Source organism: Pelobates fuscus, chromosome 3, assembly GCF_036172605.1.
Source record: "Pelobates fuscus isolate aPelFus1 chromosome 3, aPelFus1.pri, whole genome shotgun sequence".
In the NCBI taxonomy this organism is placed as follows: Eukaryota; Metazoa; Chordata; class Amphibia; order Anura; family Pelobatidae; genus Pelobates; species Pelobates fuscus.
In genome coordinates this window covers 164,445,809-164,589,987 of record NC_086319.1, presented here as the reverse complement: position 1 = coordinate 164,589,987, position 144,179 = coordinate 164,445,809, and the positions used below count along the sequence as shown (strand labels likewise).

At 42.8% G+C, this 144,179-nt stretch overlaps 1 protein-coding gene across 3 annotated transcripts; it reads left to right on the top strand.

Annotated features, from left to right (window-relative positions):
• The first annotated feature begins 71,148 nt into the window (after positions 1–71,148).
• Positions 71,149–143,755, top strand: HIPK2 (homeodomain interacting protein kinase 2). 3 transcript variants are annotated; one of them, XM_063447623.1, is made up of 15 exons: positions 71,149–71,756; positions 102,297–103,371; positions 122,006–122,129; positions 122,825–122,944; positions 124,178–124,264; positions 124,480–124,664; positions 126,075–126,237; positions 126,919–127,045; positions 128,489–128,610; positions 129,115–129,254; positions 129,541–129,717; positions 130,985–131,266; positions 139,405–139,649; positions 139,954–140,108; positions 141,255–143,755. In XM_063447623.1, exons 2-15 carry the CDS (start codon positions 102,299–102,301, stop codon positions 141,693–141,695), a joined length of 3,441 nt encoding a protein of 1,146 aa, XP_063303693.1. In that variant the 5' UTR covers positions 71,149–71,756; positions 102,297–102,298; the 3' UTR covers positions 141,696–143,755. The 3 variants fall into 3 exon arrangements, with proteins under 3 accessions (XP_063303693.1, XP_063303691.1, XP_063303692.1); XM_063447621.1 differs by having other exon boundaries at positions 129,112–129,254; XM_063447622.1 differs by lacking the exon at positions 71,149–71,756 and adding an exon at positions 71,846–71,918 and having other exon boundaries at positions 129,112–129,254.
• The last annotated feature ends 424 nt before the right edge of the window (positions 143,756–144,179 follow it).

Below are 144,179 nucleotides of genomic sequence, written 5' to 3'. Positions count from 1 at the left end.
TGTGTCTGGGGGATAATGGTATCTCCCAGGCACAGGAAGCAGACACACAAAAACCACACAAAATACATAGAACACCGTAATGCATCTCCACATGCCCTACATCCCTGGATAGCTACTGCTCAGAGTTCTGCTCCCTGCACGAAGTGATCTGATGTACAGAGCCTGAGAAATCATTGTATAAAGTCTGGGCTTGAGGCTCTGTACATACCCAAAAACAGTTCCACAAGAACACTTGGTTTAGGCCGGTGAAAGCAGCGGACAATTCGGAGAAAGGGCATAAACACGTAGCGGCCAATCAGTTTTTACGGAGGGGAGGTGTTTTGCCAGCCAATCGGGAGAAAGGGCACAAACACGTAGCAGCCAATCAGCATTCAGGGAGGGGAGGTGTTTTGCTGCCCAATCATGAGAAAGGGAGTGAATGGTAGTGCTTCTCCCATTGGTCAGCACGGACTCTGCGGTTGTGAGGCCGCCTGCTAGTTGCAGAGTGTCGGCTAGGGCTTGCGCCTCTCCCTGGTGAATGTCTCCATGTGGGTTGCACCAGGGAGAGTGCTCTTTGGGGAACACAGTTCATTACAGCCCATTTCACTGATTAATCACGACGCAAAATTATTCGCCAAGATCCTGGCGGAGCGGCTCAACCCATACCTGAGACGCTTGATCCACGCGGATCAGGTGGGTTTCGTCCCTGGTCAACAGCTCTTTGAGAATACACGCCGGAATAAAGACCTCATCTTGAAGCTAACGACATCTTGAACACCTTCTCTGGCACTGTCCTTGGACGCCGAGAAGGCGTTTGACAGAGTCCTGTGGCCCTTCATGTTCACTCTCGTAGAACACTTAGGCTTCCCAGACCCGTATGTTGCGGCAGTTAAAGCCCTGTACACGAACACAGCAGCTCAAAGGGTATGGGGTCAGCTTACGTGGACACCAGACCCTTCCCCTTGACCAACGGAAGACGACAGAGATGCCCCCTCTCACCCCTTACTTTTCAAATTGATGTTGAAAAGTACTCCAAACCATCAGAGATCATCCTGAAATTCACAGGGTGGACATCGCGGGCCAACAATTCAGGGTCTCAGGGTACGCAGATGACATTCTCCTCACACTGACACGACCAGGGGACTCCATGCAAGCCCTATTGATCATCCTAACAGAATATGGCACACTCTCCGGCTATAAAATTAATATGGAGAAATCTAGTGCGCTCTCAATAGCTCTCTCCGCAGTGGACACGGTGCTGATACAGGACACATACCAGGTCCACCTAGCACAGGACTACATCAAATACCTAGACCCGCTTCAAAAAGCAATAGACAACTTTGTATGGCAAGGGAAAAGACATAGAGTGGCATGCAACAGTCTATATCGCCCTAAACTGGCAGGAGGACTCAGACGCCTCAACTTACACCACTCTTTTCTCATGTCACAATTGGCGCAAATCACACTATGGCACTCACCACCCGATGACCATCGTTGGGCAGACTTAGAGGCTGCATGAATGGGAGCTGACCTCCCACAATTCCACATTTGGCTCCCCAGGGACCAAAGAGCAATCATGAGAACCAACTGCCCAGCGGTGATGTCCTCCCTCTGGGTCTGGGACAAATGCACCCAGAAATACAACCCCACAACACCACAATCTCCAATGATGCCTATATGGCGTAACAGAGCATTCCCACCTGGGATGAGACCTAGGGAATTTAAGGGGCTGGAGGACGCTGGACTCCAAAGATATGACCAACTATATACGAGAGACACCACACCATCATCACATACAACGAACTCAAAACTAGAACAAACTTACAATCCTCCGACTTCTTTCAGTATCTGCAGGTCAGAAACTTTGCCCAAAAACCACACATCAAGAAAGCAGCCCAAACACAGCTAACATTCTTTGAAAAGATCTGCGATGCGGAAACATACCACAAAGGCCTCATCACCAGGCTTTACTCATACTTATGCACCAACACTACTGACGGGGGGGGGCTCAAATACACAAACCAATGGGAAGCAGAGCTGGGTGAAACCCTAGAGGGTACTGACTGGCAGGACATCTGGGAGGCAAACAGACGGACCTTAATGTGTGTCACAATGCAAGAGCAATCATATAAAACAATGCTCCTGTGGTACACCACCCTGGTCAAACTCTACCATATGCACAAAACCCCCACTGACCAGTGTTGGAGACAATGCGGACACAGAGGAGAGGCACCTACAAACACATGTGGTGGTACTGCCCCCAAGCGCGGACGCTCTGGCAAAAGGTCGCCCGACCCATGGGTACTCTTATTGTTTAGACCATTAGACGGATGGACTAGACCAGAGCAAAAACTAATCCATAAAATAGCCTTAGCGGCCAGAAGGTCAATAGCTCAAACTTGGCTAAGACAGGAGGTTCCATCCATATATATGGATATATTAAAGGGCATATTAAGACACACACCTCATGGACAAAAAGACCGCCTTGGTCAGGGGTACACTCAAAACCTTTAACAAGGTCTGGGAACCATGGGAAACCTTCCTATATGAGTCTCCCTGACCTAACCACTGTTGCGGCACACGGGCCTCAGGTTAGGGGGGGGTCGCCTAGGCACAACCTGCGTCTACACTATCTTGGCGGGCGCCGCAACAGGTTGATCCTAAGCCTTCCTTTTCTCTCTTACTCTCCCTATACGACCTATTTTCTTCATCTACTTCTACTCTTTCACATCTATCCACCTATCTTCTTCATCTACTTCTACTCTTTCAAAGGGATACACCCAGTCTGGTACAAATACTTGAGGAGTGGACACAATTGATTCCATATACACCCTCTGCAGTAGGCGAATGGAACACCCGAAGGTCACACCATAGACAGGCACCATGAAGCCAGACCGAACTCACTTTCCACTGGTTACACGCATACAGAACCTATCTAGGATGAATCTAGATACCATAGTATAACAGAGCACCGATTACCCTGAACCTAGGTCTACCTAACATGTAATACAAGTGACCTCTAAATGTTTTAAGTACCCAAGTTGTTACCATTGTTACTACGCTATTGTGTTACTCATTGTAAATGTGTACTGCATGTTCACTACTCAAGCTAAATAAAGAATAGAAAAAAAATAAAAAAAGAAGAGAAGCTGGATGTCTCTATTGACTAAACTAAAGCATGGCTAATACTGACCTGCACTAATTCATTGACAGCATTTATGCAGGGCCCGTGCAAGGACTTTTGGGTACACAGGCGAAGATGCATTTTGGCGCCCCCTAAACAAAAAGTATCTTCAACTGTGTGCCTGTTAACCCCCCTTTTGTGTTTCTTATCCCCTCCTTTAAATGTCTTACCCCTTTAGTGTATCTTATCCCATATTTGTCCCCACTGTGGGTCTTACACCTCCCTTTTTTAATATATTCTTTATTTTAATTTTGTCATAGTATAACAATGCAATGCTGGACAGACATAAAAGAAAACAGTTGCACCGACGCTAGGTTGAAAATTTGGGGGTGTCAGGGCACCTGGTACATATAAGGAGCACAGGGAGGTAATGAACAAATAGTTAACTTCTTTATGCAATCTCTCCCACTCTGTATATATTTTATAAATATAGTTTTTATCTTTGTTGTACAACTCAGTTATGATAATTTGTCTGCCATCATTTGTAGAAGTAGAGTATAATTAGGGAATTTTATTGAACGCAGGAGACACCGATGCTGATAGACAGCATACTCCTGTGAACAAACTATTTGGTGGAACATGAAGGTGGACCCTGGGGCCCAGACCATGAGCTGTGTAAAGGGCCTTTAAAAAAATGGAGCTGTTTCTCCCAGAACACAAACAGCCTCCAGAGAGCCTGTTCTACACCAGACGAGTGGAGCCAGACTGCAGCTAGAGCCCATCACCATCCTCATCTGGTTGTAAGTAGGCAATCTAGTATATTATTCGTGGCACTAATCTCTAATTTACCTCACATTAAAGGGACACTTTAGTCCCCAGAACCACTGCAGCTTAATGTAGTGGTTTTGGTGTCTATAGCCTGTCCCTGCAGGCCTTTTAATGTAAACACGGCGGCACTGCAGCATTTGCGTTAGTTAACATGGGGCATTGTGATGTCATATGGGGGGGGGGGCGGCAAACTTTACTTTTGCCTAGGGCGGCAAAAATCCTTGCACCGGCCCTGGGTGGGGTCACCGGAGTGCGGCCGGGAGGAAGGAGTTAGGGCGGTGGTAACATCGTGCCGGGTAAGGGAAGGGGAATACGGTGTACCGGTACCGGGGACATCCAACGGGGCAGGAGAACAGTTAGATGTGTGGCAATATTCCAGATGCGGCGCAACAAAATGGGCGCGTGTCCGAGGATAAGATTTGAAGGTGGAGGATAAGATTTGATTAAGGGGATTTGTAAAAAAAAATTTCCTGTCTTCCGTTCGAGGAGTTCCTTGATTTAAAAGGGGATGATAGGAAGGAGGCCGGAAAAGAAGATGAGGGAAAAGGCGGAAGTATCGGAAGATACTGAAGACTTTGGGAATTGGCTTGGGGCTTTTGTATCCTAGTAGGCGTAATCGGGGTAAGGTTCCCGGTTCCTAATGATGGTGAAGGAAATGCGCTCTTTCCGGGGGCTGCCGGCGTGCCCCCAGGAGGTGCGGTGCTGGCCGGGTAGAAGAAAGGTCAATGCAACTGGGGACCATCGGGTAGGCTTGGATACGGGTGTTCCGAAGGCGGTGGGAGTCACGGTGTCAACTGACGCGTCAAGAAAGGAAAACCTAAGGCAGGAGGGTTGCTCGCCGGGGATGATCAGTGCGTTGCTGCCGTGGCTAAGGCAGTAAGCCTCCAGTGAAGTCGCTAGTTTTATGGCTGGGATTGTTGGGGGGGTTTTCGCTATTCCATTCAAAGTCGAGGGACCAGGAAAAGTGGTCGGGGAATATCAAGTCCGTGGGGGAACATCTGGGATTGGTTCACGAGTGGTCATGCGAGGAAGCCCAATTGGGGGCTGGGCCGGGCCGTTGTGGACATACCTTACGGTCGCGGGAATCCTACCGTACGTCTTTGCTTGGGCTGGAAATCGTTTCGGTGGTAGGAGAGTGTCGATTGCCTGGGGAGAAGTTGACTGCACTTCGGGAGTTCAGGGTGAAGGTTCGCAGGTCCAAAAAGGTCACGCTGAGAAATCACAGTTGTTCATTAGGCAGTTTCAAGTTCGCATGTCGGGTTAGTCGCGAGGAATGGGTCTGTAGCCGTTTCATGGCGAAGGCTACTTGTGGAGCCTTTGCGGGTGGTATCGAGTTGTTCACGGATGCCTCTGGGAACATAGATTCCGGGGCATACCTGGAAGGCAGGTGGTGCGCGCAACGGTGGCAGGAGGCATGAAAGGTAAGTACTCTTATTCGAAGTTGGCATCTTTTGAATTATTTCCATTGGGAGTGGCCGTGGCTCTAAAAGGTAAAGGATTAAGGGACAAAAAGTCGTAATTCACGGACAATACGGCGGGGTTCATGCGGTTTACCATCCAGCAGGGTCCTCGGTTCAGGAGGTACGCCGATGGCGGCGATTTGCATCACTGTGTAGTTCGTTTAATATCGGGTTCAGGCACGCCACGTGCCTGGTTGGTGGAAGGTAGGGGCTGGTTACTTGGCTCGCGCACAAGGGGACAAGCTGCGAATGGTGGCCCCAGAGGGCACGGGAGGAGGTACAGGGCGGTCTGGAGGAAATGTGGCAGCTCGAGACGCCATGCTTGGAGAATCGATACGGAATCCTATGGCACCGGGGACGGGGACTGCCTATGTGAAGGTTTGGGATATGTGGGACGAGGCGGTTGGTTTCACTGGAGGGGTCCCAGTCAAAGGAGGAACCTTGCTGTGGTTCCTAAGCCGCTTGTTCGTTCAGCGTTAGCTCCATCGGCAATGGACAGGAGCATGGCGGCATTGGCATTAGGATTCAAACTGACCAATTGGGAGGAAGTGACGGAACGTTGTCACGTCCGTCAGCCATCGCGGGTCTTATGGAGAGGTATGAAATATGCCGGTGCCGGGCGACTGGTTTCCTTGAGTAACGCAACGCCTGGTGTTTGTTTGCGGTGGCCTTCTCGGGGGCTTGGGGCAATTTGGATTGGGGAGCTGGTGAGTGCCTTTTGGGCGGGTGTTGGGGGGTTCTACACTCGGTTGTCGAACTTCAGTCGGTTAAGGTAACGATTCGGTAGGGTTGTACAAGAACGGATGTGTCTGTAAAGGAGGTTTGGTAAAGCTATATTCCATGCTGGGGTCAGGGGTACGCCCGGCGTCAAGCGCATCCATCATGCTACTTGGAGCTTCGCCCGGACATCCCAGGTGGCTTACTGGTAAAAGGGGACGGATCGGTGCTGTCACGTTTCAATTCCCGCAGGGGTTTGTTCGGAGGGGTTTGACAATGTTGGGTTTGGATCCCGGGCACTTTGGGGCCCATTCTTCCCGGATAATGGCGGCGACAGAGGCGTCCCGTCTGGTTTTAAGTGAGGACCTGGGGAAATGTTTAGACAGGTGGGAGTCAGTACGGTTTAAGTCCTGTTTACTGCCGGTCTATTTGGTTTAATGGCTATGGACGTATGGGTTTGTGTTTGGGGGCTATGCCTTGTCGCTAATTACTTTCGTTTCAGGTTTGTTGACATGGTTGGTGGGCAACTCTTACATCTAAGGGGCGCAGAAGGGAGCCGCGGTTCGGGTCAAGCACAACTGGGCTTTCCTTTGGAATTGCTGGAGTGGTTTTGGTTTTCGGGGATTTTGGTGGCAAGGCATTAGGGGAGAACATTTTCCAGAAGGTAACAAGGGGTACTGTCTAGGACATTCTGGTAATCTGCGAGGGCGGGAAGGAAATCGGCATGGTCCCGGAAAAGGAATTGATCAGGTGGAGGCAAAGGGAGGTGGACCGGCTATGGGAGCTGGCCACAGATGTGGTGGTGGTGCGGTCCGAGATGGTTCCTCGGTGTCGAGGAGGAATTTCTAAAAAATTGATGGCAGTATTTATCAGATGTGGGGGCGGTGTAACAGTGAGACACAACGAATTGGGAGGCAAGCTCCCTGGGTACTCCAGGGGGAATGGGGTACATTTTCTGATGTAAGGTGTGATCTGTTTAAATTTGGCCTTCAGGAAGGCATTCACCAGCCTTGGTGGGGGTTGCTCAGGAGCTTTCGGTGTCAAGTCCTGAGCTGTGGCGGGGAATGGCCTGGTTAAATCGGAGGGTAGATGGAGGAGAAAGTGGGCATCCTGAGGTTTAGTCTGGATTGGGCAATGTTGCACGTGGTTGGTAGGTTCGAGCCCGTCGGTGGCTCCGAACCTGGGGGTGTGGTGGTGTCTTGGTACACCCCTACAATGGATATGGTGGGTAGCGGTGTCTTGGTACACCCCTACAATCGATATGGTGGGTAGCGGTGTCTCGGTACACTCCTACAATTTAACCTGGTGGAAATGTGGTCATATTGGACGGCCAGTTTCTGTATTTTTTTTTTTTTAAATTCTTTATTTTTGCAGTGCATATGATTACAGTGATGCAATTTGGCCAAGCAAAGGTATACAGAAAGAAATGTAAAGCATTAGATCACAAGTGCTTGGATTTTGCGAACAGCGCACTTTTCTTTTTTATAAAACAAACATGATAAACAGTTACATGTCAGTGGTGCGTGTTTGTGGGCAGGCATATGAGGGTTGTAGGATTTGACATGTGATTTGAAGTAATGTGCTTAGTGTAGCAGGAGGTTGGGGGGCCTGTGTGACCCGATTGCTTCAGGAGGGTTCGTGTCGGTCAAACCGGTTTCTTTATGACCCCGGTTAGTGTGGGCGTCGTGCCCATCTGTCAAGGGTGTCTAAGCTTGTGCCGGGGCCTAATTTGTGTGCTAGTTACATGTGTTATGTTCAGGCAGTGTGTACCCCTAACCAAGGGGGTTGCGGGGGGGGGGGGATGAGTGGGTTAATGGCGAACTGTCGCTCTGGTTTGCTGTTATTGCTATGTAAGAGCTGGTGTGCCGTCTCCCAGGGGAGCTGCCTATTGTTGAGTTTGCCCATTAATGTGCCGCCTTGACTATGGGCGTCTGTGCGTGGTGTTTAAAGATAGAAGAAACTATAACAAAAACTTAATGGAAAGGAAAAGAAAATGGTTTTGCATTTGATGAACTTGGTGTGGAAAACAGTATTAGTGAACGTGATAGCCTCTGTCAGCTGGTACAGTTCAGGTCACGTGGGAGTCCGAGGTGCCTGCTCTTGGTGTGAATGGTCGAACCGTCGCCGGGTCCCAAGTTGTCGTGCCAGTTGCGACTGGTTGAGCTGGTGTCTGCGGTGTGAGGCCCATGGTTGTCAGGATTGCAGGGATTTCTTCTTGGGATCGTATGGTGTGGCTCGTCCCGTTCCTAGTGACTTGCAGGGTGCCCAGGGGTCCCCACCTATAGGGAATTCCGGCAGTTCGTAGTTGAGTTGTAAGGGGAGACATGGTCTTGCGCCACTGCAGTGTAGCCTTAGATAAATCTTGGTAAAATGAGAGGTGGGAATTCTCGAATTGTACCGGAGCTTGTCCCCGCAGGGTTGACAGAATGCGGTTTCGGTCTGCGTACGACATGCATTTCACAATGACGTCCCGTGGTGTCATATTGGTGCTCTGTGGGCTCCTGGCAATTCGGTAGACCCCATCTAGGGTTATCTTCTTGGCGGTCCCGGGTGGCAATATGGTTGCCAATAGCCTCCGGATGTAATGGGGCAATTCCTCCACGCCTATCTCTGCGGGCACTCCACGGACTTTAACGTGGGTGCGGCGGTGGCGGTCTTCCAGTGCTGTCAGTTGCATGAGCATGGTATGCTGAGTGCTTTGGAGCTGGTGGACCGTGTCTCCAAGCGTAGTGACCGCTGCTTGTACCTCAAGTATAGTGCCTTCTGTGGCCTGAACTCTGGTGGCGACTGATTGTATCTCCCTTTGTGCCAGGGCCCTGTCAGCTGCTATCATGCTGTGTAGGTCCTTTAATAAGGCCTTGCGGTCGTCCTTTGTGGCTGGAGTCGGACCCCCTGTGAGCACCTGGGAGGGCTGTGTCATATTCTCAGGTGTCTGACTGGGCTCTGTTCCCTGGGTCTCCCGTGCTTGCTGGGATAAGGCTGTCTCTGGGTTTTCCCCTGTCTGGCCTGCTTTGCCTTGTTGTGGTTTTTGGAGCATAGCTCCGATGTCCCTACCTTCAGGTTTCTGGGATCGTCGGCCCATGGTGTATTCACAAGGTGGAGGAGGTGAGTTTCGGGTATTCCCGGTTGTTCCGTATCCCAATGGGCCGCCCAGGAATGTCTCCAGGGAGAAGCGTGGCGGCTGGAGGTAGGCCGCGGCCTTGCGTTTCGGCGTGGGTCGCCCTGTGGGATACCGGAACGGCATCAAACGGTGGAGCTTTTTCCCCTGGGTAGGATGGTGAGGTGTCCGTATTCGTGCGGCTTCGGATTTATGCGATGTGCGCCGATGAAGGTAGAAGATGTCGGGAACCGACAGATATGGCGTCCGTCTTGTCCCGCTAGCAAGCTCCCCAGTTTCTGTATTAACATGTTATTTAGATTGTTATCTATTGTTATTATTGTGGGGTCATTGCTAGGTGTATGTTATGTATATGGGGGGATGTTAACTTTAATAAAATTTGTTGGCAATGACCCCATCTGTTATTCCTTAATTATTTTATTAACCCCTTCAGGACCGGCCTGTTTTTGCGATGTTTGTACGTTAAGGACCAGAGCAGTTTTAACACTTTTGTGGTGTTTGTGTTTAGCTGTAATTTTCCGCTCTCTCATTTACGGTTCCCATACAAGTTATATATTGTTTTTTTCAAGACAAGAAGGGCTTTCTTTACATACCAGTATTTATATTATGTCATATATTGTATTTAAAAAAAATAATGAAATATGGTGAAAAATAAAAAAAAAAACATGTTTTTGGACTTTTACTTGAAAAATCTTTTACTTATCTACAAAAGCTAATGAAAAAAACTGCTAAATAGATTCAAAATTTTGTCCCGAGTTTAAAAACACCCAGTGTTTACATGCTTTATTGCTTTTTTTTGCAAGTTATAGGCCTATAAATACAAGTAGGAAATTGCTGTTTCAATATATATATATTTTAAATGTATCAATAGTGACATTGTTACACCGTTATCTGTCATAAATCCCCGAAACACACCTAACATGTACATATTTTTTAAAGTAGACAACCCAGGGTATTTACAATGGGGTATGTCCAGTCTTTTTTAGTAGCCACCTAGTCACAAACACTGGCCAAAGTTAGCATTTATATTTGTTTGTGTGTTAAAAATGCAAAAACCGCTAACTTTGGCCGGTGTTTGTGACTAAGTGGCTACTAAAAAAGGCTGAACATACCCCATTTGCAATACCTTGGGTTGTCTTCTTTTGTAAATGGTATGCCATCATGGGGCTAATTCTCATTCCTTGGCTACCATACGCTGTCAAAGGCAACCTAACCAATCTGACAAATTTCAATAAAAAAAATCAAGCCTTATATTTGACCCTGTAACTTTCACAAACACTATAAAACCTCTACATGTGGGGTACTGTTATACTCAGGAGACTTCGCTGAACACAAATATTAGTGTATCAGAACAGTAAAATATATCACAGCAATAATATCCTCAGTGAAAGAGCTGTTTGTGTGTGAAAAATGCAAAAAACTTCACTTTCACTGACAATATCATCGCTGTGATATGTTTTACTGTTTTGAAACACTAATATTTGTGTTCAGCGAAGTCTCCCGAGTAAAACAGTACCCCCATGTACAGGATTTAGGGTGTCATAGAAAGTTACAGGGTTAAGCACAGTGCTAGCAAATTAAATTATCTGGACTTTTGGCCTGGGTTGGCAGGCAGGTCCCTCAAATTGCAATCATTAAAATTACTTAATTAGGTAAAAATATTACATAAATATGCACGTAGAATTTTAATATATATACATATTTATATATTTGACGTCTACGTGTATATTTATGAAATTAATAATGTAATTTTGTATGTGGACATATGTATATTTCGTATTATTTTTATTTATTTATTTATACATAGATATATATATCATTACATTCTAAGTGTATTTTGATATAAATATATATATATCAATATCAAAATACTGTTAGAATAAAATTGAATATATATATATAATTTTTTTTTAATTATTAAAAATTATTTTTATTTTTTGTTATTTATTTTTATTAACATATTATTTGTATTTTATAATAATATATATTTGTGTACGGGATTATGGAAGGGGCGCACATTAAAGTGTGTGTAGTTTATAATATATAAGAGTCGGTTGAGGTGTGCCGAAACCGACGCGAGGTTAGGCCTGCAAAAAGAGGGCCCACCCAGATATGATGATATATAAAGAGGGTGTGGTGGGAGGGAATTTCCGAAATCGTCGAAGACAGGTGAGTAAGGGGTTTGCTGGGTTTAAATAGCCTTAAAATCCCTCCCACAACTTCAGGCATACGCCTTCTATTTGTGTACGGGATTATGGAAGGGGCGCACATTAAAGTGTGTGTAGTTTATAATATATAAGAGTCGGTTGAGGTGTGCCGAAACCGACGCGAGGTTAGGCCTGCAAAAAGAGGGCCAAAAAGTATGTAACATTTATTAAACATAACAACATCATTTAGACATATTATAGAAAGCGAGCCTGATTTCTTCTCTGGACTTGGAATGTACCGGTTGTATGCCGAGGACTTCCAGCGTCCCATCTTCTCTACAAGATGAGTTGGAACTTGACAACTAGAGGCTGCTGTGGCGGCCCTCATACGGAATGAATGTCCCGAGAAGGAATTTGGATTGAGGCCAAGACTAATAAACGAGGAGCGAATGTATAGCATGAACTGTTTGAGAGATGTGCCAAAAATTGTACAAGCAACCATTATAATCGGAATGCACATATTATCTTGAACCACATACAATACTTACACGTATCGTAAGCCGTAGAGTACGTTTGCTTAGTATTAGTAGATAAATCTTACCTGCGTAGACACTAACTCCGGGCATGACCGATACCTTTTTGACCAGCAGAGGAATTCTGGACTGCGTGTTCTTTTATCCTAACCATTACATTTAAGCAAAGGTCTGATGTCAGGACTTCAGAAGTGGCAAAGGCGGGGGATGCTGCAGGGGACTTGAGACGACAGGGTTTGTGTTTATTAAAGATAATTCGTTACCTGGAGCTAGTTCTTGTAGCATGCTGTGAGGAGGAAGGAAACGTAACATGTTTAAAATATGCAAAACTCAGATGCCCATGGAAACTCACGTGTAGTAGAGATGCTAACTAATGGGTACCCATAGGTGAAGATAAGGACTATCCTATAAGAGTCGAGGCCGTGCCGTCAGCCCTGTGTTTGAGAGAGGCCCTACCTATGATTTGGGCCAAGTGGACTTGTACTAACTACGCGCAGCAGGGTGTTAACCTCTTGTGGACAAGCGTTAACCTGACGTACACGTGTGATTACCTGCATTGAACCACAGCGAAAAAGGACTGTAACAGGCACCTGATGGAACTAACTGTTGTGATGCGAACCGAAGAATAGAATGCAAATCCGTGACTCACCGTAGGGAAATGCTTGCACAAGAGAGGAACCTGAAAAGGAGCTTTGATTGTAGTTTAAATTCAAAGACGATATGTGGTTGTATAGCAAGTACCCTATAGCAGTTACATGGTAGGCTTGGGATCGTAAATGCTAGTATTATAGGGTGCTTAAGGTGTTACAACCTAAACCGAAAACATCTAGCATGACCGAAAGTAACTCCTGATGGACTTCGTAAACTTAAATAACGTGAAATGTGTACGACGTCAAATGCGTGATAAATGAATTGAATGCGCATGGAGGACCCTGTGAATGTCAAGCGGGTTTGAATGGAATTCGCTTGGACGAAATGGAGGCAGAGTGGTGTCTCGATGTTCGATATGAAACAAGCGGGAATTCTGTTTACCCGGCCTAACTAGATTGCTAATGTTTATCCTGCATTGCTTGTATAAGTGACGTCGATGTGATAATTAAGTGATAGAATGAGTCGATAAATGGTAATTCAGAACTCAATGCACTAAAAGCCCCCAATAGGTTGCAAAGTAATAAATAGTATATCTGTGATACATGAGTCAGGAAGCAGTCACTGTATGTACGTCAGCGTCTGGAGGACCCGACGATGGTCCAATACAAGGCCTAACCTGTACAACGTGTAACGTGAAGGGCAACGTGAGACCCAACGTACGTAATTAACTGAATATATGTAAGAAATGCCTGAAATAAGTTGATTGGAGGAACCGCTGGTCTTGGTTTCTACTAGCTTGGCCTGGGCCCGTAGTGTATGTGGTATTTAAGGATCACCAGCGAGTGACAGGTTGGGGTAATATATAATTGGTATCCCTGAACTGCAATGTCTAAGTATCTAGCAAACCCTCAGCCCGTAAGAGATAACGTATTGAAAGCACAGGATTAGCCTAGTATGATAGTCCTGACATACTGTTTGCATAACTGCAAGAGTATGTAACTCACAACCGAAACCAAAGCGGGAAACAAAGTGCTAGGAGTACCTGATTTGGTCATAGGATCTAAAACATAGTGACCATGCGAGACGGGTCTGCAGTGTGCCGTCCCCCCCAGCTTACTAGGAGTGCGAGCGAGAGTGTGAGTGAGTGTGTGCTGGCTGACTAGCTAGTGCCGCAATGCGGCGAAACGATTACTCTAGGTTGGTGACAGGTGAGGCCCTGCTAGATGCCAAGCGGCGTGAGAGGCTCTATCTATGCGTTGGCGCGAGGGGATAACGTGGCCACTGAAACGTAGTGGCGGGGTGTCGGCCTCTCGGTGACAGCTAAACATAAGATAGAATGGGAGTGACAGGTGAGGCCCTCTCTATGCCACAATGCGAGGCGACTAACTATGATTTGGCCCGAGGGGCGTAGTACCTCCAAGTACGAGGATGGGTGTTGGCCTCGCGGGACCACTAACCTATGGCAAAGAAGCCAGGGGGAATAATAACTAGTGGACACCTAGGAACCTAACAGCCAGCAGTTGCTAACTAAGATGGAAGGTCAGTTAGTGTGAGAGGACATACCATTGAACGAAAAGTGGGTGGTAATGAGTTAGGATCGTACGGCTTGACCGAAACCGGGGTCCAGTCGGTCGGGACGTATAAACTAGAATGCGTGTATGATTGTACGTAGAGCCCTCGGGGCTCGAAGGCGCCCAAATCGTGGCCTTGACTTGAAATGTAATACGAATAAACACATTTTTTTTTTTTTTTTTTTTTTTTTAATTATATGCAGATCTTGTTCATAGTACTGTGAAAAACACGTACTTGCCTTCGCCGAGGCTCGCTCACCAGAACTGCAGTGGGAACGTAGATGCACTTGTTCAGTAACCTATGTGCTTGTCTGCGTAGGAGTACGCCGGGTTTCCATTTAACGTATAAGGCTGCACTGACTGAAGATGAATTAGGACTGGTTCGGACAACGCTCCGTTTGTAGTGTAAATACATTGATTCAAAGACCCCCACAATGATGAGCAGGTCAAAGAAAGTCAGAGCGGCGTCCTCTCATATCTACATATGATCAGTACTCCTAATCGGATGCCTGTATTGCTTCCCGCAACGCCACCAGTATGTTAAACAAGCCCTCTGTGGGGATAGTGTTAATGTATGAAAGGATCTAACGCAGCCGAGGGGAGCATTCACTCCGCGTACTGAAACCCTCTATGTTATTACCATGAATGTGCAACCGTGTACAGACAATGGGCAGACAATGGGAGAGGGGTGTGTGGGGAGAAGAGGGGGAACACCTTCCTACTCAGTATACAGACAGTGTAATGTAGATAAGACTGTATACAAAGACTATCCGTATGCAGCGTGTTTGCGGCCCTGAGACTGTGCTTAGTAGGTAGCACAGAATGAGACTAATAGTATTCTAAGGCTGGAGAGATTGCAATCCAACAGGTGCGTAGATCCATGCCATTTGCGCGGACATGTCCGCTAAGACTGGAACACAGAAAGCAAAGGGGGCACTGTAACCCCTTCATGCCTAGAGCACGAATACAACTCTCTGCTCTGTATTAAATGACACGTTTGCTAGAAAGTCACATTAATTTGCAGAACCCGCTATCCATTCTGTTACACAGGATAGCCCGTAAAATGCTCTTATGTGCTTTGCATTTAATACGTCTGTCTGTCTATTAACATAGGCGTGTTAGAATGGTGTCTTGCCCGCAGAGCCTACATATAATTTTGCAGGAATTATAGCTGGTACAAGGCATATACACACCATAAAAATTACAAGAACGGGTTAAAAGGATGTAAAGACAGCGCTCTCCTTTCAGGGTGAGTTCTTAAACCTAATCATCTCACAGCCACCAGATGCGCAGTACAGAACTCCTACAAAGTGTTATGCGAAGTCTGTACCACTCTACTCCTTCTGCATGTAGATTATTCTTGTGAGACCAGTTTAATATTGAACAAAGTTTGTGCGCCCCATGCGTAATCTAACACTGTGAATCTGAACAAGCGTGTACCCTGCAATAGTGAAACCTATGTACATGATCTTAACGTTTCTCAGTCTAATCACTACTCACTCTCAGCGAGATATGTCTAACCTCAATACAGCCCTTTGAACAACTATGAATGTGGCTTTTGCATGGCGCCACTCACTCCATTCCAACACTATAGGCTTGTTCCCGTCACTGTAATGCCTTGGTAGGAACCCTTGAGATCTATCGCCCACTCGAGACCAGTACTGGCCTGGACAGTCATTCAAACCCAATGAACGTGATTTATTCCGGCTCTCTGTACTATCTGTGCGGCTGGTAGATGTCCGAAAAGTACATTTGTCTTGACACAAGAACCGATCAACAATATCGCCGAACAGCTGTTAGACATACATGGAAATGCGATTTCGAGTTGTTATGCGTGTGTTTGAGGCATATAAACAAACAAACATACCCAAATAGCGAGTGTGACGAACTGGCAGTACAGAGTATTTTTACCGACGGATGATCCTGTGTACGGATAGTATGTATGCAACGAAGATATTCGAATGGACTTACGTTTTTGATGAACCGGCGAATGGCTACCGATGTGTATGAAAATACTCACGAAACCGGCGGGCTGTGTACGAGCGTCGCGGCAGATTGACGTCAGAGGTCCTGTGAAGCGGAAATGAAGGCGGGAATTTCCGAAATCGTCGAAGACAGGTGAGTAAGGGGTTTGCTGGGTTTAAATAGCCTTAAAATCCCTCCCACAACTTCAGGCATACGCCTTCTATATACCATATATATAGTTATTATATATATTGTATATATTCGTGTGTAATTTAAATATAAGTGTATTTTTATATTAATATACGTATATATAAATATAAAAATACACTTAGTGTGACATTATATATATGATACATATACATATATTATATATATAGATATAATACATGTATATATATCATATATATACACATATTATAATTTTTTTTACACTGATTGTTTTTTTTTTAACTTTATTTTATGATTTTACACTTGCAGGGAGACTGCCTGTCAGCACAGACAGTCCCCCTGCAGGCAGATACAAAGACCCCTATTGCGGTCATGTGATCGAGTGATCACATGGCCGTGGGGTCCTGATCTGCCGAGGGGGGACTGCCCGGGCAGACAGGCAGTCCCCCTGGACCGGGAGGAGAGCTGATCGCCGCCGTGGGACCGACGGCGATCAGGTAAGTAGCCCAAAACCGTTATGACGGTTCAGGACCGTCAGCGGTCCAAACGCACGTTTTACCGCTGACGGTCCTGAACCGTCAGCGGTCCTGAAGGGGTTAATAATTTAATAAAGCATTGGACTAATTATTTCCAACAGTATAACCTGTGTCCGTGTTTTAATGGGGGTTTGGGTAAGGTTAGCGTATATGCCGGCAAATCCGACTGTCCGCCTGTCAAGTGTACTATACATGTCGTGTTTGTGTGTATTAGATACTGTTTGTGCAGTGAATGCAGAGTGTGTGTTTGTGTAGCGGATCCAGTGTGTACTAGATGAAATGTGTTTAGTGGATGCAGTGTTTGTAGTGGATGTAGTATGTGTATTAGACGCAGTGTCTGTGTATAGTGAATGCAGAGTGTTTCAATTTGTGGTGGATGTAGTGTGTGTACTGTGAATACAGGATGTTTGTGTAGTGGATGCTGTGTGCAGGGCCGGACTTGCCCACCGGGATACCGGGGAATTTCCCGGTGGGCCGGTGCACTTGGGGCCGGCAGTGCAGCATTTGACACATTTATTTTTCCCTCCTGTGAGTTTTTGTGTTAGGGCTGGGGCACATTGGTGGCTGCTACACATACAGAGGTGGCTGCTACACATACAGAGGTGGCAGCCAGCTGCAGCATGGAGGAGTGAGAGTCTCTCCCACATTGCCAGCTCCTCTGCACGGCCTGTCTGGTAGGACTCAGCCCCCGCACTGGAGCTCCGCCCACCAGCCTCAGCCTGGTGAACTTTCACACAGGAAGAGGAAGTACAAGAATCACCTGAACAGGATCCACACTGCCAGTGACAGGTAATTGTATGATTACTACTGAAAGAGTGAGAGAGTGTGTGTGTGTGTGTATCAGCTAGCTTGTGGTGTGCGTGTGTGTATCAGTGAGCTTGTAGTGTGCTTGTGTATATTAGTGAGCTTGTAGTGTGCATCAGTGAGCTTGTAGTGTGCTTGTGTATATCAGTGAGCTTGTAGTGTGCATCAGTGAGCTTGTGGTGTGCTTGTGTATATCAGTGAGCTTGTAGTGTGCATCAGTGAGCTTGTGGTGTGCTTGTGTATATCAGTGAGCTTGTAGTGTGATTGTGTATATCAGTGAGCTTTTAGTGTGCTTATGTGTGTATCAGTGAGCCTGTAGTGTGCTTGTGTGTGTATCAGCTGGCTTGTAGTAAGCTTGTGTTTCTCAGTGAGCTTGTAGTGTCATTGTGTGTGTATCAGTGAGCTTGTGTGTTTGTCAGTGAGCTTGTGGTGTGCTTGTGTGTGTATCAGTGAGCTTGTAGTGTGCATCAGTGAGCTTGTGGTGTGCTTGTGTATTTCAGTGAGCTTGTAGTGTGCTTGTGTATATCGGTGAGCTTGTAGTGTGCATCAGTGAGCTTGTGGTGTGCTTGTGTGTGTATGAGTGAGCTTGTAGTGTGCATCAGTTAGCTTGTGGTGTGCTTGTGTGTATCAGTGAGCTTGTAGTGTGCTTGTGTATATCAGTGAGCTTGTAGTGTGCTTGTGTATATCAGTGAGCTTGTAGTGTGCATCAGTGAGCTTGTGGTGTGCTTGTGTGTGTATGAGTGAGTGTGTAGTGTGCATCAGTGAGCTTGTGGTGTGCTTGTGTATATCAGTGAGCTTGTAGTGTGCTTGTGTATATCAGTGAGCTTGTAGTGTGTATCAGTGAGCTTGTGGTGTGCTTGTGTGTGTATCAGTGAGCTTGTAGTGTACATCAGTGATCTTGTAGTGTGCTTGTGTATATCAGTGAGCTTGTAGTGTGCATCAGTGAGCTTGTGGTGTGCTTGTGTATATCAGTGAGCTTGTAGTGTGCTTGTGTATATCAGTGAGCTTGTAGTGTGCATCAGGGAGCTTGTGGTGTGCTTGTGTATATCAGTGAGCTTGTAGTGTGCTTGTGTATATCAGTGAGCTTGTAGTGTGCTTGTGTATATCAGTGATCTTGTAGTGTGCATCAGTGAGCTTGTAGTGTGCCTGTGTATATCAGTGAGCTTGTAGTGTGCATTAGTGAGCTTGTGGTGTGCTTGTGTGTGTATCAGTGAGCTTGTAGTGTGCATCAGTGAGCTTGCAGTGTGCTTGTGTGTATCAGTGAGCTTGTAGTGTGTATACGTGAGCTTGTGGTGTGATTGTGTGTGTGTATCAATGAGCTTGTAGTGTGCATCAGTGAGCTTGTGGTGTGCTTGTGTATATGAGTGAGCTTGTAGTGTGCTTGTTTATATCAGTGAGCTTGTAGTGTGCATCAGTGAGCTTGTGGTGTGCTTGTGTATATCAGTGAGCTTGTAGTGTGCATCAGTGAGCTTGTGGTGTGCTTGTGTATATCAGTGAGCTTGTAGTGTGATTGTGTATATCAGTGAGCTTTTAGTGTGCTTATGTGTGTATCAGTGAGCCTGTAGTGTGCTTGTGTGTGTATCAGCTGGCTTGTAGTAAGCTTGTGTTTCTCAGTGAGCTTGTAGTGTCATTGTGTGTGTATCAGTGAGCTTGTGTGTTTGTCAGTGAGCTTGTGGTGTGCTTGTGTGTGTATCAGTGAGCTTGTAGTGTGCATCAGTGAGCTTGTGGTGTGCTTGTGTATTTCAGTGAGCTTGTAGTGTGCTTGTGTATATCGGTGAGCTTGTAGTGTGCATCAGTGAGCTTGTGGTGTGCTTGTGTGTGTATGAGTGAGCTTGTAGTGTGCATCAGTTAGCTTGTGGTGTGCTTGTGTGTATCAGTGAGCTTGTAGTGTGCTTGTGTATATCAGTGAGCTTGTAGTGTGCTTGTGTATATCAGTGAGCTTGTAGTGTGCATCAGTGAGCTTGTGGTGTGCTTGTGTGTGTATGAGTGAGTGTGTAGTGTGCATCAGTGAGCTTGTGGTGTGCTTGTGTATATCAGTGAGCTTGTAGTGTGCTTGTGTATATCAGTGAGCTTGTAGTGTGTATCAGTGAGCTTGTGGTGTGCTTGTGTGTGTATCAGTGAGCTTGTAGTGTACATCAGTGATCTTGTAGTGTGCTTGTGTATATCAGTGAGCTTGTAGTGTGCATCAGTGAGCTTGTGGTGTGCTTGTGTATATCAGTGAGCTTGTAGTGTGCTTGTGTATATCAGTGAGCTTGTAGTGTGCATCAGGGAGCTTGTGGTGTGCTTGTGTATATCAGTGAGCTTGTAGTGTGCTTGTGTATATCAGTGAGCTTGTAGTGTGCTTGTGTATATCAGTGATCTTGTAGTGTGCATCAGTGAGCTTGTAGTGTGCCTGTGTATATCAGTGAGCTTGTAGTGTGCATTAGTGAGCTTGTGGTGTGCTTGTGTGTGTATCAGTGAGCTTGTAGTGTGCATCAGTGAGCTTGTAGTGTGCTTGTGTGTATCAGTGAGCTTGTAGTGTGTATACGTGAGCTTGTGGTGTGATTGTGTGTGTGTATCAATGAGCTTGTAGTGTGCATCAGTGAGCTTGTGGTGTGCTTGTGTATATGAGTGAGCTTGTAGTGTGCTTGTTTATATCAGTGAGCTTGTAGTGTGCATCAGTGAGCTTGTAGTGTGCTTGTGTATATCAGTGAGCTTGTAGTGTGCATCAGTGTGCTTGTAGTGTGCTTGTGTGTGTATCAGTGAGCTTGTGTATATCAGTGAGCTTTTAGTGTGCATCAGTGAGCTTGTGGTGTGCTTGTGTATATCACTGAGCATGTAGTGTTCTTGTGTATATCAGTGAGCTTGTAGTGTGCATCAGTGAGCTTGTGGTGTGCTTGTGTATATCAATTAGCTTGTAGTGTGTATCAGTGAGCTTGTAGTGTGCTTGTGCATATCAGTGAGCTTGTAGTGTGCATCAGTGAGCTTGTGGTGTGCTTGTGTATATCAGTGAGCTTGTAGTGTGTATCAGTGAGCTTGTAGTGTGCTTGTGTATATCAGTGAGCTTGTAGTGTGCATCAGTGAGCTTGTGGTGTGCTTGTGTTTGTCAGTGAGCTTGTAGTGTGCTTGTGTGTGTATCAGTGAGTTTGTGTGTGTATCAGTGAGCTTGTGGTGTGCTTGTGTGTATCAGTGAGCTTGTAGTGTGCTTGTGTATATCAGTGAGCTTGTAGTGTGCATCAGTGAGCTTGTGGTGTGCTTGTTTATCAGTGAGCTTGTAGTGTGCTTGTGTATCAGCGAGCTTGTAGTGTGCTTGTGTGTTTGTCAGTGAGCTTGTGGTGTGCTTGTAGTGTGCTTGTGTATATCAAAAAAAGCAAAGAACACACAGTTCTATGTCTCTGTGTATCCACCTGTGCAGGCTACCCCAAAGTTGACAAGAGGGGTAGTGACAGGTGCCACACAGGGACTTATGTACCGATATGAGACTCCAGATATCTCAAAGGGGGCTTAACCCCAGGTAGACAGAAGACAACAAACAGTGAAATATGCAGACAGTCTCAATATTTGCTTGAGACTAGCTGCATAACCTGGAAATATCTATGGCGATAGAGTCTAATCCAAAAACCTGGCTTGCAAAATTATAAATGCTATTAGAGACCCCTAGTCAAAAAAAAAAAAAAAAAGTATATACAAGTGGTACTAAAATTCCATGCCAACCAAAGGGGGTATAGATAGGGATATAATTTCAACATATAGCATCATAGCTCAACCCTAGTAATCAGCTTTATTATAGTTCGCTATATAGGTATGAGTATCAAATGGCTAAATCCAATCATTTATACCTCCTCGGAGATGTCAATTGTTAGTATAACAAAGGCTCAAAAATTGAGATAGCTCAGATACAGAGAGAGATGGAAAATGATATATAATAATAGAGAATCAGACAAAAGCTGACTGATGATTTGAATTAAAAAGCCTCTCTCCCTGTAAATCTAACTAGACAGGCATAGGAAACAAAAGAAGTAAATAAAATTAAGTGATAATCATGGTGCTACTTCTGCAATGATGAGTCTATAAAAATACAACCCCCATTTACACATTTGAAAAAGAAAAGCCTGTTCACTCCACATCTAGTTGACTTTAAGTATATAGATCTATTTGTGGAGTTGACATGCAACGAAATTGATAAAATCAACCATAAAGACCTCCCAACTCAGCCTAATAGTAACATCTCCCCTCAGGAAAACACCTCCCTTAAAAAACTTAAAGAAATGGATGAGGTGATATTTAAACCTTCCGATAAAGGGGGCAACACGGTAATTTTAAATAAATCAGATTATGTCTCAATGGTATAGAGACTAATTGGGGATAGCAATGCATATGAAGTATTGAAGGGTGACCCCACTCAGAAATACTTAGCTGAACTAAAAACAATCCTTGACATGGCATTGTCTCTTTCTCGCAGTGTCTGTGTGTTGTGTTAGTGTATGCAGTGTGTGTGTGTTGTGTTAGTGTATGCAGTGTGTGTGTGTCGTGTTAGTGTATGCAGTGTGTTGTGTAAGTGTATGCAGTGTGTGTGTGTTGTATTAGTGTATGCAGTGTGTGTGTAAATGTGCGGATTAGTGGCCTCCGCTTTGCGACCGCCGTCGCCTGCCCGGCAGGTCCGCCCAACGGCACCTGCCGCACTCCTTCCTCCGCCGCCGGGCCGCAGGGGCCTCCCCCGGGCTCAACCTCTGTGGCGGCCTGGTCCTCCGCGCCGACCTCCTCTCCGGTCCCTCCGCATGGGTGGAAGCTGCACCGAGCTGTTCATGGAGCCACGCCAGTCCCCTGTCACGAACCGCCGCCCGGACTCCGTCCAGAATCTCCTCCAGCGACGCCATTACCTGCAGAGGGAGAAAAAAAAAAAGAACCCCGCTGACCAGCCACAAGTAACAGGTCAGTGAAATTCAGATTAACTGGCCCCTCTCTTAAGATGGCCGCTTATTTAAACTACCTATCTCCTCCCCTTCTTAGCCCTGCCCTAAACCCATCCCATAATTGTTTCACCTGCCCACTTCCTGGCCTTGTCAAGGCCCACTCCCCTGTTTCACTGTTCCATGGGCTTCATGAAAAAAATTACTACTGCAGTGAGTGCACATACTCTACCCACATCCAGGTATTGTTTGCAGCTCCCCACAATGTTTGTGTGGTGGTACAGCTCATGCATTTTCCTGATGAGCCTGTAGTTGCTTACTTATCCACAATAGAGTCTATCTTTGAGAAGGCAAACATTGTAATAGTTTTTCAGACTGACTGATGGCATTGCAGAAATATACTGTATTTGCAAAGGCAAGGGTTATTTTTATGTTATTTTATATCCCAGACTGGAAGCGTTCATTTATAGCACCAGTACGTGATGAAAGCCCTTCAGCATGAGTTTTTGCCTATAGCCATCAGTCAGGGGCCTTCTTTTAGGATGAAAGTCAGTACAATGGACTTAGTTATGTCTATTAATGTTCGCTTCTATCAGTTTCACAATAAACTAAGCAATTGGCATATGCAGCACATATTATTAGGGTGTGCATAGCCTTGAAACGTCAACCTACAAAAAGGTCATTTCAATTTATCAAGCCTACTAAAGCATAGCAAATCTGTATTAACTGCCAACTAAACACATAATATGAACTTCAAAAATGAAACAAAAATATTTTTTTTCTAGTAATAAACATAACTTAAAGGGACACCAGAACAGCTACAGCTTATTGAATTTGTTCTGGTGAGTAGAATCATTACCTTCAGGCTTTTTGCTGTAAACACTGTCTTTTCAGAAATAAATGCAGTGCTTACATTACAGCCTAGTGAAGTGATAACTTCACTGGCCACTCCTCAGATAGCTGTTAGAGATCCTTCCTGGGTCATGGCTGCCTAAAATGCATCCAAAAATTCAGTATCTCCTCCCTCGGCATGCAGACACTGAACTTTCCTGATAGAGATTCATTGATTCAATTCATCTCTATGAGGAGATGCTGATTGGCCAGGGCTGTGTTTTGAATTGTGCTGGCTCTGCCCCTGATCTGCCTCCTTGTCAGTCTCAGCCAATCCTATGGGGAAGCATTGTGATTGGATCAGGCTACCACTTCTGCTGATGTCAACAGCTCTAAAGGAAACAGGCACAAAGCATGCAGCTGCAGACTTGAATGCAAGTAAGATTTACTATATTTATTTAGGGAGGCACGAGGGGACCAAGGAGGCTAGATGGTGGTTTTAACCCTATGGGGTTTTTTGGGTTTGTGTTCCTGACCCTATAGTGCTCCTTTCAAAATAAAGACTTGTGTAAAGTATGGCTGTCCATTGCCTAATGAGTTTAAATGTCCAGAAGATTACCCTGACAATGCAAAAATTGTACAAACATAAAAAATTCACAACACATAAATTTGTAGTCTACTTCAAGAAACCTCTACAAGTAAACCTCTATTGATGCCGAACATGATATCACCTCCATTCATGAAAACCTAACTGATGTGGAATATAGTTCACCTCATGGTGGAGTTGTCAGAGACCATGGGTTCTGTTTAGTGCTGTTTGTTGAAGCTCGTAACAGTGTTGTTATATTGTCCCGCGATCTTGTATCTGAGATCCTGCCAACTGTGTAGCTTTTATATAGCGCCAGTATATTCTGCAGTGCTTTACAATTAGAGAAAGAGGTGAGGAAGGCCTTGATCAAATGAGCTATCGTTAGGTACCATTAGGTATCTTGTCCAAGGACACTAACTGGTGAGCTGGTCTGACCTGAATATCTGGGTGAAGTCATTTTGTTCTCCTCTGCTCATTATGGCCTTGATTTAATATTTTTGGATAAGCTTTTCAGATCATTTGTTGTTCTGACTCTCTTTTTAACATATTTGTTTATATATACATATATTGTTATGTCTGATATATATATATATATCATATTCTTTATTTTATTGTGCAAAATTAACACAAGTGCCCACATTGCCATAACAGCGTACATAGGGATTTTTAGCAATATTTGGCAACATGTTTCATTATTAGGTTGGCATTAATAAACACTGGATATATTTTTTGATTAATATTTTGAAAAAAATAATTTTAATGGCAAAATGTATGCAGCAATAGCTGATCTGGACAAATTCAAAGCTTGACTATTTTAGTCTCAGCTTTGCCATTAATGTTTTAATTCACTACCATTTAGGGGTTAGTAACTAAAACACAGATTAACTATAGATATATTTACCTTTATTCCCCCAGTGCGCAGGTCTTGCTGCGTCTGCCACTCCTACTTGGCTAAAATCACCATTATAGATGCGCTCAGCCAATCCATAGAAAGGCATTGGGGGGCTAGTGCACATGAGCGGCAATAACTACACAATGTGCAAATCAGCATATCCTCATAGAAATGCATTGTAAACACTGACTTTTCTCAGAATGTAAAATTGAAGTTAAAAAAAAAATAATAATTAAAACTAAATTCCTACAAATTGAAAACATAAAATCTTTAAGAAAAAACAAACAAACCCAAAACAATTTATTACTGAACTACACTAGCCTTCCTTTCTCATACAGGAATGTTTCTAATTAATGTCTATATAATAAGGTCAATAGGCACACCGCTAGTCAATAATGTAATGCATTTAATTTACTGAATGCCTTCTAGCTAAATAGTTAAGATAGAAATAAGAAATCACAATGGTTTATATCAGGATTAACTGACGTTGTCTCTAATCATTTTTGTACAATAGCACAGAGTGTAGTTTTAGCACAACAAGCTGGAAGCGTGTAGTGATCTAACCCTGGTTTAAACACTTTTAATGCTGTCCTGAAGGATAATCAGTTAAATGTCCCCCCTCCCTCAACAATAGGCTATTATGTGGTTTATCACGTTTAAGATAGGGGAGGCTTGGACTCTCTATTCTACAAGAACCTGTAATCCTCTCTGAGAGCCTATGGACTCTCTACATGCTGACGTCAAGCATAGAGCTTTAAATGCTGCCAGACCTGAGCAAACGATCTCAGAGCCTAAGTGTATACAAAGTTGTTTGCTTCCCAGAATCCTATTTTTTGTGTTTTCTTTTTGTTTGCTTGTTGACAGCAAATCTATAGTGTATTCAAAGGTAGCACATTTATAGATGTTAACAAAACCACTAGCACATGCATTATGTTATGCAGTGCATGTAGTAAAAGCAGTGCCTGTGTATGGGATGCAGTGTGTGTAGTTAATGCAGTGTGTGCATATGTATAGTGGATGCAGAGTGTGTTTTTGTATAGTGAATGCAGTGTCTGTGTGTAGAGTTGTGGAGGCAGTGTGTCTGTGTGGTGGACACTTCATCCACAGTGGATGCAGTGTATGTGTAATGGAGGCAGTGTTCTTTATAGTGGTTGCGGTGTGTGTGTGTAGTGAATGCAGGGCTACCATCAGGTGTGCCAAATATGATGGTTGTCATGGGCCAGGTGGCCCTGGGGGCCCGGCCGCCCAGGTCCCATGTGTAGCTGCTGCCTCGCACGCTGATGGGGCCCATCAGCTTAGGGACCATGCCAAGGCACTTAGGGCCACCTGATGGACCCTATATCTTCAGGGGCCCAGTCAGTGCTGCGACCGTGTCATAGCGTGACCGGACCCCTTTAAAAACGGCATCTGCATCGCAAGTACTGCTGGGAGGAAGTGACTACCGGTCACTTCCTCCCAGCTTACTCTGCGCAGGAGGGAAGAGGCAGAGTGGAGAGGAGAGCCAGCCGACTCCTATCAGCCCCAGCCACCCTCCTGTGTCAGTATGTATGTATGTAATTTTTCATATTACATGGCTGAATACTTTCTGGACAGACCTTATATTTTTTAATTAATTGGGTAAGTTTTTTAAGTATTTTAAGTATTTAAGCAATGTTTATAAAAAAAATATTAAATCCACAAAGTTCTTGAAAAATTCTAAAAACAAAAAGTCTAATTTACATTTTAAAATACAAACAAAAGTGGGTGGTGAGAGCACTCTTATGAATATTACCCTTTTCCAGTAACATATAGTTGTCTTGTTAACCTAAAAACAAGCACAGAAGTACATAGGGTAATAACGTAATAATTCAATAAATCCAATTAGTTATTGGGACCATGTGAGTTTTTCCAATAACTAATTGGATTTATTGAATTATTACGTTATTACCCTATGTACTTCTGTGCTTGTTTTTAGGTTAACAAGACAACTATATGTTACTGGAAAAGGGTAATATTCATTAGAGTGCTCTCACCACCCACTTTTGTTTGTATTTTGTATTATTTTATGTGATAAGTGACTCACATTGGTGATAGGAGCACCTTATTTTTAAACCTTTTAAACCTTTAATTTTTTATTCACTTCTGATTAATTTACATTTTAGGTAATCATTGTACGTTAAGATATGCACTAAGTGGTGGAGTGAAAACGGAATTTGTAAAAGTTATGCAAAAAAAAAGTTGGACACATGCTGATTTTTCCAGCTTGGTTTTTTAATTTGATAAAAATGCCCATTCATGTTTGAAAAAGGTCTGCTCTGCAGTGTAAATACTAAATCCCCTTCATGTCTGCAAAGCTGACCTATTTATGACCTCTTACCCAAACATTCACAAAAATGCCACGCTATAATTTAGATGGATTATTTTAGAGTGGCTTTAAAATGTATAGATTATAAATACCTTCCTACCTAGAAATTTTAGGGAGAGCCTTTTTCTGGCATAGTCATTATTTTAACATGTACATATATTACTTTAACAAATACATATTATTTTAACATTCACATATATTTTTACACAACATAGAGATTAACTTCAAGCACATCTGCTGAAGGCAGCTAAGACGTACAGGCCTATGGCATCAATGTGGATTGTTAGTTCATGGTGCATGCACAGGGCTGTCTCCTGTGTAATACTCTTCACTGTGCACGTGTATGGGGCAAATACTTGAATTTCCTCAATATCTTAGAGAAGCGAGACACAGAAGGAGTATCTATAGATGGCTTCAGCTCCAAATCAGGACAAATATTACCAAAGAACATGGTAGGTGCATGGGCGTCCGCATGGGTAGGTGTATTTGTGAGGCATAATCTTTAACTTGATTGATATTTCAATTGTAAAATAACATAATAAAATGATACCGGAGAAACTGACGGAAGCCAAGCACAGAGAGATGGACACAGGTTTCTTCAGGAAGGAAGAGATTCTTTATTGGATCACCGATCGGGACTCAGAGGGACTAGCGTCACCAAAATACAGCAAGTTCTGAGTCCCGGACAATAGTGCAGGCTCCTTATATAGGCACATAACTCCTCCCATATTAAGCTCCACCCGCACATTCTCTTAACCAATCAACACAAATGAGAATTAACTTCCTGTTTGACCGCATGGCTTGTCCAGCACAATGGAGGAGGGGGAATACTACATCCTGTATTCTTGCACATGCTCCGTACACTACTGATCGTATCTTGCCTCGTGCAACCAACTGATCGATACGTCAGCATATGCACGTACACATGCCACGTGGTAATCTCGGCCTACTAAATTTATTTTTACCGAGATTCCACCACATTCCCCCCTTTGATGCCTCTTGATATTTCACAATTACTTGAGGCATCACTTAACCTTGGTTTGCATACACCGCAAGTTACCTTGAACCAGACCAGACTTATCTTATGATGTGAATCTTCAACACTCATCTTCCTGCATTGGTTCTCCCTGATCTAGAGCCTTATACTTATAAACCGCCATTATCTGTGCAGCAGCCTTCCTCTCTGCTATATTTTCTATCAGGCTTTGCACAGACCTAACTACTAAGGGTATAAGACACGGCAGGAGTAGACACAACATTAAAATCAGTAGGACTCCACCTACCACTGCCTTAAGCCCTCCAAACCACTCATACCAGCTACCAAACCAACTACTTGGATTATACCCTTTCCATACCTGAGTAGGCACATGCGCTAGTTTAACCATATGGCTAGTAAGCTCAGCTATTGCTTGCCCTTCGTCATCTATTTGAAGACAGCAATTGCTCAGGTTAAACTTCCCACATACACCTCCCTCTACTGCCAAAAGGTAATCCAAGGCTAATCTATTTTGGTAGACTGCTGTCCTCATCCTGGTATTATGCTTCGCTAGAAGATTGAGCGCTTGTGATGTTTCGTTAGTAATAATCTCAACCACCGCCTGTAATCTTATAATACGGTTGAGCATATAAATAGGGGTTCTATAACCAAAGGTACCATCTTCTGCCCACGTGGCTGGCCCATAATAATCTATGATACGCTGGGGAGGCCATTCATCATCTTCCCAGGCGCCTATCTCTATGGGTCCCCTTTTCTTCCTATGATTCACATCATACACTTTAAAACCTAAAGTCTCACCTGTTTCAATCGGTAACAAGAAGAAGGATGGTTTGAGCATACCCAACACACATGCCCCTTCCCAGTCCTGTGGCAACTCCGAATAGGCTTTCTTACCACAGATCCAGTACAAATTTGCTGGGGCTCTCCAGGTAGATGTGATGGATAAATCAAACCACACATCCTTTAAATTGGCGTATCTAGCAAACGGGTTAGATGGTTCTGAGACATTTGAAGCCGACCACCAGGTTGTATTCTTTGTATCATCATCATAAGCTTTTTGCCCTAGACAAGTTAATTCTCCTACAGAAGTATTATACATTATTCCTTTCCTTGCTATGCAAACATAACCTATGATGGAGGTCTTTAATCTCCACTCAGATTTACCTCTAACACTCATATGATAATCGGCTTGTGTAGATATTAATTGGTCAACTGCCTCAGAACCGGACATTACCTCCTTTGCTTCCCAAGGCCATTGGTCTCCCATGTTAGTACCTCCACACACATAGCAGTTGGTAACATTAAGACTACCGGCAATACTTTCGGCTAAATCAATGAACAGGTTTTTAGCATTATGGGGGATCTTATTATCTATACTCATCTCTTCATAAAAGGAATGGTATACTTGATGAGTTTGGGAGGATACCGTATCAGTCTCTATCCCTATAAACAATACTGTCCCAGGATCTAAACCCGTCCCGTATATCTGAAACCCAAATAAATTACCATATTTGTCTAAGAACTTATCGGGGTTATTTATAAGTATATGAATGGGATTGCATTCCATAGACCTACAATATGGGCTGGTAGGCAACTTAGTCACTATCATGTCTTTGTCTACTGTCTGTCCCCAAGTCGCCCACCCCACACAAGACCAATATGGGCAAAAGTTATAGTCTTTATTTGGGCATCTAGGACTCACATATTTATTTTTACTGCTGGGACAAATATATTTATCATTAGACCCATACGTCCTCTCCCATCTAAGATCCCCACATACATTCCACGGCTTTCTACCACTTGATATCGCCTTACACGCATCAAATAGCAGAACACCCGAAGAATGTACGGATTCTAACACCGTCTTATTAATTAGGGTCCCCTGAGGATCTCCATTCCTGAGAGTCAACCAAATTGTACGGGGTTGATACTCCGGACTGAAGCACTTAGGTTCTCCTACTCCTAAATGGCACACACTATAATCTATATTTAAGTATCTACATCTCGATACATCTCCTTTACACTCGTATTGTGAATGCCAAATTAGGGTTTGGGAAATATGGTTACCTGTTCTCGTAGTCTTAATGCATACCTCACAGCTAGGAGTGTCGGTACCTCTACCTTCCTGAATATAAAAACACACATAAATAAACACTATCATTAACACATCTTTCGCCGTCATCCTCAGTCTTCGTCCGTGCGAAGGCACCTCAGCTTCCAGGATGTAAGGGCTGCAGGGAATGGAGTTCTGCTCGTCTTCACAGGAGTCCCTTCGAGACTTTCCCTGGCTTATATACTATACGTCGGTGGGCGGACAGGCTTTATTATGGCCTTCTCACTCACGCACCAAATCCCAAAAATAATAAAATTTGTAATCCACAATAGTTCCTCGTTACTCCGACTGAGTAGTGCGTTTTAACCGGATCTTGCAGGGATTCTCTGGATCTGCTGTAACTTGCCAAGAATCGACTGCTGCTGGTTTAACCCTGGAGTGATGTATCCACGGAGTCACTTCGGCTACTTTTATCGCTGTAGGGGTAGACAAAAGAACAACATAAGGACCTCTCCACTTGGGCCCTAACGGTACATTATTCCACTCTTTAATCCACACTTGGTCTCCTGGATGATAACTATGAACAGGGGGATAAATATTCACAGGTAATCTATCTTGTACCCATTTCTGTACCTCCTCCATAGTCTTACCCAACTCTACAACCTGCTGCCGGGTAATTCCTTCTCCCAACTGACTCAAGTCCCCCCTTAAGTTACCAAGTACGGGAGGTGGTCGCCCATACATAATTTCAAAAGGAGAGAGGCCCATCCTTCTGGTAGGGGTACTGCGGATTCGCAATAAAGCTATGGGTAAGAGAACGTTCCACTTAAGTTGGGTTTCCTGACACATTTTAGCCAACTGATTCTTAATAGTTCTATTCATTCTCTCTACCTTACCAGAACTCTGGGGTCTATATGCTGTATGAAGCCTCCACTTTATACCAAGCATATGAGTCAGTTGTTGTAGGCACTGATGAACAAAAGCTGGACCATTGTCCGATCCTATAGAACAGGGTAGTCCATATCGGGGTATTATTTCTCGTAGCAGGAATCTCACAACTTCTCCTGCTTTCTCTGTACGAGTAGGACATGCTTCTACCCAGCCTGAATAGGTGCACACAATTACCAGCAGGTAACGATGTCCACCCGATTTAGGCATCACTGTAAAGTCAATTTGTAAATCGGACATGGGGAGTCCCCCCATAAACTGGACTCCTGGTGGCTTTACTGGTCCTTGTCTTGCATTATTTTTAGCACACGTTACACATCTTCGTACAATGGCCTGAGTCAAGTTGGACAATCTTGGTATGTAGAAATGTTTTCTGAGAGATTCTTCAGTACTGTCTCTCCCAGAATGTGTCCCGTTATGATAATTTTGGACAATTTCTACCGCTAGTGATGCTGGTATGACTATTCTTCCATCTTCTAGCTGATACCACTTGTTCTCCAAATACTTTCCTGGTTCAGTCTTTAACCACTCCTCTTCTTGAGCTGTATAAACTGGAGTCCATTGGGACAGTGGAGTTGGTATAAGAGCAGCTATATGCCCCACATACTCCTGTCTTCCTGATTCAGCAGCACGCTTGGCTGCACTATCTGCCATCCGATTTCCCTTGGTTACATCACCATCTCCTCTCAGATGCGCTCGACAATGTATGATACCGACTTCTTTCGGCTCCCACACTGCTTCCAATAGTTGTAGGATTTCAGCTGCGTATTTGATTTCTTTGCCTTCTGAATTCAGTAGTCCTCTTTCTTTATACAAAGCTCCGTGGGCATGAGTGGTTAAAAACGCATATTTGGAGTCCGTGTAGATGTTCACTCTTAAACCTTCAGCCAATTGTAACGCTCGTGTCAGTGCTATCAATTCTGCCTTTTGTGCTGATGTTCCTTTCGCCAGTGGCCGAGCTTCTATCACCTTGTCTATTGTTGTTACTGCATATCCTGCATAGCGGATCCCTTCTTTCACATAACTACTGCCGTCGGTATAATATTGAACATCGGGGTTCTGGATGGGAAAATCACGAAGATCTGGTCTACTTGAGAATACTTCATCCATTACTTCCAAACAATCATGTTGACTTTCAGAAGGTTGTGGCAAAAGGGTAGCTGGATTTAAGGTGTTTACAGTCTCTAAATGCACTCTTGGGTTTTCACACAACATTGCTTGATACTTGGTCATACGGCTGTTACTAAACCAATGATTTCCTTTGTAATCCAACAACGTCTGTACTGCATGTGGGACTCGTACATAAAGTTCTTGACCCAGAGTGAGTTTATCGGCTTCAGCTACTAGCAGGGCGGCTGCAGCTACGGCTCTTAGACAAGGTGGAAGTCCGCTGGCCACTGCATCCAATTGCTTAGACATGTAGGCAACAGGTCTTTGCCATGATCCCAAGTACTGTGCCAATACTCCCACAGCCATTCTTCTTTGCTCATGTACATACAGGTAGAATGGTCGTGTGTGATCAGGTAGACCTAATGCTGGGGCACTCATCAAAGCCTTCTTCACATCTTCAAATGCCGTTTGCTGTTCTTGGGTCCATAAGAAGGGGTCGTGCTCTGTACCTTTGATAGCTGCGTACAGAGGTTTTGCCAGTATCGCGTAGCTGGGAATCCATATCCTACAGAAGCCTGCTGCCCCCAAGAATTCTCGCACTTGTCTTCTATTCTTGGGTATTGGTATTTGGCACACAGCTTCTTTTCTCTCTGGCCCCATAATTCTTTGACCTTCAGAGATATGGAATCCCAGATATTTGACAGTTGGCAAACACAACTGAGCCTTCTTTCTAGACACCTTGTATCCTGCCTTCCAGAGAATGTGTAGTAGATCGTGCGTTGCTTGCTGACAGATTTCTTTTGTAACTGCTGCTATCAACAAGTCATCTACATATTGTAACAATACACACTCTCCTGGGATGGACTCGAAATCCAGTAGATCTTGACTTAAGGCTGAACCAAATAGGGTAGGTGAATTTTTAAACCCTTGGGGCAGTCTTGTCCAAGTCATTTGGCGTTTTGAGCCCGTTACAGCATTCTCCCATTGGAAAGCGAAAATACATTGACTTTCTGCGGCAATTCGGAGGCAAAAGAAGGCATCTTTGAGGTCTAAGACTGTAAAGTAGGTAGCCCCGCCCGGAATTAAAGCAAGCAGGTTATATGGATTGGGTACAACTGGATGTATACTAACAACCGCATCATTGACTGCTCTCAAGTCCTGCACAGGTCGATACTCATCTGTACCGGGCTTTTGAACAGGCAGCAATGGGGTGTTCCAGGGGGAAGTACAGAATTTTAGGATACCATACCGTATGAACTTATCCAGATAGGATTGGATGTTCTTCTTAGCCTTCTGCGGGATGTGGTATTGTCTTAGGCTCACTGTTTAAACCCCAAGTTTTAGTTCAATTTTTATAGGTGGAATATTGCGGGCCAGTCCTGGTGGGTTGTTCTCTGCCCAAACTCCTGGTATGTTAAATAATGTCTCATCACTCCTAGGGTTTTGGCTAGTCAACGCTGTATAAAGTCGCCACTCTTCTTCCTTTGGTACGGATAATGTCATGATACCTGAAGGTCCATTAAACTTTAAAGATGTTGTTCCATTTGGTAGGAACGTAATCTGCGCTTGTAACTTAGATAGCATATCACGTCCCAGCAATTGGACTGGACATTCAGGCATATAAAGGAATTGATGTTTTACTACGTGGCCTCCCAATGTACAGAGTCGACTTTTAAGAACCGTTTTTTCAGCACTTCTTCCAGTTGCTCCTATCACAGTAATAGTCCTTCCAGATGGAGGAGCAACTAGATTAGTCACCACTGAATGTTCAGCACCAGTGTCGATCATGAACGCACTCCTTTTTCCCCCTATTGATACATCGACCATAGGCTCCGCTCGACCAAGGGGGATGGAGCCCGGTCGGTATCAATAGTCCTCCATGACCGTGTCAGCCAATCCTACAAAGTCCCTACCTTCTCTATCGCGGGACCTTTGCGCTGCTGGAATATACCTGTCTTCCCTAACACTTCCTCTGTTCCCATTATTCCCTCTATTACCATTACTCCCTCCGGGGCCTCCTCTACCTCTCGCTCTGCCTCTAAAGTTTCCGTAGCCTGCCCTGAGTAGGTCTCTCTCGTACTGCTCTCTTTGCGGACATTCGTTCCTCCAATGCCCTTCTTCCTTGCAATACGCGCATTGATTCCTACTCAAAGGCTCCCTATTCCATCTACTATCGCCTCTATCTGGGCCCCGTCTATCTACGCCTGCGATCGCTACCGCTTGCATATCAGCCTTTTTACGCATCTTGCGCTCTTCCTCTTTCTTACTTTCTGTTTCCCTATTCATATAAACCTTATTCGCTACCTCCATTAGTTGGGTGATTGACATACCTGCAAACCCTTCTAACTTTTGTAGCTTGCGCTTAATATCTCCGTAAGCTTGGCTGACAAAGGCAGAGTTCACCATTCGGGAATTATCTGCGTCTTCCGGATTAAAGGGGGTATACAAGCGGTATGCCTCCAATAATCGGTCATAAAAGACACTGGGCGCTTCATCGCTTTTCTGAATCACCTCAACTGTCTTCGACATGTTAATAGCTTTCTTTCCTCCGGCTTTCATGCCAGCAATTATAGCGTCTCTATAGGCTCTGAGTTGAACCATATCAGCGCCATTTACATTCCAATCGGGATCGGTGTTGGGATAATGTGTTGCGGCCCATGCTGATGGATTGGCTTGGTTTAAAGTACGGGCTTTATCCTCTAGTGCTTTAATGGCCGCTTGATTAATTCTTGTCCTTTCCTCATTGTTGAATAAAGTCATTAATAACTGCTGGCAATCAGCCCATGTCGGGTTATGTGTCTGTACTATTGAGGTGAACAGATCAGTCATAGCTTGTGGTTTCTCAGTATACGAGGAATTGTGGGTCTTCCAATTTAAGAGATCGGTTGTCGTGAATGGGACATATACAAAGACTGGGTCAGCATGTGCCATTTGGCCTGCGGCATCGATATAGGCTGGCCCAGGATTCAGACGAAGAGGCATCTGATAGTGTTTTAATTGTTGGGCACCGGTCAACTGTCGGGTCTGTATGGGGCTACGTGGAGGGGCGTCAGTCATAGGTTCCAGTCGGGGAGAAATAGGGTATGGGGATGTAGGAGCTTGGTTTTGGGAAAAGGTTGTAAATAAAACACTTCGAGCCGAGCTAGATGAAGCTTGACCGGAAGTCTGAAGTGGCGCCAAATCAGGATATTCGTTTTTAATGGGGGTTGGTTCTGATTCCGGAAGGGGAGATTTAGTACGAGGGGGGGTGGATCCTGTACTGGAGGACGAAGCGGAAGTGGATGAGGGTAATGAGGGGAGGGTTGCAGGACTTCCTGCATTTGCGTCACTTCCTCTTAACGGAAAGTAAGGGGGCGGCAAAGGGATCTCGGACTCAGGGGGCGTGTCCAAAATGGGCCTAACACCAGTCCTAGTGGACAAACAAGTCCTAGCTACCATGAGGCGACACTGCTCCTCGTGGCATGTCTGGAGCCATTTTGGCGAGTCATTTACGGCCTGTCTCCAACAATCAATATAAGGAAACTGGCCGTAAAGTTCAGGCCTACCCGATACAGCCACGTGTACGCGCTGTACCAGAGTTGGATCCAGACTGCCACGTGGCGGCCATGCCGCAACCAAAGTAGGCCACTCCCTAGTACACAAAGTGACCAAACGTACAGGAGACATTTTAACCCCAAAATCACAAGTTTTGAATCCCTTTTTAAAATTCTTCACCATACAACCTAAGGGATCCGGAATCGTTGACTGCGACGCACCCATACTTAACAATGGAACGTCGTCGACAACGAATACTATACACGCGTACTATTCAACAGTCACACCCGTTTCCTCTGGCAACAGCACCACGTGGTACGGTTATCAAGTGAAACGTACACAATAACACAATAAACACTCAGGGAATTCCCGTACACACACAGCTGTTACACCAGTCACTAAATAATCAATATTATGCCCTTTGGCGTAACTATACAGTCACCCACGCTATAATTCTCTATATACGAATTACCCGTCTATAACACACCCCAGTAACATCGTCTTTTACAAATAGCGGTTACAGTACGGTTAGCATAGGTCAAAGCACAAGTTAAGGTCACAATACAATTATTAGTGGTTATGGTGTTAAACATGCAATGGACGACAATGATTAGTACTTATATACAGTGTCAGTAAATATACAGGGTTATGGTACCGTGCACTATAATACAGCAACACACTATTAACACTCTCGCTAGACGGCTGAGCTCACGCTATCTAACAAGATATACACTTTACTAAACAATCTTTAACACATTTACAATTCCCAACTAAACTATTGGCCAGTACCTTGAATGGACTACCTAAAACTATATACACCCGTTTTGGTTAGCCACACTGCCCAATCACCACATATAGCGAGCTAGAGAACCGAATTTACACAGGCGCCTCTTAGTCGCACTATCAAAAGTCTAGTGGGTTCCAAATTTACACGCCTTCCCACTTAGCCCAGATAGGTTGAGAGCTAGCGAACCGAATTTACACAGGCGCCGCTTAGTCTCCCGGTCCCTCCGACCTAGCGAACGTAATATACACCCTAGAACGCTAGTCTAGACAAGACACCGGTGTCCGGCTAGGGCTATTTACACCAGGACCCCGCCTGACTAACAAAATCAAACGGTCTGACTAAAGAGCGTTCGATCGAGCGGTGCGCCTTCGCTCCTTCCCTCCGACAGAGGGGGCAGATACACAGATTCAAACCCCTTTGGGCCTACCGCACAATCGGTATACCCCTAGTGGGTCCTGCCGTCTAAAACAGCAGTTGTCTTACCTCCTCGTTCCTGAACCTGAGTTCACACTCATCGACGGGGACACCCCAGCACTTCTCACGTAGAGGCCGATGATCTCCTGGACAACAGACCAGTGGCGCCGAGACGAAGGGAGGTCCACGCAGAAGTTCAGGGGTGCAGCCGTAGAGAACGTGGGCAAAGATAGACCGTCTCACGCCTCTGCCTCTCAGCTACCGTTGAACGATGAGCTTCCCGGCCAATGCACCAAATGATACCGGAGAAACTGACGGAAGCCAAGCACAGAGAGATGGACACAGGTTTCTTCAGGAAGGAAGAGATTCTTTATTGGATCACCGATCGGGACTCAGAGGGACTAGCGTCACCAAAATACAGCAAGTTCTGAGTCCCGGACAATAGTGCAGGCTCCTTATATAGGCACATAACTCCTCCCATATTAAGCTCCACCCGCACATTCTCTTAACCAATCAACACAAATGAGAATTAACTTCCTGTTTGACCGCATGGCTTGTCCAGCACAATGGAGGAGGGGGAATACTACATCCTGTATTCTTGCACATGCTCCGTACACTACTGATCGTATCTTGCCTCGTGCAACCAACTGATCGATACGTCAGCATATGCACGTACACATGCCACGTGGTAATCTCGGCCTACTAAATTTATTTTTACCGAGATTCCACCACAAAAATATTTAAACACATATTGTAAATGTTGGATATAGTCCTTTTGGGTCATAATCCATACTTTAGTTAAATGGACACAATAGTCAACAGAACAACTACAGCTTATTGTAGTTGTTTTGGTGTCTATAGCCTGGCCCTGTAGGCTTTTTGCTGTAAACACTGCCTTTTCAGAAAAAAATCAGCCTAGGAACACCTCGAGTGGCCACTCCCCAGACAGCCACTTGAGGTGCTTCCTGGTTCAATGCTGCACACATAAATGCATCTCTATGAGTAGATGTTGATTGGCCAGGGTTGCTCGATGATTGTTGATTGTCCCCTGACCTGCCTCATTGGCTGAGATAATCAGAATTGACAATCTCAGCCAATGCAATGCTTTCCTATGGGTAAGACCATCAATGCTGATGATCAGGAGTGGAGCCAGCGCCGGTGGACCAGCGTGGCACTGACAATAAGGTGAGTTTTTACTATATTTAAGGCAAGCAAGTAGAGGCCAAGGTGGCATTTGGCTCTGCCCCCGACCCACCCCTCTGGCTAAGATAATCAGAATTGACGATCTTAGCCAATCCAATGCTTTCCTATGGGGTAAAAGCATCATGCTGATAATCGGGGGCAGAGCCAGCACCGGTGGTCCCACGTGGCACCTGCAATAAGGTGAGGTTTTACTATATTTAAGGGGCGCAAGTAGGAGCCAGGGGGGCTAAATTGTGTTTTTATCACTAGAGGGTCAGGAATACATGTTTGTGTTCCTAACTCTATAGTGTTCCTTAAAAAAAAAAGCTGGATTTAAAACAGTATCTATCTCCCAGGGTACTTGTAGAAATGCAAGGTGAAATCTAAAAACATGATGCCTGTCTGTGCTCATCTGCATATCTAGCTGGGAATGCTATGACAGTTATGGAAACATGATTTCTCATTTTGTGCACAAGCTTGGTGTCCAAATTGAGAACAGTAAAGGAGTTTTATTGTGTTTGTTGTAACCACAAATTATTTAGCTCCGAGCTAAATACTCTCAGAGAAAACTAATTTTCCACACCAGACACGGCGCCATGCTGAAGAGACCCAGAAGGATGAACCTGTACAGTCCACGGCTTGTTTCTTGTTACTGGTTCTTTTGAAACAGGACCCATGCTTTGGTTAAAAAAAAAAAAAAAGGATTTGTTTAAAACAGCGTCCATTGCTAAGGGTGCATGCCGGATGAAATCTGAAACACAAACTGGGAATTCTGTGATATTTGCAGATACATTATTTATCGAACTTGAGATATGCAAGTAATGCACAAAAGTATTTTTTGTACATACACATATACCTGGTAAAATTAGTGGATCAATGGCCCAGATATCTCCCACTTACTAATTCAAGGAGAAGTATCCTGGTATAAAGACACCTCCTATGAAGCAGAAACGTGTGAGTGGCCCAACAGTGTAACTAAACAATGTCATGCGCAGACCAAAGACAGAGAAACCAGAAGAAGGCCCTTTTCCAGGGACAGTCACATAAAGCAGGACACAGTCACATAAAACAGGACACAGCTACCAGAGGCATTCATACCAGTCAAGTCAAAAATCACATGACACACAGTATGTTTTATTATTACCAAATATTATTTATGGTCTTATTTCTTTTATAAATTAGATTTAGAACAAGAACAATGTATCTTACTTACACAGACTGATGCACATTTCTTGTACAGACACTCCTCACTTACCGACCGGGTTTCATTTCTACGAGATATGTTCCCCGAACATAGACGAACGCACCAGAGCAGGGAATCCCTCTAATCTATGTTCGGGCAAATTTCCCTGAACATAGATTTAAGTGATTCCCTGCTCTGTTGCATTCTTCTATGCTCAGGGAAATATCCCCGAACATAGAAGAACGCAGCAAAGCAGGGAATCCCTCTAATTCCCACGAAGGCTCGCACTCACCAACCCATGAGAGAACTGGTCGTAAGTGCGAGCCGGGTTAAAACAGGTAGGTCGCAAAACGAGGACTGCCTGTATTTCAAAGACACATTACTGGGAGTACTATTGCTGTGGACACACACACACAGTGGTGTACATACAGGGGTCGCAGCTGCAACCGGATCCGTCACTCCAGGGGGCCCGGCCGCCCAGCGGACCTCTGCAACTGGGTGCCTGCTGCCATGTGTTGTGGCCCCGGCCCGCACAGTAAAACCGCAGGGCCGCATGTGAAGGGGCCCATCGGGTGGCCCATGCTGTTAGGGACATCCGATGGCTATGTATTTCCAGGGGGCCCGGTCTGTGCTGCGGCGCTTTAGCAGCGTGACCGGGCCCCCTGAGATGACATCAGACGATGGGAGGAAATTACTGCCCCGGTCACGCCTCCCAGCTATCAGAAAGAGCCGCGCGGGAGGAAAAGAGGAGGGAGTCAGAGTGGGCACTCTGACTTCTATCAGGCAGAGCCACCACTGGACCCCAGGGAAATCATCCTCCTGCAGCTAAAAGGTAGGAAACAGGAGGGTGACTAAAATATGTTATATATGTGTGTGTTTGTTTATATGAATGTTTGTGCGTCTGTATGAATGTTTTTCTGTCTGTGTGTGTATGTGTTTGTATGTATGTATGTGTCTGTATATATGTGTGTGTGTGTGTGTGTCTGTATATGTGTCTCTGTGTGTGTGTGTTTGTATGTATGTGTGTGTCTGTATATATGTGTCTCTGTGTGTTTGTATGTATGTATGTGTATGTGTGTGTGTGTGTGTGTGTGTGTGTACAGTGGCGTACATACAGGGGTCAGAGCTGCGAATGGGCCCGTCACTCCAGGGGGCCCAGCCGACTAGGTGCCCGCCGCCATGTGTTGCGGGCTGGCCCGCGCGTTATAACCACCGGTGGGGGAGCACGGATCAGTTTTCGCACCAGGGCCCCATGGATCGTGTGTACGCCACTGCCACTCTCTCTCTCTCTCTCTCTCTCTTTCTCCCCCCCCCCTAAAAAAAATCTAAATTACAGTTTGTAATGAAGGCAGGATCTACCTATTTTATAAAATTAAATATTATAATAATAAGTAATTCAAATATTAAATGAAGTACGACTTTGTTGCATACAGTATTTTCAGAAAATAAAGTTATTTTGGCTGAGAAAAGAAAGAGGCAAATGAGATTAAAAAATAATCTCCTGACTAGCTGCTTGTAAGGGCTGGGCTGCAAATTCCTGTGTATGCCTAATGTAAAATAAAAGGTTTATGTTAATAAGTTGTGTTAAATAAAAGGCGTGCTCTTTTTCACCTTAATGGCATTGTTGTGTAAATGTGCTGAGGTCTATTAGTTACTTACATTATTTTAAAAAGGCTCAGAACTGGGAGAGGGGTAAGCACAGTAAATCTGTGGGGGGAAAAGAAAAGGCTTACAGACAGAATCTTTAGCAGGATGAAAGGCAAAATTATATTGTTGCATCAACAAGTAACACAGATTCCTTAGAGGTTCTTTGTAACTTTATTGGTTTCTTTGTCCTTTTGTTTTAGAACACTTTGACATCTTTCCTGGGCTGTGCCGTGGGCTTCTCCCCACCTCCACTACAACTCAGGGTTTTGCTTGACATAGGCACCGTCGTTATTCGGCAGGTGCTAATTTAACATTACCTTAAATAAGACTCGGACACCAGTTATCCTGTTGGAGTATAACGTCCACAGCTTTATTAATTCTTAAACAAATTAACATATTTAGGGTCATTGTCATTTCTGACATTCCGTTACTATCCCCCCGTACAATACCCTTGACAATGACCCTACACTTGAACAATAAATAACATTCCAATAACATTTTACTTGTAACACACGGCCTACCAAAGAGGCCCTTTAACCATACCGTTAACTGTAGGGGTGTACCCAGACACCCCTACCCCCTAGGTTCGTAGCCACCGAAGAGCTTGAACCTACCAACACTCTTATCCATCTGGCCTACTCCAGCCTAGGCCTTGGCCTATCCACTTCCAATTCCAGCCAACATCCGACTTTACCACGCCCTGTTCCCGCCACTGTGACCAAACGGGAACCCTTCACAAATCATAAGGGAGGGTGGGAGGGACAAAGAACTGGTGAGTGAAGCTCTGTTAAAATAGCCCCTCTCTGAGATGGCTGCTTTTTAAACTAGCCCTAAACCACCCCCACGTTGCATTACCCTAAGCCCAACCCTACCTCTCTTACCTGCCCACTCTCAGGCCCTGTCAAGGCCCACTCCCCGTCTGCGCTGCTCCGTGGGCTCCAGTACTTCCTGTACACGCTCCCAACAGTTGTAATTTTTGCACAGGATTGATCTTAGACAGACCAATTTAGAGCTCCGGCCTACCTAAGCTAACTTACCTCTGGCGCTAAAGTGTCAAAATCTCTACAGAAATGGGCATGGTGGTTAGAGTAACCATTTAAAGAAGATGGTGGACACTGGGCAACATAATTTACAGTGTGCATGTGCAGTAGGAGTTATTAAAACTATTAGTAACTGTAGCGGAGGGCAGTATTCTAATCCACGATCTCCGCTGGTATTACAGGTAAATCCACAGTCAGCGCTGAAAAGTAAAGCATCGTCCCAAATCCTCCCAATAACCGGACAAAACACAGTATGGGAGTCAACTAACTGGCTTTATTCACAGGCTTCCATATTTATACAGTTCCCCATGCAAGGTGTTTCCCTACAGATATTTCAGGGGATTTCTCCCAACAGGCATTGTATTTCTCCCAGCAGGCATTGCTGCACGAGAGGGATACTCCCACTAAAATGGACGGTTAAGTGGATTATCCCCTCGTGCAGCAAAACCGACAATTTACTAAAAATACACATTGCGCGCTTTATTCGGTACATTGACATGACCGAACGTTCGGTAGATAGCTGGGGTCTGAGCGCCTCTTTTGTGAGAATACCGCTCAGATCCCAGCTGAAATGACCAAACGCTGCATCAATTACATTTTACATGGAAGTTCCCCTCAATCAGCCGATTGAACTAAATTACCGAAAACCGGGCTCCCGAACGGTATGGAAGTACAGCGGTGTTCGTGTCGTCGAGTAGCCGTTTTTAGTTCCAGGCGCTCGACGACCAAACACCGCTGCAGAAACAAAGGATCCAAGATGGTCGACCGCCACGTGGTCGGTAGTCGAACGACGGCCACCTAGGAGAGCCTCTAATTACCGATTGCAACATTGTTGCAAGCGGTTAACAAGCGCCACACGTCCCTGAATGTGTGGTCTATCAGGGGAGCCCGCATTCGTTTCACGAACAGCCCGGTTAGCCGCTGTTCGTGAAACTAAGTATTTGCATGCTAGTAGCTTACGGCTGCCAGCAGGCGAATTACCATAGTCCCAGAATACACAGTACAAGACATACAGCCTACGGCATAACATACAGACAACCTTTAATACATGTATAGTCCAGAAGTGGCTAGGTTTGCCACAGTCACAAGCAGCACAGTGCTGTCTGTCAGAAATGTCATTTCTCTTTCTTTTATGGGCTTACCTAGAAATATAATAACATTATATATATATATATATATAGTATTAATAATAATATTATATACTTATATTTGTCAGGGTCAGAGGTTGCTGCTAGGCTGTCTGTCTGCTATTTCCAAGATTGCTTTGTACTGTTCTCTCCTGTGGGTACTGTAACCTGTGGTGATGTGAGCCAATGATGACCTGAATACAAAGACCAATAGCATGCCTCCACTTATGGGCATCTGGCTCTGCTGCCCAAATGGACTCTCAACTAGAGGCCCAAGAATTATCTTCTTAAAAAGACTGAAGATCTGCTGAAACAAGACACATTTCAAATCTTTCATATTTTTTGTGACATGCACAGTTGCTCTCAAGAAAGCTTCTCCAGTGTAAGGCTATCCGGAGAAAATGATGCACCAGTGTCAATCCAGCCAAGGTCGCAAGTGACAAGATACAAAATTGATGTCTGTCCAACATCAATAACAGTACGTTCGACACAGCAACATCACTACTAGGCCGCAGTCTCATCATTCTGAACCGAACCTAATGGACGCAAGCACCGACCTTCATGCCTCTTATTAATTTATCTAGGTGTCTCTATAAACGCAGTGCACATGTATAATTTTGATGCAAATGTGATGCAAGGGCCTAGGCTGATATCAATGCTTAAAATCATTAGATCAGTACCGTTTTGTGGTTTCATTGCCCCTAAGCACATTCCTGCACGTTTTGTCTCTGGGTTGTTCTGTTAATCGTACCATTTACCGACCTGGCTAGTCCTGACACAAGCTAAATTTTTCCCATTCTTACCATTACCACACCCAGCTTTGTTCCTTGACCCTGACTCGTTTCTGACAGTATCCTGTGTACCAGTTTTGGCTATTGCTGACTTTGGCTTTAGATTATCCTTTTGTTATTTTTGACCTTTAGTCCTTATGTCCTTATAGTTTATCTGGCCCATGTAGTGTGGTTAGTTCTTCTACTTCCTATTTCCACTATAAGGTTCTGTAATCTGCCTTTCTTGTATACCTGACCCAACTAGCTTTCTTACTATTTACTTGGGTAGGTTGCTTGCTGCCTCATATTTTCTGAGGGTCCTTTAGCACTACTGACATCTGAAGAGCAACCATTCTGGGAAGAGGTGCCCTGCAGTACTGAAACCTATCACAGAATTACAGAAACATTTGTGTGCCCCCTCTTGTCCTGGCCTTATACTTGCCAAAGATAGCATGCACGCAGAACACAATCTATGTAGGAGGAAGGAGGTAGTAAAAGACTACACAAAGGGAATGGAGACAGCAAAAATATCTGCAGGGGAAATTTGAAAGGTCACGGCAGGAAAGGAGACAGAATATGTTTCTGCAGGAGGGAACTAGGCAGATATGATGAATATAGACACTTTCTATACCAACAAAGTGCTACAAGGATGAAACTGGTCAGATCTGAGGATAGCTATTGGTTAACCAGCTGTAACAATGCCCCAATATTGGAAGCCAAAAGGAACTGGATCACAGACCGAACTCTTGGCTTCTGTTTTAGCCTGGGGGACGATGCCCACATGTTCTTGTAGCATATATTCTATGCATAAATGTGTTTGCTAGTCCAAATTGTATGTTGTTTTACTGTTTTAATTGTGACATACTTCACTATGATATATTTTTGTATGCATAATAAAACACAGTTGATGGAGAACCTTATCTGATGTTTCTCTGCACCAATATTTTAGGAAGTTTTGTTGATTTTTAGGATTCTGAAGTACGTCTCCAGGTGACAGCAGGAACAGTGGTGGCTCTACAGGGAAACTGAGGGGTGCTCTTATATAGCACGCTCACAAACTTTCCAAAACTAATAACACTAGTGGGGCCATTATACTGATTTGGTGCTTTCACATATTTAACCCCTGCTGCAAATTTCTACATTCTGGCAAAAGTGCCAGGATGTGTTGCCTGCTGCCTATTTAATATGACATACCAAGGAGGGGTAAAGCTGTGCTGCCTGCTGCGCAACTCTTCTACCCCACCTCTAAATACCAGAGATGGAAGTCTGAAGCTCCTCTGTTTCTATCCTCATATTTTGGCAAAGACAAGCTAAAAGGGAGGAGAGGGTGGATATTTAATTAGTGAATGTTTTAGACACCCCTAGCAATTATTGAGTTCAGGTGTTTCAGCCAAATCCATTGCTGAAAGGTGCATGGAATCCAGCACACATCCATGAAATCTCCATAGACAAACAGTGGCAGGGCTCAATTACTTTAAATGTGGCACTGTGGTAGGATCCCACAAATCAGTGTGTGAAAATTCTGGAAACAACATAAGTAGAAGAACTGTGGGTCAGGAGCTTCATGAAATGGGTTTCCATGACCTAGCAACTGTACACAAACAACATGCTCAAGCCTATGGACTCTGGATCAGTGGAAACTGCACAAGGCCCTGACCACAAAGCCATTGAATTCCTTTTGGTTGAATTAAAATGCCAACCTTCTCATGCAACATCAAGCCTTCCTAGTAGAGTGTTGGCTATCATAGCTGCAAAACGGGCCAAGTTTTTGGAATGGGACTTTCAACCTGCTCATATAGGTGTGACAGTCAGGTGCCAACATACGGTTAGCCATATATAGTGTACATGTATGTACTTAGTGTATGTATGAGTGTGGATTCCTGAGTGTTTGTTTAACTGTGTTTGTGTATATCTATGTTTGTGCAAGAAACTATGTTAATCTTATGGGGCAAGTAGGCCAAACGTGTTTCTGCATGGAGAAAGGAGGTCAAAATATGATTCTGCAGAGAGAACTGAGGCCAAGCATGATTCTGCAGAGAAAAATAATGCTAATTGGCAAGTATCTTCAAGAAATATCAGTGCATGGGTCTATCTGAGGCTCTGGGTGGGTAGCAATCGACATAATGATGTAATAAATAGGAAGATATAAACACTATCCTGAAATCCTGTTCTTTATATTAGTATTATTGTGTGGTTCTATTTTCTCTATTTAAAAAAAAATAAATTTATTTTTGCAATGGCCGATCGCATGGTAAAGTAACATTATTAGGCTTGTGCAAAAGCCATATTATAGTACATATGTCGATTATGTATTACAGAAAGAAAAGGAAAGTCGAGAGTTATTTTGTTAAGGCTTTTCTTCTTGTTGTGGTGGTGATCGACTTGGTCGCAAACCGCCAGAGTTTAGTTTTTTTATAGTTAAAGAAGTACAATAACAGAAAACAAATAACCTTAGAAACTATTGCATTTAACATACTATGTAGGAGTGGGGCTGTGTTTGTTGCAGTGTCATTCAAGGACTTTGGTAGTGTATTTTTGTCATAGGATGTGACATGCACGTGAGATGTGATCTCTATTTTTTAAAATTTAAATATATGTGCTTCAGAGAAATTTATTTTGTCTGTATATTTATCATGTATTTTCCATGAAAAATAATATTTTTGTATCTGTATTACACGATTTCCATATGTGTATAAAATGTGCAGACATTCACTTTGCATAGGTTGCCATAGCTGTCATCATTCCCTTTCCCAGATTCCTTTATGTAATCTTGATTCTTGCCTAGATTCTTGTTATCCATTATGCCATTTGACTTCTGTGGCTTGTTTATATTTCTGACTTTGGTTTGTTCCTCTTTATCTGTTTTTATCCTGTACTATTTTAAAATCAATTACCATAAGTGTATTGTAGTAACCATGTAGAGCTGGGGCTCACACGTGCATCACTTCAACCAAATATTTATTAACATTTCATTATAAACAAATATGTCCGAAGTTAAATCAAGACTTAAACGACTGCACAGCCATGCACAAAAATATACAATATTCCTCAACAAATAGTAAACTGATCTATGCTGAAAACAGAATGTGCAACCTTCAGGCCTAAATAAGGATTTTGAGAATATAGTACGTTGGAGACTTTTGCAAATTTCTTCTCAACCGCCCATAGTTTACTGTTCAGTAAACAAATCCCCTTCGAGCAAGATACCAAACTAGATGGTACAGTGGTAAAAGAATGAATACCTTTTGCAAACAGTTATTTCGGGCAACCCTCTGCTGTAGCAATAACCCCTACCCTCCCTGTTGTTGACATTTAGGATGGGGACAGCAGAGGTCTTTTGGTTTAGTACACAGCAGTAGAGTAAAGATCACAGACTAAGCTTTCTGTTGTTCTTGCACGTCGTCACTTACTGCTCCATTGTATTAGTGATATGATGCCATAGCGTGGTACTCTGTACATCTGTATCCTACAAAGGTTAGACCTTCTTTCTACCTACACACTGGGTATATGCAGCCACAATAATGCCCCTGGCCCTATTTTCACAAAAACATGCTTTTTTTACTGATTCTGTACATTTCCTGTTGGTTTCACTGGAGTATGCCTGATGCCGTAATATATCCCCTACTACTAACCTTCTACCTCTGTACCACCTATACATGACAGCAGTTATTTCCTTAGATCTATAAGGAGTGCAGGGCAAGGTCATTCAAAAAATGTATCTTCTGTATGTACCAAAATGTAGCATTTGCTTTACTGCATAAGGGTTTGGTCAGAATACAGTTTGCTATTAGAGTTACCGTATGTTACTAACTCTACTAGAATTTTAGCATTGTATCCATTGCACCAAAGTGCCTACCAGAAAGTAGAAATGCCACCATATCTTCCTTCTCTGAGTTACCTATTTTAATGAATGGCAGCAGAGGGGTTAAACAAGGGGACGCTGCATCACTGACATTTTACATTGAGGACATACAGTGTTCTGTTCTCTATGTACGACCCTGCTCCCTCCCCCATGCAATCTGTTATTATGGAAACAGACTGCAGGCAGAGGATTAAACAGGTGCTCTACATTTAAAATCAGTTCTAAAAAGCACACAATGGGGGAGGGGAGGGGCATCTAGGTGTTAAAACATCCTGCAAATATTTTATTTGGATTACCTAGGTTTAATTGTTGTATTTGGCTTTGATGGAAGCTGCACCACCCACAATGCAAGCTAATGTGCACTGCTCATTTCAGTTGAGTGTGTTTGCAGTGATATATGTAAAAATCTATATAAATATACTTATATCATGACCTGTTGTGAATGTGAATCGGTGGGTTATGAATGAAGAATAAACATAGTGCAGTGTGACTGTGCATTGTATGTCCCCTAATCTCAGAGCAACGTCCAGAACACACAGTTTTTATTTATTTATTTATAAAATATTTTACCAAGGAGGATACATTGAGATTTATCTCATTTTCAAGTATGTCCTGGGTCCACAAAACATTGCATTGATACAATAGGGTACAATAAAACACAAAAACAATTTAAATATACAGTATATACAAAACTTAACATAGAACAAGTAAGAAACATATAATCAACCATGAGAAGTGCATTCTGTTTTGAGATATGTAGAGAGGGATCTCTTAAAGTATTTTAGGCCGGGGGAAGATTTGAAAGTGTGCGGGAGGTCGTTCCAGAATTGTGGTGCTCTGTAGAAAAAGTAGGATTGAGCCACTTTCTTTTTGTATTGAGGTAGACTAAATAAAGTCCTGGTACTAGATCGGAGGTTATAGGAGATGGGAACAGTCGGGGAGAGCATTCTGCTCAGGTGGGGTGGGAGCTTCCCAGATAAGCTCTTAAACACAAGGCTGGAAAAATGAAGGGTGCGTCTGGATTCCAGCGACGGCCAGTTTAGTTCTTTCAGCAAGTCACAATGGTGGGTCATGTAATTACATTGTAGCACAAATCAGCAGAACGACTTATACGGTACCTAGTTTTGGATAAAGTTTGGGGTCCAGTGGTGGCTCAGGCTGGTGGGAGTCAGAGTATGTATGTGTGTATGTGTCTGCATGTATGTGTGTGTGTGTCTCTGTTCCTACTCTGACTCCCTCCTCTCCTTCCTTCCACACGGGCTCTCGCAGATAGCTGGGAGGAGTGACGGGCAGTCACTTCCTCCCAGCTGTGAAATTCCCCCTGGAAATTCATCTCTATCAGGTGGCCCTAACAGATTGCCGCGCAGGCCAGGGCCGCAACACAGTGCGGCAGGCACCCGGTTGCAGGAGTCCTCTAGAGTGACGGGCCCGGTCGCAACTGCGACCCCTGCAACCAGATATTAATTTACCAGTACCATGCTAGGAGAGGACCCTGAATGACAGAAACAGTGTTCTCTCTGTATCGAGACCAATCTGGGGTATCACTAAAGGAAATGGGACTGCATTAATGACATCAACCGCAATAAGCAGCTGCTTTCCAATGACATCAACCACAATAAGCAGCTGCTTTCCAGAAACGTACCTCGTCAATCTCAAATTATTGAGTTATTTTCCTTATAATACATGCTTTATTCTTTATTAAATATATCTGCTTGTTATTTCAACAGGTAGATAATTATTTTAAACTCTTTCCTGCATGATGGGCTTCATCACTCTCCTCAGTGATTTACTGTGTGACTGACACTGTGCAGTGATGGACACCTATAATAAGGGCAGCATGGGGGACATGTATAGGGTTGGCAGTTGTCCAGTTTTTGAACAGGCACTCTGGTAAAAAGTCCTTGTAAAAACACACCTAGTATTTTCTTTTTGGTCTATTGTATGTTGCAGGGGCAGAACTACTAGAGGGCTATGGGGGGTTACGGCTGGCATACTTTCAGCTTAGCCCTGCTAATATCAATCATGGCGGTTACACCACAAATGTACCTTTGCAATATATCGCTCAGGTTGGTATGTTGGGTGGGAGTAGAAATGATCCAGCGCATAGGATACCATATCCTGCATATCTAACAAGTTGAAATTTGCATATCAATGCAGCAGAGAAACAGAAGAGTATGTGTCATTCATAAAAGGGAGGGATATGAGATGAGAGGAAGAGGCAATACAACTGATTAATATGGATAGGGTTGCTTGCATACCTCCCCAGTTATTGTCACATGGGTATCTTTTGGAAGAACAGTAAGCTACACTAATCATGCATTTCATGGCCTGTCTGAAATATATGGGAAAAAACTCCAAAAACAACAGCAACTATACACTGATCAGCCATGACATTAAAGCCATCTGCCTAATAAAGTGTAGGCCCCCCTTTGCTGCCAAAACACCTGTGATGGATCAAGGCATGGACTCCACAAAACCTCTGAACATGTCCTGTGGTATATGCAGGGCTGGCGCTTTCTATAGGCAAATTGGGCGTCCGCGTGGGGCACTGCTTAAGGGGGGGGGTGCCGGCCCTTGCTTTATAATAGTTTATGCTGCGGCCGCCCCTCACTCAAGTTAGATTATTTTGAGCATGTCGCCGGCCATGTTACTGTGCGCTCAAAAGCACTTACATTGTTGCTCACTAGCGCCCGGTAGAATACCGGTCCGGCGGCATACACATCAGCCCTCAGAGCCAGGCCCCCCCTCCCAGACATCCACTGCGGTGGCCGCAGCGCAAGGGCGCTTTAATTCCTTGCTCCCGCCCTTCCCCTGTACATGGGGACAAGTGGGCGGGAGCATTACAGGAAATATGCTGAGAAAGGACGTGATGGGCCACCAGCCGCAGGCAAGGCACATCAATGAAGGTAAGATGTGTATCAGATAATGTGTGGTAGTCTGCTTCAGTCAGTATGTTTGTTTATGTCAGTCTGTATGGGTCAGTGTGTGTTTGCATGGGTCACTGCGTGTCTGCAAGGGTCATTGCATGTCTGTATGTATCATTGGGTGTGTCTGTATGGGTCAGTATGTGTCTGCATGGGTCATTGCGTGTCTCTATGGGTCATTGTGGCTGTATGGGTCATTGTGTGTGTGTATGGGTCAGTGTCCGTCTGTACGGGTCAGTGTCTGTGTCTGCATGGGTCAGTGCCTGTGTCTGCATGGGCCACTGTGTGTCTGCATGGTGCATATGGGTTAGTGTGTGTCAGTCTACATGGGCGTGTGTGTCAGTTTGCATGAGTCAGTGTGTGTTTGCATGGGTCAGTGTATCTGCATGGGTCAGTGTGTCTCTATATGTGTGTGTCTGCATGGATCAGTGTGTCTGTATGTGTGTGTCTGCATGGGTCAGTGTGTGTATATGGGGCAGTGTGCATCAGTCTACATGGGTTAGTGTGTGTGTGTCAGTTTGCATGGATCAGTGTGTGTCTACTTGATTCAGCGTGTGTGTTAGTCTGCATGATTGTGTGGAGCAAATGGTACGGGAAATTTGTTTTTTCCCAGGGCGGCAAAAATGCTTGCACCGAGCCTGGGTATCTGGCACTAAGACATTAGCAGCAGATCCTTTATGTCCTGCATGTTGCTTGATGAGGCCTCCATGGATTGGATTTGTTGTTCAAGCACATCCAATAGATGCTCAATTGAATTTAGATCTGGGGAAATTGGAGACCAAGGCAACACCTTCAAATCTTTGTCATGCTCCTCAAACTATTCCTGAACAATTTTTGCAGTATGGTAGGGTGCATTATTCTGCTGAAAGAGACCACGGCCATCAGGTAACATCATTGTCATGAATGGTTGTGTGTTCTGCCACATTCCCTAGGTAGGTGGTACGTGTCAAAGTAACATCCACTTGAATGCCAGAACAACAGAAGGTTTGCCTAGAACAAGGCCTCTGCCGACCTTCCTTCTTCCCATAGTGTATCCAGATGCCATCTCTTCCTCAGGTAAACTATGCACTCTCACCCGACCCAGTTATAAAATAAAACGTGATTCATCAGACAGGCAACCTTCTTCCATGGTCCAGTTCTGACGCTCATTGAAGGGACTTTTCAGGGGTCATTATGGGGACTCTGACCAATCTGTTGCTATATAGCCCCTTCAGTGTGATCGGATCAGACAGGATAGCCATCCCTTCCCATGTGCATCACTGAGTTGTTGGCACCCATGACCCTGATGTCTGTTTGTTGTTTTGTTTTTTCTTTGCAGCACTTTTGGTGGATGCTAACCACTGAATACCGGGAACACTCCACAAGACTCTCCGTTTTGGATATGCTCTGAGCCAGTCGTCTAACCATTACAATTTTGCCCTTGTCAAAGTCACTCAGATCTTTTTGCTTGTACATATTTCCTGCTTTTAGCACAAAAATTTCAAGAACTGACTATCCACTTGCTGTCTAATATATCCCCTACTACATTGACAGGTAAATATGTTATTCACTTCACCTGTCAGTGGTTTTATTGTTGTGCCTGATCAGTCTATAGATACCTAAATTAAAGGCACAGTCTAAGCAACAAAACACCTTTAGCCTAATAAAGCAGTTTTGGTTTATAAACCATGCTCGAGTATTGTCTCACTGCTCAATTCTCTGCCATTTAGGAATTATAGGGATACTATGAACAACCAGACATCATCTCACCTAAGTGATCTGGGTGCCATGTTCCTGACATTTTAACCCTGCAACTGAAAGCATTGCCATTCTGTAACGCAATGGCAATGTTTACATTACAAAATTAACATGCCTCTAGTAGCTGTTACACTGATAGCCACTAGAGGTGCTCCCATCGAGTTAAACTCGGCTACTTCTATCAGAAGCTCTCATAGAGACCATTCGATTGGCACAAGCATGGCTTTTTGCCACACATGCACAGAAGTCTCCAAATACTTTTTTATATGAAAGCATTGGATTGGCTGGGATCATTAAAATTGATTTTGCCGGCTCAGAGTGCGTGCACACAATCTGAGCCATCAAGGGGAGGGGGAGTGAGATCTGGAGGGAGAGAGGGTGGGAAATTGAATTTAAAACAAACAAACAAAAAAAACAATATTGAGGGGTTAGAGAGGTGGGAGTACTCACTCAGGGAGGGAAGGTGGCGGGGAGAAAAATGCAGTGCGTGCTGACAACGAAAATATTTTATACACAGAACTGACATTAGCCAGCCTGGAACCCGGGGCTGCCAAAGTCACTTGTGCCAGGGGTGTAACTTGGCCTTGGCACACACAGGTGTAGATTACTCTATATGAGCGGTGTTTTAAGTAGAAATGCTGCATAACTCACATGCAGGGAAAGTGTGAGTAGGACTGCATAAACCTTAACTCTTAAATAGCAGAGAATCGAACACTTAGACTGCAGTGGCATGATTTATACACCAAAACTACTTCATTAAGAAACGTTATTTTGGTGTTTATATTGTCCCTTTAATTCTGTCCCAATCCTGAAATTATATGCCAGGAGAGGCGCTGCGGAGACACATGCAATTCTATCTCTCAAGCGTATTTCTCAGTTTATAACGACAAGGAGAGGGGCTGCAAAAAAAAAAGAAAAAAGACAATGGCTCCAAATAGCAGTTGTAATCTGGTTCTTTGACCCCATCCAGTCCTGGATACACCGGGGACAAATATGTCCAGGTAGTACTCTAGGAACTTTATCTCTAAACGTATTATTATTCAAAATCAATGTAATAAAAACCATGTAATATAAAATATGTCATTTGTGCAAGAGGTCAGCAATGTTTTGTTTTTTTCTAGAGAGGATTAGGGAAGGGATAGACCTCAGATGTATCATTGTTGAAGAGCAACACATTTCTAAAATTACTCTCCACAGACATTGTAACTAGGCTCAAAACCTGCCAAACCTCCTTACCATAGTTACATAGTTACATAGCTGAAAAGAGACTTGCGTCCATCAAGTTGAGCCTTCCTCACATATGTTTTTTGCTGTTGATCCAAAAGAAGGCAAAAAAAAAAAAAAAAAACAGTTTGAAGCACTTCCAATTTTGCAACAAGCTAGGAAAATCCTTCTTGACCCCAGAATGGCAGTCAGATGTATCCTTGGATCAAGCAGTTATTACCCTACATTGAAAGATTATATCCTTGAATATTCGGTTTTTGCAAGTATGCATCTAGTAGCTGTTTGAACATCTGTATGGACTCTGATAAAACCACTTCTTCAGGCAGAGAATTCCACATCCTGATTGTTCTTACAGTAAAAAAAACCTTTCCTTTGCCTTAGACGAAATCTTCTTTCTTCTAGTCTAAACGCATGACCTCGTGTCCTATGTAAAGTCCGGTTTGTGAATAGATTTCCACACAATGGTTTGTATTGGCCTTGAATATATTTGTATAATGTTATCATATCCCCTCTCAGGCGACGTTTTTCTAAACTAAATAGGTTTAAATTTGTTAACCATATATGTTATAATCTTTTAAAGTGGCACTATCACCCACCAAAAAATTAGTATTTCATAAAGACAGAATCTTTATGAAATACCAATATTGACTGTGTTGTAATTTAACTGAAATTACAACCCGGTCAACAGAAATTCTGAGACAAATTAGGAAACTAGGAACTACTTTGTCTCTGAATATTTCCTATGCCTGACACTTCTAGACACTGGGCGAAGCTATTGCTGTCTAGATGTGTCAACACCCTCAGCCATCACCAGTGACGGCTGCAGGGAATTAGCTTTATCTATGTAGGATCCTGCGGCAGGGGCAGCCTTTCCATAGGCCCTGGTGGAGCCATGGCTCCAGGCGGCACTTTAACAGGGGCGGCATTCTGCTGCCTCTGTGTCTCCCGTTAGGGGCCCGGTCCAGCTATCTGTATATATATATATATATATATATATATATATAAACATATCTATATATGCAGCTGGTGCTCTCTACGTTCCTGGGGTCCAGTGGGGTTGTGAGGCAGGCAGCTGTAAGTGTATTAGAGGAGGCGAGGCAGCGAGGGAGCTGTGATCCCTCTGCTCCCTCACGCACCATCTACTGATGCCGGGTAGATGGCCTGCGACGGAGCTGAGCAGAATGTTTACAGCTCCTTGCCCCCTCGCCACCTCTAATGCACTTACAGGTGCCAGCCCACCGCAACCCAACTGGATCCCAGGGACTGATCCACTCCAGCTCTACAGGTAGGGAGGCTAGTTGGGAAAATTACAATTATAAGTGAATATCTGTATTTGAGTGTGTGAATGACTGTCAGTGAATGTGTGTGTGTATCTGTTTGTATGTGTGTATTTGTGTGTAGTGTGTGTATCTGTGTGTTTGTATGTGTGTAATGTGTGTATGTGTTTGTATGTAGTGTGTGTATCTGTATATGTGTAGTGTGTGTATCTGTATGTAATGTGGGTATCTGTGTGTTTGTTTGTATGTGTGTATATGTGTGTGTGTTTGTATGTGTATCTGTTTGCATGTGTGTAATGTGTGTGTTTGTATGTATTGAGTGTGTCTGTGTATGTATCTGTGTGTAATATGTGTATCTACCTGTTTCTAAGTGTAGTGTGTGTGTGTGTGTGTGTGTATCTGTGTATGTGTAGTGTGTGTGTCTGTATGTGTGTAGTTTGTGTATAATGTATGTGTGTAATGTGTATCTGTGTGTTTAGGGTGTGTATCTGTATGTCCGTGTATCTGCATGTGTGGCAGTGTGTGTATCTGCAGGAATATCAGTGTGTCTGTACATATGTATGTGTGGCAGTTTTTGATACATATGCTGAAACACATACAGTTGCCCAGACACACTGATACACATGCAGATATACAGACACACAAACACTGCCACACATGCAGATACATAGACAAACAGATACAATCACTGACACATACAGATACAAACACTGACACATACAGATACAAACACTGACACACATGCATATACACAGACACAGTGTATAGGTAAGTGTATTGGCTGTAGTGCACACACAGACACAAGCTACATCCCCAGCATATACACAGACACACTTCATCCCCAGTACACCCACATAGAGACACTACCATTGTAGAAGCATATATGTTTTTTTTTTTGGGGGGGGGGGGGTGGGGGTAGGAGCGGGGGAGGAGTGTAGCGGATTGGTACCGGGCTGTCCCACGACATGTATGAGAATAAGTGTATTTGGTCATATGGCTGGTTTAATGTGTATGTACATGTATAGAAAGCATGGTATCCGGGTATAATGACAGTTAAATGTATGTAAAGAATTGTATTCCTCTAGTTGTTCGGTAGAATCATTCAAATAAAACAAGGGAATGAAACTACCGAACAACCAGACCACCCAGGAATGAGTGTGCCTCCAATTACCGTTTGCAACAATGTTGCAAACAGGTAATTGGCAATCAGTGCAGTGTGGTCTTTGTCCTCTGGGTGGCCGCCATTCGGGAAACAAACACGTGGCGGCGGCCATCTTAAACTACCGAACAGCGGTGTTTTGCCGTCGAGTGTCTGGAACTAAAATCGGACACTTGACTAGGCAAACACCGCTGAGACCTCCATACTTCCAGAAATTCGTATGGAAACTACCGAATGACCCGCCGTTCGGTAGAAAGAGCCCCATAAACAAGGGAATTCATTCAAACCCTCTCCAGGCTCTATAACACAGGCAATTCGCCTGTTTTCATTCCCTTGTTTGTGACCGACCGCAGGGCCAAAATGCATGGAACTGTTTTCGGATACTTTACCCATGCGGTCGGTCAAATCTTTGGAACCCCATATCTCACGAACCATTCATCCGAATGGGCTAATTTTTAAGTATGTTGGTCCCCCAGAATAGAGCTATCTGGGGATGTTGGATTTGTGGATGTACCAAGTATTTAGGGTACATCCAAAACTCGGGGAAAACTGTGTACACAATAAGGGGATTATGATGCTAGAGGAGGGGAGGAGATCTGTGGGAGGTTACTACTTAGAGATTGGATAATGTCTTAAGTGTTAGAACCTCCTCCCTTGCATGGGAGAGGGCTTTATAAGGAACTGTGGAATAAAGCTTGTCAGTCTACTCCTGAAACTGTGTGTCGTCCAGTTATTGGGATTGCGATGGGGATACTGCTGTATTACTTTACCTGCTGGAAACCTTGCCTATGGACTTAACATCACCTTGTTCCTGAGCCTCACTGGAATCTCTAGTGGAGAATAGCTGTGCAAGATCGGCTCTCCGCTACATTGGTTGGCAGCGCTGGGATCCAAACTCACAGAGGAACAAGCGTAAATGGAGTACGGATGGAGATTGATTTTTCTGCGCTAAAACGCTCCACGCTAAAGGACCTCCTAGAGGCAAGGGGTATACAAGCCAGCAATAAGAAGAAAGCAGTACTTGTTACAGAACTCATGGCAGAGTACAGAATGGAGGGCGATTCAGTTCCGGCACAGAGGGAGCCGGGAGGAACACCACAAGGATCGGAATTCCAGAGGCAGGTTCAGTTCAGGCTATCCTTTTATGGGGAAAACCCCCCAACAGAAATTGTTACCAGGACAATGGCCGAGGTACAAGAATTCATCCTAAGGACACAGGCACCAGAACAAAGCTCTGCAATTAATGTGCCACAGGAAGGTAAGCCTAAAATACCATACCAGGCTTTTAAAACATATGTGGAGGCAGAGGAAGATATAGACGCTTTCCTGCAAGACTTTGAAAGACTGTGTGCACTGCATAAAATTAACGCAGAGGACTGGGTACCTATTTTGGCCGGAAGGTTAACCGGGAGGGCAGCAGAGGCATATCGGACTGTACCTAATGACGAAATAAGGAATTACAGTAAAGTGAAAGAAATTATACTCGCCAGGTATGCTATAACACCCGAGGCATACCGGCGGAGGTTCCGGGATCTAAAGAAAACAGAGAAGGACTCGCACGCAGAGTGGGCATGCCGATTACAGGGGGCAGCGCTCGGGTGGGTGCAAGCTAGCAAGGCACGTTCTATGGAGGATGTAATACAAATGTTGCTGATGGAGCAGTTCTATGAGAGAGTAACCAATGAGGTCCAGGAATGGGTAAGGGACAGAAACCCTACTTCCCTTACCGAGGCGGCTAGGAAAGCGGATGACTACCTGGATGCACGCAGGTCACAAAAACCTGCAGCTCCAAAAGCAACCTTTAAAACATTCGGGGGAAACAACTACACCCCAGCTCCACCGAGACCGCTACCACCACCTCCACCACCCGCTGCACAGCCCCGGTTCCGACAACCCACCGCTGGCCCCTGTCATCACTGCCAGAAGTGGGGACATTATAAAAGGGAATGCCCACAGCTACGGGACCGTTCCACCTGGATTCGTCCAGGCCCACCTCCACCCAGGGCGGCCGCAGCCCACCACTACCAGGACCTAGTCACCACCCCATATGGTTCCGCAGTCCCCATTACTACTGTGGAACAATGGGAGGTACTGCACAAGGCAGATCCGGTCCAGGCCAATGTGGATAATCTACGGCACCATCGACAGACGGTATATCTGAATGGTACAGCAGTCCGGGGATTACGAGATTCGGGAGCCACCATCACTTTGGTACAGAGCCACCTGATTTCAGATCAGGCAAAACTGAACAAAACTGTTGCCGTCCGGGTAGCTGGGGGAGCAGTGTACCGGCTACCTACAGCAAGGGTACATTTACATTGGGGAGCGGGGGCAGGGGAAGTGGAGGTGGGGTTGATGCCACATTTACCGGCGGAGGTTTTATTGGGGAACGATCTGGGGAGGCTCACTTCTGCTTTTGAGCCCCAGTCACCCACCACAGGAGAGGTCAACCCTGTAGTCACCCGACAACAGGCCCGCACCCAGGACCACAACACACTGCCGGAGGTCCAGGTAAGCAACCCTACCCCCCCTCTAGAATGTGTCCCCTGGGCTCCACCTAATGAATTTGTAGCTGAAGTCGCAACAGACCCCACGCTTCAGGTGTATAGGGACAAGGTTGGCACAGGTTCCCCCGGGGCGGAGGGAGAGAAGTTTATCTGGGATAAACAACTTTTATACAGGGAAACAACCAAACAGATTACGGGGTTAGACCCGATAGCGAGGAGACAATTAGTGGTACCACAGCGGTACCGGGCTGAATTACTCCGGATAGCGCATGATATTCCGCTATCCGGACATCTAGGGGTTAGTCGCACCAGGTACAGACTAACCCAGAGTTTCTTCTGGCCAGGGATTAGCCAGGAAGTACGCAGATATTGCACGACTTGCGATACCTGCCAGAGAGTGGGAAAAAGGGGGGATCGCAGGAAGGCTAAACTTCACCCCTTACCCATAATAGAGGAACCTTTTAGCCGAATAGCGGTGGATCTGATAGGCCCCCTCAATAAAGTTAGCCCGTCAGGAAAACGGTATATTTTAACGGTCGTAGATTATGCCACCAGGTATCCAGAAGCAGTGGCTCTGACCAACATCCACGCTGAGACGGTCGCGGATGCCCTCATGCGGATATTCTCCCGGATGGGATTACCCAGGGAGATTATTTCGGATCAGGGTACCCAGTTTACCGCAGAATTCACCCAACACCTCTAGAGGATCTGTGGCATTAAGCCTATTATCAGCGCCCCTTACCACCCCCAGACGAACGGGCTCTGCGAACGATTCAATGGTACCTTGAAGCAGATGCTCCGAACCTTCGCAGAGACCCACAAGGACTGGGAACGATTCCTGCCGCACCTCCTATTTGCATACCGGGAGGTGCCGCAGGAATCCACAGGGTTCTCCCCGTTTGAATTATTGTTTGGAAGGAGGGTCCGAGGCCCATTGGATCTTATTAGAGAGCATTGGGAGGGAGACCGGAGCACAGATGGCACTCCCATCCTACCATATGTGTTGGCCTTTCGGGACCGCCTAGAAGCGTTGACCAAGACGGTACGGGAAAACCTTCAGGAGGCCCAGACCCGCCAGCGTACATGGTATGATCGGGGAGCCAGGGACCGTAGCTTTCAGGTCGGGCAGAAGGTACTAATTTTAAAACCTGTCCGACATGATAAGTTACAGGCCGCCTGGCAGGGCCCATATAAGGTGGTGGAGCAAAGATGCGATACCACCTATATTATCGGCCCCTGCACAGGGACTGGGGGGCGACGCATGCTCCATGTGAACATGCTGAAGCCCTACCACGAGCGTACTGAGGAGGTAACCGCCATCTGTGCCCCTAACACGGAAGAGTTTGACAGCTTACCCCTCCCCGATTTGCTGGGGGATGGGCAGCTGTCCGGAGATTTAGGGGAGGTTACGCTGGGAGATCGGCTGAGCCCACAGGAGCGGATCGAGGTACAGCAACTATTGGAAGAGAAACGCGACACGTTCTCTAATGTACCTGGATACACGCCTCTGGCAACTCACCGGGTCGAGACCCCAGGGCAACTACCCATGCGAGACGGTACGACCCGCTTCTGCGTGGACTATAGGAGATTGAACGAGAAGACTGTATCTGACGCCTATCCGATGCCCCGGATAGACGAGTTACTGGACAGAATGGCCAGGGGCCAATACCTCACCACTATTGACTTGTGTAAAGGGTATTGGCAAATCCCCCTGGCCCCAGACGCCATCCCGAAGTCGGCCTTTGTCACCCCATTTGGCTTGTACCAGTTTAAGGTCATGCCATTTGGGATGAAAAACGCCCCAGCCACCTTCCAAAGGATGGTGGATCGACTCCTAGATGGATTCCAGGACTATACATGTGCCTACCTGGACGATATTGCTATTTTTAGCAATACGTGGCAGGAACACTTAGCTCACATCGGAGCTGTACTAGATAGGATAAGGGAAGCAGGTCTGACCTTGAAGCCGGCCAAGTGTAGTATCGGCATGGCTGAGGTACAATACCTGGGACATAGAGTAGGGTGCGGTAAACAAAAACCCGAACCCGCCAAAGTAGAGGCTGTAGCCCAGTGGCCCACCCCTAGGACTAAGACCCAGGTTTTAGCGTTTCTAGGGACAGCAGGGTATTACCGGAAGTTTGTTCCCAATTATAGCGCCCTGGCCAAACCCCTCACTGACCTGACCCGTAAGAACCTTCCCCGCCAAGTAAACTGGACCCCGGAGTGTGAGCAGGCATTCCAACAATTGAAAAATGCACTGATAAATGCCCCTGTCTTGGCAGCTCCCAATCCAACTAAACGTTTTCTTGTTCACACAGACGCTTCTATGTTTGGATTGGGGGCAGTACTGAGTCAAGTCGGGGCCGATGGCGGGGAACATCCAGTGGCTTACATCAGTCGCAAACTGTTACCTCGAGAAGTAAGCTACGCCGCCATCGAAAAGGAATGCCTGGCTGTGGTGTGGGCCCTAAAGAAGCTACAACCCTATTTATATGGACAGCCCTTTTCCTTGCTCACGGATCACAACCCGTTAGTCTGGCTGAACCGGGTGGCTGGAGACAACGCCAGGCTGCTGCGCTGGAGTTTGGCGCTACAGCCTTTTGACTTTAATATCCAGTACCGGCCGGGTAAGCAGAATGGAAATGCTGACGGGTTGTCAAGACAAACTGACTTAGAGAAATGATCCGTGAGCCCCCGGACATCCCCAAGCCGATCCGTGTTGGATCAGACTGTGTATGCCGGCTTGTGGGCAAGGGGGAGCAGTGTAGCGGATTGGTACCGGGCTGTCCCACGACATGTATGAGAATAAGTGTATTTGGTCATATGGCTGGTTTAATGTGTATGTACATGTATAGAAAGCATGGTATCCGGGTATAATGACAGTTAAATGTATGTAAAGAATTGTATTCCTCTAGTTGTTCGGTAGAATCATTCAAATAAAACAAGGGAATGAAACTACCGAACAACCAGACCACCCAGGAATGAGTGTGCCTCCAATTACCGTTTGCAACAATGTTGCAAACAGGTAATTGGCAATCAGTGCAGTGTGGTCTTTGTCCTCTGGGTGGCCGCCATTCGGGAAACAAACACGTGGCGGCGGCCATCTTAAACTACCGAACAGCGGTGTTTTGCCGTCGAGTGTCTGGAACTAAAATCGGACACTTGACTAGGCAAACACCGCTGAGACCTCCATACTTCCAGAAATTCGTATGGAAACTACCGAATGACCCGCCGTTCGGTAGAAAGAGCCCCATAAACAAGGGAATTCATTCAAACCCTCTCCAGGCTCTATAACACAGGCAATTCGCCTGTTTTCATTCCCTTGTTTGTGACCGACCGCAGGGCCAAAATGCATGGAACTGTTTTCGGATACTTTACCCATGCGGTCGGTCAAATCTTTGGAACCCCATATCTCACGAACCATTCATCCGAATGGGCTAATTTTTAAGTATGTTGGTCCCCCAGAATAGAGCTATCTGGGGATGTTGGATTTGTGGATGTACCCCAAGTATTTAGGGTACATCCAAAACTCGGGGAAAACTGTGTACACAATAAGGGGATTATGATGCTAGAGGAGGGGAGGAGATCTGTGGGAGGTTACTACTTAGAGATTGGATAATGTCTTAAGTGTTAGAACCTCCTCCCTTGCATGGGAGAGGGCTTTATAAGGAACTGTGGAATAAAGCTTGTCAGTCTACTCCTGAAACTGTGTGTCGTCCAGTTATTGGGATTGCGATGGGGATACTGCTGTATTACTTTACCTGCTGGAAACCTTGCCTATGGACTTAACATCACCTTGTTCCTGAGCCTCACTGGAATCTCTAGTGGAGAATAGCTGTGCAAGATCGGCTCTCCGCTACAAGGAGCATTTCATACTTGGATCTAGGCAGCACAATGTCTTAGGCCGGCCCTGTCCTGTGGCCTCCTCCATAGATCTCAATGCTTTCCTCTCGCACATGCACGAAAGATCAGCAGTGACGTTGGCTCCTTGCGCTAAAACATCAGGAGCTAAAGAGGGCCAGAGAAAATGGTCGCGCCTACGAGAGACAGATTCAGGTATGTAGAACTCACTTTTTCCTGCCTCCCCCCTGGCTACAGTTGTGCTTTAATATGAATCATATATGTATGCACTAATGTGAATGGTCAAGTAGAGCTTATATTTCCATATGTACGTCTATAGGTATAGCAGCTTTTAAAGTGCTCTAAACATGTAAGGACAGTTTTAATTGTCAGATGCCTCTAGACACATCATTTTTAGATGCCCTCTTCTCTTTTACATCCCCTAACTCCTAAATAGTTAACTCGACTACCCCAAGCCAAAAGAAGAAATGCAATACCCATTTTCATTTAAGCAACCCCGCCTGACACCAACATCACAGGGATGGTTAATCTGTGTCATTGCTACCTGCAGAGCTAGAAGAATGCTTACAGATAGTCTTGTGTCCCCACATTCTTAGAGGGCTTAACACGTCCACTCCCCAAGACCTCTACTTGTTATTGATGTAGTAGGTGAAATTAATGAAGCAGTAAATGTAAAGAAAATTAAATTTAAGGTGCTATGAGGTGTTCCATCCCATATATGTGACATTTGGCATTGGTGTACTCTGCCTTCTAGCAAACTCTGCTGTGTGAGACCGCGCAGAACTGACTCATTGGTTGGCAAAGTTTTGCCAACACCACCATGATAATTTGTTGTAAACACGTCTGTCAAAAACCACCCTCAATCCATAACTTGCATTCTTCTTTACCTATTTACCTGACCCTTGAGATTATTATCTCCCTTTCTCTGGCCCTCATTTAAATTTATATATGTTCCAATACTAATAGTCTAAATTGATATTAGCTTTTTCTGTACCCTTGAATTAAATTCCCATTCCATAGAACTAGTTGATACCCCAGTCCCTCTGCTTACTTTTCAATTGTTCTTTGCTGTTCCACATTTCCCATTTACTCCGATACTTTTTTCTTTGCTACCCTTTGCCTTTAGTACCCAAAGAACAAAATATTGTGTACAATGGAGCAGGTGCCTAAAGTTGGAGACCTATTCCTTCTCTTTTAAAGGAACACTATAGTCACCTAAATTACTTTAGCTAAATAAAGCAGTTTTAGTGTATAGATCATTCCCCTGCAATTTCACTGCTCAATTCACTGTCATTTAGGAGTTAAATCACTTTGTTTCTGTTTATGCAGCCCTAGCCACACCTCCCCTGGCTATGATTGACAGAGCCTGCATAAAAAAAAAACTGGTTTCACTTTCAAACAGATGTAATTTACCTTAAATAATTGTATCTCAATCTCTAAATTGAACTTTAATCACATACAGGAGGCTCTTTCAGGGTCTAGCAAGCTATTAGCATAGAAGGGGATAAGAAAATCTTAATTAAACAGAACTTGCAATAAAGAAAGCCTAAATAGGGCTCTCTTTACAGGAAGTGTTTATGGAAGGCAGTGCAAGTCACATGCAGGGAGGTGTGACTAGGGTTCATAAACAAGGGGATTTAACTCCTAAATGGCAGAGGATTGAGCAGTGAGGCTGCAGGGGCATGTTCTATACACCAAAACTGCTTCATTAAGCTAAAGTTGTTTTCCTAGCACTATAGCTTCCCCATCCCTTGACCCCCCTCCCCTCCATGTGGTGCACTTACCAGTGCCGGCTCGGGTCCGCCTCCCACACGAATGTCAGCTGGCTGGGGAGACCTAGTGCACATGCCTGGCAATGGCCGCGTTAGGATTTCCCCATAGGAAAGCATTTTACAATGCATAGCGTGAGGATGTCCAGCGTCAGTTAGGAAGTCCCTCTACTGGCTGTCTGGTAGACAGCCACTAAAGGTGTAATTAACTCATCAAGCTAATTATTGCAGTTTTTTTAAAAACCGGTGTCCATAGTCTGTCAATGCGAGCTTTTCAGAGTAAATGCTGCCTTTTCAGGGATAATTACACCAAATCATTCTTACTTATAAATACAGGAAGTTAAAGGAACACTAAAGTGTTGTGGATACAAGCATGTATTCCTGACACATAGTACTGGTGTGGGCTGGTGTGGCTGTTTAGGTAAACGACCCGGCTCCGATCGCAATGAAAAGGTAAATTTACTCACCTTTTCTCCTATGCCGCGCTGGTCTTGCCACAACTGGCCCTGCTTATATGTTGATGATCTCAGCCAATTCAATGCTTTCCTACAGGTAAGCATCAGAGGCGGCTCTCTAATTAGGCGGTTTAGGCGGCCGCCTAAGGCCTCGCGCTGGCGGGGGCCTCGCGGCCGCCTAAACCGCCTGTTGGCAGAGTGTGTCAGGTCCTCGGTCAGTGACCGAGGACCTGACACCAGGAGGGGGCCCGGCGGCTTGCCCGGTATGCCGCCGGGTGCGAGGCCCCTCCTGGCTGCCCGGCCACCATCGCAGACACTGGTCTGCAGCTCCGCAGTGTGCAGAGCTGCAGACCATGTGACTCGCGAGAATTGGCCAATCAGAGCATTGCCGCGGGTTACCACGGCAACGCTCTGAAATCTCGCGAGACTACTCGGTCTGCAGCTCTGCAGAGCTGCAGACCGAGAGCAGTGGCCACCGGACCACCAGGGAGCCCACTGGACCACCAGGGAAATCAAGGTAGGCTCTCCCTCCCCATCACCCCCCAACACACTCAGCCTCACCCCCCCAGTCACCATCACCATACTCAGCCTTACCCCCAGCCTCACCATCCCCCCACCACCACCCTCAGCCTCACCACCCCTCACCACCATCACCCCCACCACCCTCAGCCTCACCACCCCTAGCCCCCACCACCCTCAGCATCACCCCTCTCAGTCTCACCCCCAGCCCCCCTCAGCCTCACCCCACACCACCCTCAGCCTCACCACCCCTAGCCCCCACCACCCTCACCATCACCCCCACCACCCACACCACTACCCCCACCACCCTCAGCCTCACCCCCCCTAGCCCCCACCACCCTCACCATCACCCCCCACCACCCCTAGCCCCCACCACCCTCACCACTACCCCCACCACCCTCAGCATCACCCCCCTCAGTCTCACCCCCAGCCCCCCTCAGCCTCACCCCCCACCACCCTCAGCCTCACTACCCCTAGCCACCACCACCCTCAGCCTCACCCCCCACCACCCTCACCATCACCCCCCTCACCATCACCCCCCACCACCCTCAGCATCACCCCACTCAGCCTCACCCCCACCACCTTCAGCATCACCCCCCTCACCACTACCCCCACCACCCTCAGCATCACCCCCTCAGTCTCACCCCCAGCCCCCCTCAGCCTCACCCCCCACCACCCTCAGCCTCACTACCCCTAGCCCCCACCACCCTCACCATCACCACCCCCAGCCTCACCACCACCCTCACCATCACCCCCCACCACCCCTAACCCCCACCACCCTCAGCATCACCCCACTCAGCCTCACTCCCACCACCCTCAGCATCACCCCCTCACCATCACCCCCCCACCACCCTCAGCCTCACTACCCCTAGCCCCCACCACCCTCAGCCTCACCCCCCCCACCACCCTCACCATCACCCCCCACCACCCTCAGCCTCACCTCCCCTAGCCCCCACCACCCTCACCACCACCCTCAGTCTCACCCCCAGCCCCCCTCAGTCTCACCCTCAGCCCCCCTCAGCCTCGCCCCCCACCCCCCGTCAGCATCATCCCCCTCAGCCTCACCCCCACCACCCTCACCCCCCTCACCCCCTCACCATCACCCCACCACCCTCAGCATCACCCCTCACCACCCACCACCCTCAGCATCACCCCCCCCACCACCCTCAGCATCACCCCCACCACCCTCAGCATCACCTCCCCCCACCAGCCTCACCCCCCACCACCCTCAGCCTCACCACCCCCCACCACCCTCACCCCCCACCACCCTCAGCCTCACCACCCCCACCACCCTCAGCATCACCACCCCCACCACCCTCAGCATCACCACCCCACCACCCTCAGCATCACCACCCTACCACCCTCAGCATCACCCCTCACCACCACCCTCAGCATCACCCCCCACCACCACCCTCAGCATCACCCCCCTCTCACTCTCACATTATCCCCCCTCTCACTCTCACATTATCTCCCCTCTCACTCTCACATTATCCTCACTCTCACATTATCTCCCCTCTCACTCTCACATTATCCCCCCTCTCACTCTCACATTACCCCCCTCTCACTCTCACATTACCATTACCCTCCCTCCATCAACCCCCCGCTCCCTCTCACCATCAACCCCCTCTCCCTCTCACCATCACCCCCCCTCCCTCTCACCATCACCCCTCCTCTCCCTCTCACCATCACCCCCCTCTCCCTCTCACCATCACCCCCCCTCTCCCTCTCACCATCACCCCCCCTCTCCCTCTCACCATCACCCCCCCTCACCATCACCCCCCCTCTCCCTCTCGCCATCACCCCCCCTCTCCCTCTCGCCATCACCCCCCTCTCCCTCTCGCCATCACCCCCCTCTCCCTCTCGCCATCATCCCTCTCGCCATCACTCCCTCTCGCCATCACCCCCCTCTCCCTCTCGCCATCATCCCTCTCGCCATCACTCCCTCTCGCCATCACCCCCCCTCTCCCTCTCGCCATCACCCCCCCCCTCACCATCACCCCCCCCTCTCACCATCACCCCCCGCTCCCTCTCACCATCAACCCCCCTCTCACCATCACCCCCACACCATCACCCGCCTCCCCCCCCCCCCCATACACACAACACACTTCAAGCAGCAACCCCATACACATAGGGTCTCAGACAAAAACGCAAACATGTTCAGAGACATACATTCACACACACAAGGATACTCTTTGTCAGACACACTCTCAGGCACATACACAGGTAGACAGTGCATCAATGTGTATATGTGACACTTTTTTTTGTTAGTGGGGCCTCATGTTTGCGTTTCGCCTAAGGCCTCATAAAGTCTAGAGCCGCCTCTGGTAAGCATTGGAAGGCTATTTTGCAGCATCTCCTCATATAAATGCACTGAATCAATGTACCTCTATGGGGAATATTTAGCGCCTTCATGCAGAGCACAGAGACACTGAACGCCAGCAGGAAATAGGAAGCACCTGTAGTGGCCGTCTGAGCGACGGCCACTAGAGGTCTTACTATATATACACAGGGCCGCCATCAGGGGGTGACAACCGTAACGGGCCCCACGTGTGGGGCGAATCGTGTGGCCCACACACTTAGGGCCACCCGATGGGCCCCCTCCTTCAGGGGCCTGGTCAGCGCTGTGGCCGTGGTATAGCAGTCGCAATTGCTGCTGGGAGGAAGTGGTTACTTCCTCCCAGCTCACTCCGCGCGCGAGGAGCGCGCACGCAAGTGAAGAATGAGCCGCGCCGACTCCCATCATCCCCAGCCACCCTCCTGCAAAGGTAAGAGACAGGAGGGTGGCTAGAAAATGAGCACCATGTGTGTGTGTCTTTCTGTGTATGTCTGTATGTATGTCTGTCTGTGTATGTCTATGTATGTATGTGTCTGTCTGTCTGTCTATGTATGTATGTCTGTGTATGTCTATGTATGTATGTTTGTATGTATGTGTCTGTCTGTTAGTCTGTGTATGTATGTCTGTCTGTCTGTATACATGTATGTGTCTGTCTGTGTATGTCTGTATGTATGTCTGTCTGTGTATGTCTGTGTATGTCTGTATGTCTGTCTGTGTATGTCTATGTATGTATGTCTGTGTATGTATGTCTATGTATTTATGTCTGTCTGTATGTATGTATGTATGTGTCTGTCTGTAAGTCTGTGTATGTATGTCTGTATGTATGTATGTATGTGTCTGTCTGTGTCTGTATGTCTGTATGCATGTATGTATGGGTCTATCTGTCTGTATGTCTATGTATGTATGTCTGTGTATGTCTATGTATGTATGTCTGTATGTTTGTCTGTCGGTGTATGTCTATGTATGTATGTCTATGTATATATGCATGTATGTGTATGTATGTCTGTGTATGTATATGTATGTATGTCTGTCTATGTATTTGTCTGTCTGTATGCATGTATGTATGTCTGTGTATGTGTCTGTCTGTAAGTCTGTGTATGTATGTATGTATGTGTATGTATGTGTCTGTCTGTCTCTGTATGTCTGTATGTCTGCCTGTGTATGTCTGTCTGTATGTATGTCTGTATGCATGTTTGTCTATGTATGTCTGTCTGTCTGTCTGTATGTATGTCTGTCTGTCTGCATGCATGTATGTCTGTGTATGTCTGTCTGTCTGTCTGTATGTGTATGCCTGTCTGTCTGCATGTATGTATGTCTATGTATGTATGTCTTTCTGGATGCATGCATGCATGTATGTATGTCTATGTCTGTCTGTCTGACTGCATGTATGTCTATGTATGTATGTCTGTCTGTGTATGTATGTCTGTATGTCAGTATGAATGTATGTTTGCATATCATTATGAACGTATGTGTGTATGGATGTCAGTGTCTGTATGAATGTGTGTATGTATGTATGTATGTATGTATGTCGGTGTCTGTATGTATGTATGTGTCTTTATGTCTTCATGCATGTGTGTCTGTATGTATGTTAGTATGTGTCTGTCTTTTACTATGTATGCCTGTGTGTGTGTGTCAGTATGTATGCCTGTATGCGTGTATGTCTGTTTCAGTATGTGTGTCTGTTAGTATGTATCTGTGTCCTTTTGTATAAGTGTGTGTGTTTGTGTCTGTGTATGTATTCCTGTGTGCGGTATTTGGAGGTGGGCTCCTGGGGGCCCAGACCATGAACTGAGTTAGGGGCCCCAAAATTTCTGGTGGCGGCCCTGTATATACAGCAACAACAAAAAAAGGCAGTGTTTACAGTGAAAAGTCTGCAGGGACAGGCTGTAGACACCAGAACCACTACATTAAGCTGTACTTGTTCTTGTGACTATAGTGTTCCTTTAGCTCAGACACTCAGGAAGTCTGAAGGTGCCAAACTTAATTAACAGGAATTTCTTGTTCACTCAGGTTGATGAAGCATACATTCATGAGGGAGCTTAATTAGAATTCCTTGTATTTAACATACTGATACTAAAAAGCTTCCTCACAGCTTGCTGCCCTGGATAGCCATTGTTTTACCCTGAGAGCTTGCAATCTCTGTGATTAAATGCCCTTAAAGAACAACTATCCTCAAACTGTGCTCATACCCTCTGAACTGGCAACTGGTCCAAACACAGGCTTTTCTATAAGAAGCATATGATTGGACCGCTTGCTGCCCTGGATAGCCATTGTTTTACCCTGAGAGCTTGCAATCTCTGTGATTAAATGCCCTTAAAGAACAACTATCCTCAAACTGTGCTCATACCCTCTGAACTGGCAACTGGTCCAAACACAGGCTTTTCTATAAGAAGCATATGATTGGACCGCTTGCTGCCCTGGTTACGTCAGGAGGGAGCACGGAAGTCAGCGCCTGGAGTTTCATCCAGTGCTGGATTTTAGGTATGTCAAAAAATATTTAATTTTTATTGCAATTGGAGCCGGGGAACCTCTTCCATAGTGCCCAGTAGGGCATTTTACACAGAAAAGGCCCCCCACACCATAGGGTTAAAGTAACCCTTTCAGTTTAATTAATGTGCATATATGTGATTCAATAAGGAAACCCCTTACTACCAGCAGATCATTCTCATCCAATGAGCTATGCTCTGCACCAAAGTGATTAGCTCAGGCAGAAATTTGCTGGCTCTCACTGAGCTGTAGTGGATGTGGGAGCAACTGTGTGGTGGTTATTGTGCATGGAATGCCTTGGCTCCCCCATCCCCGATTGTATGGAGTCAAACCGTTTGATATCAGTTTCACATCTTACCATGGGTCTAATGGGCACTGCCCCCCGCCTCCACCATCTAGGATAGAGAGTCGAACACTGTCTCTTTGACTTACAGTGCAAGGCTTAGCTCATTGGCTGAGAATGATCTGCTGGTAATAATAATTTGCACGGATTTATTCACTAAACTCTAACAGGGTTTTACACTGAACACTGAATTGTGGCAAATTACATCCGAATGACAAAACTGTTGGTAAAATAGCAGATTTGGAAATATTCTCAAAACTAGCGTAGTCAAAGCTAGGCTATTTTAGCGGTTCGGATAAAATTTGCCAAAATACAGAGTTGAAAAGGCAATATTTTGGCTAAAAAAGGCAAGCAGTGATTATAACGTAAATCATTTTTCCACATTAGTTATTTTGCCCTACATTTTGCCATTTGGGTTTCAATTTGCTACAATTTCCAGTTCAGTGAATATACCCCTTGTCATTCCCACTAGTTCACACTTTAGTAAATAATGATGACTGTAATATAGAGTAGAGAAAAAACGACATATGATAATGGTCTGGAGAACTTGCAGTCACGAAGATAAAAAACAAACAAACAGTACAGCCTTCCTCATTGCAGCATTAATAGAGCAGAATGCGATATATAAATATTCTATTCAGCACTCAAGCGGTTAGGGACCCCTATCTGATTGAAATGTGTTGGTTAAACAGAAACCCCACACAGTCTCTCCACCAGAGGGGGGTTTTGTGGAGTTTTATTTTTTTTCCCTTCTCTGACAGCCATGAGCACTACCCCCTCCTGTTTGTCATCCATGAGATGGGCGTTTGATTGCTTTGCAAAAGCAGGAGAAAGAAAGAGACACAGAGAGAGCTCTCTCCCCTCCTCCCTCCCTCTGCCTTTTCTCTTTTCCTAAATTCAACTTTTTGCAGCTTGCAGGAAGGCTGGTTGCCGGGGGGTTCTGCATGGGGACGATCAAGGGAGGTCTTAGAGGGGGCTGTAAGGCTGCCTTCGGGTGGTTTTTCCTCCTTGCTGCTTGATTGTCAAGGATTCTCGGTCACCCTAGAAAATATCTCTTGCATTACCCCAGGGCAGGCCCTGGCACCCACCCTCTGTCTGCACTGGATTCTCTCTGTTAAGGGGTGCACAGGCAGGATGTACCATCTCAGAGGCTCCTGTTGGAAGTGGATGGTGTCTGACTGATTTCTCAATGCAGGCGGCTGATAGGCTACCCCAGGATCCAGGGCTAATCCCTTCCCTTCTCCCTGAACCTAGGAGGCATCTGGAGTTTCCCCCAAAACACAGGCTGTCTCCCCAACATGGCAGCATTGAGGCACTTGTGATCACAAGGCTGCAGTAAGGATCTCTCCCAGCTTCCTCTGTCTGCTGTCCTGCCATGAAGCTACACACTGATTGCAACTGGGGCCCCTGTCTGTGGAGGTAAGAGGAAGGTTCCTATTTCATACCCTACCCCCATCCTCAATTTGCCAGACCCCCCATTAACCTTAGCAATCTCACATGTCCAGCTTGCTGATTTACAGTCACCAGGATCTCTTGTATATGGAAGATGGAAAATAATCTATACGTATACAATGTAACACGGTGTGTATACATTCATGTTATCCATATAGTGTCGGTGAATTATCCTTAAAGAGCTCGACAAACTGGAATCGTGAACTCTATTACCAGAATTCTATCCTGTCGTGTAATTTAGAAATAAAAAAATATATATATACTGAGCTATCGTTTTAATATAGTCCTATAAATGTATCACATCGGCATTAATTATATATGTGTGTATAGATATATATCTTAGTAAAATAATCAAGCGCTTTTTTGACGATCCTCTGGCTCTCTCCTTTATGGAAATGGTAGGGTTAATCTGAACTGTGGCTGACTTTACTTTGGTTTAAGGAGGAAGGATGGGGTGGAGAGTTTGGTATTGTATGTTTATTATCTATGAGTAAGAAATATTATCCAATTCGCTACATAATTTCTCCCCCCCCCCCCCCCACCCCATAACTCCGATTAACTCATGAACTGCTGGATAGCATTGCAGTGCAAATCTACCTCTAGATCAGGGCCCTCTGGTTGCAAACAGTTAACTACATTTTCAGACAATTTGCATATCTTTTCATAGTACTGTTTTTTTATTTTTTTATTTTTTTTTATTTTGTAGAATCGAATGTAACTCTAGGTTACAGATTTCCTATCCACCACAAAATAAAAAAATAAAAAAATCCTCCCATAAATAAGGCCAGGGTCATCTGATCCATTAGGATTACACATTAACTGATTGGATTGTGTTATTATAGGGCAATAAAGCAGTTCCATCTGCATTCTATGTGGATATTGTTTATTGTCAGGATGTTAAATAAACAAAGTGTTTTTATTTTAATAAATTAAGTCAAGATAAACCTTTTAATTATTTCACTGCCTGCAAGTCATGATTGTTCTATATTGCAACGTTCTTTCTTAAAAGCCATAATGTATTATGATAGTTAACCTCTCTTTCTCCCCTTCCCCTCCCCCCTCTTACCATTTTCAGCTCAGTTTGGGTTACTGTGATCTGTCTGTACTGCAGCAAGTTTACCACTGCAGGAACCATAGACAAAAGCTTTTTTTTTTTTTTTTTTTTTTGTTAAAATTGCACCAAGAATTCTCAGGGCCCTCGTCCTCTGTCTGGGTGGCTACAGAGAGAAATCTTAAGTGATTCTCCGACTACAGCACCCTCTACCGGCAGCACTCATTTTCTATCTGTAGTTAAAACATTTTTGCCTAGGATATTAAAAAATGTATGAGTCTAAATGTTGTATAAGTAACTATTCATTTTAATGATGCACAGTGTCACTGAGCCCTGTATTGAAGTGCAGATAGGGGAGCAATAATGTATTCCTAATTGTGATTTTGCACAGGTCTACATAAATGCTATTTTATGCTAATGATGTTAATAAAAGCACAAAAGTGTGTCATTGGGTGCATTGTGAATATTAAATTGCTATCTGAGTGATTTCTACAGTGACCACTGCAAGTAATGGAGAGCAGTTTATAATTGGCATACATTGGGGGAGGGTAATCTGTTACCCTACTTAGATTCTTATAGAATTCTGATCAACTTTTGCTTATTACGCTTCATCCAATTCTACATATTACATTGCTTTTGCTTATTACACTTGAACTGTGGGCTGGTAGATTTTCTAATTCTGATAGGCTTGATATTTAGGAACACACTCCCCTTTTATATTACTTTTAAAGAAGCTTGGATGTAGAAACCAGAGCTTTTTAGTTTATGATCATATGAGCTAAAATGGATATTACACTGTCACAAGCTAATGTACAGTGACATTTTAAGGAGCAATACACAATCTTCGTTTTAAAATGATATTGCAATAATACAAATTTTGATTTGCCTCATCTCTATGAGAATCTTAGGACTGCGCTGTTCGAAATTTTATTCACTTAACTGGAAAATATGGAGAATTGACCGGGGAACTTCAAATTTCAGGGAAAAAAAATTAAAAGATATGGAAAAATAACTACATTGAAGATAGTTACCAGTAAGCTACTATGGCCTAAATTTTCCAATTCACTTGTTCTACTCAATTAATGGGTTTCATGAATAACCTCACATGTTCCTGGTTTTCATGTAACGGGGTAATATTTTAATAGCAAAGTGATGCAGTGCATTATTCGCCCCTTCTAATTCACATTTAGTTAAAGGAATAAACAGTATAGAACTTGTTTTAAACAGTTCTGTCCTTTGTGACATTCTCATGCTAAAAGCCTTTGTGATCTCAGATTAGGAATTAATCCTTGTTAGGATGTTTTCATAATAATGCATGCCCTGCATTTTAAATCTCTTCATATATGGACTGTTTGTTCAGCATTTTCAACATGTGACCTTGAGGAAAGTCAAAGGCCTGGGCAATAGAGTGCCAGTTCTTTGGAATATTGAGCTAGATGCTGGTAGCAATAGAGATACAAACAAGCATAATGCAACATCAGATTATAGCATTAGCTCTGTAAATACATTCTCATTTTCTGTAAATATTTGCATGTAAATGTATTATTTACTGTAGCCTTCTTTTTATTGTACAGTTTACTTAACATAAAAAAAAAGCAGGTGATGACTTGGGGGGGAAGGATGGGGTAAGGATTTGGGTACCGGATCTTTGGTAAGTCCTGTCAACAGTAGCTGTCTGACTTGCTTGACTGCGTGCATGATGAGAATTAAGGGGGCTGGTCTTTTACAGTCTAATGCAAGATCTCTTTATGGATTGTTGGTGTTCAACTTTGGCTTCCGGCAGAGGATTATGAGATTTATAAAACTGGACAAATCACCATTTTTAAAAAAAAAACAAAATACAAAAAAACCTTTATTGTTAGGTACCATTTAAATGATGGACTTGTAGAAGCAAAAACGCTTTTTGAATTTTTTTTTGTGTGGTACCATACACATATTGATAAAATAATTGCAAATTTAAGGAAGATTTTTTTTTCCTCTTTTTTTCTTTGGTCTTTAATTCCTAAAGTGTAATCCGACTCCACCCATGTTGAGCCACAAAATGGAATACTGCTGTTCTTTCTTACATATTAATGTAACTGTTGGTCTACTGGCTTGCTTTATCCTGGTTGAAACGGTTTGTTGATAAAGTAGTGGTGATCACTGGGTTTAGATAAGTTCACCATATCTATTGTACAGCGCTACAGAATTTGCTGGCGCTTTATAAATAATATAAAATCTGCAACTGATTCATATGCATTAAAATAGATTCACAAACAAGTCAAAATTCCTTAACTCAACCTAAGTCTACCATCTACCTAAGTAGGGTTGAGTGGTGGCTAACCTTTTGCTAAATCATGTGAAATGTATTTAATGTCAAGACATTTCAGTATCACTATTTATAGGGAGCAGTTCCCAACATGTTGATGTAATGGATCTAAGCCATGTAAGTAACATAACTTGTTTCTCCAGATTTTGGAGCAACTTTGTATTAGTTGACTGGAAACAAATGAGAAGGGAGTCCAATTATTAGCATACCAGGGTACTGCATATTAGAGCCTTCTATTTTTCTGGAGTTCGGACCCTGTGACACAGAGATCTAATGAATTGGACAGTTAATGAAGACGTGAGCGCACACATTATTTCTCCAACTGAGGGGTTAGGCTTCGGGTGAAGGGGAATTTCTCCTGCTTATTTGTACATGGCTAAAAGCCCCATAGCCTCCTATTACAATAACAACTTCAACCAGTTATTGGACATGTGTTTTATGTTGTTTGGAGTGTCACTATAAGTGCCAAGTTTGATTTAGTTGTGAAGAAAGTATATTCAAATTTAACTGGCTGTGGAAATTTAAAATCGTAAAGGATGGATTTTATTTAGAATAAAATATTCTACAATAAAAATGTTCCTTTGTTTTGGTTAGAACACCTCTCAAAGTTTGTCTCTTTTTCTATTTTAAGTGGGCCTCCGCATTGGTTCGAACAATGTTCTCATATCAATCAGTCCCCATGCAGCTATAATGCATAGGAGACCCTATGACACTTGATTGTAATGAAATAGTTTTTGCAGAATTTTGGTGTGTGTGTGTGTGTGTGTATATATATATATATATATATTATAAATATATGGGGGTAGATTAATACAGGGCTTGACAAATTTGTTTGGAAGTGAGGAGCCAGTCATTTTCAACAAGAAAAATACAATTCTTAAAGTGACACTATAGTCACTAGAACCACCACAGTTGATGTAGTTGTCCTGGTGGTTTTATACCAGGAAGGCTTTTCAGTGTAAACACAGCCATTTCAGCAAAAAGTCAGTGTTTTCATTGCTGCTTAGTAACACCTCTAGTGACAGTCACTCATACGGCCACTAGAGAGCCCTGGGTCACTGCTGCATCATGTGCAGCACCGGCGTTCAGGATCTCCAAGCTCTGAATGTTCCTTCTACAGATTCATTAATTTAATGCATCCCTATGAGGAGATGCAGATTGGCACATTTGCTGCACATGCACAAAATCCTCCCAATGTTTTCCATCGGCTTAGCTGAGATCATAAAGATTGATAATCTCATCCATTGAGGTGGTACCAGCTGCGGCTAAATCGGCACGGCATGGGAAAAAAAGGTGAGTAAAAACACCTTCCTCGTGCGATCGGAGGGGGCAGGTACCTAAATGCACGTACACACACATTCTGACAGGTGCACACCTACACACTCACTCTGACAGGCTCACACTCACACACACTATAACAGACATACACACACACACACACACACTCATTGACTATGACAGGCTCACACACACTCATTGACTATGACAGGCTCGCATACACAAACACACACACACACTCATTGACTATGACGGGCTTGCATACACAAACACACACACTCACTATGACGGGCTTGCATACACAAACACACACACTCACTATGACAGGCTTGCATACACAAACACACACTCACTATGACAGGCTCGCATACACAAACACACACACACTCACTCACTATGACAGGCTCGCATATACACACACTCACTATGCCAGGCTCACACACACACACACACACACACTCACTCTGACAGTCTCACACTCACTCAGTCACATTCTCACTCTGACAGGCAGGCACACACACACAGACAGGCTTACACTCACATTTTTTTAATAATTGAAACCCACTCAGCCTCCCTACCTTTAGGAGAGCTGAGTGGGTCTTTCCCTGGGGTCCAGTGGGGCTGCTCTCTTTCTGCAGTACTCTTACTGCAGGTTCTCTCTTCTCCCTGCTCGCTTTCTGTAATGATGCCGTAGCCAGAGTGACGTCATATTCTGGCTCCCAGCATCATTAAACAGTGCGAGGAAGCAGAGAGGAGCTGCAGTAAGAGTGCTCCCGCGGGCGGCCGCCTACATGCTCCCTACCTTTTCCTGGGAGGGGGGACATTTCCTACAGCTGCTAGAGTTCACTCTTGTGAGATTTGGAGCGTTGCTGGGGTAACTGCGGCAACGTTTCGCGCTTGCGAGAGGAGAACCTAGCGGAGCTGCAGGTTTGAGCTCCCCCGGGTCCTCCCTCTCTCCCATCCCTGCCGGCTGCCAGCATTACACTGCTAGCGGGCTGTGGAGGGAGATCTCTGATCTCCCCTCCGGTCCTGCAGAGCCGGCAGGGGAGAGGTAGGCAAGGTTTCCGGTGCTATGACCACGGCACACTGTTTGGGAACCGCTGGTCTAGACGATAGTGACATTGGATTGCCAAATATATTTCCTTGTTGAGGGTTTAGAAAAATGTTCAAGTTCATTTGAGCTCCCTTTCCTCCTCCTAAACGGTGAACCAGGCTGCCTTCCTGATTTCGGCATAACGTCCTAATTTTCAGGCCCTGTTTTGCCTTTTCCCCAGCTTTGTTCCCTGGTGTCCCGCTTTTGGGGATACCAGGGAACTGTTTCCATCAAGCATAGTATGAGCCCATTATTAGATGCGCGAGCCTTCACTCAGGGCACTGAAATAGTGCATCTTGCATGATCTGGCCTACTTGATTGGTATGCAATCTGGTGTGCATTTTTATTTTTATTTTATTTTGTGTGTTATCTATGTAATGCAATAAAATAGGTGGTGTCCACCCGGCATGCCTCCAATGTTTTCTTTTAATTATTTGAAATCACAGGGTTGTTACTTTTTGGTTTTTTTCTGAAGTAAGACATTTACGGTTGCACACACCCTGGGGCACTTCTGAGCTTCATCTCAGCAGGTCACTTTCTGATTACATATACTAGGGATTCACAAGGAGTGCCAATAGGACTTTTCTCCAGCCCCATGCAAGACAGCATTGTCGTGTTTAATACCTTAAATTGTGTTAAGGAGTGACTACTTTTCATGTGTAAATGTGATTGATTTTTTTTGTACAGGGACAATTAGCACATTATGTATAATTTTCCTTTAAACAGTCTAAGCTGACTGACAGTGGAAATATTTCACTTATGAAATAACTATTTAAATGTGTTGCTAAACGTTATGACTCGTGAGGAATTTGTTTTTCCTCAAACTGCTCCTTTTGCTGATTATCAATGTGTGTAAAACTTGTTTCAGTACATTCTGATCTTCTGTCTGCTCCATGACTTGTAAAGAAGTGTTTTATGTTTGATATAAAACAATTGTTTTTTTTGTTTGTTTGTTTTTAACAACGAACATGAACTGATACTCCCGCCTAGTTTGCCCTTTCATCAATGTACTTTTCAAAGTTCAGATTAGATGTTCTTTGGAATAGTCTAGAACGTGCTTTGTTCATTTTGTTGAAATGTGTAATATCTCAGACAAGCCATCCCTTAGGCCATGATGAAGCGTGAGGGAGAGAGAGTGTATGTGTGAATGTGTATTAAAAGCAACCAGACCACCACCCAATATACCCACATCAGTGAATTTCGATCCACACAAGAGTGCATCAGCAGTGCTCTGCGGCTGCAAAGCCCTAGTTAGCAGGTTAGCAAGTGCCATACAAGTACAGTGTGCTCATAACTTAACCACCATTTTTTATCACATCCATTCCTCATTTTGTTTTGAAATGTCTAGACCAGTGATGGCGAACATTTTTGAGCCAAAGTGCCAAAACCGCAATGCAAACCAACCTGAAAACAACTCATACAGTTGTTCGAACTAATTAACATCTTTTGTTTTAAAAGAAGAACACAACAACAGAGAGTTCAGTGATCTAAACAGTTTTTACAGAAAAAACATCAATTCTAGTAATTGAAAACACACTGGTGTTCTGTGGTGCTTCACCTAACTAAGGACCTATTTCCACCTATCCACCTGCAGTTTTCACGCATCTTACATGCTGCTTTGGCACAGTTTACATCAGAATTACATCTGTCTTACATCCGGTTTTGGTGCAGCTTTGTATGTATGTCAATGGACATGCATTTTTCATCAGGTTTCTGTCTGTCCAGCTGCACCAAAACTGCATGTAAACTGTGCCAAAGATGAGTACAATGGGATATTCAACTTTTAATATGATTACATGCCAGACTGAAATTGTACGAGGTAGCCTTACTCTGGGTCCTTTCTCAGCTTCTACAGGCACTTTACTGGGGGATAGGGCAGTATTGGGGGGAATTGGTACTTTAGTGGGGGCATAGGGGCCATGGCGTGGTGGGTAGGGAAAGTATTATGTGGGTTTGGGGCATTAGAGAAGGATAGAGTAGTATTGGGAGGGGAGGGGTAGTGTTGTGGGGATTGGGGCTTTAGTTTAATAAGTGCAGTATTCTGGGAGGCTTTAGGTTGGGGAGGATATAAACTAGGGATCGACCGATTATCTGTCTGGCTGATATTATCTGGCGATATTCTGTGTTTCAGCAATATCGGTATCTGCCAATAAAGATACCGATATTGCCGATTATGCAGACCAGAGCCGCCATCAGGGTTCTGGGGAGCCCAGCACACTCTTACTTACCTTCCCTTCAGCTCCCCTGTCTAACTCTCGCGAGTCCCGCGGCCGTCAGAGCGTTGCCACAGGTTACCACAGCAACGCTCCGCTCAGCACACAGGCCGTGAGAGTTAGGCAGGTGAGCTAGAGGGAGCTGCTGGTAAGCTAAGCAAGAGTGTGCTGGGCTCCCCATGAATTGCTATATCCACCCTCCCTGGCCAAGTAAAACGTAAGGAGGGAGGACTAAAACAAAATTTAAAACTTTTTAATATTAAAAAAAAAAAAAGTTAAAAAAATAAAAATGCCCCCCCATTTTACATAAATACACAAACACTCACTGCACAAACACACACACTCTGCATTCAATATATATACACACACACTGCATCCACTAAACACACATATATACACTTGAAAACATAAAACATTCTGACTGGCATGTATATTTTGTGCATATACCGTAATAAAAAAAAAAGATTTGCAAAAAAAAATAATAAACATGTTCAGTCAACACTAGAGTTGTATATAAATAGTTATTGGCTATCGGCCTGAAAGTTCACAGATTATCTGTATCGGCTCTAAAAAAAATCAATATCGGTCAATCCCTAATATGAACAGTATTGTTGGGGATTAAAGCTTTAGTGTGGGGACTGGGTACAGGGTACACTCAAAAACACTGAGCCACACAAACAACCACAGGCAAAATCCCACACACACTCAGCAAAAAAATTGTTTACTTTTTTAGTTCGTTGTTTTTTTTTCTTTTTTTTTCTTGCCTTTAGGAGCAATAGGGTCGATCCACAGTCCCCTGGTGTCCAGTGTGGGCTGCTGCTGTGCATCTCTAAAGGGAGCTCTGATCGATATGAGCACTCCATGTATAGCTCCCTTGCGCGTCCTGGGCCAGAATGATGTCACATTCCGGCTCCCTGAACCTCTGCAGGGCGCCGCGAGGGAGCTACACAGGCAGTGCTCATATGGAGCTCCCCTGCTGGCCAAACGCTTCTTATCAGCGAGTGGTGCGTATCAGGCAGGCTGACTCTCGGCGCCGAGCAGCATATTTCAAGTAGCTGCTCAGCGCCATGAGAGAGCACACACAGTACAGCGCTAGGGAGAGGCTGAGGAGACACTCACCTAGCGCAGTACCACAGGACTCTGGACGCCATATTTGGAGAGGGCATTGGCTCCCTCTGCCCCCCATGGGCGGAGCCTGACCCAGCGCCGAGGGACATCAGCGCCGGATTCAGGTAAGGAGTTGAAGGGGTGACGTGAGGGAGGGGGGACCTATAAAACCTATAGTGCCAGGAAAACAAAGTCGTTTTCAGGGCACTATAGGTTTTATAGGTCCCTCTGCCCCCCATGGGCGGAGCCTGACCCAGCGCCGAGGGACATCAGCGCCGGATTCAGGTAAGGAGTTGAAGGGGTGACGTGAGGGAGGGGGGACCTATAAAACCTATAGTGCCCTGAAAACGACTTTGTTTTCCTGGCTCTATAGGATCCCTTTAATTACATACAGGAAGATCCTGCAAGGTCTAGCAATCTATTAACAGAGCAGAAGATAAGAATTAAACAGAATTTGCAATAAGAAAGTGTAAATATTAGATCTCTCTTTACAGGAAGTGTTTAGGAAAGCTGTGTAAGCAGGCATGACCTATACACCAACACTGCTTCATTAAGCTAAAGTTGTTTTGGTGACTATAGGGTCTCTTTAATATTTATTTGCAAGGAGTACCTAAATATTATTCAGCAAAGAAAACTGTAGTTTGGCACCTTGTAACATTTTAAAGGAAAACTCTCACTGCCTAGGATATTTAATGTTTACCTATTCCTATATTAAACAAATATGTATATGTGAGGTGTGAAGTAGACCGTTAAATGTAAAAATTCACACATCTGTATCCTGCAAATGGGTGCCTCCATCTTGGCTTTCTGTCATTCATTGTTATAGCCACTGTCCTTTGTCCTTTGTACCTGGCAATTAGCACAGAAAAAGCATATAGAGAAAAGGAGAAATTAAACATTGTTTCAATTTCTCCTATTTATTTGCAATATTTTCCCTGATCTGTCTTGTCAAGTCTGGATAATGATCTCATTTGCTAAATGTCATAGAAAATGGAATGTGCCATTAAAAAAAAATAAAAAAAAATGCTAACACAAGTTATAGGTGATATTTTATTTAATAGTGTAAATTCCAGAGAAGTATAAGTTCCCTTTTAAAGGTTCTCCAATGCCTTTACATAATGTAGAATATTTTTTTTCCAGGGCTATAAATGTGTAAGCATAATTCAATTTGTCTAAAAACTATTTCCTTGGTACAGAAGGTCCTGCATTGTAGAGGGGAAAAAATAAGGGCAGATAATTAAAAAAAAAAAAAAAAAAAAAAAAAATTTTTATGTGTATATATTTCTTTTCATTTTGTTAAGAGAAGAATATAGAACTTTTTGTTCTCTCTGGTCCCAAATGTTGGCTATGGACTGATGTTGGATTCACATCACAAAAAAAAATTCATTCAAAATACCAAGCTCTAGATGTCCTGAGCTCTGCAAATTCCAGTTATAACCATGATTCCACGCAGTAATGAAAACATTGTAAGTTACTCATTACGCATTATTTTTTCGGCACCAGTATTCCCTATAATAATTATCAGAGGTTTGGTTTCTCTTGTCCAACATGCCACTTTTCCCAACGGCTTTAAAACGCATATAATTTGGTAGAAAAATTACTGAATTTTGAAATCTTTTGCATTTTTTGCTGTTCAGTTTGATTGTGAGCATTGTAGAAGAAATTGTGAAAGATATGTGCTGTGTGATGTTGTAAAGCAGGACGGGGCAGTTACAGTAAAAGTCTCCTGCTCCTGTACATTAACTTTCACACAGTGGGGTTTATTAACTAATACAGAATTGTATTGAATGGAAAGTGAATGGCAAAATTCAGACTAAAATAGCAAAGATGCGACTGTTGGGTTTGGTCTGAATATTATATTTTAATTTCCCCAAGTCACAATTTGCTGTTTGGTGAATAAATCCCACAGTTTCTTCACCAGGTTGTGTGCCATACACCATTTTGTCACCAGCATGTTTATTATACACAATGGACATGCTATTTAGTAGCTGGGCAAACCTGCCCTTCTGCACACATTGCACTGCCAAACTCTATTTATACACTGAACAGATAAGACTTCTGCAGGCTTCCTACCCTCGCTTGGTATTTATGATATATTGTACCTTTATGAAAAGGCATTTCTTTTAATGAGTCTCTAGAAACACAGACACACACACACACTCCTTGCCCCTAATAACAATCATCTATTCCTTAGCAGGTCTTAAAATTAAAGAAAAGTAAATACAATCTCAGACGAACTACAGCACATAACATATTACACCATCATGAATTCTTTAGAAAAATAAAACCAAAATGGGGAGGCCATGTGAAAAACTCAGTAACCTTATGATTAATTTTATAATTCTTTATTTTTGATGTGCGGGTGGTTACAGAGCATTGTCATGCGCCACAACAGCGTTCATTAACATAAAGATACATATAGGTTAAACAGTGGCATGATAAACTTGCACAAGTTTTCTTTTTTGTAAAACATGTTAAGCTAAGCAGTTTTGTTTAAACGATAGCAATCTATGTGATATCAGGTTAGCTCCAGAACGAATATTACAATAATAATGCTAATAATAAAACAGGCTTATACGAGTCGAGAACATACTGAGTGTTGAGCAGGCTCATACTATTAATGCTTTTAAAATGAAAATGAAAATGAACAGGCTAAAACAACGTTTAGGTAGCAATTGACACTTAGCTAACATATGGCATCAAGTACAGGTTTAGCAAATCTAGGGACGCTTAAGGCAAAGTCATTGTGGTTTTAGGTGGTGCGGTATGGGTGTCTGAGAGACCTAGTGAGGGTATTGATAGGTCGTCGAGTTAGAGGTCTCAGCGTTATATTACGTTTAGCAGTGAAGTAGGGTCCCCCTCAGTCTCAAAAATGATGTATCGTGTGGGTGTCGAGTGATAAAACATTAATTGTGTCGTATCCCTACCATAGTGTTTGTCTTATCTGTGAAGCACGATGTGAGATAGACGTGCAAAACTTCCTGCCTTAGTGTGCGCCTGTCCTATGGTGACGGTCCGCGCTATCTGGAGGAAGGCAACCCTGGCATATAAACCCTTAAGAAGGATATTATGAACCAACAAACTATTTGAGCCTAAGGTCGAAAGCCAAGGGAGGGTGTAGTGTCGTGTGAGCCTTGTGCTGGGTAATTAGCTGTGGGCTTGCCCGGTGATGGTTTTTACGATGCCCCCTTACACCTAGAGTAGTATGATGGCATGAAAACAGTCGAGCATAATACTATCTGCTGTTCTGGGCAAGCGTGGGTAGCGATTCGTAGTGAGGTAGACATAGCATGCAACGGTAATGAGTTTGCAAGAGGGAGTATGGATAAATTGTGTACCCAGGATACGAGGTAGGCACAAGTGTTAAAACAAATTTACTTTTTGGCTAACCAATGCTAAGCTATATCACGGTACCAATTCCACTATCAGACTCGTCTATGCCTCGCTGGTTAACAGTATGATATGCTCGGGTTGTCGGGGCCAGTGCTTGGCGCTATCAGGATGCCCATCTATCGGTGCCACTAAGGGAATGGGTTAGGCAATGCTTAAGGTAATAACAGATAACAAACCACATATCTATAAGGGCCCAAGTGTCTCTGGGTGATCAACCAGTTTACAGAAGAGCTTCAGGTAACCTGCTCTTCAATCAGGCTGGTATCCGGGATGCGTTCAGCTGTCGTCCGTCACTCGGTGCCCCCAATGTATTACGGAGGGTAGTCCATTCCATGGGTAGTGTGTTCAACAGTCCATATTGTCCATGGAACAGCGACAAGTGGGAGAGAGAGAGATGCAAATCTTCGTGTGGTTTCACGTGTGGCTCGGTGACGGCACCGCTTGGGCGGATCTTCTTGGGACAAATGTTGCGGAGGTGGCCGGGTTCCAAGCATGGATGTTGGCGGGTTTGTTGGGCTGCTGCAGTGCGTCCTGTGGGAGGCCCCATGCCGCCAGGTGCTTTCTTGCCTCCGGTAGGTCGGCTATTAGGTAGGTTCTTTCGCCATGAAGCACCTGTAGTTTGTGGGGTGGGCGCCACTGATATTTTATGCTGTGAGCGTGGAGCAGGGTGGTGAGTGGTCTGAATGCTGCGCGCCCTGCCATTGTTCCCCGGGACAGATCTGAATAGAACGTAAGGGACATGTCCTCGAATGCATACGGTGTGTTTCCCCTGGTGGCTGCCATAAGCGCCATTTTGTCTTGGCGTTTTTGGAACTTAACTATTACATCCCTGGATGCCGACACTGGGGCTGTTGTGGGTTTGGGTAAACGAAATGTGCAGTCTATGTGTATTCCTTTGGCCTGTTTCGCGGGGAGGATCGTACTTACCAAGCGTCGTACGAGGTGGGGCACCTCTGTGTCTGGAATGGAGTCCGTGATTCCCCTTATCTTAAGGTTTTGGGCGCGCCGTGCATCTTCTATTGCCGCCATTTTTTGTTCCACCTGCAGGTGTAGTTGTTGCAGGGAGACCACTTCAGGCTGCAGCTTGGTAAGTTGTTGTGTGTGGCTCATGGAGTCCCTCTCCACGGCACCCATACGATCCGACAGGCCCTGGATGTCCTTCCTCATATCCGCCATGTCAGCCTGGATGCCCCGTCGGAGCTCCGCAAACAGCTCCTTCATTTCGGCCTTCGTGACCGGAGCAGCATCTGAGTGCATCTTGGGTTGAGCTTGCGGTCGCGCAGCGGGTATGGCTACCTCTTGGTCTGAGGTGAGACCGTCAGAATTAGTGAGGTCGTCCGCATAGTCGGCATATTCCGCCATGTGAGGCTCTAGGGCGCAATGTGCTCTCCGCCATAGATCCCCTATGCTTGCGCCAGGTCGTGGCATGTCCGATTTGAGTTTTTTGTTCTTTTTGCCCATTGCTGCCGTGATTGCTGGGGCAGTTAGCCTGTTTCTGTTGAGTTTGAGGGGTGATGGATGTTGATTTTGCCCGTATAAATGCTTGTTTTCCACGGAGCTAGTTTGAGTTGCGACCGCTCGGTTCAGTAGTTGGCTTCGCCCCCAACCTTATGATTCAATAGCTTGAGAACCACCTTTAGCAGCATAATTTAAAGTAATTGCTTTCTGTTTGACTCTATTAGTCTCTTACATTGTTGTGGAGTAATTTTGTACCACTTTTCTTTACAACGTTGCTTCGGTTCATGGAGGTTTGCTAGCATTTGTTTACAGACTGCTCTCTTCAGATCCCGCCACAGCATTTCAATCTGGTTGAGGTCTGGACTTTGACTAGGACCTTGCAACACCTTAATTCTTTTCTTTTCAGCCATTCTATTGTAGATTTGCTGATGTGCTTGGGATCATTGTCCTGTTGCATGACCCAATTTCGGCCAAGCTTTCGGACAGTTGGACTCACATTTGACTCTAGAATACTTTTGTTTACAGTTCACGGTCAAGTTCTTTATATGTAATGACTGCAAGGTTCCCATGTCCTGTGGCTGCAATACCTGTCCAAATCATCACCCATCCACCACCGTGCTTGACAGTTATGAGGTGTTTGTGCTGGTAAGCTGTGTTTGGTTTTCACCAAAAGTGGAGCTGTGCATTATGGTCAAACCTCCACTTTGGTCTCATCTGTCCAAAGAACATTGTTCCAGAAGTCTCGTGGTTTGTTCAAACTTAAAGGACCACTATAGTGCCAGGAAAACATACTCGTTTTCCTGGCACTATAGTGCACCCTCAGGGACCCCCTCCTTACCTTTTTCTCCAGTGCCGGGCGAGGAGCTCTCCTCCGCCTCTTCGGCTGGATGCGCATGCGCGGCAAGAGCCACGCGCGCATTCAGCCAGTCACATAGGAAAGCATTATCGATGCTTTCCTATGGACGCTGGCGTCTTCTCACTGTGATTTTCACAGTGAGAAGCACGCAAGCCCTCTAGTGGTTGTCAATGAGACAGCCTCTAGAGGCTGGGTGTACGGGGAAAATGTACGGGGAAAATTCCCTGAACATATACCAGCTCTCTAACGTGGGGAAACCCTTGAATCCCCACGCTAGAGAGCTGGTTGTAAGTACAAGCGGTCGTAAAACAGACCATAAAGTGAGGACCACCTGTATGTAGGTAAACAGAAAAAATCAGCTATATTTTCAGTTCAGCTTCACTAGCCTTACATTTGAAATTCACTTTGAAGTCACTGAGAATTCTCACTGTAGTAAATAACCCTGAATATGTAAATAGTAACTGCTCTTTCCTCCCAAACTCTTCAGAACCTTTGCAGGTTACAGTATGACAGCATTTTAGCAGCTGGGCAGTGTTTCCATGCAGGTAGGGTTGCCACATTTTTTGGAAAAAATACCGGCCATTGTAATTTGCATAATTAATTATATATGCGTGACATCACAGGGCACGACATACATAAAAGAATGAGAACATTTGGAAGTAGAAAGTTCCCAAAGTTACTAATAAACTACTTACAATGTTTGTATTTTGTGTGACTGTGTGTATAGCATTGTAAATGTGAGACAGTGTGTGTATGGACTGTCTGTATGAGTGTGTGTGTAGTAGTGTGTTGTTGTCTAAATGTGTATAACAGTTTGATCATACTGTTGTCTGAGCGTGTGTCATTGTCTGTATACTTTGAGTGTGTGTCTACAAAGTCTGTATGTTGTGTGTGTGTGTGTATAAATTCTATAACAATGTGTGTACATACCATTTATAACACACACACACACACTCTGTTTAATGTGTACACACATACACACACACACACACACACCTGAGTGTGTACACACACACACACACACACAATCTGCTGAGTAAATACACACACACAAACTGCTGCATATAAGCACACAAGAACCTGCTCTCAAGACACAGCTCCTACTCCCATGCTTCCATCTCCTTGACCTGCAGCTCCTGCTCCTCCCATGCAGACTCTATCCGTGGAGAGGGCAGGGACATGCTGCGACATCCCATCTCAGCCCTCTCCACACAGCTCTAGCACCAACCAGTTTTCTTAGTACGACCTGAGAGCACTGCACACCCTGGTGGCGGGTACTAATATTGCAGAATATTATCTTCAAAGAAAAATACCGGCAATTGTATTGCAGCACCGGCCACAGAGCCTCAAATATCGGCTGTGCCGGTAAAATACCGGCCAGGTGGTAACCCTACGATGCAGACTGCAATAGCAGCAAATGGTATCCTGTATTGTACAACTATACATAAAGGAACACTAAAGTCCTCCAGCCCAACTCATGTTAATCATGTGGGCTGAGAGCAGTATCCCTGTTCTTTTAGCACAACAATGTTAACACTGCAATTAAAAAAAACAAACAAACATTTTTTTTTAATCTCGCCTACTGTACATGACGAAAATGGTATTTCTTCTTCTGTGATAATATTTGGCTTTCTATTTGCGTATCTTTCCAATTCATTGTAGTTTGGATAGTGTGTTAAATCTTATTTTTATGCCTGAAGATGATTCCCATTTGCTGTTTGATTTAGTAGCGCTCAATAAAGCTCCCCCCCCCTCAATTTATTAAAATACTAAATTGCTATTTACTAACTGGTATAACTGGCAATACCAGTTAATACATTTGTTCTAGCCTGAACATGAGTGCTCCTACCTTATTATAATTTATATATAAAGCATCAATAAATTCCATGGCACTGTACAATGGGTGAACTAACAGACATGTAATTGCAACAAGACGGGTTGAATGCCCAGGAACAGAGGATGTCGAGCGCCCTGCTCAAATGAACTTACATTTTCGAAGGAGTGGGGTATAGTGACACAAGAAAACTACTCACCTCACACTAATAAGTTAAGGAGAAAAGGCAAGGAATCTGAAAAAAATTCTTTAAAAAAAGGTATAGTACTTATTTGAATTATTGATAAATGATCTTAAATCTTCTTTCTTTATTTCTCAGCAAACATGTATAAAATAAAGACCTTAAAAATAGGAAAAAAATTGGAACTCAACATATAAAAAAAAAAACGAAAATAAGCCCACTGAGGGCTTTGTGTAAAGACTGGGCATCTCATGCACCCTGTTTAATACTCTCCATTTTGTGCCCATGGGGTTGAACTAAAAGAGAGGACACTCACTTGGCCTCTGACTTTAAATGTGTATTGATATGACTTCTGAGTGTAACAGAATTCAGCAGCAGTGCAGGTCTAAGCTGCTTACTACGCTGCCTACTAAATTGAGTTGTTAGTATTTTCTAAATATTCACACCAGAGACCTACATGTCGGCTTTTGCCCTGAATTTGATTAATAATGACATTACAGGTGTTTTGCACTTTGGGTAATGCAACTATGAATGGTAAGCTTATTACATAATTTTATGTATACATTTGCCATTTTTTTTGTTGCTTAACATTTCAATTGATATCAAATGTAAAAGGGAAAAAACAAAATGGTATAGACACAAGGGTCGATTATCAAATTATTTTCAGATCTAGTAATCAATAAAGAACATCTTTTGAGCTCAATCTCTAATACAGCAAGTTCATGGAGGTTATGGTGAAAATTCTTGTGTCCTGAGGCCTGTCGGCAGGGATATCCCTTGTTGCATTTGGCACATCCATTTTGATCATTTATATGTATACTTTAATACAGACCAGAATTGATTAATGGGACACTAACCATTGTGATGATTTTGGTGCATAGATGGTGTCCCTTTTTTTTTTTTTGCAAAACAAATTACATTTTGCTGAAACACACCTCTTGTGGCTGTCAAACAGACAACCACTAGAGATTCTTCCATTTTGAAGGACTTCATGTTCCGTGTCATCACACACAGGATGATGATGCTGAATGTGGCTAATTCTTCAGTACTCTCCGAGAAGCATCGTTGTCAGTTAATGTAGCTTGGGCAGTCTCGCTTGGCTGAATAATTGTCATGACTACACTACCCAACTTATAAGTATAGGTCAGAGATAGGAAGACACGAAGGAGGTATTACCGGATCTTAAAATGGCCAGGTTTAACATACAAAAAAAAAACACATAAATGTGAATACTAGCCAATATCTGGATACCAGAAATACAGGAATACAATAGATCTAGCCAGATCGGGATTACAGAGGTCAGGAGAGTCAATAAACAAACTAAAACCCTGTTTTCAACAACTTCCATAGCGTTAAGCACAACACTACATGTATGGGACAAGACTCTTCACAAAATTCACATTGTCTTCTTCACCCCTCATACTGTTATTGTGTAACACACAGTTCCCCATCTAAGACTCCACTGTTGTTCACGTAATTTTAGAATAATGATTTATACTGATATTTTTCTTTATTAAAAAGACCAACTGATACTTTTTCATGAATTATCAAAGGAGGTCCCTTAAATAACATCAGATTTCTTTTGATACATCCAAATTCAAATATTCTTAAACTCCCCTCAAAATATGACAAGTTGCACAATCCCTAGAGAATGCGGCAACAAGTCCAACAATTCAAAACGATTTGGCAAAATATCGGACATATGCTCTCAAATATTACTGGCAAATACATCTCACACACTAATATATCTGTCGGCTTGGGAGAGGGAGCTGGGCCCCCAGAGGAAGCATACATTTGGGAATCTACATCTTCCGTTGGTATCTGCAACCATAAATACATTTCAATGGTATCTCACAACAGTTTGCTTATTTAAAATGTGTCGGGTATGTCTTGGAAGCAATGTGCATCTAGAGGTACCTATATTTACTTATAGTGGCATTGCCCCAGAATCAAACAACTGTGGCAAGAATTAGCTGAAATGGTGCTGAATGCAAACGTCGATCAGGAATGGGAAAGACTGGAAAACACGGATTCAATATCGGCGCACTTGTGGTAATGCTTGAATGTTGTGACGATTTGTCTAGGTACTGTGACAATAATGAATTCAATGGTACTGTGGTACAAGTTTAGTATAAAGAAGCTCGTACATTGCTGCAAATACGTCAACATTTATTCAGCATTGCATGCTATATTAACTAATAAACTTCCTTTGGGTGACAGATTAACTGGTCCTGAATTTCCTTTAACATTCCCCTTTATCTAAAGTATGTTGACAGCTGGCACGCTGATTCAAAATGCCAGCTAAGCTCTCTATTAATACTTGAAGCTGACACACCGACATCTTATCACTCATTCTCCAGTGACATACAGCTCCCCTCAGCGCCCACCTATAGTGAGGATGACCTTATTTTCAGCAATACGCCAGTCAGATTTAATAACATACTCCACAGGCAGGTAAATGTGCATGTATGTAGTAGCAATGCTTGCTGCCCAGTATATTTAAAATGAGAAATAGAAAGATTATTAAAGTAACGTTGATATCTCCTATTGAAAGCAGAATTTTGTAGCAAATTTTATTTATTTATATTTTTAGACCTCACAGTAGCTCACTCCTACCTTAAAGGGACTCCTTGACCTTTTTCGTTTCAGATATATATATATATATATATATATATATATATATATATATATATATAAAATTTTCTTTGGTGTTCTTTAGCCTATCACAAATTTTCTCATGCCTTTTGTCAAAATTGTACAACGTCTCATCTCTTGATACGTGTGTTTTGGATGTTTGTATGCTTTTCTCTATATCTGCCTAGTCATGATTGAATAAAGACATATATATATATATATATATATATATATATATAATACCTATATATAATAATAATTATAATTATTATTTTTATTTTTTTAAAAGGGTCCCCTTGAACGCTGAGTTTGGATCCCATGTGACCTTACTCCTGTAGCTACCATATAACATTGTAAAAATGACTGTGTATTGACAGCCATAATTATTTTATTTGTTCTGTATAAAGTGCCATCATATTCTACAGTTGTGTACAATGACCAAGGAAGCACCTCTAGTGGCAATCTGAGTGAAACACCTCAAGTGGCCTCTGAGCATATCAATTCTCCCTTTTCCTGAAAAAGAAGTGCTTACACTAAAAAGCCTGCCTGGACATGCAATACACACCAGAACCAATTCCACTAAGCTGTTGTTGTTCTTGTGACTATAGTGTCCCTTTAAAATCTAGATAATGAGGGTTCATTTTAGGAAATAGACCATGGTAAAGTGCATCTTATTCAACTCAAAAATTGATTGCTAGAAGTATTACATTTTTGACATTAAGCAGCTCATGACAAGAAAAAAGAAAAAAACTTTATTATTGGAGACAAAAGGGAGAAGTGGCAGGAGAAAGATATATATGTATGTATTCATATCATATATTTGTAATTTTTGTTCTATAGTCAATAGTCATTGTGGCTTTACTACGTTTGCCAACAGTTCTAAATCTTCCTTCCTGGTGAGTCATAGAGTATGAATCAGCATGACATCAATGTGACATCACCAGCCCCCTTATACATAATCAGTGAGGAACAATCATATGATCTATCTATCCAGGGGACTAATGTTATAGTAAACCAGTGTGTAAAAAAAGGAAACAATGATTTTCAGTTTTATTTGATAGAGAGACAGTCAGGCATTGTCTTCAAAATATGTTGTCAAAATCAGTCTGCTGCATTACATTTCATTTATTACTATTAATTCATCTTAAAAAGGATGGAAAGCATAAGCAGACCTTTTTTTTTTTTTGTAATACACTTGCCGTTTTACATTCAGGCCTGGTTTGGTGAAACCATTGGTGTACCCCTGAGCTAAATAACTGTGACAGTAGAAGTGGTGGGCAAGGTTACAATCTCTTACTGCATTGTTTTTGATATGAGATATACCCAGGGGATCTAGTTAGGATTTAGTCTATCTATATTATATACAGTGGAGTCACCTACAGCATGTAGCAGTGAGCACTGTGAGAGATCAGTCGGTTTGCAGGTTTTCTAAAGATACGTCTCATCTACTTATTCAGGATTAGAAAAAATTACCATAATTCCATATTTCGTAATATATTCATTGTACAGTGTGGAATATCTTGCATATTTTACGTTTGCAGCTCAATACAGCAAACCATCAGTTAAATGAGGGACATTTTGGTATATGATTTTTAATTAGTCTACTTATTATGTATTCTGTCAGTCCTTAAGGGTTAAAAATAGTGGCCATTTAGAAAAAGAACATATTGTGATTTAAAGAGGGTCTTCAAGCACCATCCCCTCAGATGCACTGCCCTAATGAAGAAATGTCCCTGCCTCATTATCCACCCAAATGTTTTTATAATAATTGTAGGTATTGTGTTTGGAGTCTTCCTTATGCACACATTACTGCATTTTTATTCTGTGGAGCTTTGTTATACTAATGCTCCCTGTATGGTACTTTATATCTGTTTATAATAAGAATAACTGGATCCTTTAATACAGTGGTGCCCAAAAGGAATATCCCAAAATGTTTTCAAACTACAACTCCCATGATACTTTACATGCCCTAAGCATTACAAAGCATCATGGAAGCTTTAGTTTGAAAATATCTGAGGAATCTACCTTTTGGGCACCCCTGCTTTAAAAGCTTCATGAGAATAATTCTGTGTACACTGAAATATTTCCACAATTATTATTCATATTGGCAAGTGTTCGTCTGGGTGAATCTTGAGCTCAGTGGCCCAGCTGTTAATAGTCCATAGAACTTGTATTTCTCATGTAACCGCTCCGATGCTAAAAATTGTAATCCTTGGATTCGCGTAGAGACTTGTTAAACACCCCCTATATTTAAATGGTTGAAAGTAAGCGACAGAGTGTAAGATGCTGGCATGTCTGTGTCATCGTGTATTTCTGATTGCTATGTGTCTGTCTAGTTTAGTCAGTGTGTACGTTTTCATCTCTAGTCTGTTCAAAGATATGAATGTAATCATGGCTTTACCACTTTCTGTATATATCATTAGAATGCTTTTGGAAGATGAATACATATTTTCTGGTTCTGTAGACGGTGTATATTGCGGACTAAGTGTTCTTCTGCCTGTGTGTTTAGACTAGTGTAACTGTATCAAATCATTGGCCACACAGAGAATAAATACTGTGTCTGCGTGTTTACTAGACTGTGGAGAAGGATTCAAATGCACTGTGTTTTGTGTAAGTATATATTGATACTCTTTGCGTGTGTAGCCATCTAGAGTTATACAATCCCAGTGTCTACTCTCCAGCTGTTGTTGGACTGGATTACCCATAATTGTTGCCAGCTAACAGATTGTCCTTATACCTGTAATTATATGCATGTAATTTGATCACCAGGCCACTTGATGGATAGGTATCATAGAGAGTGTGCATGTTTAATATACAGCTATGTGAAGGCCTTAGCATTATCATTGTGTCCTAGGATATCTACATGTATAAGAGTGTTGTTATTTTCATGTATACTGGTGGACCCGTATGTTTACCAGTATTCTATTTACTGAACAATTTGTGCAGGATAATATGGGATGCATTTATGTGTATACTATTATAAAAGTATCTGAGAGTGTATCCATGTATTGTTAGAACACTATGGATGAGATTTAGGGAAGTGCTGTGGTCTGAAAAATGGTGCAAAGTACTAAACATGATGCAATTACCATGGAAACAAGTAGAAGAAGCAGGCTATTTCTTTCCATTTTTGACTGCCCGGTTTACATATTTGCACCAAACTTTTATAAATCCCCCCCTTTGTAACTATTTTTCTATATTGGTGCAGGACATCTGTCTGCTGCTACTTAATAAAATAGCAACAAGCTCAATGGCTATATCTGTATGCTGATAGGAGCTATGTGTTTGTGGATGAATCTGAAATGGCCGTGCTTTTGCCTTTTGTTAGGGATGTTTTTATAATCCTTTTATTCTGTGCACACAGAGGGTAGTTTGCTTTTGTAACTGGGCGACTAGCTATTGCTATTTCTTTCTCGCTGGGAGACTGCTGGCAATGTCAGGGCTACATTGACTACAGCTTTGGAAAGGACAATAGCTTCAGACTGAGGAAGCCAGGTCTTTGTCATCTGGTCTGTACACTGATATAAATGTCTCTCTGAGAGGTTGCTTTGTGGGACATGAATAGACTTACAGAGGAGATATCTCTTGTTCTCCTCAGCAATAAACAGGGTTGGTGAAGCCAGAACTCTGTCACTGATCTTACAAACTGATATGGCAACATAGCTAGGGGGTGGGTGGGGGCTGATAGTGGGAGACACAGATCTGTTTTTATATTATGCTTTAGCCACCCTATTTATTATTGACAGTCTCACTCACAGATTTCATGCCAAAAAAGAACAGCAATAAAAAACAGGTATTGAATTGTTATTTAGTTGGAGTGCAGGAGCTTTATTTCATTTTTTATATATATATATATAATTTTTTTTTAAAGGTCGTGTTGAGATAAATATCTGTGTTTTAACTGATTCTGCGAGATATTGGTTTATTAGCTAAACAGTACAATTATGTGGTACGTTTACATCCAAAGTGCTGAAGGAACCAGATGACAAAGTTCAACAATGCTGAGATTAAATTCTGAATATCACTGCATGTTTTAGTTTAGTAAACAAATATGCCTCTAAGGCCGAAAAGCAAATTCAGACGATTGCTGTTTTAACACTGTGAGTGCAAGTGCAGTAGTATTCAGAAAGTTCCTCCCTTCTTGTTGCTGATTATTGCTCGCTGCACTTTAAAAAAGAAAAGATTGAAAGAGAGAAATCTACTTGGAAGTCCACAGGTCTCACCTAAACTCATTAGCATGATTTTAAGCTTGGCCAAAAGTCAGATGCTTTGATCCTGTAGAACTACAAGTTCCATGATGCTTTGCCATTCAGATATCTGACAAAGCAACATGGGAGCTGTAGTTAAATAAGACCTTAGGCCATGCCTATAATATAGCAAATTTAGATAAAGATTTCATTGTTCATAAGCCTTAAAAAGGTGTTTAGGGGTTGCATAGATGCATTTTGTTCATGGATACAACATGAAAAATTGTGATTCACTTCTCTTTCCAATGTTTCTTGGTTCTGGGCAGGAAATCAAAATGTTGTTGATAGAGCGTAAATAGAATTCCTTGTAGATGCCAGAGAAGGAAGAGGGGTTGTATGTATGTCTCTTGACTGTGTGTGTATGTGTGTGTATGTATATGTGTATAAAATATGTTTATGAGAAAAGAAAACCCCATTTTCTAATAAATATAACCATTTGATAATTAGATAATGTGCAAATGTATACATCTGTGTTGTTTCCAATGGAGCAATATGAAATGGAAGCATGACGAGAATTGGCTGGTCTAGCTTCCCCACTGAACCGTCCAGGTATTTGTACAGCTGTGCACAGACACTGACTGGAAACTGTGCTGTGTATATGCAAGCATGTGATGGAGGCAAACTTGTCCGTTCTGAGCGGTTTGCGTGGGCTTATGCGTTTATGTGCTTTCATGGCTAGGTATACGTATTTTCAATGGAGATACTAACCATTACTTAGAGACTGGTTTCCAACCCTGTCGCTACTCTTTATCTGCTAATACAAAAAAAACGTAACACCAGACTAGACTTTTGACTAGAGTAGAGAGGTTAACAGTGGAATCCCTATGAATCCTATTAAAACAAAAAGTTTTGTTCCGAACCTGTTGCCAAGTTCAACTAGCTAGCCACCACTTGTCCGTCACTACTGGCCATAAAGGGTGAAGTTCACATGCTCAAGTGCGTATTTCTATGCTTTACCAACAAGCTGCTAATGTACAAGTAAATGGTATCTGTAGTATCAGCTGCTGTTCGTTATAGGCCACAAATATTATACAGACTTGCCAACCTGGTTATAATTTGTGGCTGCTACAAACGTCCATCTGTTGTTAATATCTACACATAATAGCACTTGCTAATAAGGTTGTAAACTAGCCCTTTGTTTCAATATGATGCAAAACTAGAGGCTGGGTTTTTGGGTTAATGGCAGACACTGATGAGTAGCGTCAGAGTTGCAAACCAGACAGAAAGCAGTCGCTAAGTAAATGTTGGCAGCTTCTATAGAAATTTAATGGGAGTTGTTACCTGAGATTTGGCAACTAGTTTTCTGTGGCGGATGACAGTAACTCCCAGCTCCTACTATAAAATTTTTGCCGTCACCACCAGTCGCTACCTGATGGCAGTAAGAGGAATTTTGGCGAGTTGTGGTTAGCCTCTAAAAAGTAACAAAAACAACAAGATTGTAAACTTTCCGACGGTATTTTACCAACTTTGTCTGTAAAATTCAGTTTTAATGATACTGTAGAACTCTTTTTACTGAGGACGATAAGCACATGCACCATGCTTGTCCAATCTAATGCTTCTCATAGGAAGCCTCGGATACAATACTTTGACATGATCAGTATTTGTGCACGTTCCACGATGATCATCTCATAACCAAGTCAAACTTGGTTGTTATTGTGGAAGCACGTTCTAGTGGCTGTCAGGAAGACAGCCATTAGAGGTATTGTGCAAACAAAACATTGCTGTATCTACTAAATGGCAATGTTTTACATTGCAGTATTAAAACGACATGGGCACTGCACTAAGACCATTTCATTGAGATAATGTATACACGGACAAATATTGCGGACAAATATTGCACGTGTAATATTTGGAAATGTAATCTAGCTGACATAATTGATAAGTGTGGGTGCACATATAGGCAACGAGACAGGAAAAATAATAGCATTTTAACATTCAGTTGAGTTTATTTAAAAAAAAAAAAATATATATATATAAATATATATATATATATTTTTTTTTAAAGAGCCAACAACTTCACTATAGTGCTCCTCAGATGTTTACCAATAATGTTTAGTAGTCTTGCTTAGACTGCTTGGGGTCGAGGGGAAAAGGGTAGTATTTAAAAGTCCACAGTGAGATCCATTCTAATGACTTCAGATTCAAATAATCAATGTTTAGCTTACATTGCTATTATGTAATGAATACCTGCAATTACCTCCTGGCCAACTCTGTGCTTAAATGCTTGTCCTGCATATTTTTCTTGTTGCCGTCTTCAAGGAGAATTTTTACCTGAAACTAACATTCAGATGATCAATTTAAAATTTGTGTGTGCTGAATATGACCATTTTTTAAATTAACAGATGTTCAAAGAATACCTATTTAACGGCTATTTAATGTATGTTATCTATATGCCAAATCTGGAAGAAGTAATCTAGAATGTTATGGTTTGTCTTATGAAAGGGAGGGAGGGGGGGGGGGGGGGGGGTTATATGTAAAAACAATGCAATTCTGATTGGTGTGTGTTTATATTAATATTTACTGTGCTTCTTGCATGCTTGAGGTGAGCAAGATTGATTAATGCACCCATATAAGTGTAGATGTATTATTTTGGTATAACAGGGAGTGATAAAGGTTTTAGGACTTGGTCCAGGTTATTAATTATAGGGAGAATTGCTAGAATTTCAATGTGAATTTAAAATTGTAGGCCAAAATAGCAACAATTGAAAAACTATACAAATCGGTTTGGCCTATAATTATACATTTAAATTCACTTTTTAATTTTTGTCACTGCATACTTTTATGAATGAATAAAAGGTTATACAAAATCTAAAGCTAAACAAGCTTTTGACCTTAAAGGGACACTATTAAGAGACCTTAAAGGGACACTTGGCAACAGGGTTGGAACAAGACAGATTAATGTAGTTGTTCTGGTATCTACTGCCTGTCCCTGCAGGATCTTTAATGTTAACACTGCCTATTCATAGAAATGGCAGTGTTTATATTACTGCCTAGGAACATGGCCACCAGAGGTGATTCCTGTGTCAGTGCTGCGTTCGCATCTCCACGCTCTACATTGAGGTGCTGAATGTTCCCCCATAGAGATACATTGATTGTGTTTACAACAAAAAGCCTGCAGGAGCATGAATAGCCACCAGAACAACTACATTAACCCCTTAACGCCGTTACGTCGTTCTATGCCGTTGCGGCTTTAAAGGGCTTTAAAGCCGTTGCGGCGGCATAGAACGCCGTAACGGCTTGCAGCCCCTGGAGGTCTGGCGTACTCACCTCCGCCGCGATCCTCTTCTGTTTGTAGATTGTATTTTTTATACTAATATTAAGAAGATTAGAAGGTTCTTCTTACATTTCTACATTTGGTAAATTAATTTGATATTTTTTACCATTGGGGAGCACGTGTGTTGTATATATACTTTTTGTTTTGCTCTTCTGGAGGACGGCCTGACAGCCCAGGCAGCCCTCCCCCGGCAAATGAGGCCCCCGGGGGCCATGTGATCGCTCTCAAAGAGCGATCACATGGCCCCCTATAGCTGGCTGTGGATCTGCCAGCAGGGGGGCTGTCTGAAATATCAGACAGTCCCCCTTCTGGTAGGAAAGTAAAAAAAAAAAAATATTAGACATATTATAAATTAAATTAAATGCATCTATATATATATATATATATATATATATATATATATATATATATATATATATATGTATATATATATATATGTATAATTACAATAATTAAATAAAATATTGAAACAAAATTTAAAATAAATTATATATTCATATGTAATTTCATTCTAACTGTATTTTGTTATTAATATATATATATATATATATATATTGGTAACAAAATACACTTAGAATGACATTCTATATATATCGATCTATATATAAAATACAAATAACCGCAACTATATATATATATATATAGAGATAAATACATATAATTACATAAAAGATTACATTAGTATACATGTAGAATTTAAATACCTATAAATGCATATATATTAAAATTCGACGTGTATATTTAAGTCATTTTGTAACATAGTTATGCCATTTGATTAATTAGAATTTGATTGACATGCCTGACAACACAGGGAGAAAGTGCAGAGAATTTAATTCGCAAGCACTATATTTGACCCTGTAACTCTCCAAGACACCATAAAACCTGTACATAGGGGGTACTGTTTTACTCGGGAGACTTCGCTGAACTCAACTATTAGTGTTTCAAACTGGTAAATTGTATTACAACGATGATATGTTAAGTAAAAGTGAAGTTTTTTGCATATTTTTATGGACTTTATTATTGTTGTAATATGTTTTACTGTTTTAAAACACTAATATTTGTGTTTAGTGAAGTCTCCCGAGAATAACAGTACCCCCCATGTACAGGTTTATGGTGTTTTGGAGAGTTAGAGAGTCACATATAAGGCTTGCATTTCTTTTTTTTGACATTGAAATTTGCCAGATTAGTTATGTTGCCTTTGAGACCGTATGGTAGCCCAGGAATAAGAATTACCCCCATGATGGCATACCATTTGCAAAAGTAGACAACCCAAGGTATTGCAAATGGGGTATTTCCAGTCATTTTTTGTTGGCACTTAGTCACAAACACTGGCCAAAAGCAAAAAACTAATATTTGGCCAGTGTTTGTGACTAAGTGGCTACTAAAAAGACTAAACATACCCCACGTTCAATACCTTGGGTTGTCTACTTTTTCAAATGGTATGCCATTATGGGGGTAATTCTCATTCCTGGGCTACCACACAGTCTCAAAGGTAACATTACTAATCTGGCAAATTTCAATTTGAAAATGGAACGTTCTATATTTGACCCTGTAACTTTCCAAAACACCATAAAACCTGTTAATGGGGGGTACTGTTGTACTCGTGAGACATCGCTGATGTGCAAATATGTGCATTTTCTTGCAGTAAAACCTAACAGTATTCTTACATTTACAGCTAAAATGTGAGGCGGAACTACAAATTTAAAAAAAAAATAAAAAATTCTCACAGTTTTTTAAATTTTATTCATAATAAATTATTTTTCATATATAAATATTTTATATGAAATGAAAGCCCAGTTTCTCCTGAACAAAATTATATATAATAAGTGTGGGTGCATTTAATATGAAAGAGGTGAATTACCGTTGAACAGACATATAACGCAAATTCCTGTTTTTGTTTGTTTTGTTTTGATCCGAACGTGTACTATTGACTCCTTCCTGAAGGGGTTAAGCTATCGTTGTTCTGGTGACTATAGTGTCCATTTATGCCAACATTGTTTTGATGCCAGTAGTGTCCCTTTACATTTTATTGCTGTGGAGCCCATCAGTATTGACAACACATCACTATGAATGCTGTTGCTGTGGAACTTGGAGATGCACTTCATGCACTGCCACAAATTACCATGCATATTTAATGCTGCATATCTCCCAACATTTCAAGTGCACAAAGAGGGACACTTTAATTTTAGAAGCATGATGAGGGTGTAGCCAGGGGCTGGAGTGTTCTAATACAAGACATTTGAGGTGACCTACTAATAAAAATGTATGCAACTAATACTAAATAAATAAATTGGAAGAAGAACACTGTATCTTATGTGATTTCTAACCACATTTGTTATAGTTTAAAGACACATTACTGTGAGTATGATGGCTTTGAAGCTCAGTTACACACTCAGACACACAAACAATGTGGAGCTCTGAGAAAAGAGAGAAATAGTGATTTCGGTTTAAAATAGGGACAGCTGGGATTTTGGCCCCAAGAAGACATTTGCACTGTGAAAACAAGCTATAGTGCCAGGAAAACTAGTTAACTTTTCTAGGTGAGATTTTGTGAAGTAGAACACTATGGGACAGGGGAGTGGGGGAAAGAACACTATCGGACAGGGGAGTGGGGGGGGGGGGGGAAGAACACTATGGGACAGGGGAGTGGGGGGGGGAAAGAACACTATGGGACAGGGGAGTGGGGGGGGGGGAAGAACACTATGGGACAGGGGAGTGGGGGGGGGGGGAAGAACACTATGGGACAGGGGAGTGGGGGGGGAAAGAACACTATGGGACAGGGGAGTGGGGGGAGGAAAGAACACTATGGGACAGGGGAGTGGGGGGAGGAAAGAACACTATGGGAAAGGGGAGTGGGGGGAAGGAAAGAACACTATGGGACAGGGGAGTCGGGGGAGGAAAGAACACTAGGGGGGCATTAAGGTACAGGGAAGGGGGGAAAAATACTGGTAGGGGAGGACCACTAAAAGAGAAGGGCAAGGAACACTAAAGGGGGGAGGAACATTAATGGGAATGGGGGGCACTAAGAGTCAGGAAAGGGGTGGGAGAGGAACATTAAGGGACAAGGGAGGGAGTGGAACACTAAGAGACAAGGAAGGTAGGGTAGAGGAATACTAAGGGACAGGGGAGGGAGAGGAATACTAAGGGACAGGGGAGGAAGGGGAGAGGAACACTAAGGGACAAGAAGGGGGTTGCGAGGACACCATTGCTTTTATTGTAGACCAGTGCATCTTGACCCTTTTTAGCAGGGTCACAAATTATGTACGTGGAATTATCAGTGTAAAAGTAGCTTACTGACCTCAGTGATGCTGCAATAAATACATTACTACTGTAAAGTTATGCCTGGTGTGTGATCAAAACAATAGGCTTGTCCCAAAGAAATCTTACTAGCTAAAACAGCATGAACATCCTATTTTGCATACTGACCCAGAAGTTAAATCCCCCACCACTGTTTTAGACCCTTGGTATCGGATTAAAATGTTATGCTTCACTGATTCATATAGTTATATGTAGTGGTTGAGATTGTTTTGTTTTTTTGTTCTGTTGGAAATGTAACCTATTTCCGCTTTATTATTCTCAGGTATGGCCTCTCACCTGCAGATCTTCTCCTCTCACGGCCTCCCGTTGAGTGCTTTCTGTAGTGCGAAGAAACCGAAGTTGGAATTAAGCCCTACCTGGGATATGACCGGTTACGGCTGCCATAGCAAGGTCTATAATCCAGGCAAGAGCAGCTGCACATCCGGCCAGCCAGTGCTCACCCACGCCTCCCTCCTTCAAGCACCGTATGAGCAAACGGTCATATTCCCTACCAGTGCAGGCCACATTGTGGTGACCTCATCCAGCAGCGCTTCTTCAACAGTAGTGGGTGGTCAAACGCTTGGCGGCCCCCAAACCAACCTAATGCGTCGAAGTACGGTTAGCCTTCTGGACACCTACCAGAAGTGTGGCTTGAAGAGGAAGTGTGAAGAGTTGGAGAACAACAGCAGTGTGCAGATTGTGGATGAGCATCCTCCCATGACCCAGAACAATGCAAGTGGTGCCACAGCTGCCACAACTTCCACGGCCACTTCAAAGAACAGTGGCTCCAACAGTGAAGGAGATTACCAGCTGGTGCAACATGAGGTCTTGTGCTCGATGACTAATACTTATGAAGTGCTGGAGTTCTTGGGCAGGGGCACCTTTGGTCAGGTAGTAAAATGCTGGAAAAGAGGAACCAACGAGATAGTAGCCATAAAAATTCTAAAGAATCACCCATCATATGCTAGACAAGGTCAAATCGAAGTGAGCATTTTAGCTCGGCTGAGTACAGAAAGTGCAGACGACTTTAATTTTGTGAGAGCCTATGAATGTTTCCAGCACAAGAATCACACCTGCCTTGTGTTTGAAATGCTTGAGCAGAATCTCTATGACTTCCTGAAGCAAAACAAGTTCAGCCCATTGCCCCTTAAGTATATTCGTCCGGTCCTGCAGCAGGTTGGCACTGCACTCATGAAATTAAAGGGCCTAGGACTTATTCATGCCGATTTGAAGCCTGAGAACATCATGCTTGTTGACCCTTCCAGGCAACCATACAGGGTCAAGGTCATCGACTTTGGTTCTGCCAGTCATGTCTCCAAAGCTGTGTGTTCAACGTATCTGCAATCCAGATATTACAGGTGAGAGAAACTAAATATTAAGGTGTCTGGGGGTGGGGGTGTTAGTGTGTGTGTACGTGTTTATTTTTTTTGTAGGATGTGGAAAGTGATGGCAATAGTACTCCCGTTTGTGATAGGAGTACTTGGGGCTGTAACTCCCAAGTTGGGAAGGTGGCATCAGCAGATTCCATGTAGTACATTGCAGCGTGCGCGCACACACACACACACACACACACACACAGCCACCATTAAAACCACTGTTGGGTGTAGTGAATAACATTGATTATATTGTTACTATGGTACCTGTCTAGGGGTGGGGCTTATATGAAGCACCAGGTGAACAGTCGGTTCTTAAATTTCATAAGTTGGAAACAGGAATAATTGGTAAGTGAAAATTTCTGAATGACTCTGACATGGGCCAAATAGTCATGACTAGATGAGTGAGTCAGAGCAACTCTGAAACGGCAAGTTTTGTGGGGTATTCCCAGTATGTAGTGGTTACTACCTACCAAACGTGGTGCAAGAAATAACAACCGATGAACTGGCATCTCATTAATGCACTTGGGGAGCGAAGGCTAGTTAGTTGGATCACACAGAAGGAGCTGCTGTAGCTCAAATTGCTGAAACATTTAATTATTGCAATGCTATAAAGGTGTCAGAACACACGGTACATTGCAGTTTGCTGTGTATGGTGCTGCGCAGCCACAGACTGGTCAGAGTGCCCATGATAACCCTGTCTACCTCTGAAAGTGCCTTCAATGGCATTCTTTATTCGTGAGAGAGAGTTTAGCAAAATATGTGAGGGCTTACCTTACAGATCCATTGCCACTATGATAGTCATGAATATTTGCACTTAATTTGTTGTGTGCAGGTATTCATGGAGAGGTTTTTATAAGTGCTTGTAAACAATAGTAAATACTTACTACAGACAAGCTCAATGTCACACACATACGCTCACTACAGACAAGCTCACTGACGCAAGCTCTCTCACTAGCAGATGCGCGCACACACACACACACACACACACACACACACAGAAGCTCCCTCACTAGCCGATGCACACACACACACACACACACACAGAAGCTTCCTCACTAGCAGATGCACACAGAAGCTCCATCACTAGCAGATGCGCACACACACACACACACACACAGAAGCTCCATCACTAGCAGATGCACACACACATAAGCTCCAACACTAGCACAAATATACAGAAGCTCCCTCACTAGCACACACACACACACACACACGCTCCCTCACTAGCAGGCACACACACACACAAGCTCACTCACTAGCAGATGCACACACACACACAAGCTCACTCACTAGCAGATGCACACACACACATGAGCTCACTAACTAGCACATACCCACACACACACACAAGCTCACTCACTTGCAGGCACACACACAAGCTCACGCACTAGCAGATACACACACACACAGAAGTGCACTCACTAGCAGATACACACACACACACACACAGAAGCGCACTCACTAGCAGATGCACCCACACACACAGAAGGTCACTCACTAGCAGATGCACCCACACACACACATAAGCTCACTAACTAGCACATACACACACACACATAAGCTCACTAACTAGCACATACACACACACACACACATAAGCTCACTAACTAGCACATACACACACACACATAAGCTCCCTCACTAGCACGCACACAAACTCACTCACTAGCAGGCACACACACACACACACAAGCTTGCTTACTTGCAGGCACACACACAAGCTCACTTACTTGCAGGCACACACACAAGCTTACTCACTAGCAGATACACACACATAGAAGCACACTCACTAGCAGAAGCGCACACACACATAAGCTCACTCACTAGCAGAAGCACACACACAGAAGCTCACTCACTAGCAGATGCATGCACACACACAGAAGGTCACTCACTAGCAGATGTGTGCACACACACACATAAGCTCACTAACTAGCACATACACACACACACACACAAGCTCCCTCACTAGCACACACACAAACTCACTCACTAGCAGGCACACACACACACACACACACAAGCTCACTCACTTGCATGCACACACACAAGCTCACTCACTAGCAGATACACACACAGAAGCTCACTCACTAGCAGATGCGCGCACACACACACACAAAGTCACTCACTAGCAGGCGTACACACACAGAACCTGATCTATAGTAATTCGCAAAGAGAGGATACCACACTCACACTAAGGAATCAGGTGCTTATCAGGGCCAGGGTTGGCAAATCCCAGTTTAGTAGATAAAATAAATTAGGTCCAGACACCCAGGATTGCTGCAGAAAGGCAGGTTTATTGGAACAAAAACCTGCCTTTCTGCAGCAATCCTGAGTGCATAGACCTAATTTATTTTACTTACCTGATCTATGACCATAAGCACTTAATATCAAAATCTTAATGTATGATGTCAATAATGAGCATTGAATGTTTGTATTAAGGATGTCATAGAGAATCACAAACCCCTTTATTGCCTGATGATGACCTACTATTCTGGTACAAATGTGTGTACAATGTGTGTTTTGAAAGCTGACAGTTCTTGGGTTATACTTAGGCGAATATTTGATCTAGCTAATGGCAGAATGCAGTTGTGCTGCTTGAGTGAATTCTTGTAGACTTCACTTCCTTCTTAAAACCCCTTTCCCCTACCTTCTCATTCTCCTGTCTTGTGGTTAGAGACCGGGTCAAGAAAAGTTCTAACATGAAATATATTGGTGAAAAGAACACCAAAAAACCCCTTTAATTTTCTTTCTTTTACCATGAATCTTAACCCCACAGTCCTGGAGAAGTGTGCCACACCTGCGTTCTAGTATTGTCTTCAATACAACATTCTTTCTCCCATCCCATCAAAACTTGGTACAAAAATATGTTTGCCACTACTAGAATACAAAGCTTGCTTGCTCTATTATAGTTTACAGTAGTCATCATTTAAAATGGATATTTTATTTTATGAAACCTTCACACTTGCATACTTTCCAATATGAATCTGGTCTCTTATTCCTCTTATTGTTCAGCTCCTCATATCTGTGTTTCTTTTTCTAAATTTAGTAGCATTATACTATCATAACTGGTGTAAAGTGGAAATGAAAAGTTTTGGATAAGTTGATAAAATACATATTTCATGGAGGTTTGTTTGATAGGCATTATTAAAAATGTGTTGACTGCGGAAGTACCATAACCACTGCACATTGTGTTATTACAGCTTATTGTGGAGGTTATGGTGTTAGGTAGCCATCACTGTATTCCATTGGGTTTTTTGCCAAATATTTTTCAGGCAGCTTTAACAAAAAGCAGAACATCCAACATCCTAAATTGCAGACATCATGTTGAGGAAGTTTCACTTCCTCTTTATCTCTCCACATATGTGCACAGCATCAACATGTATTATTTGTGACCGAATCGTCCCATACCCCAGTTCTCACAGTCCCTTGTTGCACATTGCACTCACTCTATAAATCCTTATAAACAATGAGAAAATTAACTTCCTCATTATCATCTCCCAAGTGGAGGAGTAGGCTTTGGTTCTAAGGAATCCTCTGGGTTTTATCAGACCACACTGGGACTGCACCCATCTCGTCTTAGCAACACAATTATGCAATAACTTGTAGTGATTATGGTGCCTGAAGTCCCTTTTAATTTGTTTTTTTTTTTAACGATGCCCACTCTTTGGCCTTCTTGCTGTTGTCGAACTAACTAGCCAGAAATGTTTGTGAGCTGCTGACTAATGTAAATCGTCTTTTGTGCTGATTGTAGTTCATACTGCTGTATCCACAGCACTCTATTGATCCCTGGCCTGTTTAGAACCAGAAGATACAGTGGCAGAATCCCCTAGGCGCAAATCGAATATTTACTCATCTGCTCAGTGTGAGGCAGATACAGGTTCTGACTGATGCTGTACATAGCCCAGGGCATTTTAGCATCAGGTCAGTCCGGCTTGACCTGCTCTTGCAGAGTGATCAGAATACTCCTCTTTCTTTGTGTGCATTATCAGGAGACTAAAGAGGTCTTCATTGGATGGTCTACCCTCTGGCTACATGCAGTGCCCTCCTGCAGTGTGAATATTGGAAAAGTCATTGCTTGTTGTCTGTCACATGTATGCCAGAGCCCAAAAATTTGACTAACTTTAAGCATCTGCTTTGTAGCCCTTGTCATTGTTTAAATGCAGACATTACAGACTATATGCTATTCGAAGTAAAATGTAAAAAAATAACAAAAAACGGGAAAGCATTGGATTGGCTGAGCTTGTGAAGTTTGATGATCTCAACCAAGGAGGAGGAGACAGCCACAAGGAGACCTGTGCGGTGCTCAAAAAAGGACCTTCTGCCCTAAAGTTATTGTCCTGTTTCCCATCCCCCTCCCCCCGTGATTACAGATTTTAAAAAAATAAACAACAAATTTAAACACTTGCCTGATTGCACTAGTGGGGACCTAATGCACATGCGCGACGAGCGCTGCATGCACCTTATGCCTACCCCATAGGAAAGCATTGAATGCAAAATGGGAGGACGTCCAGCATTGTTTCACAAAGGTAAACTCTGTTAAACTGCAGAAAGCCCCTCTAGTGGCTATCTGGTAGACAGCCACTGGAGGCAGTCTTAGTCCTGCAATGTAATTATTGTAGTTTCTGAAAAACTGCAATTATTTGCATTGCAGGACTAAGTTGGATAGGGACACTGCACATAGTCCACTTCATTGAGATTAAAGAGATACTATAGTGCCAGGAATACAATTAAAAACACTTTATTTACTTGCCTGATCCCAGCGACGATGTCCCTCGGTGCTGGCTCGAAGCGCCGCCACCTTTGATGTCCTGTGACGAGCGGGCTCTAATGCGCATGCACAGCAAATGCCGTGCGCGCATTAGACCTCCCCATAGGAAAGCATTATGCTTTCCTATGGGCAAAAATCTGACGCTGGATGTTTTCATGAAGGGTGTGACGACGTCCAGCATCAGATACCGGACCAAAGGTCCATTTCAATTCAGGATGCCCTCTAGTGGCTGTCTAGTAGACAGCCATTGAGGGCAGATTTAGAGCTGCAATGTAAACTAAGTTTAAAAAGGGACACTGCACCCACTAAGTGCAAAAATGACACTGCACCGAGACCACCTCAATGAACTGAAGTGGTCTGGGTGCCTACAGTGTCCCTTTAAGTAACCTGGGTGCTTATAGTGTTCCTTTAAAAAAAAAAAATTAAAAAAAAAATGCCTGTAGCTTGTGATGATGATTTTCAAATAGTTCAATAGTTGAGTCATTTATAAGAATTGAAATGATTCCTAGTAAACTCTTTGCTTTTCTTAGGAACGTTGAGGACAGGGAATTCAAAGAATGTTTTCAATAAATGTGAACTGATTGCTGGTATCACACATTTATCCATTCTTGATTGTGTCAGTAACTGTCTCTGGGGGCTTGAATTTTTTTTTTTTTTATGTAATTCCAAGATGACTACTCCATGTAGAAAATATATCATACTGTAAGTGTCAATTACAGCATAATTTATATAGTCTTGCTTAGATTCTAATTATATTGAACTGATATTTAGGTAAAGAAAATTTTAGTGGCATTTCTGTTTTAATATGCATAAATGGTATCCAGACACACGCAATGTCCCTTTAAGTTGTTTGCTATTTTATTTAGTTTATACGGTGACGGGATCCCTTTAGTCTAAAGCTGTTATTACATAAAATAAGGCAGAGACAATCATTGCAGATATAAAGACATTGTTTGCTTTGTTCTAACAAACCTGCTGTTTCTGCTTTCTATGTCATGTTTGAATAAATGAACACCTTATAATTAACTATCATTACACATTTGGTATATCATATGTATTGCTCATTGCTTTTAAAAGAAAAGGTTTTGGCAGAGAAGATGTGATTAGTGAGGAAACAAATAAATATCACAGACCTCAGTTCCAGAATTGCTTTACATTCTATATTCCTGCATTGCAGCCGCACAGTCTCTAGGGAATCAGCAGGTATCCAGCTTGTTGGGAGATTTATGTGCTGGTCGATTGCTGCTGTTCAGTGACATTTGCAACAACATAATAACAATAATGATAAAATGAGAACCATATATACTGTGTGTGTGTGTGTGTGTGTATATATATAATATTAAAAAAAAATAAACCTTTCGGTTTTTGCTGATTTAAAACTTTCTGTAAGGTAAGAGGTTAAATTTAAATGTTCCCAGGGATTTGCAAGCATTGCTTTCAGGAACTTTAAATTAAAGAACACACAGCATGTATTTCAGCAGGAAAGAAAGCTGGTCTGACAGCGGGAGAGGGGCATTTGGGTGGGGGTGGGTTGTCGGAAGGGGGGCAAGGAATGGTGCAGAGGGAGAGGTAGATGAAAAGAATGGGAGGGAAGCATTGATCTTTGGCGAGGGCCAAAGCCACACTTTGCAGAATAATGCATTTTTCACCTCTCTATGTCTCCCTTGCTGCCTTTGTCTCCCTCCTTCCATCTGTGTCTCTGTATCCAACTGCCCATCTCTCTGTATCCCTCGCTCCCCAATCCGTTCTTCTCTTTTCACCCTAGGCCCTCATTCCTCTTCTGCCTGCTCTACAGCTCTTCCCTCTTTCTCTGCCTCCATTCTGTTTGCATCTCTCTGTCTCAATCTCTCTCTCTCTCTCTCTCTCTCTCTCTCTCTCTCTCTCTCTCTCTCTCTCGTTTTTCTAATTTTCTCTCTTTGTGTCTCCCTTTCTTTCTCTGTATCCCTCAATCCCTCCTCTTCTGCTTCTCATCCTTTCTGGCACACAGTAGGTTAAGTCCTTTGAGATATTGTTCAGTGAGGAGGACAATGATGGTGCACTGCAATCACATGAAAACTCATTAATAGAAGACTGTTGGATGTTAATTGTTGGTAATAATTAAAACCCCACTTTTTGTATGCTGTAACTACGTCCTAAACAATAAAAATGTGGGTTTATTTTTTTTTTAAAGCATCATTACCATATTTAAGAATGTATTTTTATTCTAATTCAAAAATATTTTAGCCATGATCGGGGTGTGAGGTGTGAGCAGCTGTGTATGATTTCCTGGTCATCATTTTACTGCTAAATTGTTAATACTTTCTGATTCTACTGGTGGATGTTTTTTTTAATATAAATCTTACAAAATTTTAACACTGACCTGCATAATGTATCATCCATGTGAAGAAATATCTGTGTATATATTTAGATCAGTGATAACATTTGGCATTCCAGCTGTTAGCTACTGGATTTCTACTGGATAATCATCAAGTTAGGTGTGTGTGTGTGTCTGTCTGTCTGTCTGTCTGTCTGTATTTGTAGATGCTTGTGAACCTTATTTTTGCAAAATACACTTTAAAGGTCCAGCACGCACACAAACGTTACTGTTTAAAAAACATCTTTTACAAGGCTACAGAAGTAATTTCTGAATATATATATATATATATATATATATATATATATGTATATATATATATATGTATATATATATTAAATACTCCTACTGATTGTGTTGGAGTTTCAGTTAAATTCCCACACAATCAAGATATAAGACAGAGTAAAGACTACTTTTTTTTTTTCTCACATTTGACCTGTCCCATAGGACAGCGTTGATAAAAGGCAGAACATTTTCAGTTTCCAGCAGCAGTTACTTGCTACATTTGTTTTAAAAGGCATTTTCTTTTCCATTGCACAGTTCTGTGGAAAATCTCACAGCCTTGCAGTTGCAGAAGCTACCATAGTTCACTCTGGCACATGCGTAAAGTACTACAGTAATGAGGGCTTTTTGAAAATGCAGCACAAGGAGATGGAGAAAGACCCCATGAGGAATATGGGGGATGCAACCACACACTAAGTGGGTATTTTGCAGAATATAGAAAGACCACAAACACGACAGAGCTACTTTAAAATCACCTATTTCAAACTAAAAACACCATATGCTCATAGTGTTTAAGGCCACCACGACTTTCAAAGGGCCCCAATATTGGCGAGTCCAACACTAGTCTTAAAAGGGAACCTATCATGTCCCTATTGACGGTAGCTCCTTCAAAGTAGTTTAAAATCCCATCTATACATTGTGCTTGCTGTTTACCTATTTAAAAATATATTCAATGCAGAGAAATTGAGCCAAGGAGAGCGGATGAGATGTCCCACAGGACATCCCTCTGCTCTTAACCCATAGCAACCACTGCGCATGTGATGTGGTTACTGTGATAAGTCCGTATTATTAGCGCCGTCACTCCATATAGACACTGGCATGCTGACAACTAAGCCAGCATGTCGGCGTTATGGGGGGTGTTAGCATTGATTAGAAAAATGTCCCAAAATAGGGCAAACAAATGCCCTGTGGAGGAGCACATGCTGACCAGAGGTGGAGTGTTACAGAAGTGTAACACCCACCTCTTTAATGAGATCACAACGGGGGAGCAAACTGGCCATATAAGGCATAACCTTTTCCCTTGAACATAGGAGATAAATACAATTAGTTATTTACAATTTTTAATATAGGGCCAACATATTCTACAGCACTGTATAATAGGTAAACAAGACAAACATTTCATTCTAACAAAACATGGTTGACATATTGGAACAGTAGATGAAGAGGGCCCAAAGGAGTTTACAATTTAGAGGATATTTGTTAACTACTAAACTTCACAGCTTAAATTGATTCTATAGTGTTAGGAATACAAAGTTGTATTCCTAGCATTGTAGTGCCCTCTGTGCCCCCTCCTCCCCCTCATCTCAGAAAGGGTTAAAAATAAACAACAACAAAACACCGTAACCTTTATTTTCTTTCTCAAATAACGCAATTTTTTGCATTGCAGGACTAAGGGGGACAGGAATATTGCACCCAGCACCACTTCAATGAGATGAAGTGGTTTGGGTACCTATAGTGTCCCTCTAAACCACTTCCATAGAGACTCTACAAATGTATGTTTTCTTTTGCTCACATCTAGTTAGGACCTACAAATTGTATTTTTTTGTGTGTGCTGTATCCTTATGTGTATGTTATTTTTTCTAAAAGTTGGTCTGCAGAGCAGCACGGCTGCTAAAATGCATGTCTTGGGTTTTCTTCACATTCTTCCTTTCCTCATACATTTTTGGTAAATTGAAATTTTTGACATTTAGGCAGACTGACCATCCTGGGAATTCTTGTTCAGAAACACTTGAAATACCTAGGTTACCCATCACTGGTTTATACTGTGAAACACGGACGGTCAGAATGCTATAAAAATAACATGAAGGCTAACTGAGGAGGGAGATGGGTGATGATGATGTAAGTGTGTCACAGATCTAGTGGGGGTGATGTGTTAGCAGTGCGCTGCAGTACAGACTGTACAGCATTCACAAATGCATATCTGAAAGAAACAATACGCACATTTGGAACATCATCTTCAGTAATGTTTGTGGAAAAGTACAGACATTGGCAATTCTGTGTCCTTTTAAAAGCCACTATATATTTTTTTTTTTTCCTGCCTCAATTTATTTCTATAGATTTTTTACTATCCCTTACCCACGCATAATGAGTGTATTCTCTTGATTCAATTTCTTAATGAACAATTTGTAATTTGTTACTTTGCTTTCTGGAGATTTTATAATCCATGTACCATAATAATGTACATGTACATTTATGATACTTTAGTTATTAGAAACATTTTTTTGACATCTTAGTATTGATATTGTTTATTAGTATTGACATTGAATATCCTGCACTGTGCTATTAAAACTCTGCATGTACATTGCACTGAAATATATATCTGATTTTGGCTGCTTCTCTGCTCAGGGGCTGAAAAATGCACAAAGATGGGAAAATAGACCATTGTATTATTTCACATGGCTTTTGTGCATTTGGAGAGTGTTAAACAAAATTTTACTTTCTCTTTAGTTGTTCTTCTGTATTTACTCATCTAATGATAGGCTGAGAGTGCTAGACCAGGGGTTCCCAATTAATTTTTCCTGTGGATCCCTTTGACATAGTTTATCAATGTCGTGGAAAATTGTGCCCTTTTTTTGTATGTCAAGGTGTGTATATCTGTGCTTGTATGTGCCAGTGTGTGTATGTGTATATCTGACACACAGATATACACACTGGCTCATATACACACACACCTTGACACGCAGTGTGTGTATGTATGTAGCTGTGTATCAAGGTGTGTGTATCTGTGTTTGTATGTGCCAGTGTGTATGAATCTGATACACACACACAATGGCAGATAGTGGCACAAAGATACACACACTGACACAGATACACACACCTTGACACACAGTGTGTATATGTGTGTCAAGGTGTGTGTATCTGTGTTTGTATGTGCCGGTGTGTGTCAAGGTGTGTATATCCGTGTTTATATGCACCAGTGCGTGTATCTCTGTGTCAGTGTGTATATGTATCTTACACACTGGCACACAGATGCACACACTGGCACACAGATGCACACACTGGCACACAGATGCACACACTGGCACACAGATGCACACACTGGCACACAGATGCACACACTGGCACACAGATACGCACACACTGGCACACAGATACGCGCACACACTGGCACACAGATACGCGCACACACTGGCACACAGATACGCGCACACACTGGCACACAGATACGCGCACACACTGGCACACAGATACACGCACACACTGGCACACAGATACACGCACACACTGGCACACAGATACACGCACACACTGGCACACAGATACACACACACACTGGCACACACACTCAGATACACACTGGCACACACACTCAGATACACACTGGCACACACATCTTGACTCACATATACACACACACACGCACCCACAGATACATACTGGCACATACACACACTGACACACTCAGATTCACAAACACACTGGCACACACACACACACACACACACACACACACACTTAAGGTACACACTGACACATACACAAACCTTGACACACAGATTGACACACTCAGACACACACATACTCTTTGACAGACACACATATGCTCTCACTGACAAACACACATATACTCTTTGACAGACACCCAAACACCCTAACAGACACACTATTTTTTTTTTTTACATTTTTCATACACCCAGCCCCCTACCTTTTAGGAGTGCTGGCATGGAGTTCCTGTGTTCCTGTGGGGCAGCTGACGAGGGGTCCCTGGGGTACAGTGGGGCTGCTGAGCGGCTGGCATGCGGGCCATGAGGGACCAGTGATCTCCCTGCTCAGCTCCCTCTTAGTGATGCCGGAGTGAGTGACGTCATATTCCGGCTCCAGCATCTCTGCTGTGCGTGCGAGGGAGCTGAGCAGGGAGATCACTGCTCACTGCTCCATCGCCGCCCCCAGCCATTTTATTTTTTAAACTTTTGACGGAACCCCAATTAATGTTCCGTGGAATCCCAATTGGGAAACTCTATGCTAGACTAACCCATATTACACTGAGCATAGTGCCTATGATGCGTAGAATTCCCCTTTATGAATGTGAGTATATCTTCCTTAAAAGGCCATTAAAGTGACTCAGGCTATTTCATCTCAATGAAGTGATCAGGTTGCAGTGGTTCTGTGGGTTTAACACTGCATTGTAAAACCTTACAGTATTGCAGAAACAGCAATGTGTACATTGCAGGGTCATACTGACAGGCACTAGAGGTGCTGCAGTAGAGTACGGAGTAAAGCTGATAATGTGATGGCAGCCCACATAGGTAAGCAGAGATTCAATGCTTTCCTATGGGGAGATTTGATGCGTTAGCCACTCCTGTGCATCGGGTCCCTAATGTTTCTCTATGATTGGATATTAGTGTAGGCGGACATATTTTCTCGTTGCTGTAGGTGGAGGAGAGATAAGTAGCGCTGAGGGAGCCTTTTTAAAACCTGTAGCGGTGGGGGGTACTATAAACGTAGGGACAGGAATACAGGTTTGTATTCCTAACACTTTATTGTTCCTTTAAACCCTCTGAAACAGGCAAATGTTTGGTACTATTGTAAAGGAGGAATAATTCTTTAAATTTAATTAAATTTAGTTACTACCCCATTAAGGTATGCATTTAATGAAACCCATCATTCCAAGGGTTTTACCCAACATCTATTCTATCATGAGTATTGCAGTACCTTGTGGCATGAATGGTTCAGATTAGAGTCTTAATTCTATAATTATTGCAACATGATGCCTTATCAGACCCACTCAGTCACTAAAGCATGATTTTACAGTGTTATGCTGCTTAACAAAACTGCTCAGACCTAAAAGAATTAAGACGCTTATCAAAGTGTTGCAATTGATTTGTGAATTGACATTCTAGTTCCACATCTTGTTTATGTCCTTTTTTTTTTCTTTTCTTTCTTTCTTTCTTTTTTATTATTTTGTTTTTAACATTTCTTAAATGTCATGACATTGAGTGGGACATTGCATTTATAGTACAGGAAACCGTATACTGATAAAATATTAGTTTAATCTTGCATGTAAGCATTGACATTTGACTCCTTTTTGTCATCAAGCATTTGTATGCGGTTTCTTTTATGAGGTACATCACTATGGTATTTATAACAGGTTAGCAATTTATTAATAATAATAGTAAGGGTAGAGAGAAACCTGGGAATGCTATTTGTGTTATTAATTACTAGGAATATACATATGAATATAATACTACACAGTCTTATGTTGAAACTGAAATAAAAATAGTGATGATATATACCGTATGCAAAAACTTACAAACAAACTAACAAAATAGCGCAATGAAAATTGAAAAGTAGCATGCCTGAAAATTGTAGGAAAAATACAACATTTATTAGTTATGGGAAAAAAACTAAAATAACGCTGAAATGCCTCACGTGGTCCCTAAATATTTGTTTAAATGCCTTGATCTGACCAAGAGAATTCTATTATTTAGCTAAACCTACGTTTGTTGATGTCATTTAAATGCTTCTGCAAGTTAAAGAAACACTCCAGGTACCCAGTTTTCTTTTTGGCGGCAAATTTCACTTTAGTTTTAGTCCTAGTCTTTTGACTAAGAAGCCATTTTAGTTTTATTTGTATTTTAGTCATCTGAACTGTTTGTCGATTAAAATTTGACTAATATTGTTAGTCGATAAAATTAACATGGCAAGTACAATATGCACCAGGGTGGGTTCGATTTAAATAAAGTAAATTTTAAATCCTGATTTAAAGGGTTACGCCAACCAAAAGCCAGTGTTCTCATAATGCACTGGAATTGGTTGTAGTGACCCCCAACATGAAAAAAAAGGCTTACATTTGCCTCTTTATTTTTTTTTTGGGGGGGTGGGGGGTGTTTCTTTCTTGCCAAAGATAACTGAAGGGTGACAAGGGAGGAGTGTATCACCATTGGCTGTGCAATACCAGTATGTTGTGCATGCAATCCAGTTTTGCACAGAATCGATGTAACCAGGCCAGGAACTGGAAATGTTCATTAAGACTCTGTTGAATTTCACTGAAATTCCAACCCTGTTGAAGGATATCATAAAAAAAAAGAGTATGAACTACTATTATTCTGACGCGTGTCAAACTATCTCCAGTCTAATAGGTTAATCACTCTTATTTTGAGAACAACTATTTCTGAACTTTGCAGAGATAACATGCACTTTTCGACAGCAAAAATTGTATAAAATAAACATACAGACAGTTGAATTAACTTGGATGAATGGAAATCATTTACCAAAAATGTAAATATTGCATGAATATACAGCCTCATGCTACATAACTAATCCATATTTCACGCTGAATAACCTTTGGACTCTAATGTATCATAAATAAAAAAGGATCTTTAGATATATTTTTCCTCCAAAAGCATTTTATAAAAAATACAATTTTAAATAAAAATAAAAAACAACGAAAAATTATTTATTTTTGAAATTATTATTTTCATCCACTCTGATTGCCACTATTTATTTATTATTTATTTATTATTGCCATTTATATAGCGCCAACAGATTCCGTAGCGCTTTGTAGTGGTTATGGTGACCGGAGTGCTCTGGCATCCCTCTATTGTATGTAGTCTCTTCAGACAGTTCAGTTAACTTGGTTGAATGGAAATAGTTTACCAAAAATGTAAATATTGCATGAATATAAAGCCTCATGCTCAGGGGCGTATTTGCCGCGAGGCAAACAAGGCATTTGCCTTGGGCGGCATTTTCCAGGGGGCGGCAAAAAAAAGCCGCCCCCAAACGCCCAGGGCAAATGCCTTGTTAGCCTTGCGGCTAACAGACATCCTGGGCTGGTTCCTGGGCGGGCGGGCGGGTGGGCGGCTGGCGAGGGAGCACTTCCCCTGAGCTGTCTGCTCAGCTCCCTCGCGCGCCGCAGAGTGAGGCTGGGAGCCGGAATATGACGTCATATTCCGGCTCCGCCTCCCAGCCTCACTCTGCGGCGCGCGAGGGAGCTGAGCAGACAGCTCAGGGGAAGTGCTCCCTCGCCAGCCGCCCGCCCAGCAACCAGCCCGACCGGCAGCCCCACTAGACCCCAGGGAGAGGGAGAACCCCCCCAGCATTCCCAAAGGTAAGGAGGCTGGGGGGGTAAATTTAAAAAAAAAAATGAGTTAATGTGAGTGAGTGTGTCTGTTAGTGTGTGTGTGTGTGTGTGTCTGTTAGTGTGTGTGAGTGTGTCTGACTGTGTGTGTCTGTTAGTGTGTGTGAGTGTGTCTGTTAGTGTGTGTGTGTGTGTGTGTGTCAGTGAGTGTGAGAGTGTGTGTGAGTGTGTCTGACTGTGTGTGTCTGTTAGTGTGTGTGTGTGTGTGTGTGAGTGTGTCTGTTTGTCTGTTAGAGTGTGTGTGTGAGAGTGTGTCTGTTAGAGTGTGTGTGTGTGTCTGACTGTGTGTGTCTGTTAGTGTGTGTATGTCAGTGTGTGTGAGTGTGTCTGTTAGTGTGTGTGTGTGTGAGTGTGTCTGTTAGTGTGTGTGTGTGTGTGTGTGTGTCAGTGAGTGTGAGAGTGTGTGTGAGTGTGTCTGACTGTGTGTGTCTGTTTGTCTGTTAGAGTGTGTGTGTGAGAGTGTGTCTGTTAGAGTGTGTGTGTCTGTTAGTGTGTGTATGTCAGTGTGTGTGAGTGTGTCTGTTAGTGAGTGTGTGAGTGTGTCTGTTAGCAGCTAACAGACACACTCACACACTCACTAACAGACACTCACACACACTGACATACACACACTAACAGACACACACACTAACAGACACACACACTAACAGACACACACACTAACAGACACACTCACTAACAGACACACTCACTAACAGACACACTCACTAACAGACACACTCACACACAGACACACTCACACACAGACACACTCACACACAGACACACTCACACACAGACACACTCACACACAGACACACTCACACACAGACACACTCATACACTCACACACACACACTGACAGATACGCATCCATTAGCTAACAGTTAGCTAATGGATGCGTATCTGTCAGTGTGTGTGTATTTAGAAGGCGGGGGAAGGGTTGGGTGGGGGTGGCGGGGGAAGGGTTGGGTGGGGGTGCCTGAGTTTTGTCCTGCCTAGGGCAGCACAAAACCAGGATACACCCCTGCTCATGCTACATAACTAATCCAGAGTTCATAGTGAATAACATTTGGACTCTAATGCATCTTAAATAAAACCGTATCTTCAGATCTATTTTTTCTAATTTACTGGAATTTAAGAATGCTTGGGATAGGCATAAGGCTATCCTAGACTTAAGATAAGGCCAGACTTACAGCTGAAGTGGTAGAGGTTAACACAGTGAATGAGTTTAACCCAGGGCTCAACAAATCCCAGGCACCTGGTCGCCATGGCGCTTAGGAATTTGGTCTTGGCGCCTGGGATATGTGAACCCAGCGGCGGGAGGCTGGCAGGGGAAATTAGAGGCGGGCGGCAAGTTGGGTGTTCATGGAGGCGGGTGACAATTGGGTGCTTGTGGAGGCGGGCGGCAATTGGGTGCGTGTGGAGGCGGGTGGCTGGCTGCGCTAATAGTAGGCTGGCGGCAAGGGAGCTCCCTTGCGCGCCGCTTAGTAAGACCGGGGCTGGAATATGAAGTCATATTCCCGCCTCGGTCTTACTAAGCATCGTGCGGGGAGCAAAGCAGAGACATCACCGCTCCCTCGCCGTCGGCAACAATATGAGCACCCAGCATGGCTCCGGCCTGCACGATCCCCCAGACGGTCACCTACTGGACCCCACAGGCATTGTCTGTCTTAGTGTGAGTATATGGGTCTCTCTGTCATATTGTGTGTCTGTCATGGTATGTGTGTGAGTTTATCATGGTATTTCTGTGTGTCTATCATGGTGTGTGAGTGTATAAGTCTGTCTTTCATGGTATGTGTGTCTGTGTCTCATGATATGTGTGTGTGTGAGTGTCTGTCTGTCATGGTGTATGGGTGTTTCTCTGTCTGTCATGGTATAAGAGTGTGTGTGTGTTTAGGTTACCAGATCCCTTCCGATAATTGTGAAATTTTGTAGTCAAGAAACAGAGTAGTGATGGTCATAAGTAGTTGCTGGTTGCTATGTAAACCAGTTCTGAAACATCTGTCAGTTCCTTTGCAATTCATTTTACAAAGCTGTTTTTAAAAAGTCATCATTCTGACGCAAAGTAGTAAATGTATGTTTCAAAACAATTCATATTTTTAGTACTAGACAGATAGATAATATTATATGTGATGCCTTTATAAAACTGGTATAGAGTAGAGGGGTATTGACAAAGTTGGGAACTCGTGTATAATGATGTATTGTGTTCCTAATGCTACAGTGTCCCTCTGTCTAGCCCCCATTTTTCTCACCTCTCTGACGCTTGAGGTTGTATGAAGTGGTCTGGATGATTTTAATGTCTCTCTAAACTTTCTTTCCCTCTGAGCTGTAAATTTGTGTGCTATTGTGTTCTATTTTCATAATTAATGTAACCTTGATTGTGTATTTTGATTAGTGTGGGTAGTAAGATTTTAGGCCTGTCACGTGACTGCAGGATGTACGCTCTCTCTACAAATTCTAAAATCTGTTAAATTGTTATATACTGTTACCCGTTTCTGTATTGCATGTCTTTCGTGTTTGTGTGTAAATAGTCTAAGTGAATACATACATGTTTAGATTAAGTAGCTATTTATTTAGAATCTGTACATCTTTGTTTAGAGTTAGCCCATATGGTACACGTCTGTGTATATGTACACTAAAGAAAAATTCTAGGCTTGTTTTGCAGGATGTATCGACAGAAATGTAGGAGCTTTAAATAGAACTGTTACAGAGGTTAGGTACACTAACAGAGTCTCACTTTTGCAACCACTGGGACGTGAAATATATATATATTTTTTTCTCCACTTTTTAAAATCAAAATTAATGTTTGTATTGGGGATAATAACAGAGGTGTCCTGCGACATGTTTGTTCTGTGTGTACTAAGAAGTTAAGGAGCTATGATGTATATTTGTGCTGGCTGTAATAGTAGTGCTCTATGTTGGTGCTGGGTCTAATAGCAAAGCTGTGTTTAATTATTGTGCTGTATAGTAGCAGTGCTAGGGAGTATGTTTGTTTATAAATGTTTAATGATATGACTGTATTCTGTTTGTTCTCAATGTACCAGATCAGAGCTAAAGTACCGTATATGTAATTGTTTGTTTAGTATCGTAGTAAGGTCTATGTTTGTGGTGGTTATAGTAGACTGTTGGTGTAAGTTTCTGAATTCGTAGGGGGCAATGTGTATTTTCGTTGGTTTGGCTGGGGTACTTGTGCATAGTGTTTTGGGAGGGAACAATGAAGCACTTCCCATTAATAACTCCTAGGAGCCAGATGGAGCAGAGCTGAGATTTGCATAGTAATAAGACTGATCCTGGTCAGAACAGCATCTTCTGTTTAATAACAGTGCAGATAGAAGGTTGGGCGTGCTCACATCCTACATTTTTGTTCTTCTGAGCAGTGTCCCTTGGGAGATCCTCTTAGACTATGCTTAACCCTTTCTTTGATTTATTATCTATATGTTAAAATGTTTCTAATAAATCATAAGAAATAAAATGAATTCAAATGTCCATCATACTATATACATTGGGGAAATATTTCAGTCATGTTGTGTAACATTACACTTTTCTATAGCTCCATTATTGTATATAAATGTTCTTTCCTTTCCTTTTATCTCTCCTTTTATCTCTATCTTTGTCTTGCCTTCCATAAAAAAACAGCCTTTAAAAATCTAATATTGAAATGGTTATGTTCTACTTACTTGTGCAAAGAATGCAAAACTATATTCCAAGACATTCCATACTCACTCAGGGTCATGGTACATAAGGGGTTATTAATAAGAATGTGTTTCCCTTTAATTCTTATTTTCGTCATTCTTTTTTTCTCTGCCTATTTTCTACATTTTACCATTATGTCTCTTACTTTCCACATATAGAGGTTGAACCAGTGGAAATATTTTTTGGTCTTCTGTTCCCATTAACTTTAAATAGGGAACTCTGTTCATGAGTTTTACATGAGGTAAATTTACTGCAATTAAATTAGCAATGCATTTTAAGTTTGATTACACGCAATAGATTAACTCATCAGGGTCAAAATCTCAATGTAAGTTGATTTTGGGAACTCCTGTGTTATAATATTGTGGCCCCTGCAGAATGATTAAATTAGTATATATAAAAGTGTTGCATCTGCATGTAATTAATTATCATGATTTAATCCTCTTTCTCCCCTTTTTTCCAGGGCTCCTGAAATTATATTGGGGTTACCCTTTTGTGAGGCTATCGACATGTGGTCTTTAGGATGTGTTATAGCTGAGCTGTTTTTAGGGTGGCCTTTGTACCCTGGGGCTTCGGAATATGATCAGGTGAGTAGAGCTGTAATTGATACAGATGTCTAATGTTACACTGTATTAATGGCACATTTCTCACAGTTAACAGGTCTGCACAGCAGTCTCAATAGAATCTTAAAATATAGTATTGGAGAAAATTTTAATATTTTATTTATTTAAGTGATTTTATATATTTTTCATTTATTTTAGTAGCTTAGTTTCATTATACTGTAGTACCCTTCTTATTGGACTAATGTTATTTACCAGGTTGAAAACGTATCCGTTATGAAAGGAAAGAGAACAATTCCCAAAAGGGTCTTTTTCTTAAAAAAAAAAAAAAAAAAAAAAAATACTGTTCATCCAATAAAAGAAAAATAATACAATATTCCTGTAAAACATGGAATGATTCCTGGGTCAAATTTTTTTTTTTTTTTTTTTTTTTTATAGCAGACTATAAATCAAGCACCATGATTACTTTTGTTAAAAGGAAACATTTTTTTTTTCACTTCTGATTAAATTCACTAAAATCCAGAGTTTAGTGAATAATCCTACAAGTTGTATTTAGATAGTTTCAGGGTCATGAACATTGATAAGGTTAGCAATTGACCAGTTGCAGACATTTTTTTTTTTTTTTTAGACACGGTACTGAATGTTGATTGTGTTAAACTTTTAGAATAGTCTCTGAACAGTCCTGGCATGACATTTTGTAAACTCTTGCTTTCTCCCTGTAGATCCGCTATATCTCCCAGACCCAGGGTTTGCCGGCAGAATACCTGCTCAGCTCTGGTACAAAGACCACTCGCTTCTTCAATAGGGACGGTGATTCTCCATATCCACTTTGGAGACTGAAGGTGTGAATTTAAATATCTAACTGTGTATTTAGAGGATACATTTCAGACTCGTGAATTGCAACCGTGCATTATGCTAAAAAAAAAACCTACAAATCCACATTATCGAATTGTATGTATTTTTATTGATATGCCAACAAATAATGCTCATAGAGTAACTTTCAGTAATTTGGAAGTTTATATTTGATAAGTGAATAGCTTTGACTATGATTCCTCACATCCACAAACTGCTTTTTATCTACCTGCAAGGTAATTAACCATTACAATTTAAAAATAAAATATTATATAATATAAATCAGGGGTTCCTAGTAGGTAGATCCCCAGATGTTTTAAAACTACAGCTTTCATGATGCTTTGCCATTCTAAAGGCATTATAAAAGCTCTACATGATCTACCTTTTTGGCACCCCTGTTATAAATAAATACTTGTCTGTTTAAATATGCACATGTAAAAATCTACAAACTATCAACAACAGGACGGTCTGCCTGGTTGCATTGTTTTTATTCGTCCATTCTGTCTTAATGCAGCAAGTCTAGCCGAATGTGTGAAGTAGGCATTCCTTCACAATGTCGCTTGTACATAAAAAGTAATTGATTTGCAACAAGGCTCGATAACTTTATAGATGGTCAATGCATACTCCTGTGAAAGAGTACTAGGGGCACTCTTTTACATCCACTCCCACCTCCAAATCAGTTAGGTCCACATGCTTTATACAATGTCACGCTAGACATTAGTATACTGTATAAGTTTGTAAACTGATGCTTCAGCCGCAGTACCTCAGTTCATATATCAGGGTCACATGTTTGATTCTTGACACATTTTATACCTGAGGTTGTAGCCTCATTGATTTGGATAATATTGACTTCCAAACTGTGTGATGTACTTAACTTTAATCACTATTTTGAAATTGGATGTATTTTGGAGCTTGTTAGAATAATTTTTTCTTTCCTTATTCCTCTGAGGAGCCAGAAAACAATGCGCATTCATAGAGTTCTATTAAATGCTTCAGTAGGAACATTCTTAGGACCCTTGGCTGATTGCGTTTGTATTTAAATGCATTTATAGGAATCCAGGCTTAGGATCGGGAAAAGCTCTTGGGATAACTAATTGTATCGGCAAGGTATTTTTAATTGGTTTGATCTTTTAAGGACCATGGAATTCATTGGAGTAAAGGAGGGTGCTACATTGAATTTGCTTGTTTCAAAATCTAATGGCCAACTATTTCTTCTAATCTAGACACCTGATGACCATGAAACAGAGACTGGTATCAAATCAAAAGAAGCCAGGAAATACATCTTCAACTGTTTAGATGACATGGCACAGGTATGACTGGGCATAACACACTTACCAAACGTTACATTACTTCTTAATCATATCCTTGTGTCATTTTTTTATGCAAGCAGTACAAAAAAAGCTGAATTAAGATGTAATTTTGGCAGTTGCAAAATGTGCCCTTTTTGTATGTTTTTATGAAAGCAGACGAGGTACAGAAAGCCCGTTATCATCACTTAAATTATTGGGGTTTTCTTCCTTTTCAGGTGAATATGACTTCAGATCTGGAGGGCAGTGACTTGCTGGTTGAGAAGGCAGACAGACGAGAGTTCATCGATCTTCTGAAGAAGATGCTGACTATTGATGCTGACAAGAGGATAACCCCCATTGAGGCTCTTGGCCATCCGTTCGTCACCATGCAACATCTTCTGGACTTTCCGCATAGTTCACAGTATGGCGTCTTCCTGGTTCAGTGGAGGGGGCACTTAGGAACAGGACTTAAAATTAATGCTAGGTATAGGGGTGGTCATAACAAGATTATTGGTATACAAGTGGAGTATGAGGATTGAACAGAGTTGCAAGCTTCATATAATATTTACAGTGCTTTTAAATCTTATAGCCAACATCCAGCACTAGATGTTAAGAAAATGAAACTATACCATTTTTCCTGTTAGTCCACCAGCTGCCAAATATTTTGGGTGTTTTTTTTTCTTAGGGAGATGGAGACATGGTCCGCAAAAGTGACTGTCCTGCTTTCCTTGAGCTATGACCTTGGCAACCACATAAAAACCCCTTTATCTAATGCAACACTAACAAATCAAAACCGTCTTAGTTGGCTTAATTTACCACACAAACAGGCATATTCTCCAAAGTCAGAATTCAAAGTAAATTTCAAATTTAAGGCCAGAGTGGCCAAGCTAAAAGTTGAATTTTAAAATCTGTTTGCATTCTCAGTTTAGTGAATAACTTTGATTATTCACTAGTCACTTTGATTCTATTTCCTTGGCTATTATCTTATTAGCTCTTCTGTGAAGTTGGCTGTCGTGTTTTTCATTTTGTAAAAAAATGTCTTTATTTATGAGTTTTGGCAAGTGATAAGGTCAGGTTCTCAAAAAGCATAATAATGAATAGTTACAGTGAACAGTAACAGTTATTCACTGTTACAGACAAGGCACACACAAAAAAACATGTCTACTGGCTGGCCCACAATTGTATAGGTCAAAAGAAAAAAAAATATTTAGAAAAGTGCAATGACCTCTACAGATATGTAGAGTGAAGGGGGCACTACTTTGTGCAGATTGTGAAAATTAAATTAAACATTACCCGCTCAACAAGAAAAAGTAATCAATTTTTACACAAAAGGGGACTGGAAAAAGTTGGACAGTAGAGAAGTGAATAAAATTGGGGGAGAGAAGCAAGGTTAATATAGAAGAGCGATGTGGTTGACCAACGTCCAAGCAAGAAAGGGGCTGGGAACATAGAAAAGGAAATCCGGGTTTAGGTGGGGAGGAGAAGGGAAGAGGCTTTGTTGATTTTAACCAGCATCTAAAAGATTATTTGTGAAGAAGCCCTTAGCATAGTTTCTCAGAACCAGTTATTATGATTTACGCCTATGTTCTTAAGCTGAAGGCTTTTTTCCGTAATTCTTTATTTTCTAATTCTTCCTCATACACTTCTCTGTTTGTTCAAGCTTTTTGTTTTTTCTTTTTTTTCCTCTCTTCTACTTATCCACTTGATTTCCATCCTTCCATCTCAAACCAATTAATTTTTTGAAATATTTTTTTTTTCTTGCCTTCCTTTCTTCTTCATATCATTCCATCACACCATCCTTCTCTCTCTCTCTCTCTCTCCCCCTCCACAGTGTAAAATCCTGTTTCCAGAACATGGAGATCTGCAAGCGACGGGTGAATATATACGACACTGTGAATCACAGCAAAACCCCTTTTATTACACATGTGGCCCCCAGCACATCCACTAACCTCACCATGACCTTTAGCAATCAGCTTAACACTGTGCATAGTCAGGTAAGCACATAGGAAGGTGTTGTTTTTTTTTGTTTTTTTTAAATAGTTTACATTATTTGAATGCTTCAGAATGTCTTGATTTATAGTATTTCCATTTTTAGACAAAATTCTTGCCCTCCCACCTGGCATGTCTAGCAGATTTAAGATTACTATATATTTTTTTTAGTTCCGGAGCAAAGTGCTAAATGCAGTACAGTCAGCAGTATTTACTGTTGGTCTCTGTGGTGATTGCTTTACGTTAGGAACTTTGCCCCAGATTTTTTTTTTGTACATTATCTTATATATTTTAATAGACATTGAACGCTGTTTTTTCAAACGGTGAATGAAGTAATATGAAGAATCACAAATGTTTCCAGTATCAGGAAGGTTTAGATTTTTTTTCCTTCCAACTTGTAATTTTTAAATGCATCACAAACAATATAGCGCTTTTGTCTCCTCTACATAATTGAAGCACGTCCCAAGAGTGCAACCTGTGAATTTGACTCTATTGAAGTTAAAGGATACATTTAAAATGACCTTCCTATCGAAACAACTTTATAGTTAATGACATACTGACGTGTTGCTAGATAATTTATTACTTCAAGGTCTGCATGTTGTCTATGCCTTGAAATAAAGAAATATAAAGAATATTCTGAGACTTTTTTTGTGTGTACACGACTAACCATTCGGCACCTTTTTCAGCCTTCCGCTGCATCCATGGCAGCCGTTGCTCAAAGGAGTATGCCTCTGCAAACAGGGGCAGCACAGCTATGTGCCCGGCCGGACCCCTTCCAACAGGCTCTGATTGTGTGCCCGCCAGCCTTCCAAGGTAAAAACTTATGATAGAGTAGAGAAGAGTTGCACCACCATTCCAGCTTTAAAATGATGTGATACTGATTCTGCAGAAGTTATTTAAATTGGGTCCCACCCTTGTGTGGTCTGTCCAATCACATTTATACACTACCAACAAAAGATGAATTTAGACCAATGAAGGTAGACCTGTACACTGCTTATGTTGATGAATTATGTTATAAAAACTCGAGTTGTGCCCTTATAGTTGCTCTACTGTTATATATGTGTCCTCCACTGGTATAGGATGCAGTGTATGATGTGAGAGGTGAAGGGTTAGATCAGTGGTAGGCAAGCTTCGGCTTTCTAATGTTGTGGACTACATCCCCCCCCTGGATGTGTTGCAGGAATTATGACTGTAAGAGCATTATGGGAGATGTAGTCCACAATATCTGGAGTACAAGGCTTGTAAACCCCTTGGTTTGGTCATCTGACGATGGTTCCATTTTGTGATAAAAATAGTAAAATTCTGAAGTTTGTTCTTTTATTAAAATAATAATTTCAAAAATGCTAAGAACTTAGTTTGCGAAAAGCACAATTTATCTGTTGTCATGGGGCTCAGGACAGATAAATCAACATTCTTAAACCACATCTTGCTCTCTTTTCTGCTGTGAGGGGAGGGGCTAACACACAGGAAAATATGCTTTCTTCTATCTTAGTCCTTTATTCCAACTTTATATATACGGTTTGCATCAATGCGATTTCCTCTGTGTTGTTGCCTTTGAGAATCCACATGAAAGTATATTTAGACGTTACTGGGCACAAATAAGTGGTATTTATTGACCACCTGCTCTTATTTATCCCCTTATATCACATTTTTCTTTCTATATGTTAAGAAATATCGGACTCTCTGAGAACTGTCCACCAGTTAGTAATAAAACATATATTTGCAGTATCTACACCTCCAAGCTTGTATGCCAGAGTTCTGGTGTGCTATTTTTGTTTTCAGTGGTTTTCACACTGCGTTGCATACTTGTGTATTAAACTTTTTGTAATTTTACAATAATTTCATGCAAATGACTTAAATATTTGAAGTTTGCGTTTAATAGTATATTGCAGCTAATCTGGTTTTGCAGAGTTTGAATGGTTAATTTTTTTTAAAATATTTTTTTTACTGTCTTCAAATTTTACGTTTCCAGTTTTTCAAGCTCCTTTATAGCCAGGCCCCACCAACAATTAAACCCATTATTTTTAGTAGCAACACTTAACACATAATATATTTTTAAACACACATGCTTCCAGTTTCTTTTAATTTGTTTTTGTTTTCTGTTGGCATGATGTCCCCTTTACCTAAATTTACATGGGGGATCCACTGATTCTTAAGATATTTTACACCGGTGACAGTCAGAGAGAAAATAATACATTTTTAGTTGGTTACTGGTTTTTCTGCAAATTTTCCTGATCATTTCCTTTGCCTTTGCAGGGCTGCAGACCTCTCCTTCCAAACATGGCGGGTACTCTGTGCGCATGGAGAACACTGTTCCGCTTGTCACCCAGGCAGCTGGTGCGCAGGCTCTGCAGATTCAGCAAGGGCTCCTGACTCAGGTACAGGGAAACCGGATAGTGCTGTGTTTAGCAGCTGATCATTGGATTTCATTAAACTCCAGCTCTCAGAAATCTGGTTCAGTTTGCTTGGAGTTGTGATGCACAGATCATAGAATCTGTCTTTCTAAATCCATTGGTACTTCTGAACTGTCTTTGTTGTGTAAGTGGATGAATGTTTGCCATCTGGTCTAGATTAACATGGACTTAGTAACACCTGTGTCCTTTCATAGTCACTTAAATAATAGCACATGCTTAATCCCAGTTCCTTTGTAATGTTAATTATATTCTGCAATTGACAATATTTTGGCAAGTGTTATTTTTTTTTTCGTTTTTTTTAATTCTTTATTTTTGCTGTGCAGTGTTAGGCATACAGGCTTGTAGCAACATTTTACAAGATTTTAGACTAAAAATTTTAGGTAAAATGAAATGATGAGAATGTTGCACTTTTTTGCCCAAAGAGTTTTATTATTTGTTACTGCATTTATTGTGTTTTCCCCATAGCAGGCGTGGCCCAGTGGAACCCAGCAGATCTTGCTTCCCCCGGCTTGGCAACAATTGGCTGGCGTGGCTACCCATACCTCAGTCCAGCATGCCACCGTTATTCCAGAAAGCATGGCAAGCTCCCAGCAGTTGGCAGATTGGAGGTATGTATATTTACAGATAAGATTTTGATTAAAATGTATGTTTTGTTTCATGAGTGCTGTACATACATCCAAGACAAATGGTGGAATGGTGGCATACTGTGTTACTTCTTCTCCTGCTGGCTCCGATTTCAGCTCTAGCAAGTGCTTCATTGTGGATGTCAAGACTACATCCAAAAGAGACTCCTGTAAAAGATGGTGCATGTGTTAAGATGTTATGATACCGTTAACATTTAATATAAACAAAATGTTTCTTCAATTAGATAATTTCATTTTTTATCTTTTCCAGGAATTCCCATGCACATGGTGCCCATTACAATCCTATCATGCAGCAGCCAGCGCTCCTGGCGAGTCACATGACCTTGCCCTCGGCACAGCCCCTGAATGTGGGTGTGGCTCACGTAATGAGGCAACAACCAACCAGCTCCTCCTCTTCACGAAAGAAGCAACACCACTCCTCCATGAGGTCTGCATGAAAGCCATGACTTTAAAAGATGGACATTGCTGGGCTTCTAGCTAAAATATGGATACCTTAGCTCTGGTATCAGTTGCTGTGATTATATCCTAATATTAAGAGTCCCGGTCTTCCAGCTTTCTACGTTGTAGCCTGCCGATTGCATGGTGCACTAGGAGTATTTTTTATATAGTATTTATATTTTCCCTATGGTACTAGCAGCACATTCATTCTTAGGTTAGGTCTGTAATTATTTGCATACTGACATAAGTTTTGTTATTTTGACTGTTAACCAAAATAAATTCAAGTTACAGTTAAATAACGATAATGGGCTTTAAGTGCAGTCAGTCAGCTTTTTCAACAGACCAAAAGCAATAGGACAATTGGCTCAAAAGCTTTTTTTTATTTATTAATTAAGCAGATAAAAGGTCTGGAGTTGATTCCAGGTGGGGCATTCGCATATGGAAGCTGTTTCTGCTAACCCACAACATTCAAAGGAGCTCTCAATGCAAGTGAAACAGCCACCCTTAGGTTGTAAAAAAACAAAAACAAACCCAAAACAACAACAATTCATCAGAGAGATAGAGGGAACATTAGAACAGTTTAGTACATTCTGGAAAACCAAGAACGCACTGGTAAGCTTTGCAACACAAAAATAACTGGACAGTGATGGATGATCGTAGGATACTTTATATGGTACAGAAAAACCCCATCACAACATCCAGCCAAGTGAAGAGCACTCTTCAAGAGCCTCTTTGGCTGATATCATCAGAAGTGATGATCTGACAATCACAATGCTTTCGTCACTTCTGATTATCTCGCCCTGGCCAATAAGCATCTCCTCATTGAGATGCATTTAATCAATGCATCGCTACGAGACAAGTTCAGCATTTCCATGAGCCAGCACTGACCAGGAAGCACCTCTAGTGGCCATCTCAGGAGTGGACACTAGAGGTGTTCCTTTCTCTGAAAGGCAGTGTTTACAACAAAAAGCCTGCAGGAACATGGTATAGACACCAGAACAACAACATTAGGCTGTAATTGTTTTGGTGACTATAGTGTCCCTTTAAGGTAGAAAGACTCACAAACAAATAACAACAACGAAGACCGCTGCAATAAAGGCCTGGCAAAGCATCTCAAAGAGGAACCCCAGCATTTGTCAATGTCCACGCGTTCAAGACTTCCAATATTTCCGTACCTAACTGTATTTGTTTGTGTGTTTTGTCTGCAAATATTTATTTTCCATTTTTAAATGTTTCCTCTGTTTCTTATCATTTAGGAATTCCTCAACCTACGAGGTGTCCTCCACTCAAAGTCTCACTTCTCCTCAACGTTCCAAACGTGTGAAGGAGAACACTCCGCCACGCTGCTCAGTACCCCAAAACTCTGCTGCTTGTGGGCCCTCCATTACTTGTGGCTGGGGGGAAAGCTCTGGAGCTGTATCTCGTGACCGACAACGGCAAACAATTGTTATTCCGGACACACCTAGTCCAGCTGTGAGTGTGATCACTATAAGCAGCGACACTGATGAGGAGGAAGAACAGAAACATGTAGCCCCGAGGTAAGTCCATCATTTGGCCAATCACAGTAAAGCATGTGTCCACAATAGCAGTCCCGTCTTATAAATGGATAAAAATTAAAATTTTCAAAAAAAATCACCGTACTTAAGATAGCATGCGTGAGAATTTATTCATGCTTACTAGCTACGTGTACTTGTTCTCTGTAAAAAAAATTATCAAGCCTTATTTTAAATGTTTTTAGAGAAATCAAATACAAAAAAACAAGTCCTGCGCTCAAACTCCCATTACTCCTCGGCGGATATCTCATTAGAGATATCTTTGCCAGAAGCTCAAGGAAGCAAGGTGAATGAGTTTTTTTTTTTTTTTAATTCTTTATTTTTCTCAGCTCACGAAAAGATATAGCATTACCATGTAAAGCACATGCAGTTTGAAAGATATCATTGCAACAGCACGTTTAGACATTTGATGGTACAGCACAAGTTGCATGGTTTTACGTGTGAGTGTGTCGGTGAGTTGAGGTGTGAATGGTTAGAGTTAGGACCCACCTAAGAGGTCTGCCTTGACGTGGCAGGTGGGCATACCCTCTCATGGCCATTGGAGGTAACTAAAAACCTCAATTTGTTTAAATATACATAGGGATTTGGGAAAGAGCGCAGGTAACTTTTTTCTTTGATTTTTAGAGAAATCGCAAATTCTATAGATATGTTCTACATTAAAATGTATTCCCTGAAAGACAGAATTAGAACAAGGTGTATAAAAAAAAACCTCCAGGGGGCGGAGCTTAACCGCCGACCGGACCGGTCGCATATCCTGAGTGCTCTGCGCAAATGGGCTCTAAATCGACAACAAATCGATTTAAAAACTAGAGATTTGGGCAAATACCCTATAGCAGACAAACCCTGAACACCACAGGACCCAGCAGCACCAAACTACCAGCAGCACCGGACCGAAATTGGCGGTTACAGCCGGGGCAGACTTACGACCCACATGAGACCCACTCACAGCACGGGCGGGGGACGCGGCTGATCCTCCATCCCGCAGCTGTCTACGAAGCCTGAAGTCTCCCCACAACTCCCCCCCCCCCCCCCCCCCCCCCCTGCCGGCGAGGGATATCCCGGCACCTGCTAAACAAGAAACAGCGGTGAACCTGGGAGGAGAAGGGGAGCCCGGTGTACCACGCGGCCTGCCCAAGATGGCCGCCGCAGACATCTCGATTAACCCGCACGAACCTGGCGGCCCAGACCTGGGGAGAGGCCTTCGAGGCTCGTTTTTAGGCAGTATGCCAGGCCTTCTGGGACCGCCTGGCTGAACAACAGAAGCTACGTACCCCCCCCTGGGCCGCAGAGGACAGGTGGAGTGGAGCCTGTTACCTGCCCCCCTTCTGGGCCGGGAGCCCAACAAGAGTTGCCCCTAAAGCACAGCCCATTTACCCACAGGGCGGACCGCAGACCTGCAAACCCTGGGGCCCATGATCCTGCAACCGAAAACTGCAAGATCAGCAGACCGAGAATAAGGGCTCCCAATGCAGCACGGAGCACAGAGGTTGCAGAACACGCCGCGCAAAGGTACCAATCCGATATGGCCCACAGGCTCCCCGCGGCTACGACATGAAGCCGAGACCCACGACGCAACCACCTACGGGCAAGCCCACCACACTGCTCCGAACCCGTATGATATCACGGAAAGCCCCAGGGAATCTGAAAGAGACCCCACTTACCTGCAACATAAAAAAAGCAGACCTACACAGAGACAGACGGACAAGCCAGCCACCGGAACCAGCGATACTGCCCCTACCTGTGCCCCAGCAGGACTGCCAAGTACCCCAATCATCTATCCCAGCGCTGGGCATAGGCTGACGGCGGGCACAAAGGCCGGGACTCTCAAAGGCTCATACCCAAAACCTCTACTACAACGGACGCTGTGTCTGCCATTCTGTAGCCTCCTAAACAGAGACCCATCAAACCGTAGATCTTAACAAAATAAGCCTATAATTACTATGTGCCAATAAGCAATATGTGTTTAAACTTATCGCAAATGTTTAGCAATGTGATGTATCGATTAGGACTGTAACAGAATAGCCCGTAGCCATAATCTGCAAGCACCATAAGCCTGATTTAAATGTTATGCACACAGACAGTTTAGCCAACCTGTGAACAACTAGCCTGCAATACTCTCTACTTTCATTATACCCTGTCTCAGGCGAATCCTGTTTCTTACTTCATTAGTAATCAGTTTGGATATAACTCTGTGTCAAGCGTTAACCCAAAAATGTGCAAAGTTTTTTTCCCCTGCCTAATTAATGCAAATATTTTTTTTTTTACTCTGCATGCTCTTGCTGTTGTGGCATGGTGTGCTAAATGTGATATTTCATGCACAAATAAAATAAAGAATTAAAAAAACAAACAAAAACTCCAGGTGATGCACTATTATGCAACAATGTACACTCCATTTTAAAGGAAATATTGTATGGTGTTTTTATAAGAGATATTGGGTCCCCTTTACTATTGCTGAACCTATGACGTGTTTTTTATCATTAAGTGTTCATTAGGAGAGTAAAGAATTTAAGCTTCTCAAACAAAAACAATGTCACGACAGGTCTTAGCCGTGATGTGTTTCTAATGTTGTGCTATATTTTAATAATTGCCTTATAAATAATTCAGCTACCAAACCTCAGATGTGCAGGTTGCGTTCCCTGCAAGCCCTTTCATCTTTCCATTGATAAATGAATATTGAGTTTAGTGATTATATTTAATAGCCAGTCATATTTTGAAACGAGAGCTGATTGTAATATATTTTCTAGCATGTGTTTACAATGTAAATGAGACGGATGTGCTATGACATTCTGTGTGTGTGTTTTTTTTTTTTTAAATAATTTTTTTGCAGATTTTTTTATTTTTTTGCTTCTTCACAAAGGCCTAAACCAAAGTTATTTTTTATAGACTAGCCATATGGTTTAGGAACAAGATCCTATTGTAATCCAGTATATACAGTGCAATGAGGAGAAAACAGACACTATAGACCTCCAAAACACTTCCTCTTATTGAAGTGGTCTGGGTGTAGTGTCCCTGTCCCCTTAGCCCTGCAATGTAAAACTTTGCAGTTTTAGAGAACATGTTTACATTGCCAGGTTAAGACTGCCTCTAGTGGCTGTCTCCCCGGCAGCCACTAGAGGCGCTGCCTGCATTTACACAGAGTTTAACTCTTAACGTTCCTCAAAATCCCCATAGGAAAGCATTGGTTCAATGCTTTCCTATGGGGAAGACCTAATACGCACCACAAAGGCCCATTAGCCTCTCCTAATTGCTGTTTTTTGTTTTTTTAACCTTGTCAACACTTGGCAGAGGGACACACTTTTGTATTCCTAACGCTATACGAGCGTTCAGAATGTTTGTAAACATTTCTGCAAAGATACTTCCGGGTTGCAGAATGCGCGCAGCTTCCATTTGGAGCAGCAGGGAGATCATGGGGGAGCAATAATAGAGAAACAAGAGAGAGATAATTGGGAGAGGTAATGGGGTGCTCGAGAGAGAGATAATGGGGTCTGAAGAAAGATAATGAGGATAGCTGGCAGCTATACCTTAGATTGCACACACAGGGACAATGGGATACACACAGTGACATTGCATTCACGGCAACACCAACATACTCATATATTTATATTACATACACACGAACACCAACAAACTCACATACATTGCGTACAAATGGATATTAATAAAACGACACTGTGATACACTCTTATCACTGCCAGCCATTCCCCAAAAACCACCCCAATGCAGTCACTGTGAAACACCTTATCACTGCCAGCCATCCCCCATACCAGGACACAGCTGGCAATCCACTTCTTACATACTGCCATGCCACTCTCCTCACCCCCAATACAGATACGATAACCCCTATTACTGTCAGCCATCCTCATGTCCCCTATACCAGCACACAGTTGGCACCCCACTCTTCACATACCGCCATGCCACTCTCACCAGACACAATATCCACCTATCACTGCCAGCCATCTCCCCAGCACAAAGCTGACACCCTGCAAACTCCCAGGCAGTCCTGGCTTAATGTGGGCTGAGCATGCACTCACTCTCTCCGGTACCAGACACTCAGTGTGAGTGATCTCCTGACACCCAGCACTGGACCCGGTAGAGGAGACCCGCCAGCCATGCTCCTCCAGAGACACCGCCTGCCCAAGCACCCCGGGCCGCTCCAAGGGACCGCTCCCACCCACTGGCCTGTCCCGTCTCCCCGCAACTCTCAGCATGCCGGCTCCAAACTCCGATCACGCTTGAAATGGACCGCTTTCTTTGGAGAACGCTTCGACTTTTGCCACGCCGAAGAACACTTATCACTGTTGTGACGTCATGCTGAAATCCCCTATAGTTTTCTTTTAAAATTTAGTGTTAACAGCACTTTTATACAAAGTATGCTATTGCTTTTAAGCCTACATTCTAAAGGTTATATTGGAGAGTTAAGACAAGTGGCAACAGGGGAAGTTGATGGCCTGAGGGTTTTGCATAAATTGTTGAGGTGTGAAGTGGTTAAACATAATTCGAATTCTATTCACCGGTCTAATTGTGCTTAAAAAAGTAGTCTTAAAACAACTAGAATGGCTTAGTGGTTGCTGTGTTTGTGCAATAGTTGTGGAACAAAGAGAAATTGGTGAAGCAAGGAAACTCACTGTTATTAAGGGAACTCAAAAATTTTTACCCCTCAAAATATAACTTTGAACATGCACTGGAATAATGATATCATACACTGATTAGCAGTGTATGATAAAAAAAAAAGCAATATGCATTTTTCTGTATAGCTAGTTGGGAATTTCATGTATTATGAGCAGGTAAAATGGCTTTGAAATAAATCTGAGGTAGGGATTGGGTCAGCCTATTTTTGCAGAAACTTATTTATTTTGATGGGCTGTACAGGCCATGCGTTGCAGTGTAGTCTGTGCTATGTAGCATTCATATACCACAGGAGAAATGTCAATTAAAGTGACACTATAGGCACCCAGACCACTTCAGCTCATTGAAGTGACACTATAGGCACCCAGACCACTTCAGCTCATTGAAGTGGTCTGGGTGCACTGTCCCTATTGCAATGTTTGCAATGCAGCTATAAGTCTGCCTCCATTAGCTGTCTGGAGGGGGTGCTTCCTGGATTGAAACGAATGTTTGGTCCGGTATCTGACGCTGGACATCCTCACGTTCTGCATGAGGATCTCCAGCGTCAGATTTTTCCCCATAGAAAAGCATTGATTCAATGTTTTCATATGGGGAGGTCTACTGCGCGCACAGTACTTACCGCACATACGCATTAGTGCCCTGTCATCACAGGTCGTCAGAGGGGGTGAAGCGTCGACCCAGCGCCTAGGGACATTGGGATAAGGTTAGTAAACAAAGGATTTTTAACCCTTCATTTAACACGGAGGAGGGTGAAGGGGAGCGATAGTGCCAGGAATACAGCTTTGTATTCCTGGCACTATAGTATACCTTTAACTAATCCAGACAGCTACTTTGGGATTTCTTTTTGATTAATTGAAGTGACATTCTAGGTTTTGTTTACCAATTCTAACGCATAATGTAGATAATACATTAACAAAATATGCACAAAAAAACCAATACATTGAAATGCATAATAAAAAAGATGCCCTCTTATAATTTGCATCCTTTTGTAATGAATCTCCCAATTTACAGCTGCTGCAGTGAGTTCTCATTAGTAGTATGTGACTTACATTTCTATGTGACTGCTGAGCTTATCCCATTCACAGTGCTTTATGTGCCAGCAAGTGATTTTGGGAGATGTAGTTTTCTGGCTTTTGTCTGTACAAAGCTAGCAGCAAACCTACAATTGCTACAGAAACCCGAGTCATGACCTCTTGTACCGCATTGTGTTGCAATTAAAAGGGAAAGAAAAGCATTGTGTGTAGGGAGGAAGGGAGGGCAGAGTAGCTTTTATGAAGAAAGGCATTTTTTCGAATTAAAAAAAAATAAAAGTTAAAAATCCCACTCTAAATAACTTATTCTAAAATAATGTGTGGGTGCATTGAGTTCAGCCTATGGATTCTACATATTGCAGGGCTACACTTTTTCTGTACTGCCCATCATTATGTAGTTAAGACATCTGTCCAAGAAACCATGCCGCATCTGGCAACTCTCGAAGGGCGGAGTGTATGTGGTGCACTGACGTTTCCAGAAACCAACTAGCAATTTAATATTGTCCAGATCCAAAACACATGCTTATTGTTTTATTCATATATATTCAATGTACAAGTTCACTATTTTCCTTAATTGAAAAACAACTGTCTGAACGATCAAATTCATAATGGTCTGTAGAACAGAGTTCCCAGAACACTCCAAGCACCATAGCCACAATAGCCCACTATAGTGTTAAGTAGTCAAAGTGCTTAAGAATGGTTTGACAACGTACCCTGTGGTACTGTCTTACCACAGGGTAAGCTTTCTCATTATAAGTGACGTGTTATAGGCACCTTATGTAAATGGTTTCTGATTCGAATTAGAAACCTGAAAAGTATTGATCTATTTTTGCTAAGAACTGATGATATGGTTGCAATTTTGGACTTAATTAATGCCAGCATATTTCTCTTAACATCGTGATGCCTATAAACTGCGCTTGAAGTCTATTGTAACCATGCAGAATGCAGTTTCAATGCTCTTTGTTAAAATGTTTAATTTGGTGACCCTATGGATAAGGTAGGGCTTTGTTGAAAATCCTTTACCATGGAAAGTATCCTGTCAGGCTTTGTATTCAGTGTTATAATGGAATATGTGCCTAATCCAAATGTCCCTTGCTTCTTGTACTTTCACCCTTCCCCCACCCGCTGTGATAGATAGCTATGTTGGTTTCCCTGGATGCAGCCTGATTACCTCTTTACTTTCTGCCCCAATCCATTCCTAGCCATCGCTCTGAAAACTTCCGTTACCACAACAACGTTGAGGAATAGCTAGTCTTTTCTTCCTGTAGCGCACACAGCCTTGTGCTGTGATGAAAGCCTCCCTGCACTGCAGAAAAATGCCCATCCCCCCATTGTACACCCCCCACTAACTCATGAGCCCGAACGTCTTGCAAGAGACAAAATCATCACAGTGGACACAGTCCAATAAATAAGGATCACTAAGGAAGGATTTGAAAAGCAATAATTTCAAACTCTATGTTATTTGAGTGGTTATTAGTGGTTGATTGGCCTATCTATAGGGTGCCCTGCAGGCAGTGTAAGCAAAGCTAAAGAATTCAGTACAGTCGAGAGCCCATCATAGATTTCAGAGAATAAATTAATCTTGCATTTAAATACTCTAAATCTCCTTATGAAGTGGGAACCCAATTTATTTTAATTATAATTTTTACAGTCCTTCCCCATGCTGCACGCTGCTGTCTGTTTGTCTGTGCTGGTAATGGATAGCACCTGGTTCTGCAGGCTGAACTGCAAAAGTGTTACTACTGCAGGATTGCCACAGGTTCACCTTGAAAGCCTGAAATGCAAATGATCTTTGGGCATGTAAAATATTTGAGTAAATGAAACGGGTGTTTATTTAAAAACCCTGGTTTACACGTGTTAGCAGGCAGCTCTCAACAACTCCACTCCCCCACTACATTTCTTTACTGAATTGTAGGTAGACCTTTCTCGGTCACTCTGCTCTACCAATGTCTCATGTCTATTGCTCATACCTGTACTACGAACACACCTACAGGACTTCTCTTGGGTAGCTCCATTTTTATAGAATAGCACCCTACCCCATAGTTTTTAATTTTAAAAAAAATCCTGAAATGCCATAACTTCTGAAAAGCCTATGGCTTTCCTGGGTAACTATCGCTCCTATCTATCTGTTACTCTCTCAACTTAATTAGTGAGAATACACAAAACTTCAAGCTCCCTTTCCAATGCTACTAAAGCCCCACTCTGCCCTTCTTATTGTGTTTTATACCCCACCTCCTCTAGATTGTAAGCTTGTTTGAGCAAGGTCCTCATTAACGTATTGTTCCTTTCAAAATGTGTAATAGTTTCATATTTGCTGTTAACTCCCTTAATTTATAATATTGTAAAATGCTGCCAAAGAAGTTGGTGCTATGTAAATGCCATTTATAATAGCATGACACGTTAGCTAATTTATTTTTAAATGTTTACCTAATGGGAAGTATTACACTCTGATCTCTGTGTCCACAGTCTCTCTAAGCAACGCAGGAATGTAATCAGCTGCGTCACTGTTCACGATTCACCTATATCAGATTCCTCGAGCAACACCAGCCCATACGCAGCTAACGGCCAGCACCGAGGCACCAACACTACTGCACACGATGGCAAATGTCAGCCAGAGAACCCGTGCTCTACTAACCCACGCACCATCATTGTGCCACCTCTAAAGACCCAGCCAAGTGAAGGCCGTTTGGAATGTGAAAGGAGACAGCCAGGTACCTATTAAAAGTTTTTTGTTTTTTTTTAATTTTCGATTTACTTTTTATTTAAAAGCTTATAGTTTTAATTGTATTAAACAGTCCAAGGAAGTTGATAAAATGCATAAAAGATCACACAAAAAAAAAGTCAATGAGATATTTCTATACTTGGCTAAAAACTTTTGTTTGGATCACTGCTGTTGTGAATAATGTAATTAATAGGTAATGCTGTAATAAACTAATAAGTATGCTCTGTCCATGGATGGATAAATTAGCTGATTATCTCTGTTTTCAAAATAGTTTTTTTTTTTTTCCTCTACAGACACTACCAGCCACCATTCATATAAGCCTAAATCCTCCACTTCCTCTTTAGCCTCGGCCTCTCACGCCTCTAGTAGCAGTGTGGGATCAATCACCTACCGACAGCCACGAGCCCCTGGGCACTCCTTCCAGCAGCAGCCACTAAACCTCAGCCAGGTAAATGTGGACAGATCATATATGGTAGACTGCACGGGCTTACCAATAAAGCGTGGGATGATAATTGCATAGGGTTAAAGGGACACTAAACAACAAAACTACAAGGGAGCATCAACTATGGAATCTAAAATAGTTTACATTTTTTTCCCCTCCTTTTCTTCAAGGCATTTACTTTTTCTTCAATAGTCATGTCCAAAAATATTTCCACTGGCTACTCAATATTTTTATTTCTTGCCAATACATTTTTTTCAAAGTTATACATAAGGAAAGGAAGGGACTGCTTTTTCAGATTGAAAAAAGTTAGCATAGCAATGAGCTGCAGTCAAGCTACATAGCCTTTGTCAACTTCAGCCATCTTCAGCTATACTCCTATGCCTACCGTATTGTACAGTGTCCAAAGTGGCTTGACCCTGATTCTCATTGTTGAGTCGTGCAAAAACGCAAGAGTCAGCTGAGGTCAGTAGAAGCCTCTGGATGTCCTAGGTATGCATGTGAAATCCCAGGTCTAGAGAAAGGCAAAATATATGATTTCTGGGTGCCACCAGCTCAGAAACTTTTAAGATGACTTAATGTGTAAGTTCTACTTATACCACATTACAGATTTAGAATGTTGGGTGTGGATGAGAGGGTATTCCACACAAGTGTCTAGAGCTGCTGTTTATTCACTTTAGCACCTTTTTGTATACACACCTCTCCCAAAAGGAGGTGTATCTTGTTTGTAGGAAAAAATACTAGATGTCTTCATAGTTATACTTGAAAGGCTTACTTCATTTTTTTCTGCTTTTGATGGTTATGGGGCAAAACTGTTCAATTTGTTTAAAACCACTAACGATTATTAAAGAAAATATTGCTCAGCTTAACAGTTTGACCTAGCCTTTAGATTGCACCCAGTGTGTGGGTGCTCAGTGTTTAGTTTAAATCCATAAAACTGCTTAAAAACTAGTAGGCTAACAGTCCCATCATCATCAATATCCACTAGGCTAAAGTGGGATTTCCACCACTATAGTCTACATTTGAGTTTTAGATGGCAAGTTGTGATGGCTCCTGGAGAGTGGGGAAATATGTCCTATTTCTATTAGACAGCCAGTTCTACAATTTTGGTCTGCTATATAATGTTTTTTTGTGTTTTTTTTTTTTTTTTTGCAGGTGTCTCAGCATCTCAGTACAGAGCGCACAAACAGCCACAGAAGGCAGCAAGCATATATTGCACCCACTCTTGCTCAGGCCCCGTACTCCTTTCCACATAGCAGCCCTAGCCACGGGGCTGTACACCCACATCTGGCAGCCACAGCTCATCTGCCCAGTCAACCTCACTTGTACACCTACACCGCACCTGCTGCCCTGGGCTCCACTGGTACAGTTGCTCACCTGGTGGCATCACAGGGATCAGCCAGGCATGCAGCTTATCCTGCGAGCATTGTGCCAGTCAGTATGGCCCCTCGACTACTTCCTTCCCCAAGCCTCCACCCTAGCCAATACCAGGCACAGTTTGCCCACCAGACTTACATCCCAGCATCCCCAACTTCTACCGTCTACACTGGATACCCTCTGAGCCCACCTAAAGTCAATCAGTACCCTTATATTTAGCCTCCCGGTCATTGGGTGGGATTGTGGCTGCCCAAAAGCTTATGTTGTGAATGGAAAAAGGCTTGTGGCAACATTTTAACCTGGAGGACTATGGGTCTAAGTACGGGTCAAAGAAAGTAAGAAAGCGTGGCTACATTTTCTTGCTCTTAATAAACTCTTCTGGATTAAAGAAATACACAGTGGTTCAATTTTCATACAGGACCTCTAGACACAGAGAACTGGAAATCTGTTAAAGATGCTTAAGAAAGTTATGTACATCTTTTAACAGAGGCAGGCTCAACTGTGTGGGACTTGTTACTGGATCCCCTCAATGAGGTTTGGATCCCCTCAAGAGACTGCAAGGTCCCCTATCTCCACTGGACTTTGTGACTTGCTGCTCTGGGGAGGGAGGGTTGGGGATTCATGGTGAACATTGCTGGAGTCACCCGTTGGGTAACAAGAGAAAGTTGTATTTATTAATCACTGATTATTGTTGAGTTACTGAAGAGTCCACTGGGCTTTTCTGATATAGCAGTGACTTAGGAGTTTATCCAGAGTTTTATAGAGTTATGTACTGACCACACTTTAACTCTAGAAAACTTAATTTTATTTTATTTTAAATATTGCGGTAGATTATAGGATAGCCGAGGGTGCCTAATCTGGGCCCCCACCAACTTCTTTTCTTTTTTTATTCTTCATTTTTTGTTTCAGAGCTAAGGAGATGGTGGGGTGGCACTCTGGGCACCCCTTTAACTTTCAAGTTATTTTTATTCCCCCCTTCTCAGCACTAATTGCTTTTTGGTTGTTTTCTTTTCTTTTTTTGAGTTTTAGACGATTGACATTTTTAACAAAAGATTTTACAAGGGTTTAGAAAAGAGACTCTGCTTAGGGAACCTCTTTTGGATTTTAATACAGAAACCAAAAACTGAGCAGCTTTTTTGTTTTTGGTGAAGCAGGAGTTTTGGGATGTTGATAAGGAGTGTATGTACGAATGGTATTCGTGGATGATTCTTCTGAGCAGAAATCGTAAAGTGAAGAAGAGGATGCCAGCAGAATAATCCTGATTTTCCAGATTGCGGGCAGCTGTGTGGACACTAAAGGACCTGATGGAACTTGGAGTCTCGTAAAAAGAAAGAACTGAAATGGACACAGCTGCTTAACCTCTCACTGTTTCAAGTCACTGTAACTCCTTTTGGTTAAGGAATTGTCCCTCCTCCTGTGCTACAATGTAGCACAACCAGGTGTACCCTGTTTTATAAGCTTCTCCGATAGAGCTATATTTTCTCCTTTAATCACTGAATTGCACAATAGTATAGAGACCTGTTTTCCCTCAAACTCTGAAACACTAACAGACAAAATGTGATCTAAGATATTGGCATGTTACTCTGTGACAGTCCTGGTACTTGTGTGAATACTTGTGTCCTTCCGTTTCAAGTCCTTTGCTCGTAGTGCCTTACAACCTGCTGAAGATGTTTGGCCCTAGTGTGTCTCTTTAAATTGTTTCTTTGTTGTTACCTTAGGTTGGGTTTCAGTCCAGCAAAATCACTGGTGCTGTTTCCTATATACCACTCTGATTTCTATCTTTCACCCTGATCTGCAACCTTGTTATCCCTTAATACAAGACCTGCAATATGTTGCACGCCCTTGAGTAGTTGGCCCTAAGAAAGTTGATTAATATCATGTTGCCGTTGCCTGTGATCATGTATCAATGGGGCGGCTCATGTAAGATCTGTACACCGACTATTCTGGGGTTCTAAAATAATTCCCCCCTTTTTAACAACTTAACCAGAAGCTCTAGAGCTATGGTTTATATTTCAGTTCTGTTTAAACCTATAGCTGCAGGAGCTAGAGCTATTCACTGTATTCCAATCCTGTCCTGCAGCTAAGGGGTTAATTATATAGACAGCAGGTGAGTGGAGATTTTTCAAAGCAATTCTGAAGAGTCTGTAAAGTACGGTAACCGCAAAAACGCTAGCTGTGGGCACATTGTTATGTGTATGACGGTATGTGAGTGTGGTTAACCCCTTCAGTACTGACGAGGTTAAAAAAAAATAAGGGAATAAAAGAGCTGTAATTTGTGATTTTGTTTTGTCATTTTGTGTATAAATGCATGTGTTTGCTATAACTTTCTGATGAAGACCACTAAGGATAAACCTCTCCAAACAACCAACCTATATTAAAGGGACACTATAGTCACCAAAACAACTTTAGCTTTATGAAGCAGTTTTAATGTGTAGATCATGACCCTGCAGTCTCACTGCTCAATTCTCTGCGATTTAGTCAGCCTCCATATTAAAAATGGTTTAATTTTCAATCCGATCTTACAGCATGGTGTGTTTACTTTAGAAATTATCTTTTGCTCTGTTAAAGGATTTTTAACAAACATGTATTCCTAACGATTTAGTATTCGACTCCCTGTTTAGATTCAGGCAGCCCCGCCAAATAAAATAAAGCGGTGGGGGACGTTTACCTTTTCTCCAGCTTTGAGATGCACTCGCTTCGCCT

Coding starts and splice junctions, on each gene's coding strand:
- HIPK2 (XM_063447621.1), top strand. CDS start 102,299: ATGGCCTCTCACCTGCAGATCTTCTCCTCTCACGGCCTCCCGTTGAGT. Junction 122,130..122,824: donor GGGCTTCGGAATATGATCAG/GTGAGTAGAGCT, acceptor TTCTCCCTGTAG/ATCCGCTATATCTCCCAGAC. Junction 124,265..124,479: donor GTTTAGATGACATGGCACAG/GTATGACTGGGC, acceptor CTTCCTTTTCAG/GTGAATATGACTTCAGATCT.